Source organism: Stenella coeruleoalba (assembly GCF_951394435.1).
Source record: "Stenella coeruleoalba genome assembly, chromosome: 3".
Lineage (NCBI taxonomy): Eukaryota > Metazoa > Chordata > Mammalia > Artiodactyla > Delphinidae > Stenella > Stenella coeruleoalba.
Genome location: NC_137148.1, coordinates 29,907,152 through 30,051,330, shown reverse-complemented (window position 1 = coordinate 30,051,330; position 144,179 = coordinate 29,907,152). Strand labels below are relative to the sequence as shown.

Genomic DNA, 144,179 nt, shown 5'->3' with positions numbered 1-144,179 from the left:
GCATGCTGGGTCAGGGAGCTTGGACCACATTCTATAACAATAGTAATAATAGCTGTCACTTACTGGATGCTTGTTAAATACCAGACCCTGTTCTATATGAATTCATTTACCCCTCACATTAATCCTATGGAATACAATATGTGCTATATTATCCCTATTTCAGGAGGAGGACACTGAAGCAGAGAGAGGCTGAGTAACTTGCCCAAAGTAGCGGAGTTAATAAGTGGCAGAATCAGGGTTGGAGCCCAGATAGACCAGCTCCAGAATCCATGCTCTTAATATTTTCCTGTACCACAGTCTGTAGGCAATAGGAAGATACAGAGGGTTGGTAAGTAAGCGTGACATGAAGATAGTGATGCTCAGGAAGAGACATTTGGATGCGGAGAGATAGAGTGATTGATGGATGAATGAAGGAATCCGGTAAGATCCTCTGATAATGAATCCTGGTATGCGAATTAAAGTCTGAATTAGAGTGGTAGCAGTGAATATGGAAAGCTATAGATGTGAGAGATGGTGTGAAAGACTTAAGACACAGAGGGAAGAGCATGACCTGAAATGTTCGGTCCTGAGAGAATGGTGAGGCCATGGTCTGAAGTAGAGGTGGCAGGGAGGGCCTTTGACTCATGTGTGGCCCTGAGATATTGGGTTGATAAGGTTGTTTCCAAGATGCAGAGATGAAGCTTCCTCCCACCTCCCCATACTCTATCCCCAAAAGGAGGGATGCTGCTGTGGATTAGTTACACTCAAGGGGACCAGCTTGCTAGAGGGTGGGGCTCTCGCTGGGAGAAGCAAAGGAATGGTAAACAGAACCATCCTGCATCCCTTGTCTTCCCTAGGATGATGGAAAGTCAGGTACCAGGGACCTCTGGGCCTGGGCATGACCCCAAACCCCTTGGAAATCCTTGTGGGTGGGACCAGGGAAAAGAAGCATGGAGGGCTAGTTCAGGGGAAGGTCATGGTAATTATGAGAGTCAAGAACATGGTGAGGGCTAGAGAGAAATGAGCCAAATAACAGGCTATTCAGCCTGCTCTTGTTCTAGGTCTGGCACTAAGGGGCCAGAAAAAAAGGTGGGGGGGGTGGTCTTCAAAGCTCAGCTCCACAGGGCAGGGCTAGGCGATTGGGGCAAAACTCCAGGCTGTATTGAAGACTATGCATTTGCCCTTGAGCTGTGTCCTCGTTGTAATCCAGAGAAGAGTCAGGAGGGAAGAGGGAGGGGAGAAGTGGGATACAGAAATCTGTCAGTAGAATCATCAAAATAAGGGAGAGAAGCATAGAAACAGGGAAGTGGAGTCAAGGTCAGAAATATGCAGGAGCTGAGGAATGCACCAGATTGGACCTCTCAAATTTTTGATCTTGGGACCCTTTTACACTCTTGAAAATTATTGAAAATATCAAAGAGCTTTTATTTATGTTGCTTATATCCATTGATATTTACCATCTTAAATATTAAATGGAGAAATTTCCAAAATATTTATTAATTCATTTAAAAATAACGATAAGCTCATTACCTGTTAACATAATGTATTTATGAAAAATAACTATATTTTCCAAAAATAAAAAACTTAGCAAGAAGAGTATCATTGTTTTACATTTCTGCAAATCTCCTTAAAGTCTGGCTTATTAGAAGACCACTAGATTCTCATATTCCTTTCTGCATTCAACCTGTTTCTGTATCATATCTTAAGAAACCTCTGTACACCAGTAAGAGAATAGAGAGTTCAAAAGGCAAAAAAAAAAAAAGTCCAGAGAAGAAGTCATGATGGGGTGGGATTTAAGGATTCAGAATCAGCCTTTATCAACCATGATAATGATGTTTCTTTTGTCTAATCAGACTTAAAGTCCCCTACAGGTTCTTTAATGTCTAACCTGTCTACGTCTTCCCATTTTGATAAGATACTTAGTGGTGATAAATATCCTTGAAATATTTGGTGCAAAGAGCTAAAAGGAGATATAAAATTAAGACACCGCCTCCCACCCTCCAGAGTATCGTGGTACCTTATAAAATGATGATATTTGAAGCTGATTTAAAAAATCTTAATAAACACATGAACACTGAGGACTACGTGAATGTTAATAATAATGTTAATAATAATGTTAATAATTTGGAAATGTAGATGGAGGTATTGGTATTCCTGAATAACACATGTTCACACTTCATTAACGAAGTTCTTTTTCTTGTAATTTCAGCAGGAAATATCCCAGGGTAAGAGAACAAGATTTGGATTTATGTGAATAGGATTTATTTCATCACTGATTCCAAATTGTGTTTTCTAGCATGAAAACAGATGGCAGAGACTTTATTTGTGGTCAAAGGCATTATGTGTGAGAGTAAACCTTTCTTCGACAGGCAGATTTGAATAAATTCAGGAAGTGATTTAAGACATGATATGTCTCCTAGAACCTGATCCATGGCAGGTGCTTCTGTTAACAAAACTTATACACTCAAGTCCAGTGAAACAGAGGAGCTAATTTTCATTCTGGCAAATCATGATTTTTTTTTTTTGGCCATTAACTACATACCTGGAGATTAGGATTGTCTTGGAAAACTCAGTCTGTGAGTTAGAGTTTGCATGTTTCTTATATCATAGCTGAAGAATGTCTTCTGAACTGGTTCCAAGACCTCAGTGTGTTTGAAAGAAATTATTTGGGGAGATAACCAAATCCTGGTTTGTTGTTAACCTTAGTCTATAAATTGTAATTTGGTATCTCCAACAATGCAGAGTTTAAATGAGATATTGTCCTGAAGGTGGTAGTGTTATTATTACAACACATGGCTTTGATATAAAGCCAAATTACTCCTACATTCCCAGTGAAAATTAGGTTATTAGATTAACTCTTCCCTGCTTCCAAGGTATTCTTGGATAACTATGGTTTTGGAACCAAAATTGGATTCCAATTTCGACTGAGGGCCATACGCAGATGTGGGAGATAGCTGAAATACATATGTTTTTAGAGTGACTTACTTGTCATGGTCTACTCTTGGGTCAATTTCCTCCTCAGCTCATAGGTGAACTTCTTGGATTGTAATTCTTTGCTTTTTCTTCTCTTCTTGGTTTCTTTTCACTACCACCAATACATAGAATGGTGCATAGAATGAAAGAGTTATTAGGTGACACAGTGTCGGAACTGGGCTGAGAGCTCTGAGCTGGACAAGGCAGAGGTGACGTGCACCAATGAAATTTTTGCTTGGCACTTAGGACTATGTAGGTCTCCATGCATAGGGGATCTTAAACTTTAGTGTGACGAGAACCTCCTTGTTGACTGTTACCTTGTAAAAAACAAAAAACTCAAATTCTGATTCATTACGTCTGGGGTGGAGCCCAGGAAGCTATATTCTGAACAATTATTCTAGGAAATTCTGATGCTGCTGGTTGAAGGACCACAGTTTGAGAGACACTGAATAGAGAGTCCTAATTCCATGGCATCCAAGTGCTCAAGAAAATCGATGACGGTTATTAAAGTGCCTACTTTTCTTGTGTAGAAATAATGTTGTTGTATCTCATTAATATCTCATTAAGTACAAATAAATGAATGTGGCATTGCTGACTCTAGGGGGTTTAGTGCTTCTGATTCCTTCTTCACCAAGGGTGGGAGACGCAAGGCGAGAGCAGATATTCCCAGAGATGTGACAGGGTCACCGTGGCCAAAGAAGCAGTGTGAGGATATAGACCCGAGTTTTCAATACACTGCACTTCAATCACTTTTTTTGGGTTGACTTGGAAATCAATAAGAAACAACCAGAATCAGCCAATTAGTAAATAAACACAAGGTCAGGAAAAGCACAGAGGATGACATAAAGCAGTGGGGAGCTAGTTAATCCTGTAGAAACGATATAAAGGGTGACAGCTCAAAGGCCTGTGAGTTATAAAGCTCCAGAAGCTATGTGAGAGGTGGTGGGAGTTTCTCAACCTCAGAATCCTACTGTGTGGCTTTAATAAATGTCTTTATTTAGATCCTTATTATTCTGGGGGCTCACGTGTAGAAGGTCCAAGTGGGCACATGTGGATGATACAGAAATGGGTTAGGTGGCCCACAGTGGTTTACCTTCAGCAGGTGCTTGGAGGAAAATGGAGCTTTGGCTCTGACAGCTTCTAGGTAACTTGGCAAATGTTTCTTGTGTACCTACTGTGTGCTTGGCATTGAGCCCCGGGCCATGCTAGACCTGACTCACGTTCTGTGTTCATTACCAGCCAGAGAGCTCTCTTGCATTTCTAAAGCCCGGCTGAGGCTGGGGTTCAATCCCTGGGTGTAGCACACAGACGTGAGCAGCTTTCTAGAATTCTGAGCTTTCACTGTTGCTTAAAGGGCCACCTCCATCCCTCAACCTGGAGAGATTAAAATGCCAACCAGTTGCTGCAGATCACTGATTTCTAGTTCCAAACCTGAAAACAAGAATTAAGGAAGAGCACTGATACACTTGAGAGAAAGGCACCTAACCCCATGCATAAAATAGTGTGTGGGAGAAAGCATCAGGTAAATGGGCAAGCTATGGATTTGGGGGGCCCTGGACTTGAACTCAAATCCTGATTGTGTCACTTCCTGCTCTCTTTGAGCCACAGTTTTCTCATCTCTTAATGAGGGATGATTCTACCTACCTCATTAGACTTATGTAATGGTTAGTAATATACAAATATGTATAGTACATAATAGGAACTTCAGAAGTATAAAATCCTGCCCCTGCTCCTTTTCCTCATATTCTGGGCCTTCATGAAATAATCTCAGTTTTAGCAAAACCTCAAATCAAGCAGATCATGTATTTCGGTTTGAACTGTCCTGAGATGAGTGTGCCTAGGGGAGGAACCCTGTGTCAGAGTTCTTTGCCAACTAAGCATAAAATATTTGAATTCCAGAATCAGAAATCATCTTTCTCAGAGCTTGTCATAGCCAGGATTCATTCCAGAAAGTAGAGCCAGAGACAAGGGCTCGTATGCAGGTAGTCTGGGGAGTGACCTCAGGGAATGGGACTAGGGGACTAGAAAGAGGGGAAAGAGAGAAAGAAGGGGAGACAATTCATACGAAGTTCACAGTCAAGTTTGGTCCCAGCTGTGGGAAACTGGGGCCTGATCTTCCTGGGACCACCTGAGAGCCATGAGGAAAGCATCTCAGAATTGTGCACTCAGGGGACACAAGTGGGGCCCACAAGCTCCCATTCCTAACCGGCCAAGGATCCGCCCCAGATGTTAACTCCCTCACACTGGCAGGTTTGCACAAGTGCTGAGTTGTTCTTGTAGGTGTCCTAGGCCAGGTGTCTGAGAAGCCCAGGCAAGCACCTAGCAGGAGTCAGATGTGCTCAGGAAAATGGGAGTAAAAAGCGCCAGAGTATGTGAAGTGAACATGGCCAGGCCCCATGCTGGGGTCAAAGGAAATGCCAGCCAACAGGAAGAGGAGCAAGTCTGTTTCTTCCCTCAAACCTCAGATATTTTTACTGTTTATGAAAGTAGCCACTGGAATATTCTTCAGTGACCTCCCTGTGGCATTTGTAGCCTCACTGGTCTCTTGGTTTCCTGAACTCTAATTGCATGGACAGAGTCAGTAACTTAGCACTTGATGATATATTCTCTTCCTTGTCCTCCAATTTCTTTGTATCTTTGAATTGTGTCCCTCTTCCCCTCAGTCTCCTTGGGAAGCTTGGGATGGAGTCTTCTAATTCTTTTTTATCCAATCAGCACCTAACTGTGCTCATTAAAAACCCGAAAAAAAAAAAAGAAAAAAAAAAAACCCACAAAAACCCGTTGACTTGAATTCATTTGACAGATGATAAATCCTTTCTCTAGAAGCACAGTTATCCTTTCAGGGGCCTGTGGAGTCTATTTCCTAACTATACTGAGACCCTCGCCAATTAATGGGTCTGGAAAGCAACATCTTTAATGAGGGGCAGGGAGCTGGGAGCACGATGCTAGTGCCTTGGGGTGTTGTAAGGTTTTCATAAGCAATTCATTTTGCACTCCTTGTATTTGGTTTCATTCCAATTGTTTCACAGCCAGTGGCACTCAGAAGGGACATCTATTTTGACTAGACATCAAGCCTCTTGTTGAAGCTTTCTGTATGTAACAAAACACAAATGCACTGGTTCTTTCTCTGCCTGTCCTTTTCCCTCTGCTTCAGCCCTTCCCAACTGTAGATGCCCAGTAGATATGAACAGTGACTAGGACTTGGGGTGGGTCAGCAGGGAACTAGTATTTGCTGGATTCTTTTAGACAGCAAAAAGGGAACGTATCCAAGTTACCTTTAATATTATATTTCTTAGTGTGAACTTGGAACCACTTATATGAGAATTATGGATAGCTGCCATGTTTAGCTGGGCAAGTTGTGCACTGCACAACTCTCAGGAGGCGCACACATCATAGTCAATATGAATGTGTCCCCAGAGGAGTGCAAGGAATAACTCGTGTGGCCACAAATAGCGGCCCTATCTGAGGCCCTACTCCAGTCCTGCTGAATCAGAATCTCTGAGGAGCGGGCCCAGATTCTACATTTTAACACATTTCACAGGCTCTTATTAACACTAAAGTTTGAAAATCACTGCTTAGGAGGTAGGTTTTTTTTTTTTTTTTTTTTTTTTTTTGCGGTACGCGGGCCTCTCACTGTTGTGGCCTCTCCCGTTGCGGAGCACAGGCTCCGGACGTGCAGGCTCAGCGGCCATGGCTCGGGCCCAGCCGCTCCACGGCATGTGGGATCTTCCTGGACCGGGTCACGAACCCGTGTTCCCGGCATCGGCAGGCGGACTCTCAACCACTGCGCCGCCAGGGAAGCCCAGGAGGTAGGTTTTAAGACAAGCATACACCAAAAGGAAAAAAAATGTGGGAAATTATCTCAGCACATATGCCATCCCTAGATCTTCTGCTTCCCAGGCTTCAATGTTCAGCTGGCTTCACAGATAACTTAGTGAATCATTGCCATTCAGAATATGATCACCTCATCAGTGATCTGGTCATCTTTTCAACTGCTTCCAAATAGACCCCTATTGCTTTCTTTCCTGTGTGCTTTTATATCCCAAGTTTCGGAGAGAGAAGTTCTGATCAGGTGGGGTTGTCACCACCCAATATGGAGTGCTCCATGGAGGGAGCATCTCAGGTCAAGTCATCTCCTGGGCAACAGGTCTTACTCATGTGCATCTTACATACACATGTATTGCCTTTGGCCTGGGCACTCATTTTTGACTCAGTAACCATTAGCTATAGTATCTCTTATTTTTTTGGTCAGGCCACGTGGCTTGTGGGATCTTAGTTCCCCGACCAGGGATGAACGCGAGCCCTCGACAGGGAAAGCATGGAATCCTAACCACTGGACCTCCAGGGAATTCCCTAGCTGTGGTACCTTCATGCAGAAAGAACTGCTCATGACAACTTTCCTCTGAAGGGGGATGTAGGTATGGCCAGAATCCAGTGCTTCATTGTTTGTTAGGACAGGAAGGGGATACACTTATTTAATACACTATTCACATGCCATGTCCCATAACGATAAGAGCTAATATGCATTGAGTACGACCTTAGGCCAGACATTTTTTCTAAGCACTTGATTAACATTCATAATTGAACCTTCAAAAACAACTTTTTCTGGTAAATGCTATTATTATCCTTATGGATTAAAAAATTGAAGCATAGAACTTCCTCAGCAGTTTTTATATCGTGGAGCTACAATGGAATTGACACGATTTAGCTCTAAAGTCATTTCTCTTTATGACTATTTGGGGGTCATGACAAAGGATCCCTCTGTGTGTGTGTGTGTGTGTGTGTGTGCGCGTGTGCGCGTGTGTGCTTGGGGTGAGACAGTTTTAAGAGAGAGAATGAATGCAAGGCACAAATTAGGTCAGGAAAGCAAGAATGTGCAGAAACCTCCGCTGGTGCGTGTTAGGGGAAGTATTTGAAAGACATGACAGACAGATGTAACAAAGCAAAAAGACACAGCTGGGCTTGCCTTGAGAGCCAGAAATGATTCTGGCCCAAGACGCTGAGGGGTTTCTCTTACTCACTTCTTCCCTTTTTAAGAATAAAAAGGAGTAGAAATGGTGTCTAAATGTCCATGATTCCTTTTAAAAATAATAGCATATTAAATACTTCCTTTGGAGCCATAAACCTCCATCCTAGCCAATAGCCCCTGGGTCCTGATGCTACTTGATAGACAAGATTCGAGAATTTTGGTTTAGACAGGAAAGTTTGGATTTGAGTGTATTTAAGGAGAGAAAGTGGAGGGTGGTTACATGTACATTGCCCAGGAACATGAAGTTGGCAGTAGGAATGTGGAGATGGGAGACTCCTCCACCATGAAGAAGTCTCTTAAGGTCCAAGCCAGAGCAGCTACTAAGCAATAATTTAGTTTCCACTAAAGACTGAGGCAATTATTCCAGTGATTTAGGAGGAAGGGGAGCTACTGAATTACTAGAATAATCATCTCCATTTCCTTTCTTTTTTGTTCACAGAGAGAGATGTGGTCTGCTCTTGTCAATGTGTGCCACCTTGCTGGGTGAGGGCAGCCTCCTCAATCCTTCACTTTTTAGTAAAACACAGTAATCCTTGAAATATCATCTTCTTGGGGCTTCATGGGCCTTGACGACGTCTCCTAGGTGCTTCGGAGACAAAACCTTTCCACCTTTCCTTAGTTACGTTTCTCTTCCAATCAGTAGCTTAGGAAGTAACAGGGGATACTTGACTTGAGAAGAAAAGGGCTATTTAGTATCTCATACCATTTCCGAGTCACAGTGGGGTTCTTGTAGGTCAGGAGTGATTTTGCAAAGTTCTGACTGAAGGCAGGGGAAGGACGAGATGATCCTTGCTCTCCCAAATTCTGAGCAGGCTGGAGGGCTGTGCGAGGCGTGGGTTCTGGCCAGTACTTGGCACACTGTGTGACACGGGGATTTATACATCCAAACCAATAGGTCTTGGGGCTGAGAGCAGTATTTGAAGGACGGTCAGTTGTTCCTCTGAGAAACACTCACAAAGATGTTCTCTGTTTCAGGCACAATGATTACTCCAGAGACTTGAGGAGCTTCAAGACAACTGAATGCAAGATAAGAAAGGAGATAGCTTGGGGAAGATAGACTGCTTATCCCTACTGGGACTCTTCTGGAAGGCACATTATTGACTTCAAGGCAAGAGGCTATGAAAGTGTGCCTTTCCTTAAGACAGTAAGCTCTCTGTTTTCTGAAGCGAATGGAAAAAAAGGGGCATTTTGGTTCCCTATATCAGTTTCCAGAAATGAGTATATTGTACAATGTACTTGAATCTACAATGCTACCGAATATAACTTATTGTTACTCAGATGATTCAGAAGACCCTCTGGGATCTCATTAAGATAAACAGCAAATATTTTGTGCTGCAGCTGTATGGACAAGCCATTTCCCAGTGACTTCTAGCAATGAGTCAGAAAAATAAAAATAAACGCCTTTCTGTATTGTCACATATTCTAAGCCAATCATTCAATCAATGGGAATTTATAGTTTACCTCTTAACTGTCAGGGATTATACAGGTATGTGGGGAATATAAAGGAATGTCAGTGGAGGACTCATTGGTTGCAAATAGAATTACATCTACATAGGTTCTTTGTCAGAGCTTAAGACTAGAACTCAGTATTGGGGTTTTGTGATGGGTTTGGTAGATCTGCCCCCAGTGTCCACCCCACCTGCCTTCTGCCACTTCCTGCACTGTAGTGGCTGGAGAGCCAAACACCCCATTTCCCAGACTCCCCTGACCTCAGGACGTGCTCTGGATGTGATTTAAGTCCAGCCATTACTTTGCACCAGTGTAAGGTTTGGAAGGCAGAAATGAGCAGAGGCCATGCCTTTGCTGCTTCTGCTTTTTCTTTTAAAAGTCTGGTTGTAGAGGCATTTGCATTTTCTGCGGCAGCATTAGCAGAACTTTGTGGGTGACAAGAGTCAGGTCACAGGGACCCCATTGTGCAGGTGAGGATTGAAGCATGTCTGGTTTGGAGCGGAGCCAGCTTCCTGTCCCTGAGGGCCTCCACATTGCGGTGGCTTCCTGACTTTGGCTGTCATACTGTGTAGAAGATGGCAGGTTCCTAATCTTGGGATAACCAAGAGCTCCCTTGGTGACCCAGTTTGACTACATGGTCTGGGGAGTCATTTCTGAAATCTCAACCTCAGTCTGTTACACCACCTCTCCCAATGACTCAGTGAGCTTTTTAATGCCCTATGATAAACCCTTTCGTGCTTCAATTTGCTAGGATGGCTTATGTTCTCTGCAATTAAACCCTGCCCATGACTGTGACTGGTAGAGGAGAGTTACAGGCAACAGACTCTAAAGAAATTGGAAATCTGGATTTATTTTTTCTGACTTGATTAGGTTTGAGAGGAGCAACAATGATGTTAGCATTAGAATATGGAATACTGGCAGTGCGTGACATGGAGTGGTGAAATCGTTACTTAATATGTGGGTCACTTGGAATGAAGTGTACAGTGCAGGCAAGGCTTTGGTGCACTGGGTCCCTGCTGACCACTATGGTGAGAATAAGGCATACAAGCACTGTGGAGCTGGGTGGCTGTTTTCACCTACATTAGAGAACTTAAGGAAAAAATGATCTGCTTAGGATTTTAAAGTTACTGTTGTAAGGCATGATCAGAGGACAAGAAGTGCCTATGAATTTCTAGAAGAATCATTTATTTCATGTAGCTGCAGGGCTGATACATTCTAACATCAAATGCGGTCTGATCCTGTGGGTTGATGATTAAAAGATAATCTGAACTCACAGAATCACTAGGTCTCTTATGCGAAAGTTTGAGTATTGATTGGGAGAGAGTGAGACCATATGAATTGGGACCATTTGGGTGGGTTCAACTGAACCTGAGTACCAAGATCCCCCAAACTCCATTGAACCTCTGTTGCCAGTAGAAGCATTTCCTCTGGCCATGATGTTTGATGAGGCTGGTCCAGCCTTTCTTAGAGACTCTGTAATGACCTTGCTGAGGGAGTTCCCTTGCAAGGGGATGCCAGTTTTCCTCTTACCACAATTCCTATCACTCATTGGTCTAGATCTATTACTAGAGTCAAACGCCATCATGAATTCAGAAGAACAAGTACAATGTCTATCTTAGGAGGCAAAAGTTTACACACCTAGGGAATGGCAAGATTTTCTCACTTATATCAGTAAAAACCTAGGGAATATATGTGGGAATAAATTATGAGAATCTAGGCTAGAAAATAAGAAACATAATTTCAAATCTGGCGTACTTTACTGGTGTGGTTACATTTTCTAGAGATTCTGGATTGTTCTAGTTGGAGCAGCTGGGAATGGTTGTAACTCTTGGCCTGACTGATTGACTGGAAATGGAGCTCAATGGTGGCCTAGTCGAAGGAAATTGAGGTATCAGAAACCTGTGGTATAACGTAGGGGGAGGAATCCAAACACTTAGGAGAAAGGACTATCGGGGTAGGTATTTCACATATAATCCAGTAACCCACTAAGAGGGCCAGGGGACTGACTTTTCACCAGAGCACTGAGAAACAAAACTGTGAGAAGTACATCCTTGAGAAGTGTTGCAGTGAAGTCATCTGTAAGTCAGGACGGTGAGAGATGCTGCTTTTGAAATGGACATTTTGATTGCAATGGGTCTGCTGAGAACCTGGAGAGGCAGAGAACAAGTAGCAATACTTAAATGTTAGAAGCAATGTGGAAACATCTTCTGGCAGCACAGCCAGAGCAGCAATCTGATTTTTGCTGGTAGTTAATTGACCATCTGCCTTCCAGGAATGAAGAGACGGCCGTTCTGTCAGAATCCACTTGTTGATATATATAATCAAAAATACTGTGCATCTGGAAAGTCATAGGCCTTCACAATTTCCAGACCAGTTTATAAACCTCAAGCCATTGAATGAAGGGGAAACCAGAGCCCTGAGATCCTATCAAGAAAATGTACCATAAATATTTCTCCTATTCTTCCTCAAAGAAACCTGTAGCTATTTAATAACTTAACTCTGCTCTAGGAAAAGAGAACCACCAAAACTGATGAGGGCTGATTGGATTCTAGCTTTCATTAACATGAATCACCTAAGACTCCAAATACTACTGTGGTCCTTTAGAGGTGATAAATGAAATTTGGGTCTGAGCTTGTCTCTCAGTGGTCCTACTGAATTTGTGACGCCCTCTTGTAATTATTTCCCTTACTCTTAAATGTGTAGTTGGAGTATACATTTCAGCAACTGAAGAGTAGCCACGCTGGTTTTGTGGAGTAAAAGCTATTAACTATGAAGTGTCCAGTGGAAGCTGGAGTAACCCCTACCCATAAAAATAGTAAACCAAACCAATCCCCCCCCCCAAAAAAAAACTACTGCAATCTTGAGGAAATCACAGAGATTAGTGTCATCATAGAAGGCTTAAAATAGTGCAGGGATGATGATTCTTCTCATATCTACATTTAACTCATAGTAGATATACAAGAAAACTACGGGTCTTGGAGAATGACAGTGGATTACTGTAAACTTAATCAGTTGGTGATTCCAATTGTATTTGCTGTTCAACATGTCAAATTAACATAATTTCTAGCACCTGGAAGGGACCTATACATTTAGCAAATACTATATTTTCCTTCTAGTTGGTAGAGAACACTAGACTCAGTTATATTTTACCTCACAGAGATAGTAGTATACTTTCCCTGTTTATCTCTGGGCTAGGTCATGCATCAGATGCTCAGACATGTTTTAGTTTTCAGGGAAGTTGATCACACCATGCTATGGAACATCATACAGGTCCACTATGTTGATGACATCATTCAATTGAGCCTGGTGAAAAAGAAGTAGCATGTGTTCTTGGTAAGATGTATACATGACAGGATATTTAAAAGATCATAAAAATACAAGGGTCTGTCACTTCAGTAAAGTTTATGGAAGACCAATAGTCTGGAGCATTTTGAGATATCCCATCCAAAGTGAAAGACTAACTGTTGTACCTTCTGCTAAGAAAGAGGTTCAAGCTTGACAGCTTTCTTTTGGCTTTTGGAGACAGCACATACCACGTCTGCAGGTGCTACCTGGACTCATTTACTGAGTAACCTTAAGCTGCCAGCTTTATGGGGGGCCCAGAGCATAAAAAGGAATAGAAGCAGACTGCCACTTGGCCTAATAATCCAGCCGATCTAGTGGTGACTTGTAAAGGAAAAAATTCAGCTTTTTTCTACTGCTTAGGGAAAACCCCAGTTCTTCCTGACTGTGTGTTTCTTCCCTGAGAGTTTCCTTTTCTTTTACATAGACACTTCAATTCTGACACTTCTCATCACCAAATGGATGGAAGTTCCCCCCACACCAATCAATTCTCTGCAACACCAGCTGCGTATCCTACCATTTAACTCAATTCTTACACTATCTCAGTTCCATAAGAACCACCCCCCCTTCAGATGCCAGTTAACACCTGTGCTTCTGACCAACGGGCTATAGATCAGAGGCTCCAAAAACCCCCCCTTGGGTTTGATTAATTTGCTAGAGCATCTCACAGAACTCAGGAAAACACTTAATGACTAACAGTTTATTAAAGGATACAGATGAACACCCAGATGAAGAGATACATAGGAGGAGGTCTGGGAGGGTCCTCAGGAGAGGACCTCGGGGACATAAGCTCTGGCGCTGGAATTGGGGTGCGTCACCCTTCCAGTGCGTGTGTGTGTGTGTGTGTGTGTGTGTGTGTGTTCATCAACCCGGGAGCTTTGTGAACATTGTACTATTGAGATTTTTGGAGGCTTCCTCACATAGGCACAATCAATTATTAACTCCATTTCCAGCCCCTCTCCCCATTTTGGAGAAGTGTTGGAGGGGGAGAGGTGCTGAAAATTCCAAGCTTCTAATCATGGCTTGGTCTTTGTGGGTGACTGGCCCCCATCCAAGAGCCATCAGAAGCCCACCCAGAGTTGCCTCGTTAGAACAAAAGATGCTCCTACTGCTCTTACTACTTAGGAATTGACAAGGCTTTAGGAGCCCTGGGTCAGGGTCTGGGTCAGATATAAATACTAGAACACGAGATGATCCTAGTGTTCTTATCACTTAGGAAGTTACAAGGGTTTTAGGAGCTCTGTGCCAGGAACCCAGGGCAGAGACCAATATATATATTTTCAACTATCTCACATGACTGGAGTGTCTTTATCAGATGAGGATGGTGCATGGAACCTATAGGAGTATGGAGCGTCTACAGGAGAGATACAGTACACATCCCTAGAGTTTGGAGCAAAGTTATCCTCTATTTGTCAATTGATTACTCTCTCTTTGAGAAATAGGCCTGGCTTGCTTCTCATGGTCAAGTGACCACGTGACCTGAGCTGTCCGTCATGGGCTGGGTGTTATCTGATTAACCAAGCTATAGGAATGGGTCTTCTCATTCTTCATTCTCCAACACTTTATGATTATGTGGTCTTGAAGGATGAGTACATTGCATGAACAGAGGGCTCACACTGCCAGGGCATCACCCACTGCTGCATTGCCCTCTCCCTCAATCAATACCTGTAGATCCTTGGGGCGAGCCCAATGAAGAAGTTACCCTAGAAAGAAAAAAAGTCAAGCCTGGTTTATGAATGCATCCATATGATGTGCTTGCATCAGCTGAAAATCAGCTTCTGTAACATTACAGCCCCACTCAGCAGTGACCTTGAAAAACAGTAGGGAAAGAAAATCTCTCTGTGGGAAGAACTTGTCAGTGTTGCTTGAAAATAAAGATGTTCAGATGTCCAGGTCAACATAGATTCATTGGTAATAGATTCATTCTGGATTAGCTGGATGGCCAGAGATTTGGAAGGAAAAAGATTGGAGGACTGGTATCAGACTGGGGTGGAGGTGTGCAAATGAACTCTTAGGATGGGTACAAAGAAGGAAGATATGTGTGAGCACATGTTTGTTCAAAATAGGGCATATTTTGACGAGGAGTTGCTGAAAAATAAATTGGACACATTGACCTGTTTTGTGGATGTCTGTAAGCCTCCTTCCTCAGTCTGATAGATTGTTTCCTCATGATTAGATTCAGGTTATGCATTTTCAGCAGGAATACTGCATAACTAATGTTGTATCCTTCTCAAAACATCAGGAAGCACGTGATATCAATTTGTTCTGTTAAATTGGAACTTTAGATTGCTATTCACCATTTTGGCCACCATGTGCAAATGAACCAACAGGCAAAAGAGGGGTCAGTACTATGTCAAAGGAGTGTTTCAGCCCAGTTATCAAGAGGAAATAGTGTTGCTGCTTTACTATGGGAGCAGGGAGAGGTATTTTTGGAATCTGGAAGATCCTCTGGGACACTTCACAGAAGTGCCATGCCCAGTGGTAAAAGTTAAATTAAATTATATATTCAATATGCATTTTAATTTAATTTATATATTTAACGATAACTTTTAGTGGAAGACTACAGAAATCTAGTATAGTCAGGATCCCTGAGGGTTTAGATCCACCAAGAATGAAGATCCGGCTCACTCTACCAGCTAAATAACTTGGCCCAGCTGTTATGCTGGCTGAGGACAAAACAGGCTGGGGAGGAAATAAGTTGTAAATACCAACTGTAGACTTCCAGCTGCCTCTGGAACTATCATGACCACAAATGATTTCTTCCTTGTTCTGTTATGTGCTTTTATACACATTAACCATTTTCCCTCCTCCCTTTCTATTTTTCTCAAAACTTTATAAATGGTCTACTGATGGTGGTTAATTTTACAAGTTAATTTATATAGCATGGAATATCATGATGGAATTGTTACTGAACTAGAGAAGGAATAAATATCACCCAAAGATAGATACAGAGACTTATGGAACTTTGGGTGTTCCCTTTTGAGGGGAGGTGAGTACATTTGTTTTTTTTGTTTTGTTTTTCTTGGTACAGGGACAATTATGTTATTGTTTGGAAGTTTAAATATGGAGAGAAGGTACGTATGGATGTTGAATACCCAGAGGAAGGGTCTACGGCATTTATGGTGGATTGGTGCTCAATATCCATTCAAGTTTTCTTCTGTGAACTTTCCCAATCTGCAGAAGTTAGAAAGTAAAAAAAAGTTTCTGTTTTTTTTTTTTTTACCTGGACTCTCTTGCAGCTAAGGTTTTGGAATTTGTTAGGCTGGGCCAATCAAATACACTTGTGCAAGATTTGGAAGGCAGAGTGGAATGGAGGCTGTATTTCTGCTGTAATTGCTTTTTTTTCTAAAAAGTACAGGCATGGAGGGATTTTTTTTTTCCCCTGAGGCAGCATTAACATAGGTACCAGTGTCTAGGAACTCAGTTGGTTTGAGTACTAAAAGGCAGAGCATGAGGCCTCCCTGCTGGTGTGTATCACAGCAGGGATGGTGCAACTTCCTGATGTGGCAGGTTCCTCATTGTAGCAGCTTCCTGCCATAATTCTGGAGCCAGCTTCTTTCTGACCACAGAAGAGGCAGAAGCTCCTTTGGTGACCCATTTCTGCACTGAGACTTTTTGTTTTTGAAAGCTTGTCATGGAAGTTCTTTCTTCTGCTTTCCCAATGATTCAGTAAGCCTTTACCGTAAGCTTGTAATAAGTATTTTTCCTGCTTAAACCAGCTACAATGGATTCTGTTCTTTGCAAGTAAACCCTGATCAATATAGGGGCTTAGGAGCCCACTGTCCTGTGCCAATAGTTTACATGAGGAGCAAGCAAGGTTCAGGTGTAGCTTCTCCACTACTGCTTGTTATGCTTCTATTCTGGAGAGAAATCTATCACACCCTCTACGACAGCAATTCTTAAGCTCAGCACATTAGAATTATCTGGGGAGTTTGAAAAATTCCTGGTTCATGAACTGTCCCCAGAGTAATTAAATCAGAAATCTCTATGTGTGGGGCCCAGCATTCAGTGCTTTTTTTTTTTTTTTAAAGGTTTAGTGTTATTTATTTTTGGCTGCGTTGGGTCTTCGTTGCTGCGCGCAGGCTTTCTCTGGTTGTGGCGATCAGGGGCTACTCTTCATTGCAGCGCACTGGCTTCTCATTGCGGTGGCTTCTCTTGTTGTGGAGCATGGGCTCTAGGTGCACAGGCTTCAGTAGTTGTGGCTCGCGGGCTCTAGAGTGCAGGCTCAGTAGTTGTGGCGCACGGGCTTAGTTGCTCTGCAGCATGTGGGATCTTCCTGGACCAGGGCTTGCACCCATGTCCCCTGCCTTGGCAGGGGGATTCTTATCCACTGTGCCACCAGGGAAGTTCAGCATTCAGTATTTTAAAAGCTGCCCAGGTGATTCCAATGTGTGTCCAAGTTTGGAGAACCACCGCAGTCTGGAAGAGAGAGGGAGGTGAATTCTCAGGTTATGTATGAGTTGCAGTGGAGGAGAAATAAAACACCAGTAAAGTAGCAAATTTACCATCTCATAGTCACAATACTGAAATAGGTCTCACTGGGCTAAAATCAAGGTGTCTGCAGGGTTGGCTCCTTTCTGAGTACTCTAGGGGAGAATCTGTTTCCTTGCCTTTTCCAGCTTCTAGAGGTTGCCTGCATCCCTTGGTTCTTGGCCCCCTTCCATCTTCAAAGCCAGCAAAGGCTGGCTGAGTCTTTTTCACGATGCTGTCTCCCTGGTTTTGACTTTTCTGCCGTCCTCTTCTGCTTTTAAGAGCCCTGTGATGACATTGGGCCCACTGAGACAATCCAGGTTAAACTTCCCATCTCAAGGTTAGTTGATTAGCGGCTTAATTCCACCTTCAACCTTAATTCCATCTTGCTATGTAACTTAACATAGTCACAGGATCTGGGGTTTAGGATGTGGATATCTTTGAGGAGGCGTTATCCTGCTTTTCCTAAGGAAATAACGAACAAGATCACTGGGGAAGAGACACCCCAGGGATTCCTTCCCCACACTTTTTGAATCAGAGAGGCAACTGGAGAGGCCAAGGAACTCAAAAGCTATTATACTATTAATTTAGACATAAGTGGGAGCCTGGTACACTCTATATTCATACTTCTGTAAGAAGCATGGCTAGCCAGAATGGACTGCTAAGACGTTAGATTATAATTTGCCACTTTTCTCCTATTTGCAAAATTATGTTTCAATGATTTGAAGCTTCTTTGCAATCCCCTGGTTGCCCAACTATAGATAATGGGAAAATACAAACAGGTAAGCCTTATAGTTTGTTGACCTCTGGTTAGGAACCAAGAGGCTTACCACAAACAGGTGGTCCTGCTAGCTAATAGTTTCCCCCTCTTTAAGAGCCATTCTACAGTAACCATTCTAAAATAAAAAAATTATGCTTTTGGCAGATGTCCTTCAAAATTATTGCTTCATATCTGGCAACCGCTGCGGCAGCCTAATTCATCTAGTTCCTCCAGGGGCACACTGTGCAGCTAATTCATCCAGGCAGGTTCACTGGGAAGCTGACAGTATTTCTGATATGGTTTTTTTTTTTTTGAACTTGCTGAATGATTGGTCACACTTGCTTTAAGCGTAGTCCATGCCAAGAGCATTGGAGCCACGATCCGTAGTATAGAATGCCACAACCTTAGCCTTTGCTTGTTGCCATGCCAGAGTAGACCCTGGCTCTCAGGAAAATTCCTGGTTTTGTCCTTGGTACCCTGCAGGTGCTGCCTTAACCACTTGCTCGTCTGATCTCAAAAGCACCTGGGTCCACTTTTAACCAGCATCTTGAATTATCTGCACACTGGGTCCTTGACTGAAAACTCATAATCTGTGCTTCCCTGGGGCCACACTAAATAGGAATGGGCGTGGAGTGAGGTTGCAAAAATGCAAACAAAGGTGGGCATCTCTGGCTCACTGTTTTCCCCCAGTCCAGACTGGCAGGCCCGTCAGCCTCACCCTTGCCTGCAATTCTCTTTGTAATTCCAGCGGCCCCTGACATTCCCTCCTCTCTGGGCCTGAGGTTGGCCTCACGGACCCTGGCTCCTAGGTTGCTGCTCTAGCTGCCTGGAAACTTCTCTCTCAAGCTAAATTTGAGGCACAATTATAGGCCCTATAGAAGTTGTCATGGGCTTTCCTCAGTCTCGACTTTCTATTTTTATTTATATTGTCTCTGCTGCTGATTCTTTCTTCTAACTTTTATTACATCACAATGTTATTGTACAGGTTTTGGTGAAAAGCTCTTCAAATCCTCCATGGACTGATACAGAACACAAATTAGTATACAGAATAGTAGCACTGATGTCCCTGTCACCATCGAGAGACTGGGGATGGTGTCAGCCGTGTATTTTATGTCTCTACATTGAAAGGGCAGAGGGGATGGTGCCAATGTCGCCTATTCCACTATGTAGATCAAGGAGGTCTTGGTTGCCTTGGTCAGAAAAGGGGAGCTTTACCCAATCAGGCAGTTTTTCCAGATATTCCAGATAGACAATGATCAATGAAACTATAACCCACCAGGATTTAATCTCGGGACTGAGTAGGTAGGAAAAATGATCACCTGGGCTTTTCATTTTTGTGAAACAAACCCACAAACCACCCTCCGCCCTCAACAAAAACAAAAACAAAAACCACCTAAATATAACTAACTGAATTTTCAATCTTGGGAAAACGTTTTTTATAAATAAAAAGCATAAAATTTTGGCTCAATTGGCAGCATCTAATAATCAAATTTAGGAAAAGTCATTTTGGGTGGTGCATCTAGGGTAGAAGCTATCCTGAGGAAAACTTGGAAAACTTGTCTGTCTGACTCTTGGTCTCTCCTGGTCTCTCCCCTTTCTCTCCCTCCCCACCTCTTACTGCACGTTCCTCCTCACTTCTCCTCCCTTCGCCTGACACTGGATGGAGTTTCCATGCGGGCCCCACTGTGGTGCTAATAATAGCGATAGCTGCTGTTTATCAAGCCTTTGCCACTTGTCAGGTGCTGTGCGAAGCGCCCTAGATACATTACCTCACTCATTCCTCCCGCAGTCCTCCCAGAGGATGGGCATATTTGTGTAATGAGCCTGGACAGACATGGTGCCTAATAGCTCCATTATATCCTTTGTCAGCACTCCAAATAACAAAGTTATTGGTATTCTTGACTTTTTCATGCTTGGTTTAAAATATATTGGTAAATATGATGCTGGCTACAGAAAGGAACTAGCAGGCAGGCTATAGGGAATTGGGGTTAGGCTTTACATATTTTTTAATCCTTTCTCTGAGCAGTAATTACTGGTGGTAGATGAGAGTACTGGGAGCTGTTGTTTCATATTGAAATTTAACTGCTTCCTTCCCTGCAGTAAAAAAAAAAAAAAAAAAAAAAAAAAAAAAATACTGGTACAGATGATTAAGAGCCTAAGATGTAGGAAAGTGCTAAGTTTTGAACTCAACCTCTCCTGACAGGCTCAGTATTAACCATTATTTTCAACGCTTTGTCATATGAGAACAAAAAGTACCATGTCTCCATGCTGTATATTTTGCAGGCAAGATGTTCCAGGCTGTCTCTGGAGGGTCTGACCTTTTGGATTGGAGCAAATGAGTCTGGAGAGGATGGTAGGTCAGTAGAGGCTGAGATTTTTGTTTTTTCCTCCTCCTGGACCGTATATCACCTTCCTACCTTCCTCACTGTCCTAGTGATCCCACCAGAGTACAGAGTTTTCCAGAGTTCCTCTGCTTCACAGGTAAAGCCCTACAGATTGCTTTTAAAGTCAGAATCTTTGCGACTTCAGGGACTGGCAAATGTTGCCCAGTCAGGCAGCCCTGTTCTCAGACAGGGGCACAGAGTCAACTTGTTGGGGCCTGAGGACGCCAAGGGAGCACAGTCTTGCATCAGATGCTGAAGATCTTTCATCATATTGCTCTGACAGTGAGGCTAGAAAACCACAGTTGAAAACGGATGCAACAGGATAGAAGGGGCTGGTAGCACTGGGAGTTAAGTTACCCTTGATAAAGGGAAGACAGAAAGGAAAATTAAAAACAGTATCTTGAGACACTGAATTTAAATGACCAGCTGCATATTACCTGAGACCATTCCACATCTTTTAGGATGACCTAAGGGAATATAATTATGTCACTTAGAAGGAAAGTGATGAGTTATGTTAGAGAGTCATCAGAATGTCAGTTTTATTAACATGAATAAGGTGTAGACAGCAGTTTTGTTCTTGTACTTGTCATTCGTGAGTGAAAACTTCAATTAAAAAAATAAATTACTTCGGGGCTTCCCTGGTGGCGCAGAGGTTGAGAGTCCGCCTGCCGATGCAGGGGACACGGGTTCGTGGCCCTGTCCGGGAAGATCCCACATGCCGCAGAGCGGCTGGGCCCGTGAGCCATGGCCGCTGAGCCTGCGTGTCCGCAACGGGGGAGGCCGCAACAGTGCGAGGCCCGCGTACCACAATAAATAAATAAATAAATAAATAAATAAATAAAATAAATTACTGTAGTGGGCTGAATAATAGCTCTCAAAGATATCATGTCCTAGTCCCTGGAACATGTAAATGTTTCCCTATTTCGAAAAATTCTTTGCAGGTGTGACGGATTAAGAAACTTGAAATGGAGGAATTATCCTGAATTATCCATTGGGCCCTACATAATCACAGTGTAATCCTTTTAAGAGGGAAATAAAGGGAGACTTGACATATAAGGAAGAAGAGGAGAAGGCAATGTGACCACAGAGGCAGAGATTGGAGGGATGTGGTCACAAGCCAAGGAATGCTGACAGCCAGCAGAAGCTACAAGAGGCAAGGAACAGAATCTCCTCTAGAGCCCTTGATATTGACTCAGTGATGCTGATTTGGATATCTCACCTCCAGAACTGTGAGAAAATAAATCTCATTGTTATAAGCCCTCAAGCTTGTGGTAATTTGTTACACCTGTCATAGGAAACTGATACACTTAACTTGAACCTAGGGAGTTAGATTCTTAAGTCATGAACATAGGTCTCTCTACTGAAAAATATGTCCATACCTGTATGTGCTTGTAGAGAAGGAGACATAAGAAATTGGCAGCAATGTTTGCTTCTTGGAAGGGGAACCAAGAGAGTAAGTGTCTAAAGTAAGAGGCAGACTTACTGTTCATTTTATATACTCTGATTCTATTTGAATTTTTTCAAATGCATATATTTCTTTTTTAAAAAAATAAACTTTTAATTTTAGGATAGTTTTAGATTTACAGAAAAATTGCCAATATCGTACAGAGAGTTTCCATATACCTAAACCCAGTTTCCCCTATGATTAGCATCTTACATGAGTATGTTTCATTTTTCACAATTTGTCACAGTGAATCCATATTGATATATTATTATTAAGTAAACTCCATACTTTACTCAAATTTCCTTAGTTTTTACCTATTGTCCTTTTTCTGTTCCAAGATGCCACACAGAACACCACATTACATTTAATTGTCATGTCTCCTTGGGCTCATCTTGGCTGAAACAGTTTCTCAGACTTGCTTTTGATGACCTTTCAAGAGTACTGGTCAGTACTGGCTACTAGTCAGTAGAATGTCTCTTAATTGGAATTTGTCTGATGTTTTTGTCATGATTAGACTGGGGCATGTATTTCTTTTTCAATTAAAAACTAGTTAATAAGAAAGAAAATATATTATTAGCACACTAATAATACTTATGTAGATTACTGTGAGGATTAAAATAGTGTGTGTGTGTGTGCATGTATCTTAGGTAGGATAATATATACAAATATATATATTTTGGGTAGGATAATGTTGTAAAGTCAGAAAGATCAAGGTTACACTCTTAGCCCTGTCACTTCATAGTTCTGTGATCTGGAGCAAATAACCTCTCTGAGCTTCAGTTTTGAAATCTGTAAAATGGTGATAATAATATATGCTTAATAGGGTGGTGATACATATTTAAAAATATGTGTAGGGCTTCCCTGGTGGTGCAGTGGTTGAGAGTCTGCCTGCTGATGCAGGGGACACGGGTTCGTGCCCCGGTCCAGGAAGATCCCACATGCTGCGGAGCGGCTGGGCCCATGAGCCATGGCCGCTGAGCCTGCGTGTCCAGAGCCTGTGCTCTGCAACCGGAGAGGCCACAACAGTGAGAGGCCCACGTATGGCAAAAAAAAAAAAAAAAAAAAAAAAAAAAGTGTAAAACTCAAATGCAGCTATAGTAAATTTTGTATTGTTCTTAAGTATAATACAGGAAGATAAACTATATGCAAGGAATTGTGAGTAATTTGCTTGTAATACAGGGAATGTATAAATAAAGCAGCCAAGTTATTGCTTTAAGTTAGCTGTATGTAGCTGTATAAACATCTGTGCCTTTCTCTGTTAGCTGTATAAACATTTCTGCCTTTCTAATTGTGATGTTTTATCCATGAAGTACTTATTTAGTGTCTACTAGAGGTGAAATTTTGTGCAATACAGAATTATACAAGACACAGTGCTTGCTTACAATCTAACCAGGGCAGGAACAAAATGACCCATGAGTGCAGAAGGAGAAGGGGTATTCCTGTCAACTGGGGCAACTTTGTCTTGAAATATAGGTGGCTAGAATTTTATACTGTATCTTCTCTTGATTATCAACATATTGGATGTGCACTGCAGAAAATTTGGGAGAGTATAGAGAAGTAGAAGAAAAATATCCAAACATAATTCTATTTTGGCATAGTTCCTTCCAGTATTTTTAACCATGAATTTTTAAAAAAACTGCTGAGATCATATCTCATATATATATATATATATATATATATATAATCTAATATCCAGTTTTTTTCCACCTAATATATGATAAACATTCTTTCATGACATTCAAACTGCTTCTTAAAGCATCATTTTAAGTAGTTGCATACTATTTCCTTCTGCTAATAGGAAGTAGGTTTGGCTGTTGTGAAAGAGACATGGAACTATAGTGGCTTAAACAAGGAAGAAATGTGTTTTTCTGTTGTGGCATTCTGAGCTGGTGTGAAGCCCTGTGAAGTTGTCAGAGGCTCAGACTCTTTTATTGAATTGCTCTGCCATCCCGAGGTGTAGCTCTTGTCTGCATGGTCCAAGATGTCTCACCACCATGTTTATGTGAAAATCAAAAAGGGGAGGAAAAAAGGTGGGGAAGCATGCCTCTCGTCTTTAAGGACACAACCCAGAAAGTATGCCCATCACTTCTGCTCATATTCCATTGGCCAGATCTACTCATATGGCCATAACCAGTTTCAAGGAAGGATGGGAATCATAGTATTTATTCTAGGTGATTATATGCCCAACTAAAATCCAGGGCTTCTACTACTTTAGAAGGAGAAGACAGATATTGAGAGTCAACTAGCAGTTTCTGGCACACTTTACCTGGCTGTCCTCTGCTTATATAAACCATGTACTATTGCTAGAGATTTTTGATATCTCCATTTTCTTTTGCTTTAATGATAAATCTTTATATTTTTGTGCTTACCAAGTTTCAAATGTTTGACATATCAGTTCATTTAAGCCTCACAATAATCTTATAGATAAATACTATTATCCCTATTTTAAATTGAAGAGAGTAAAGTTAAGGAATTTGCTCAAGGTAATATAATTAGTTAGTGGAGTGGCCAGGATTTGAACTGAGAGTCCATATTCTATAACTACTACTATGCTTCTCATTTTTTACCATGTACTGATGATTTCCTTAGAGAAGACTTCTAGAAGAGGAATTAGTGGGTCAAAGGGTATGGACTTGTTTTTTGGGGGGCTGTGTTGAGCATCTTGTGGGATTCTAGTTCCCTGACCAGGGATTCCCTGAACCTGGGCCCTCAGCAGTGAGAGCGCAGAGTCCTAACTACTGGACTACCAGGGAATTCCCAAGGGCATGGACAATTTAAAGGCTTGTGATATATTTTTCCCAATTATTTTATAGAAATTTATACTAACTGACCATTCCCTCCAATAGAAGAAAAGATGTCCTCCCACTGGTCCAAAATAAATCTTCCTACTTGGTCACATAAGTCATCCTCCTAGCATTTTCCTAGAACTGGCCCCATGAATCAACTCTTCTCTGCATTTTTGCTTCAAATGTGGTAGTTGTGCTCGTAAATGGGCAGTGGTTATTTTACACACACTTATACAACCACAGTGTCCAGCCAAATGTAAAGGAGCTCATTGCATGCTTATTGAGTGGACACAGGTGACACATACTCCTGTGGAAGGTAAGCCCAGTGCCTGGCCATGGTAGGTGTTCCAAAATACTTCTTACATGAATTTACAGCCTCTTCCCATGTTGAAACGAATCTTTCCTTTGGCCCCCACTACTTCTGTAAGCTATTACCTCATCACAACATTTCTTTCACAGCTAAATTTCACAAAACCACAACAGTACAGCTTTCAGTCCTCCTTCCCATCTACCCTCCAACTTCCTGACATCTAGCTTCCATCCCAGTGCCCCCTCCCAAATGCACTTTCGAAACAGAGTTCTTGGAATCCCGATGTTAATGGCAAGAGAAGGCAGTACTGTATGTTTAATCCACCTCTATATTCCCCTAGCCCAGAGTAGATCCCCAGTAATTATTTATTAGATGAATGAATATATCTAATGGCTCCTTCCTAATTATAAAATCATGAAATCTTTGATCTAGAAGGAATCCAGCAACCTAAAACATGGTACAGGCATAAAATATAAATTGCTTCAGGGAAACACACAAACAGTTATTTGTGCTGTCAGTGGGGTGGGGAGTGAGTTAAGGAGGTGAAGCAACTTCAGTGGTTTACTCTGTATGTTTCCCTGTCATTCAAGTCTTTTGCAAGGGAATGAATTCATGTTCTATTTTTAAAAACATAAATGTAAGCAAAAGAATTTATTATATCTCTTAAAATAATTTAGAACAAGTAATGGCTGCAGAGCCTTAAAGGTTTTCTAGTGTATTTGTAGAATACAGTCTTGATTATTTGAGATTGACATGAAGAAGGAAAGGAGTCTTCCATTAGGCTGTAATGAACTGTGTGAGTCTTACCCAGTATGGCCATTTTATTGTCAAATATATGTTTATTTCAGATTTCTAACACAAACACAAGCTCCTCCCTTTTTCCTTCTTCCCCCTCTTCCTTCCTTCTGCAACAAGTACAGGACTGGGCTAGGTACCATGTGAGATGTAAAAAACATATACTTGGCTCCTGCTTTCAAGAACACTACGTGGGCTTCCCTGGTGGCGCAGTGGTTGAGAGTCCGCCTGCCGATGCAGGGGACATGGGTTTGTGCCCCGGTCTGGGAAGATCCCACATGTCGCGGAGCGGCTGGGTCCGTGAGCCATGGCCGCTGAGCCTGCGCATCCGGAGCCTGTGCTCTGCAACGGGAGAGGCCAGAGCAGTGAGAGGCCCGCGTACCAACACTACGTATTGGCTTGGGAGATAACATAAATGTAAAGGAAACAGATGATCTGTTATGGAAGAGATAACACCAGAAGCCCAACATGTATGTGATTAAGTTCTTAAACTGTAAACCCATAGGAAATGTTATGAGATGTCACTGCTGATGCGGATTAAAACAGAGCTGACCATACAAGTGTAAACAAAATATAGCCCTGCTTAACTCTTTTCAGTCATTAATTGTTCTGAGTGGTCACTTCAGTATTGGTTACCTCCATTCTCAAGTTGTTACTGTGATGTTAACTAGCAAGTGTTTATCCTTAACATCAGAAGTGTGAATGGAGTCCTACCAAGTGATTTTGCCAATAGTTCCCGTTTCTGCTAAAAAAGTGGTATACTCAGACTTAAGCTGCCATGTGTCCACACTCACCTGTCACTTGGGAAGGCCTCTCTCAGAATGCCATGTGCCCAATATCACACAGCCAGGAAGAGGCAGAATCAGGAGTTGAACCAAGCAGTCTGCCTGTAAAGCCTGTAGGCTTAGCCGTTGTCTTAGGGAAAAGGAAGGGAAACCTAACCCCTGTTGAGTATCTACCATGTGCCAGGCGCTCTGTTAAGCACTTTCACTTACACTATTTCATTTAATCCTCATGAAAATACTTAGAAATAGCAGTTATAATCCACAGTTCTGTAGATGAAGAAGAAGACAGAGGCTCAGAGAAGTTAGGTAAGTTGTTTAAGTTTAGGTAAGTTGTTTATAGTCACACAGCTGGTAAGTAGTAGAGCTGGGATTCAGGCCCAAGTCCTTCTGACTCCAAAGCACATGCATGTTCTATCATTTCAGGTAATAATGATAAACATCTTTCAAAACATAGTAGTGGGAGACTAATAAAAAATGGTGTTTGGTGATGTTGGGCATCTATACCCTCTGCTAGTCTGGCTCCATATTGGGCTTGTGTTTGTTAGCAATTCTACTCTGACATTTCTCTCCAATCCCTATAATCTCCCTCTGGCATCCTCTCCTACCCTGTGGTCTCCTGTTTCTTCCATCCTTCAGCCACTTGATAATTCTCATCTTTAATTTCTATTAATATCTGCTGAGCATGCCCATAGCTCTCTCATGATATGTCCCTTTGGCATTATAACTTGTATAAGAGTAGTTTTGTCATGTGTATTTGTTGTTTTTGCCCTACCCTGAATATCCTGAGGACAGGAACTACATCTCATTTATTCATCTCTGTTTCTCTCAGCTTTGGTGCTCACAGAGTAGGCAATCAGCGATTACTTTTTGACTTGAATCTCCCTCTGGTTGCCCATAAACGTCTACTTCAATTCCTTTTCCCCGACTGTAGTCCTCATGTACCACCTCTCCCAGTTCCCACCCTTCACTATCAATCTGCAGTGTCCTGAGCTCAGAGATAACTCAATAAATAAGATCTTCTGCCATGACGGCCATGTCCAGTATCTGTGTTGTCCAACATGGCAGCCACTAGCCACATGGACCATTGAGCACCTGGAATGCGGTTAGTGCAACTGAAGAACTGAGTTTTACATTTCATTTCATTTTAAATAAAATCGACTAATTAATTTAAATAATTGACTTATTTTATTTAAATTAATTTAAATAACCACCACCATATTAAAGAGCACAGCTCTTCAAACATGGAAGAAACAAGCTCCTCAGTCCAAAGCTCAGATTGGAGAACAGACTTCTGCAAGAATTCTGTGGAAGGGTATTCTGGAAATACAGAAATGAGGGCTGTACAGTTCATTTCCAGACAGGTAGTTTCTCATGTTTGTTCTCAAGTTGTCTTGAACAAATCATCATGCAGTCAATCTATGGACTAAATGTGGAGATACTACCTATTGTCTATAGAGTGGCAGCTCCATTAAAATAACGTTCATGTATGTAGGGTAAAATGGGGGAGACATCTAAGTGGTCTGTTGCTGAAGGGTCCTAAAATCCCTTCAAAGGCACTGAGATGCTAGCTGGAAAAAAAATTCCCTCTTTCTCCCGCTTCTCTGTTTCTCTCAAATTTAATTTTCTTGTTTTCTTTTCCTGGAACTCTAGTGGCTGTCTAGAATGTATTGCTGGGAGCCAAATTTGTCATTTCATCTTTGGCAGTTGAAGAACTTTAATTTTTCTTTCTAGGGATAATATAATGCATCTCCATTTAGAGGATAGCTAAGTGAAAATGCACTCCTGAAACAAGATTTGTTCTGCTGGCTTCCTTCAATTTGTCAAAAAGACAAAAATCTCACCAGCCTCACTTTGTAATAATGCCCTGAAATTACTTGGAATCATCTTCCACCTACTTTTCTTGTCGCTATTACCTAATACGTGTGGCAGGGAAGACGAAAATGAACACATTTACAATCGAATGTTCTGCTTATATGTGTATTGTCAGTGCTAATTGTTTTAGGCAAGGTGTTTTCTTTCCCAGTTTAACTGGGTATCAGTGTTGAATATTCAACATAGCTTTCAAGTCTCAAAATCTCAGCACCATCTTCAAAGCACATAAGGCATCTCCTGAAGCTAGCCTTTTGCTCACAGACCCGCTCCTTGCCCTGGCAACATGACCAACAGTTTCTTCTTTCCAGATTCCTCCTGCCTCTTCACCCTTCATCTCTGTCGTGAACAGACTCATCAAGACAAGGCTATTGCTGGACAGCTCACTGTCTCCCAAGAGGGTCTCAAGAGAGCCTGCTAAGCACCAGGTCCTTTCCAGAGCTGATCTTCATTCCTCACGTCAACCCTGAGAGCAGGTGTCCTTTCCATTTCACAGACAAGGAAACTGAAGCTTAGTCAAGTGCAGTGAATGGTCTGTGATCTACCTGATAAAAGGAAACGAGAGCTCAGAAGTCCTGCTATCCTTTGGCTCTAAAGCACCACACCATGCTGCTTTACTGTTGAGAGTAAAGGTTCACTTCATGCATGTGGAGCCCAGGCCTTGTAGAGCTTCCAAGTACCGCTTTGTTAGAGAAGCAGGGCGCTAACCCGCAAAACTCCTCGTGGGAGGAAACCTGACCTGGGCTTGTGTGGCAGGTTGAAGTGTGGTCACCCAACGATGTCCATGCCCAGTTCCTGGAGCCTGTAAAGATGTTACCAGACATGGTAAAGTGGACTTTGCTAACAGTCTTGAGATGGGGAAGTTATGCTGCATTATCTGGTGGACCCGATAATCACAAGGGTCCTTATGAGAGGGAGGATTAAAGTTAGTAGTAGGAGATGTGACAGCAGAAGCAAGAGGTTGGAGTGATGCAAGGAAGGGGCCATCAGCCAAGGAATGTGGACAGCATCTAGAAACTGTAAAAGGCAAGGAAATAGATTCTCTCCAAAACTCGCAGAAGGAATGCAGCCAGGCCAACATCTTGATTTGAGACTTCTGACCTCCAGAACTGTAGGAGATTAAAAACTACAAGAGAGAGGCTTCCCTGGTGGTGCAGTGGTTGAGAGTCGGCCTGCCGATGCAGGGGACACGGGTTTGTGCCCCGGTCTGGGAAGATCCCACATGCCGCGGAGCGGCTGGGCCCGTGAGCCATGGCCGCTGAGCCTGCGCGTCCGGAGCCTGTGCTCTGCAACGGGAGAGGCCACAACAGTGAGAGGCCCGCCTACCACACACACACACACAAAAACTAGAAGAGAATAAATTTGTGTTGTTTTAAGATAGTAAGTTTGTAATAATTTGTTGTAGCAGCAATAGGAAACTAATACAGCTTATTAACAAAAAGAAAACAGTCACCCAAAGATTGGGTTGGCTGATTGCAGTCCCCATGTGTTGGCCCCAGTGAGTCCTGCCTTTTTTTTTTTTTTTGTGGCACAACATCCCGGGAAGGCCTTTTATATCAAAAGTGTCATGAAGTCCTCAATTTTTAAAAAGTTGCTAAACTGTTCTCGTGTTAAATATGCCACCTGGTGAGGGAGCATCTTCTGCGGGCAAACTGCTTTGTCTTCGAGATCACAGGCTCGTTTGGGAGACTGAAACCACTTGAAAGTCTAAAGGAGAAGAGCGGTTAAGAAAGACCTAAGTCTCTAGAATCAAACTTAGTTGGAATGCCAACTGTAGCATTTGTTAGCTTTGTGACCTCAGGCAAGTTATTTAACCTCAGCTTTCTCATCTGTAGAATGGGGATAATGAAAAAAACTATCTTATAGGGTTTTAATAGAGATTAAATGAGACAAGGTATTAAATGGGGGGGTGATAATAGTTTCTATTTCAGAGGGCTAAAGTGACTTGATTTTAACCACGTAAATCTCTTAGATTTCTCTTAGAAAGCTCCGGGCACATAGTAATCTCTCCAGAAATCTATGTTATTATTTTAATTAAGGCAAGCAAGCCATGATGGGAAAGAAGTAGGACTCTAGACTTTGAAAGACAGCTAGTGAGTGCCTTACCTAAAATGACAGAGGGGGAAGAAAACCAGTATTTTTGAATGCTTAGTAAGTATCTGGAACTTAACATCAAAGGAGATATTTCGAGGCTTAAATAAAATGATACTCCCGTGCCCAGTGTAGGTTGTAGTTTTCTTATCCTGATTTTGCACCTGAGTCTTCCAAAGTTGAAGTAGTTTACCCAGGATCCCATGACCCTGGTATGTTGGAAGTCCCTGTCCTTTCCCTCCACCTTGCTGCATGTAGCTGCAGGGAGAAGGGAGGCGAGTCAAGACGGGTGTGGGGACACAAGGAATCAATTCGGCTGCAGTCAGGCTTGGTACCTGGTTCCTGCTCTGGTCCCTGGCACCGAGTAAACACTATATATACCTATATATGTAAATTTATATATATTTATATATATACCTGATGAATTCCAAATGGCCGAGATACTGGGTTGCCGGCCTCTTGACAACCACCAGATGTCAGTGCTAACAAGGCATTCATTCCTCCCCTTGGTTCTGTTTCCAGAGCTAAGTGTCAGAGTGTACTTACGTCTTCATTTGGGAAGCAACACCTCTTCAAGTCCGGAGAGTGGAATGATTTTGGAGGACTGTGTCATATATTTTAGCAGAGCCCAGAACTGAATTTGGAAAGTATATGGTGGTAGAACACTTGGGTCTTTAAGATAAAAGTCCAAATCATCACATCCTAAGGAACTCTTTGCACTTTTTTCCTTTTTTTTGGCGGCGCTGCGCTTGGCATGCGGGATTCCCCTGCAGTGGAAGCACGGAGTCCTAACCACTGGACTGCCAGGGAGTTCCCAAACTATTTGTACTTGGAAGATGAACTTTCCTCGAGGGTAGGCAGTTGTGGAAACCAAAAGGCACTCAAACCCTTAAACTCACGAGGTGAAAAAGTTATGACTGGGGACTGGTTATTGATCAGCAAAAGCTTGGAACTGTAGTTTTAACCTTTTAAACCATGAAATGTAATTTACTCATGATGCAAATCTATACACATACTTTTATAATTAAACTAAAAATTTCCCCAAACAATATTTTACTACATGTGGGGCACTCTGATATTTTCTCTTCTATTCTTTCCTTAAAAAATGCTGGTTGGGACCCACCAAACCGATGACCCACGGTTTGAAAAACACTGACCTGGGAGATTATGCCCTAGTAGGTTTTAGATGAGGTCCTGGGTTTGCAGTGCTTCGTCAGAATTAAATTCCAGGGTTAGAGGAGTCTAGCGGGGAAACCCATGCTTTGGGTTTGGATCTGGACTCAAATTGCAACCTTGCCTCGAGTAAGTTACTTATTCCCTGAACCTCTACTTTCTTGTATGTAAAATGGGTATAATAATGTCTCCTCACAAGACTGTTGTGAGTGCCTGATAGATAACAGGTTTTCAACATATGCCTTGCCCTTCTGTACTTGAAGGGTCTTATATTATATGTGCTTAGAGAAATTATAATTTAAATAAACCAGGGCATTCTAAAGTGGAAGGGAGGTTAGATCCTAAAACCAGTTCCTGGAAATCCTTAAGAATAGAATCATCCGGGAGTTCCCTGGTGGCCTAATGGTTAGGACTCCGTGCTTTCACTGCTGTGGCCTGGGTTCAATCCCTGGTCCGGGAACTGAGATCCTGCAAGCAACGTGGGGAAGCCAAAAAAAAAAAAAAAAAAAAAAAATCCAAAAAAAAAAAAAAAGAATAGAATAATCCTGTGCCTATAGTTCAGGCATAATCGTGCTCAGTTAGAAAGCTGGAATAATGCCTCTTAAAGTTTTGGGGAGAGGATGACATGCCCTGTTTACAATGATGCTTCCCTGGAATTCCCCTGTCTGACCCTCTCTTAGAACTTATCACACAAATATTATTACTCATTTAATGATTTTTCCCTGTTAGGATCTGTGCTTGGCTGGTAGACAGTAGGTGCTCAAAATATTGCTGATATTAATGCAGATTTATGACTGAGCCTGGGACTGTGGGTCAGACTTTCTATCTGGAGAATTCTAGCCAAGGAGCCCTGTGACATGCCGAGGGGGAGCTAGGAAGACTTTTTCATTTTCCAGGTAATAAATACTGATCACAAGTGCACTATGATTTGTTTCCTAAGGAAACTGCCTGTATAGATTTTTTCGGTCTGTGAAAGCCTCCAAGTTATGTCACCTGAGGAAGAGACTGATTTCCTAGCCCTTCAGCTCTTCTGAACCCCTGGTGTAAGAATACAAAGCACCGTTGGCAGTGTTTTCTCGTGATGTATTTATCTCTCTCCTCTCCATTGGATTATAAATTCTTTGAACCTGTTTGATGACAATAAACCTCTTGTTTGGGATTACCTGCTCTTCGTGTGCATGACCACCTACCCTCACAGCTACCACAGCAAGGTAGATGTTGTTATATCTCCATTTTACAGGTGAGGGGACTGAGGCTCAGAGAGGGTATAAAGCTTCCCCAAGGTCACACAGTTAGCCAACAGCAGAGTGAGGATTCCAACTCACCCCTCTAATGCCAGAGTTGGGGTTCATAATAAATACCTGTTGACCTCATACACTGCTGGTGGGAATGTAAATTGGTGCAGCGCTGTGGAAAACAGTATGGAGGTTTCTCAAAAAACTTAAAATCGAACTACCATATGACCCAGCAATTCCACTCCTGGGTCTATATCTGAAAAAAAAAAAAAACTAGTTCAAAAAGACACATGCACCCCAGTGTTCATAGCAGCATTATTTACAGTAGCCAAGATGTGGAAGCAACTTAAGTGTCCATCAGCAGATGAATGGATAAAGAAGATGTAATATATATATATATATATATATATATATATATATATATACACACACACACACACACACACACGGAATACTACTCGTCCATAAAAAGAATGAAATTTTGCCATTATGCTAAGTGAAATAAGTCAGACGGAGAAGGACATATACTGTATGATATCACTTATATGTGGAATCGAAAGGATACAACAAACTAGTGAATGTAAAAAAAAGAAGCAGACTCACAGATGTAGAGAACAAACTAGTGGTTACCAGTGGGGAGAGGTAAGGGGGAAGGGGAAAGATAGGGGTAGGGGATTAAGAGGTACAAACTATTATGCATAAGATAAGCTGCAAGGATATATTGTACAACATGGGGAATATAGCCATGATTTTATAAGAAATACAAATGTGGTATAACCTGTAAAAATTGTGAATCACTATATTGTACACCTGTAACATATAATACTGTACATCAACTATGCTTCAATAAAAACAAATAAATAAGTAAAATATGTGTTGATGGTTGATGGGTTGATAGACCCAGGACTCCGAGGTCTGATTCCCTGTACAGACCCAGGACTCCGAGGTCTGTGTTCCCCGCCTGTATTGCGGTGTCCAGGTTGGAACTGAGTGTTCCAGGATCCTGGACCCGGTTAGTGGGGCATGCTTCAGAGCACAGAGCCAGGGGAGTGGTGATGCAAAAGATAATGCCTTAGGGGGAATAGAAATGAAAAACTAGCAAGCTGAGTCCTTGGTCTGAGGCACGGAGAGAGAGAATGAGAATAGAGGGGTAAAGAGAGGGGAAGCAGGGAGGTGGACAAGTCCTCTGAACCACAGCCCCAGACTCTCTAAACAATGCCTGAAGATTCCCGCCTGGATGGGAAGGAGCAGAGAAGGAGGCTCTTTGTGCTCCGGCAACTGGCTTGTGTTACAATTCAGTCCTCTTTGGCCTTAGTCAATTCCAGCTATAGATCATTTTCATAGACTCATGAAACTTTCGAGCTGGGAAGGACTTTGAAGATTATCTGCTGCCATCCTGTGGTAAGATCTCTCTCTCTCCAGATAAAGCCACCAGGGACACACAGTGTGAAAACAAGAAGAAGAATAACATTAATGATAACAATAGCTGGAGGTGGCAGTGAACATACATTACAATTGCTGAAGCATGGATGCTGACCAATCAGAAAGGACACAGCAGCAAATATCTGGTGTGGCTGGGCTGGCCACTGATTTTCAGCTGTATTTCAGCCCTGGCGTGTGTATGTGCTGGGCATGAGCTAAGCATTGCTTAATTAAATCCCCAGAAAACCCCATGACCCAGTGATACTTCACCAGAGGAGGAAACGTTAGGTTTAGAGAAGTGACATTAGTGTCCCAGGATACAAGTGAGTAAGTGGAGGTGTCTGATTTGAACTAGGGGCTCCTGACTGCAAGGCCCATGCTAGGCTTAACAACTCTGGGGTGATACCTGTCTCAGAAGCGCATAGCTGGGACAAGGCGGGAACAGGGAAGCATCTGCTTGGCGTTTGAGACATGTGGGTGAGGGAGTTTTTTCCATTCTGCTTAGAGAGACTTCTTGATTTTGTCCAACAAGGGCCCCCGAGAGTGTTATAGACATTGTGGTATCTGATTCCCATTAGGGCAGGAAATGAATAGAAAATGCTGACCTCTTTCCTATGTCAAGGCTTTCCTTGGCCTTTCGGGGAGTGGATTGGGAAAGCATGTCTGTTATTTTTACTTCAAGCCTCCCTTCCACTTCAAGAGGGCTCTTACCTGAGAAAAACGGCTGGGCTTGGTTTAGGCGTGACCCTGCACTGGAAAAATCCCTTGAATGAAAGAACCTCAGTGAAATTTCCCTGCCACTAGGCCTCATCTTTCTATAATAATGACTAGTATTATCATAATTACATAATATTTTGGCGGGAAAAGTTGGCATGATTTTTTTTTTGCTTTTCTGAATATATTTTCTGCCGAGCCTAGCCAAGGGCACTCATCTGCCTCAAGAAATTAGGATAATTACAGCAGAAAGAAATCAATAGTATTCAGGTTCTGATTCTCAAAACAAGATCTTATTTCAAGGCAATAGACTTGAGAGCAGGTATTGTGAAGAGAGGAGATTTTCTCGATTTCCTCATGTCCTTCCTTAGCTTATCAAAACCCAGTCCTGGTGAACCAACCCATAGGGTTTTTGTTGCGAGACATGCAGGAAGAGCGGTGGGTGGCAGAACCCCATCCCTTCCAGTCATGGGGGTGGCTGGAAAAAGAAGGGAGGCCAGGAGAGAACTATTTTCTTCAAGAGGCAGGCATTACCTAGGCCGAGGAGAACCCCGTGGGCAGAGACCTCCGACTCCCTCCCTTTACTGTGCTGGGCTGCCCTGTGCCAGCAGAGGGTGCGGTTTGCTCATCTGAGACCGCTCTCATTTCCTGTACAGTGTGGATATCAGGCTGAGAGCCAGCAGGTCTAAACAGGGACCCTGCCTCGGTGCGAGTGAGTTCCAGGGCTGGATGAAGAATGTGGAGAAGGGGACTTTCCTGGTGGTCCAGTGGGTAAGACTCTGTGCTCCCAATGCAGGGGGCCCGGGTTCAATCCCTGGTTGGGGAACTAGATCCTGCATGCATGCCGCAACTAAGAGTTCACATGCCACAACTAAAAGATCCCGCATGCTGCAACTGAGAAGGCCACATGTTGCAACTGAGTCCGCATGCTGCAACTAAGAGTGTGCATGTTGCAACTGAGAAGTCCACATGCCGCCACTAAAGATCCCGCATGCCGCAACAAAAAGCCCGTGTGCTGCAACGAAGACCCAGCACAGCCAAAATAAATAAATAATTAAATAGAAAAAAAGAAAAAAAGAACGTGGAGAAGAGGGGAGGGAGCAGAAAGTCTAGGGAATCTCACTAAGATGCTGAGTTACCCAAAGGAGACTATTTAGATGGGCAAAGAGTGGGATTGCCAACCCAAAGGATGAACAGAGAAGTTAGAAATAAAATAGAGGATCCCCTGCCTCTCAACCCCCAGTGGAATCCCCTCACACCTAGACTAAAATCCACAATCCTCCACCTGGTCGGCAAGACCCCCCCAGGCCGGCACTCCTTTGACACCTCTCTGACTCCTTTGTCTTTTTTCCAACCACCTTGGCTTCCTGGCTCTTGCTCCCACACAGCTCATAACTGCACCTGGTGAGGGGTGGTGTGGTGTGGGGGATGGGCTGGGGGGGTTGCACTGGTTCTCTCTTCCCTTTGAAGCCACAGGTTTGATCCTTCATTCCACTTAGGTATCTCCTCACACAGAGCCTCGTCAGGAAGACTTCCCTGACCAGCCTATTTAAATAGTGCTCCAACCCCTCTCCAAGCTCTTACCTGGCTTTATTATTCCTCATAACAATGCTTACAATTTGAGCCTACATTTTAACAAAACACCACATAACAAAATACCACAGACTGGGTGGCTTAAACAGCAGAGATTTTATTTTTTCATAGCCTGGAGGCTGGAAGTCCAAGATCAGGGTGTCAGCATGGTAGGGTTCTGGTGAGGGCTCTTCTCCTGGTTTGAAGAAGGCAGCCTTCTTGCTGTGTGCTCACATGGCCTTTCCTTGTGTGTGTGTGTGTGTGTGTGTGTGTGTGTGTGTGTGTGCACGCGCGCACGCACGTGCAGAGAGAAGGCCACCAATCCTGTCAAATTAGGTCCCTATCCTTATGACCTTATTTAGCCTTAATTACCTCCTAAAAGCCCTATGTCTAAATATAATTACATTGGAGGTTAGGGCTTCAACATATGAATGTTGGAGGGGACACTATTCGGTCCATGGTGCCCTTATAACTACACATTTATTAGAAATTATTTACTAGAATAGTCTGTACATTGCTATACCTAAATTGCCCATTACTGTGCCTGGCACATAGTAGGCACTCTATAAATGTCTGTGCAATAAACAGATGATCTACTCTGCTTATCCTAGTGGTAGTGTAAACAAGTTTATGACTTCATTATGATAACATCTCAAATAAGCACCATTAACCAAACATATACATATGCCAGTGACTTTACCTTAGTTTCTGATCTAATCCTCAAAAAAATCCTAGAAAATAAGAATGATTATTACTGTGATAGGGATGAGTCAATAGAGGCATGGCAAGGTTAAGTAAATGGCCCAAAGTCACACAGCTTGGCAAGGCCAAGATTAGGACCCTAGTCTGTCAACTCCAAAAGTCTATTTCTTTTTAGACTCTAGACCAGTGGTTCTCAAACTCTGGTGTACTTCACAACCACCTGGAGGACTTGTTAAAACAGACTGCTGGGCTCTACCCTCTGAGTTTCTGATTCTATAGGTCAAGGGTTGGATCTGAGAATTTGCATTTCTAATAAGTTCCCAGGGGATACTGATAGCGCTGGTCCGGGGACCACACTTGGAGAATCACTTCTGTAGATGTACAATACTTCAAGTTCCTTTTTCTTTCAGACTTCTGAACTATTTTCCGTCTCTATAGCCTCTGCTTGAGTGCATCAGAAATGAGTTTGCAGTAAATGCCTGGTGTTTCCGCATTGTCTGGAGTGGCCATCCGGAGCCTAGAGAAAGACCTTTGCCACAGGGTGGCAGCAGCATCCCAGGTACAGAGAGTTTGGCTTGGAGCTGGGGACAGCTCATTAGCACACTGGCCCCTGGGTTCCCACAGAGTGTGGGCCTGACTGCCTCTCCATTTCCCCTTGGCAGGGTGGAGATGGCAGGAGGGGGCCTGGCAGAAGGGGAGGTCGTTGGCACACAGAGTGGTGGTTTTGTTCTCTAGGAGACCGGGAGAAAGCTGGGTGGTCCCCTCAGAGTGTCGAATTGTGCCCTTGAAAAATCGCCACGCAACGCTGGAGAGCCGGGCCTGACAAAGGCCGGGAGGAGGCTGGCAGTGGTTGCCTGTGCCCCGGGCGCGCGCAGAGGCCTGGGCCCCTCCGGCCTGGCAGTTTCTCAGGATGCCCGTTTCTAGGGGTGATTGACCCTGCAAAGCCTCCCTCGGAGGAGATGTTGGTCTGTGGCCTCCTCGGTGAGTTCCTTCCTGCTCTGGTGGGCCCAGATGGAGCTGGGAACCACTCTCCCCTCCTCCAGCATCATCCCTAGGCCTCTTCTTTTCTCATTGAGACGGTTTTGTCCTAAACGTCTTAAGAATCTTCCTAAGTGCCAGAAGCTGTGCTGAGAATTTTATATTATCATTTATTTAATTCTCGTTACACCTCATGGTCTTATTATACCTATTGATGTTGAGGGAGTTGAAGTCTGATCCAACGCGTGCCAAGCTTAGTTGACCACAGAGCCCCATTCAACCTCCTCCAATATATGGAAACCTGATATGAAAACTGGTTTGGAGACTTCAGGTTTCAGCCAACCTTCACATGTACAGATGAGGACATACAGGGAGACTGAAGGATTAGGTCAAGGTACCACAGTCGGTTAAAAGCAAGTCAGGAACTTGAACTCACATTTCCTCATCCAGGTAACTACCATCACCACGATTCCAATAGATTATGTTCCAGAGTTAACCAAGACAGTCCAGGGACCTTGATGAAACTGCTCAAGAATTTAGGGTTAATAGGTTGGGATTCAACCACCACTCTGAAGCTGAGGGCCTTTAAGTTTCAGGAAGCATGAAGGTGCTTTTAGTCTAGCTGTGTTAGTTTTCTAACACACATGTAGACATTCTGCTTCTTTGGTTAACGGCTCATCATCAGCTTACGTGAAACAATACCTCACTGAGGCCCTGTAGTGCCAAGGCCATGGAATTTGGTGACAGTTTTCAGACTTGTGTTGCTGACAGAACTTTTGAATGCTAAGTTCTCCCCAGGGCAGACCGATCATCATTTCCTTTTGGGGCTGAGATGACCCTTGGATGGTCTTTATTTTCTCCTGCTATGTCTTCAAGTTCCCGGCTGGCTGCCTTCAACGTTTTTTTTTTTTTTTTCTCTTTAATGATCCCCTGGACCTACAGACTTGGAAAGGAAATCCAAAAGTTGTCATCTGACACCCGTCTTCTGTGAGACACACTGTTGTCTTTAACCTGGCTGCACGTATGTGATTACTGGGAAAGAATTTATGATTTAAAGGGGCATATTTTGTGCTCCTTCTGCAGTACCGATTGGGCCCCGCTTTTTTATATCCTACAGCCTCAGCTGAAAGAAGCGGCTTTTGTGGGAATGATGCCCATTCACGGAGGCTAGAGTTCCCTCAAAAGACTTTGAAAAATGCCTCCTTCCGAACTTCACAATGACTGGAAAATGATGGTCTTTGAGTAGCACAATATGAAAAGAATATGGGTGCATTTCTAGAAAGAGCACCCCAAATGAAAAAAATATGTTCACATTGGAAAACAATATGTGAATGCCAAATTGTTCAGTCCTGTAACGGATTACAGAAAATATTTTATGTTTGGAGTTGGGGGGGTGGGCAGGGGAGAACAAGAGGAAGGAGTGAGAAAAGGAAAGGGGGGAAAAAAAAGAAAAGAAAAACAGATGTGAGTCTTAAAATATTTCAAGCATGGATAACTGAAACATTGTTTAATCTATTTAAGATCGTTCTGTGAAGTCTTAAAGGTGATCGATCAGGCTTTTTAAATGCAGCAACAAGATTTACAAGCACATAGTGAGTGATAATGCCCCCAAAACAAATAAATAGTAAGAAGAGTCCCAGATCTGGACTGTCTTTTAAAGCATGTTTTTGTCTGCAAAGAGGAATTAAAAATTAGGATGATTATTTTTAATAATCACACAAACTCACCTATAATATCCTCTTCATCGAAGCAAACATAAATTGTCTTGAGTTCTTCATTTTGCTTGTACGTAGGGTTGCCAAATTAACCAAAAAAATACAGTATTTTGGAACATACACTAAAACATTATTTGTTACTATTCATATTTAACTGGTGTCTTGTATTTTATCTAACAATCCTACTTGTTCGTGTATGTTCGGTAAAATGAGACTGTTTCCACATTGAAGACTGAGACACCAGTTTTGTGGGCATGATGAGGGAAGACCAGCTAAAAAAATGTTACCGAGCCACTTACTGAGAACCTGCTCTGTGCTTAGGAAACGTAAGTGATGGGATGGGAAGATAATTATCTAGAACAGGATGGCATCAAAAAAGGAGGTGGGAGGGGAGAGAGGCAGGGCACAGGGGAGAGGAAACAGAGAATACCCAGAAAGGAAGGGGCTCCTGGGAGAGAGGACTGGAGAAGCAGGATGACCAGAGGGAAAGGAGAAATGGGGCGGGGAAGAATTTTAAACCCCTTGATGGCTTTCACATACTGATCTTCCCTCTGCACGGCAGACCTTGGAATTTCATACTGAGCTCATCCAAGCGAGTTCTCTAAGAGGAAGTTCAGTTCCTTCCTGCGGAGAGTTCCGGGCTCCCCCCGGTGGCTATTGTGGGTATCGCTCCCCCAGACCCTGCCTCATTTACCCCAGACATTTCTCATCTCTCACTTTCCCTCTTAGAACTCGGCCCATCGGCTTCCTCCGCTCTTCCTTCCCTGCTTTTTCTGATGGCTTATTCATTCGGAGACTGCTTTCGGCATGGCATGACACCTCCCAACTGCTCTGGCCCCCGGAACAGGCCACACAGAGCTGGTCATTGTTGCCCCAGTTCTGGGACCACCCGAGCGGGAGAAGGGGCAGCGCGCCGCCGCGGAGACCGGATGATTGACAGCAGCCTCAGGTCAAGTGCCCGGCGGGCCACCCGGAAGGAGGGCGTGTGCTCCCTCCCCCTCCCCCTGCTCCTTCCAGCGGGAAATGAGCCCTTCCTTCAGACGCACGCAATTAACGGCACCAAAACCTCTATTTTCAACACTCTGTATATGAATAAAGGCTTACCAAAAGAAAAAAAAAAAAAAGGATTTTACCGGGAAAGGGAATCCTGCTTGGGGTGAGACAGTGCTGCTGAAGACATAAATATGGGAAGCACACAGACCCCCAACTTCTCACAGTGTAGGATTTAAAAAAAATTGTTAGCGTATTTACTCATCAGAAACGTTCAAAAAAACCCGTTAATCTGAAAATTTTCCAAAGTTCCATTTGTGAACAGATCTGTGACCTACCACATAGAGAGATCTCTGCGGGCTTCCCCATCACCTTAGTCACACCCTGACAGGGCTGCCACGTCCCTCAGCCCTAATGGCATCACCAGATCTTCCACAGGCTGATGAACAGCTTCGCAGGCGTGACTGTGGTCATGGGGGGGGGGGGTGGTGGTGGAGGCAAAATGCAACTTCGGCTGCGACTGGAAGGAAACTGGTGATTGCAGGAAGAAGCACTTCCTAGGGCTGGACTCAGTTTCTGGTGGCACCTCCCCGATTGCTTCTTTATCCAGAAAGTCCCATAGATCGGGATTCCCTCAGGGTGGTGAGAGCTGGTTTGATGCCCTCAGGCTGTGAGCGTTTCCCCAATCAGCCAGTCCAATACCATAGATGCCTTGTAAAAAGTTAATCAAACAGTGATTGGTAAATGTTTTGGTCAAAAGATCCTTTAGAGAAATTGATGGAAATTAAGGATTTCTCCCCCAGAAAAAGGCAAATGCACAAAACTCTCCCCACACTTTCAAGGGCTATTAGAACTCACTTAAGTCTCAACATGGATGACCTAGGGGTTTGTGGATCATACTTAAGAGCCCCTCCTCTAGATGGCTGTCACCTGCTAGTAGAGGGTCAGATTAAAATGTCTCTAGACACAACTTCGGTCTGGGCATTTCATGATATTGCCTCTCAGTCCTCTGTTAAAAAGCATGACAGAAAAAAAAAAAAAAAAAGCAGTTGTCGTAACTCATGCTTTATGACTAGAACGGTTCACTTGCACATTGGCTGTTTCTGAAATATCCCTTGAGACCTTATTCAGCTCTTTTCACAAATGGCAGCAGTAATCACATAGATAAATCTACCTACCTAATTTGAAGGTCAGACAGGAAATTACTTTTTTTGGAAGAACCAATGGTGGCATTACACTTTTCTAATTAATCCCAACATGGAAATGATTCAATTTATTGGAGAAATCTGAATCTGAGGTGAACAAGTAAATGCATGCTGTTACAGCAAAGTGCTTCCCTCACCTCCTCCTGTTTCCAGTTCTAGGAGTTGGGCAGGGAGAGTGTGTCCTTATTTATTTTCCTGTGGTTGGCTTCCCCAGCTGGGCCTTCTAAGATTTTACCTAGTAAAATCTTAAAAAAAAAAAAAAAAAAAAAATCTGCATGGCATCCTTCCCAGCATTGTCCTGAACTCATTGCAATACTTCCATGAATGAAAATTTTATTTTCCTTCAGGGAGAAGAACAATAACAACATGCAAAAGTATAATGTAAAACTAATTTTTTTCTTTATTGAAAATACATCTACAAGGTAATGCTTCTCAGTCCACACTGGGTGCATGTAATATGCAGAGCCTGTGATGGGCTGGCAAGAGGGTCATCCCAGAGGACCTGCTTTCCATAAGAGATGGTTAGTATAAAAAAGATCACATTGTGTAACAGTTAATTTGACACGATTAATTTTTACTCTACTGGTGTCATGACAGCCATGTACATTAACTTTTGTAGTGTATTTCCCAAATAGAGCCTTGACATTAAATGGTTACTCCACCACAGCCTAATGTTAACTTTTGTACACATGTATGTAATGCTCGCGATCTATATAAAAACATCTCTAATTGTATATCAGAGGATGTATGTCTAGATTTTCAATCTGTTAGCATAATTAACTCCATTCCTCACCATTTTCAGTCAGAAACTCAAACACAGCTGGTATTGTCTGACAGCTCGCACTTCACATCTTTGACTGGATATTCCTTAGAGGGTAAAAAAATAATCTCCTCTAAACCTGGTAGCTGCCTTGCCTGAAACTAATACCCCTAGTGTTTTTTTTTGTCTTGGAACCACACTGACATGACTTCATACTGATTCATCTTCTACGGTTTCTCTCAGGGATGCAAACCAAACCAAACCAAACCCCACTTCAGCTGAAGGTTTTAAATGATTTGGTGAATGGAGTTCCAACACAAAGAAATATCTTGTTTCTGTCATTCTAAGAACTTTTGATGATAGTCAAAAACCTTTTCAAATAAGAGACCACCCACCCGGTTCATGGACCTCTAGTGGAGAGAGAGCTCATTCATTTGACTTCTTTAAAACGTATAAGAAGTGACCTTATATTTTGATCTGCAGACTTCCTTAAGGAACAATTTTTGAACTGAAAAGAAAAAGTGTTTCAGGTTAAAAAAAAAAAAAAAAAAGAACCTCTCCTTTTAAAAAAAACCTTCCTTAAAGATGACTTATAATCTTGGTGTTTTAAAATCCTCTCTTTATAATGTCAGCCATGCTCCGTTCTTTCCTGGCGATCTTTAGTGTTCCATAGTAAGACCGTGAGCACCCTTGCTAAGTTGCTAGTCTTACGTTTTATTTTCTAAAAGTCTATGGTCAGTTGAGGAGTGGTGGGAGATATCCTTCCCAAAGTAGTCCCTTTAGTTTGTGAAGAGTAGGAAAGAAGGGAATACTTCCCCTGTTGGGAAGAACTAAGCAGAGTTTCGTGAACAATTCCACTCCTGGAAGGGCCTCCAGCCAGGTGACTTGTGTAACTGACATTTTGGACACAGGACCTGGTAAACCACACAGCCATCCTGCCCCCACTTAGAAATGTTCGTTCCCAATAAATGTCTATTCTGAAAGTCTCACGCTCCATGGAATGGTACTTGCTACAGGATGTTCTTTGGGGAAATGGAGGGCAGGCTCTTTTATGGTGCCACAGGATTTTTGGGTGAGAATCGACCATAAAGGCATCTAAGGAACTCGCTCATTTTACAGATGGGAACACTGAGGCCTAGAGATGAGACGTAACTTGCCCATGGCCACATGGAAATTTCACTTTCTGCGCCTCCTCACAGCTGTGCTGGGTGTGTATTTGTATTGTCCTGCTACTAATAAAATAAGGACACAAATCATAAGAGAAAGGAAAAAAAAAAACCCTTGTAATGACCAACCGATAACCCATTGCTGATCAAGTTGTTTTGTCTTGATACTAAAACTGAATTGTATTCTGAAGGATTCTTAAATTCTGAAAGTTGATTTAAAACCATGTTTTTAGCCTAGTATTTGTTTTGACTCTTTAATTTGTAAGAACTATCACATTTACAGGATTGCGTGCCACATAAACTTGTAAGATCTGATCAAGACTATTTTTGATCTCAGTACCTTATTAGATAAGACTAACATGAAATGACTTAAAATTTTCAAACATGGGATGAAAACTATACATTTTGGCCACTGCAAAACCCCCCCTTGTTTTTGGATGAATATTTCCCAATCCTATCAGGGCAGGGAGGAAAAGGGAGGTAAAGGGCTGACTGGAGAGAATGAGTTGAAATGAGATGGAAACATTGTATAATGGTTTTCAAACACCTGGTGCTCAAGGAAGCATTTCTTTGTGTTAGTCTACATCTTGGTCTCACTATCAATGGATTTCTCAATTTCGCTTTCCTGGGCAATCAGCTGATATGGTTTCTTCATTTCATTCTCTTCAATCACTGAGTTACCCATTTCGACGTCCCGGTTCTTCAGTTCATGTCGTGACAAGTGTTCAACGATGCCGGCTCCCAGGGAGTCTCCCAGCACGTTGGTGGTGGTACGAAGACGGTCCCTGGGGAAGGGAGGGGTGGAAGGAAAAGCGAGGCTCCTGTGAACATCACGGGATTTCAGCTCACGTTTTGAACCAGCTGGCTAAGTCACTGGGGGCATCTCTTAAAATTCTGCTTGGTGTAGCCACCCACTGCATCATTCCATAATAGACACATAACATTCAAAATTGTAGTTACTAATATATATCCGTATAATTAATAACTTATATAACTTATAACTAAGGATATATATTAGTATTAATTTTCAGTTACTAATTAGAGTACCAACAGTAGGAATGACCCTCCCCTTTCTCCTTTTATTTAAAATTTTTCTTTGGTTCTCTTTCCTACCACTCACTTTCCTTTTACCAGAAGGTCTCAGAAGTGTGATCTAGAGACCGCTGGGGGTCCCTGAGGCAAAAACAATTTTCATAATAATGCTAAGATGTTATTTGCCCTTCTCCCTCTCATTTTCTCATGAATGTCTGTCTAGTGGAATTTTTCGAACAAACAACACAACACAACACCAAAGATAACACAACAGATTGAATGCAGACGCAGTTAGTCTTGTATTAAGCTAGACATTAAGGAGATTTGCAAAAATGTAAAATGGTATCATTCTTTTCCCTAAATTTTTGGTTTGGAAAATGATATTTTTCCATAAAAATGTTATATATGTTAACATGTAATGAATGGATTATTGTAACCTTTAAATGAATTTAACATTTAAACAATGCCTACGTTTTTCTAACATGATAAATATTGATAGATATGACCCACACAGATAAAAGCTTTGGGGGTCGTCAATTTTTAAGTGTAAAGGGGTTTGTGAGACTAAAAACTTTGAGAACCACAGCTTTATATTATAAAAGTCTTCACATGAGTCAAGTAGTGGCTGTGGGCCAGACAGTGAGCTGAATGCTTTCCATGTGTCAATGCGTTTAATTCTCACAGCACCACCGGCAGGTACACGACATTATTGACTTCATTCTGCAGAGAAGGAAAGTAGGGTGGCTGGGTAATCTGGCTGGTGCCACACAGGGGCAGGACACAAACCCAGATCCAAGTGACCATGGAACTCATGCTCTCAAGTAATTATCTTCCCCCCACTTATTGTGCCTTGAGAACACTGAACTTTTTGTGGCCATTAGATCTACCTCATGGAGTCTATGTAGACTCCAACACCTACTGTGTCCTTCTAGGCTGTCACCTTGGGCATCCTGGGGAGCAATTGTAAATGGAAGGAAAAGAAAAGAGGCAGAGAATGTTAGCTGGAAGGGTGAGGGAAAAAGGGCAGAGGGGTGGGCCCTAGAGGTTAGGGTCTGAGGGCGCTTTTCTTGAAACTTTCCTCAGAACCAAAAATCAATTCCACTTAATGACGCCAGCTCTCTTCCCACTGTCTGCACAGCTGCCCCACTCGCTGTTGGGGTCAGATGGGAACATCTGCACTATATTATGCCATTGGAATGGGAAGCACAAGAAGAAAGCCTGAGGCAGCCTGGGAGGCCCGCTGTTCGGTCCCAGCCGCCACGGGGATGTGTTGTGCAATTCAGAAATGGCTTTGCTGATTTATGTTGGCTTTGTAGACAACGGGTTTCCCAATCCCCGAATGGTTTTATAGAGCGAGAAGCGTAGCAGCCAGATGTGCCCCGAAGGCTGATAAGGGAGAGTGTGCATGGCGCCTGGGGCTTGGTGGCCAGATGATGGCAGGGATCAGGCAGGGAGGACAATTTAATTACAGGCCAAGCCTCCCCTCTTCATGGAGCCCTTTGGCAGGGGCGCCAGGCTGCCTGGTGCCCTAGGATGACAGAGGAGAGCCCCACGACAGCAAGCCGAATGTAGTCCGAGCGTACTCACAGGAACCAGTCCACTGCGATGATGAGCGTGATGTCGTCGGTGGGCAGGCCCACAGATGTCAGCACGATGACCATGGTCACCAGGCCCGCCTGAGGAATCCCAGCTGCCCCGATACTGGCAGCCGTGGCTGTGATACTGTTAGAGGAAGTCCCCAAACAGAAAACATTTGTTTAAATCTCCCGAGATAGAGAGCAGACCCTGTAAAACATGCACAGGGGCGATGTCTGACTTGCCAAGTTAACGTAAGAGGACGTGCTTTAGAAAACTGTAAGTGAGATGGTGTAAAACCCATTGAGCTAATAATCATATTAACTAATATTTATCAAATGCCTATTACGTGCCTCCTGATTTGTTAAGCATGGATTACCTCATTTGTTTCTCACAACAACCCTTAGGAAGTTGGTCCTGTTCTTACAGCTGTTTCTAAATGAGGAAACTTGTGCCTATATACTTTTTCACGTACCTGGAAGTATTTTGCAAGGTCTAAAATACTGTACAGTTACAAAAACAATTTGTTTCTAATAATTCCCCTAACCAAGCAGAGGATTGTAAAGATACTGAACTTTACAGTATGGTTACTTTGGTCGGAAAAAAAATCAAATTTATTAATTCAAAAGCAAAATGATTTATGAACAAGGTTCTGTAGCACTAGCAATATATATATATATATATTTTTTTTTTTTTTTTTACTAGCAATATTTTTTATGGAGGCAGTGTGAACCTCATTTGTAAGGCACATAACCTGTCTGGGACTCAGTTTGTTAAATATCTATTTGATAGGCTTACGTGAGAATGTGAAAATATTTTTTGAATAATAAAGTATTACCTAGATATAAAGTGGTATTCATAAAATAGTAAGTCTGTGGAAGAGACTTCATGGTTCCCCCGCATTGTTCCCCTTGTATAGAATGTTTAGATGTTTAGATGTTTAGATTGTTTAGAATTTAGATTGTTTAGAATGTTTAGAATGTTTAGATTGTTCCCCTTGTATAGAATGTACTAGAATGTTTAGCTGGTGTATGGCCGCCCACAATGAAACTATATTTCCCAGCCTCCCTTGGAGCTTAAACTAAGTTCTGGCCAATAAGACATAGGTGAAAGTGATCAAGCAAATTGCAGGTTGTGTCATTCCTCCTCCTCCCACTGGCTAAAATTTGGAGGTGATGTTGAGCCATCCTGGACCACCTGGATGAGGGTGATACCCCGGGGATGATAGAACCACAAGTTTGGGTCCCTTACACTGTAGAACACCTACCAGCCTGGAGGGCTTTGTGGAGTGGAGCTGCTCCACATGAGAGAGAAGTACAGTTCTATCTTGTTGAAGTCACTATAATTGTTATTATTATTTTTAACTCTGACACACGCAAATGAAACTTTTTCATAATGCAGGGCTTTTCAACCAGTATGTCAAGGTATGCCCGAGAATAGGTTATAGTGAACTGAGATATTGAGCTCCCAGCCCCAGTTTAGCTAGACAGGGCCTGGGGCTCCCAGAACCTCCAGGTCCGTCACCTCTGGCCATGATCAGCCCCATCATTTTTATCCCAATGCATCCTACGACTATTATCATTTCCCAATAGTACAAAATATGTATACAGAGTCTGACATAAATTATTTCTAAATAAACATATATAGACATACGCACACAAATGTGAGGGAACTGATAGAGATTTAAAAAGACTAAAGTGACATAAAAACCAAATACAAGCCGTAAACCTGGATTTGATCTTAGTCTGTGGAAAAAGCTATACAAGATATTTTGAAACAACTGGGGAAATTTGAATATAGGCTGGATATTCCAGAAGTGTTTTTAAGAATCTTACTATTGTGGTTATGTAGGAAACTATCTTTATTCTTAGGTGACGCATGCTGAACTATGTACAATGAAAGAAGCAAAAATGGCAAAACGTTAACAGTTGTTGGTTCTAGGTAGAAGATGTGTGTTGTAATATCCTTTAAACTTTCCTATGTATAAGACAATTTATAATAAAACTGTTGTGAAAAAACTAATTTATTTTGATTTCCAAATTGAATTGTTAATAATAATTAAAACACACACACACACACACACACACACACACACACACAAAAGAGCAGGGTCTGATCTGGATTGTGAGATTTTGTCTCCATTATACTCATTGGTCTGTTGTGCACGATGACTTTCATTAAGCAAAACGAAGGGACGATATTCACATGCGCACATGGATATGCCTGGACTGTCTCCAGAAGGATACAAAAGAAACCAGCAAGCAACAGTGGTTGCCCCTGGAGAAGGAAACTAAGAGATTAGTGGAAGGTAGGAGAGGGAAAATTACCTTTCACTAGACAGCTCAAATAATAGTTAAAAAATAGGGCTTCCCTGGTGGCGCAGTGGTTGAGAGTCCGCCTGCCGATGCAGGGGACACGGATTCGTGCCCCGGTCTGGGAAGATCCCACATGCCGCGGAGCGGCTGGGCCCGTGAGCCATGGCCGCTGAGCCTGCGCGTCCGGAGCCTGTGCTCCGCAACGGGAGAGGCCACAACAGTGAGAGGCTCACGTACCGAAAAAAAAAAAAAAAAAAAAGTTAAAAAAATAGCCCACAAAAGGAAAATTCTCAACCTATTTGTCAGTGTGCTCTGTCATATATACTGCCTAAAAGTTAACCCAAGAGAAAATGTTAATCCAGTTTTTGAAATGTATTTTTATTTTCTAATTTTTTCAATAAAAGCTAATGAATAATAAAAGCTAAAATTTCAATGCCTTTTATTGAAGTTTAACATTTTTTAAAAAGAGAAATATCCATACTATGTATTCTACAGATTTTAAAAAGGAAGAGCTGGATATGTTTATAGATGGTATACGGATGAGTAAATCAATCAAGTGGCAAGCAGTATGTATGGTATGATTCCATTAACTAAAAAAAAAAAAAAAAATGTGTGTATGTCTGTGCATTGGAAAAGGTCTTTGTACACCAAACAGTAACCCTGGCCACCTACAGAAAGATGAGGAGTCATGGTGGCAGACAAGTTTCACTTTTTACTTTATACATTTCTGTATTATTAGAAATTCATTATTAATAAATATGCACATCTGTAGTTTAAAAAAGTAAAAATCTCTAAATATCAAAAATAACACTGTTCCTATGAAGAGTCCCCTCTCCCATTTTCTTCACTCAAGCCCTGATCACCGGCTCATCATTTAAAGTCGTTCTTAAGAAAAGGTCGTATAGAATGTTCCTTGTACCTGATTGTAATAATCTGTCCAAAGTTCAGGTCGAAGTTGTTAACTTGCGCAATGAAAATGGCAGCCAAAGCCTCATAGAGGGCCGTCCCATCCATGTTAATGGTGGCCCCTACTGGGAGCACGAATCTGGTGACACGTTTGTCCACGCCATTGTTCTCTTCCAGGCACTTGAAGGTGATGGGTAGGGTGGCAGAGCTGAGCACAGTAAAACAGGACATGTCAGCTGACCATCCTGACAGTTCAGACTGTGCCTGTCCGTTTTGGTATTTTGGACAGAGAGTTCCTTCCTTTCCCATATCCTAAGTGAAAGGGAACTAAGTCAGCACTAGTATAAATAGGGGAACAGGGCTAGGGACAGTGGGTCCCCTCACGGGGTCATTTGGCAGCTCCCCTGCTTCTGGAGTCCTCTGTGAGGCATCACTTGTGATTACTCCCCATCCCCCAACAAGAGCCTGTGCCAACGCTCGGCCATCTCTCCCTTAGGCAAATGGCAACTGGACGAGGAAGATGAGAACGGGCAGGAAAGGATAGCTGATTTCCATTTTGTCCCCTGAAAGGGTATATAGCCAGCTAGTCTTTGAATCCCAACTAGGTCTGACTAGCATTGGAGTCAAAAAGCCAATTCCTATGTCTGGACATTTAAAACCTGGAAAAACACACCCCCGCCCCTCAGTCTGAAGGTTGTGGTTCAAAGTAAAGTTTGAGATACATTTTCTGATAGAAATAAGCCACGGATGTATGCGTACCTGGAGGAGGTTCCCAGAGCCGTGATGAGCGCTTGCAGCAACCCGCCGATGAAAACCCAGGGGTTTTTCCGTGTTACCAAGAAGTAGAGGAGGGGCAGGACAATGACCGCATGGATGAGTAAGCCCACGATGACTGTCACTGTGTACATGGCAAGCTGCCCGCCAATGACTCCCATGTCTTCCATCTCAACAATTTTCCCTGCAATCAGGAAGAGGATGCCCAGAGGGGCGTACCTATGCAGAAGCAACACACGCACAGTTGGAAGTCTGATTTCCAACAAGCTATTCCACAGAAATTACCAAGTGATAAGAAAAAGTCAGAGGGTTGACTTCCAAACTTCTCTGCGCAGAATACTATGAGGACTTGCAGAAACTGTGAACTTCTTTCTTTTCTTTTTTAAAATATAAATTTAAATATAACTAGTGCATAATTAGGCTTTCCTCTCACTCAGAATTTCTCTAGGTCACAATTCTTTTTTTCTCCTAAACCAGAAAAAAAAGGCAGGTTCAGAGGTTTTGCTACTCACCTCTTTTTTTTCCTAAATAACTGTCATTTCACCACACCTGGGTCACTTTGGGGGTCCTCAGATGCCACCATCCCCCCATCCTGCTGTCTCCTGCTCCCCTGCTAAGTACTCTGAACAGTCAGAATCCACCAAACCAATATCCGGACTTCTGGGAGCATTTCCCACGTCGGAGCCTGACTCCCAAGCTAAAGCAAGATGCACACGATGGCATTTCAGTGTTTTAGATTTGCAGACAGCTCTCTTAATCAAGGACAACTTTTATTAGTTTTTCCCATATTACACACTACGTACAGTATTACTTAGTATCAATCTTTTTTTATTTAAATAAATGTACTCTAAGAGGAAATTGTATGTTACAATGCAAATGAAAAACTAGCACCATTTGCCATAAGTAGAAGGCAATCATAAAATAAATTCAGAGTTATCAAAGTTAATAACATGCATGTTTGTACTACCTCAATCAGGTTATGGGTGTTCTAGTTAAGTAATTATTACCCACAGGTTGCTACTGCCATTTGTGATCTCTCGCCTGTAGACTCGAAAGAATGAACAACGGAGACATGAAATGTCTTGTACACATTGAATCAAGGCCCCGCTCTCTTTGTCCGACGTGTGCTGTAAACTACAACCCAACTCACATTACCCAAAACAGAGAAGCTGATCACCCTTCAGGAGAAGGGTCTGCTGGGAACTGTGGAGGACTTATTTCATATTGGAAAATACAATGGTTCTTTTAAAAGTCCTTTAAAAACACAGGCCAGGAAATTATAAGAGTACCTGTTTTCAGAAATGTAATAACACAATGGTGAGTGTGCAGGCAAACGTACAGCTAGAAAAGCTACGTGTGAGGTTCATTCAGCAGCCTTGAATAGGCTTCTTTCATAAAAGAGGTGAAAGGTGGAGGCATTTTAATAATATGAAGATAAATGTCCACTTTCAGCTCTGCCAAGATTTCCAAGGAGGGCCCCCAGCATTTCAATGGGGACTCCTGGGGAGACGACATTCTGATCATCTTTGTGCCCCCAAGTTCATATCCTTCTTGAACAAACTCCTGAAAAATGGATTTCTCTGGGCTTTGGGGGCAATAAAGACAAAGGATATTTTTAATCATGATGGTGAGGGCTTTTCTTAGAAATGGATGTTTTCCTGCCTCAGGTGCCAAGAGGGAGTCTGGATTTAAAACAAAGGAAAAAGGGAAAGCAACCCTCACAGGAGGCTTAAACCTATCACAGGGTTCTCTCCCTGCTGGGGAGAGTTTACTTTCCAAGGTCAATGTTCCTCTGTGGATTTAGTCTTTTCCTTTGTCTCCTGCTCTCAACTTTCTTTGAAGGAAGTTGTGTTATAAATTGTGGCTTGGCCTTCCATAATACTTCCCATGAGTCCTTCAGGCTTGACGCAGAGTGGCCATTTACACTTCTTTCTTAGGACTGAAATGGAGGAGAGCAGAGCTCGGTTTTTCTGATGGTCTAGGGGCTTTTCCCTCTCCTGGGAATGCTCTTCCCTCAGTACTTTGTATGGCTAGCTGATCACCCACCTCCTCAGAGGCCTTTCTGTCCCATCCAAGGCAAATTTTAAGCCTCTGCTCCAGTCACTTTTTATCACCTCACATCATATTACGTGAAAGAAAACCTCATGTTTTATTATTATTTTTTTCCATAGCACTTGTGACTAAAGCACATGGATGATTTGTTTGTTTGTTTAAGAATGTAAGATCCACACAAGGTCCTACTGTATAGCACAGGGAACTATATTCGATATCTTGTCATAAACTGTAGTGGAAAAGATTTTTAAAAAAGAGAATGTAAGATCCAGGACATCCTTGTCTGTCTTCTTCATTGCTATATCCATGGTACCTGGCATTAAATGCTTGGTATACAGGAGACAATCAATAAGTAGGAGACAATCAATAGGAGAATGAATAACTAATTAGTTATCAAATGGAGGGATGAGGAATGGTATCCCATCAGTGCTGGAGTAAGGGAGTTGACACCTTTCAAAAACAAGGAAGCAAACTTATGCAGACAGGCTTGCAGATATGTTCAAGGCCACTACCAGCCCAGAAAGTTACTGATTTTCTTGTGCTTGCCCGAATGAGATCATTGCAATTGGCCATCCTGCCTGGTGGCATCTTCCTCAGTACAGAACACAAGTTGATGGCAATAAGCATCTTCTAGATAGCATACATAGCAAATGGAAATACATACCACATTATCACCGCTACCAATCTCATGATGGCTTCGTTAAGAGAATCAAAGAACTCTCTCAGGGCCTGGCCCTGCTCCTTCATGTTTCCAATCACAAATCCGAAGCACATGGAGAAGACAACTAGTCCCAGGGCATTGACCCCATTCACAGACCCTGGCACTGGGACTAACTCCTCTGTGATCCTCGTCAGAGTCTCCATGGCCTCTGACACATTATTTATCACGGCACCCACAAGTGTTTCATTGGACTGGATGGGCACTTTAAAGCTTCTCTTCTCATAGTTGGTTTTAAACTTAAAAAGAAAAGGCACAACAGGGATTAAAGGTAATTTTTGCTTTCTTCTTTTGTACTTTTTGCTCGGATTTTCTATAATGATATACATTACCCCAAATTCAGAGAAAAGTGTTACACAAAGTATCTATCTACCCTGTCTGTCTATCTATCTATCTATCTATTTATCTTCTATCTATTTACTTATCATCTATCTAATCTGTGACAAACCTCTAATACTTCCTCAGCACAGAAAAACACACACACACACACTCAAATACACAACAAACCATAATAGGAAAGAGGTTGAAGATGGAGTAAACAGATACAAGTGCTTCTGCTTTTTTCTGAAACCCTAATAAAATGACTGTATATTCAAATATTCACAATAATCTCTTTACCCTCTATGGGTTCATGTTAGGGGATCATGGACAAATCACCTAACATCCCCTTGCTCGTATTCCACAGCTGCGAAACAGGGATAACTGTGCTGGTTCTACCTCACAGTGTTGTTGTAATGATCAAATTAAACAGAATATATGAGAACATCTGGTAAACTTTAAAGCACTATGCTAATGTTGGCTAGTGGCGCTCAATAACAAAGCCCTTCAGGGACTAGACTTAGTTGGAGACTTCGGTGAATATTAAACAATTTAACATCCCCAAAACAACATTCTTCAAAGTATTCCTGATAGTATTAGTTCTTAAGAATAGTTGCGTGAATAATAGTTGAGGATGACAACCCCGTTCTCAAGTCTATAGAAGAGTCTCCTCTTATTCAAGAGATGGTCTTTTCCCTATAGCTTCTGCATAGAGGCCCCAGACAGAAAGGGCTGAGTGTATTACTGTGGCTATTTGAAACAATTAAGCCCATCTCTCTATGATTTTTAAGGAGAGCAGAATTTCTGGCCTTCACATTGATGGAGATAAAGCACCAGAGAGAGTAATAATCTACGGATGTTGACTGGATCTACAGTCTAGGTGAAGAAAGCACAGCTGTACACGAAGGGCTGGGCCATTTCTCTACAAAGAGTAAATGGGAGACTTTTTTGTCCAGTGGGAAAGCACTATTCCCAAACAAGGACATGGCCAGCTGTCAATACTGTAGACATATTCCCTAAACAATCAGTGGCACTGCCCGTAATTTTAACAAAGAAACTGACACCTTTTTGTCAGTCAGCTCTCAAATCTCTATTCTGCTGGGGTGCGTATGCATTTTATGGATTGTCTAGGGTGAATTTTCAATCCCAATTAGCCTTTCCTACACCTCCAACTCTTTCCCCTTAGACACAGTTTGCAGCCTACACAGAAATTGCAACCTCATTTGCATTCTGATCTAAGACAAATAGATCTGGGATGATACATTTGCTTCCCTTTCAAAATCCTGTAAATGCAATCCCAAACCAAATACAATAAATCTTCCTGAGTCAGCACTTTTCCCAGCGTTGCTAGAAATCAGCATTTTTGATGTCACCTAGTGCCAGCTGACTAACTGGAATAGTCAGCTCCGTGGTGCTGGGGTTGGCTGGCTGGGTTGAAAGGGGTTTATTATTTATGATTAGAGTTGTTTTGAATAAAGAGAGTTAGATTTTGCCCTCGCAGGCTTTTTTTGTTTTTTTTTAAATAAAGAAGGAATTCTGTTTGAATTTTGCAGTGCGCATATGCATTACCTATTAAAAATGGTCAATACAAATTTTAAAAAGGGAAAAAAGCAAAGGGAAAAAACCAAAACCTGGTCCTCCATGAGTTCGGAGTTTGATTTTGTTTGTTTTACAGATCCCAAGCACAAGGGTTAGGGAATTACAACAAGGGTGAAGTGACACCATCTGGAGAAATGTTCGGGAGCTATTATTTAACAACTAGAATGTCTAGTTGTTTCCCTTTTAATATCTTGGGCAACAAAGCTTTTTTGTTCAGGTGACGTTAGAATGAACTTTACTAATTTTATCCCCTAATAGTAAAGTGTATTTGTGTCTTCAACACAGACAGCCAAGAGTTGCTTGGATTTGGGGCTAAAGGGAACTGGATTTCACTATGGCCTCCTGCTAGGTGTCTCATCAGCCTGGATACCCCTTCCCAGGAAGCAGAACAGAATGCAGAAGCAGAAAGAGGATGGAATTTGAAATCAACACAATGAATTTGAATTCAGGTCTGCCATTAACTACCTGTGAAATCTCACACCTACTACATAACCTCTCTGAATTATCATAGATAAGTTGTCTCATCAACGAAATGAAGACAATGATACCCGTCATATTTATGTGAAGAGTAAATATAACATTAGTGCTTGGAAAAGAGGGGACATTCAATACATGATGGTGGCAGTGCTTTCTGATGTGGTTCCTCCTTTAGAATCTCTAAGGCCCTTAGTAGACTTTTAAAAAAACAACCCATTGATTTTTAAAATCAAACCCAGAAACTTGAATAATCTCCCTAATCTTTAAAGCAAGCTGTAAATATATCTTATACTGGAGTTTGCTTGCTTGGTGAGCTTTTGTTTATGGGCTATGGGGGAGAGGAGAGAGAGTCTCCTGATTAGCCTTCTTAATAATTAACAGAGACTTAATGAGTCATTTGTATGCAAGACATACAGTGTCTGGCAACTAATTAAGCCTTCAGTACAGGGAAGACCACCCCCCTCCTCTCCCAATTCCCCAGAAAACTCTAGTGCTTTCCATCCGCTTGGCAAGAGAAGTGTTTCTTACTACAGAGAAATGGGAAAAAATTAAATTAAATTAAAAAGAGAACCCTACTCTGTTTGGTACACCAAAGAGGAATTTTAAAGGTGAATTAGTAGCTGTGTTTACCTGTTTAAAGCAAGCTTCCACCAGATTTGGAGGGAACATATTCCTGCAAAGAAAATAATGGTCACTTGAAAAATTCCCAAATAATAAATGAGTTCCTTAAATACTTTTTCATTGTGTCTAAGGTAAAGATGGCACTGAAATAAGCAGCAAATGGAAAAAGAGAAAGATTTTGGTGGATCTTATGAAATGGGACATAGGTCATCCCTCAGTGTGGCCCATGTAGTTCAAGGAAGTCCCAAATTCAACTCCTCTGTCCTTTTGTCAGACAATGGGATTTTTTATCCCAACATCAAAGCCTGCTCCTAGGAAAAATCCAAGCGAGAATGGAAATGCCTTTATCATAAGCATTCTGGTTAACTGAGGTATTATTCAATAATGGCCATTTTGGTATCATGCCATGTGTTTAAGGACCAAGTGCTCCGAATCAAATGTCACGGTTAGACTGTTCTCCACAGAGTCCTCCCAAAGGCTCTCTGGGGGATGAGATGTTGACTCTGAATTGCTAGAGCTTCTGAGGCTCTTTGGTGACCAACAGGGAGAGGGCCCACAAAATTTGAACTTGAGGCCCATGTGGCAGGGTTTGTTACTGCCTCAGTGCAGTGTTTATGTTCATGGTGGGGAAGAAGTAAGAGGCAACACTCTCACTGGGGAATCTCTAGCCAGCTGTATGACCTTGGCTAAGTCATGGCACCCATGTAGGTCTCAGCTGACTCATCTGTTAAAGAGGAGATTGGATTAAACTATCACTAGGGCTCCAAGACTAAAGACTGCGGGAGAAGGAGACATGACCCAGGCAGCTGGAGAGTCTGAGATTCCAGCAGGTGTGTGTCATCAATCAGATTTTAGGGTTATAAACTCTGGTTTCCTCCTACTGCCTAGACCAGGGGTCCCCAGCCGCCGGGCTGTGGAGCAGGTGGTGAGCAGTGGGCCAGCCAGCAAAGCTTCACCTGCCGCTCGGCATCGCTCGCATTACCGCCTGACCATCCCCACTCCCCAGCCCCCGTCCGTGGAAAAATTGTCTTCCACGAAACTGGTCCCTGGTGCCAAAAAGTTGGGGATCCCTGGCCTAGACCATCCTGTTTCTTTGTCCTTCCCATCTATGCTCTATGGGTCTGTTTCTACAAACCCTGAGAGAAAAGTGAGTTTAGGAGATTCCAAGATAAATGCTCGAACCAGGTGTCTGGGTGGGGACAGGTTAGTCTTACACTTGTCACTGGGGCAAGGAGGGGCAGAAACACACCAGACAGAGAATGACAAGATCCCAATTCTTTAAATAAGGAGTAGAAATTATACAGAAAGAAAATATAATAAAATACCCCTAATCCAAACTCCCTGAGGGTAAAGTTCCTGAAAAAAAAATGGTGAAAAGCCTTAATTAATTGTATGAATTAAATAAAGTCATTATCATTGGGTGCCAGCTTGGTATGAAATAATACAGACTGACTTGTTACCTTCGGATAATTGCGATTAACTCCCTGAAAAGGGCTTTCAGGGAGGTACCGTGGGGCTGCCTTGTGCTTACATACAGATGATACAAAGTCACTCATGATAGGTGCTGCTGAAGAGACCCTTTGTTGCCCAAATCACTCTTGAATCTACCAGCCACAGACCCATTCCTTGAGATGGCACGTGAACTCAAGTCCCTAGGAGGAGGTTCTCTCAGATAGTCGGTGGGGAATCCTTTAGAGTAGGTATCTAGGATTGGTAAGCCAGTCTGCAAGTACGTTGTAGAGAAGGGAGAAAAGGGCTAGGTTTGGGGAGGACAGCCTGGGTGGGCTACTTGCTGGAGGAATGCTAAGCAGGTGGGGCACTGAGAGGTCCGTGCTGGGATATCTTCCATTTGCCTTTCTCCATCCACTCTCCATCCTGCTCTGTGCCTGGGAGGCTGACCCCTCACCTTCTGGCTTCCTGTTGGGTTTGTCCAGTGTGAGGCGCTGACAGATCACAGGGCAGTGGGAGGAGAGAAGTGGATGTATATATTCTTCCGGCTCTCTCTCTGGCAGGTTGGGCAACAGCTTCCTCCCTCCAAATTAGAGCTGTAGCCCCTATCCTGAGGGTCCTTTCCCTCAGGACACAGCCCGTCCTGACTTCCAGTAATGGCTCCCTTCCTTTCCTCAGAACCACAGGTGGTAACAAAACAGCTTCCTATTGCTGTTAGTCCTCTAGTGTCTCACCATCACTTGTAGCTTCCCTTTACCCTGCCCACACCTTTGCAAACCCTGTTCAGTGATCCTTCTGGGCTCGCAATACGCTTCCTACGAGCAACTGACCGATGCAAAGGCAAGTGTGGAGAGAGAGCAGGCAGGGAGGTGCCAGGCTCAAACTTGGGCTTACTTCTCAGTTCTGTGTCCAACATATTCTATCCTCAAGTCTGTTTCAAGTATTAGATAAGCTAATTCGTGATCAGTGTACTGTTTGTGTATAAAACAATGCTAAAGAAGCCATCCTTTAGTCTTTTATTATTGATCTGCCAAATCCTTTCTTCACAAATAGTACAAAAGGAAAACCTTGGGACAGGTATGATCAGATGATCTCTAAAGTCCCTTCTGGAAATAAATTGTCATGTACAATGGATGATGATACAGATCACAAGTTCCAAATGAGAAGAGTCCAATGAACAGGCTATACTTGAAAAAAAAGTAGCCTTAGAGAGGAAGACTTGAGAAAAGTAGGTCAAGAATTATTGAAAGGCATTATGTTAAGTGAGATAAATCACACAGAGAGAGACAAATACTATATGATTATCACTTATATGTGGAATCTAAAAAATACAACCAATTAGTGATTATAACAAAAAAAGAAGCAGACTCACAGATATAGAGAACAAACTAGTGGTTACCAGTGGGGAGAGGGAAGGAGGGGCCAATATAGGGGTAGGGGAGTAAGAGGTACAAACTATTAGGTATAAAATAAGCCACAAGGATATATGGTACAATGCAGGGAAGAAAGCCAATATGTTATAATAACTATAAATGGAAGATAACCTGTAAAAGCTGTGAATCACTATATTGTACACCCGTAACATATGTAATTGTACAGCAATATACTTCAGTAAAAAAGTCACACACACAAAAGAACTAGTAATATTGCAAGGTGAGCTGCACAGTTGAGAGGATGACTGAGTGCTCAGATTCCGAATCCTAAAAGCAGGGCTCTTAAATCCTTATCTTCTCCTTGCTCTTCTCACCTCTTTCACATGAGATCAGAAAACGGACACTTACTTCAATTTCTGTTAGAAAGAGGTAAAGATGTGACCTTCATTTCAAGCCCAGCAGAACTGGTTGAGTCAGATACCTCTTCTAGGGTTTGATCAGCTCCCCCAATAAGAGGAGTTGGGTGGTCAAAATATACCCAAAAGGATGGGCTTGCAAGGACGTACCTGATCAAGTCCAGGAAGGCGTCTGCAGCTGTCACTTGTACAATTTTGCCTTCTCTGTGCATGTTTTCCTTTGTGCCCTTCCCAGGATGGATGATGATGACAATGATTATGCCAATCACCACGGCAATGATGGTCGTAGTCATGTAATAGACTACAGCTCGCATCCCCATCTTCCCTGACGCCTTACTATCTAGGGCCGCCATTCCTGGGGAAGGCAAACAGAAGGAGATTTTCAGCAAATCAGTTCAGGGAATTTTCCAGTGGAAGGTCACGGGAAGAGCATTTCCTTCACCACTCCCCTACCCTCTCCCACCCAGCAATGGGATTTTATACATGTTATGAGAACTTGGCACCAAATTTAATCAGGCCGTCAACGAAAGGTGAAGGGAAAAAGCCATGGAATGGCTAGGCATCAGCTGTGTCAGCAAACACGTGATCACCTATTTTCTGCCCCAAGAATTGATATCATGTGGCTCTCTGATGGTTTGAAGGGGCAATCAAATTCTTTCCTAGGTTGCTACTAGTTGGGGCAGATGTGAGTGTTAATTAGTGAGTAGTGTGTGTGTGTGTGTGTGTGTGTGTGTGTGTGTGTGTGTGTGAAGAGATACCTTAAAAGATTTCTGGCAGAATAATCTAAGCATATCTCAAGTTCTGAGCACTGTGCAGACTCACACAGATTAACTGTAATTAAGTTCTTTTATAAGAATTATTATTTTATGTATGTACTTGGGAGTCTTTCTTTTGGGATATATTTATGTAAAATTTCAGCTATTCTAATCACCTACTGATTTATCTTCAATTTACATTTAAAGTAGGCCAAAGTTCTCGAATAGCTTCTCTGTTGTTTCATTTTATCTCATCTCATCACAATTTTTTAAAAAGAATCATGTTGGTGGGGTTCTTCTCATTTTTGCACTCTGTCTTCCTCCACCTTGTCCCATAGGCCTGGAGTATCTTATCTCATGTGAAACATTCTTTCCCTCATTTTTAGGACATCTTCAAAATCTACCTCAGGCAAGGCATTATCCCCTGTGAGAGAGGAGGTATGACTTTGAAGATTTCCCTAACTGCTCTAGCCAATGGAACACATCTCCATACCTCTTGGGATGGAAAAAAATTGGAAATGACCCAAAACTCTCAAGAGATTAAGTCATCTTAATAATAATATGGGCTCTTCTGTTTCATTAACCATTTCCTCACTTCTCTTCCTTCTTCCTCCTCCCCAAATCCGCTAAAACACTAAAATCCAATTATCATCCAATTGATAAGCATGATAAGCATCATCCAATTATAGTTAATCAAACTATTTTCCTTACTATTTAAAATCATGATTCTCTAAACGTATTAAAAGTTTATATTGTATTTCAATGATCAGTATCAGATTCTAGTAGTGGTTCAACATGTAGGTAGTGACCCTGTTCATACCAATGTATTGATATTTAGAGTAAGGTAAAGTATTGAAAAAAATAGTGTCCATGATTGCCAGATACCTCGCTGGGTTTGCCCCCAAATCTTGATACAATGGTAATGAGCTCTATGGGAACTGAAGCCATGACCTTCAACTTATAATTTCATGTGTATTTGAATCATATCATTCATAATTTTCATAATAAGCACTTAGTACCTGCTACGTTCTTATTTGTAACAATTTATAAGGCAGATTAAAAAACAAATAAGTAACTTTCTAAGGTCTTAGTTAACACCAAGTAAAGTGAAGGGGGAACTTGAACCCAGATCTTGTGTAACTGAATTTAACGTGCTTTCTCCCCCTGAGAAAACCAACTACAGTCCCACAAACAAGGAGGAGGCCAATTTTGACTTTAACGCATGAACTTAGCTTCTTTTATCCTTGCCCTGGGTTTCTTGAAACCCAGGATTAATACCCACTTATGGGGGAGGCTCCACTCCAACACTTCACCATCATTAAAAATGGGCTAATCTGTTCTCAGTCCAAGTGGTCCCATCCCCCCAGGTTCATTCTCAGGTCTCCATCATATCTCAAAACATCTTGGCTTTCCTGTGCTTGAAATCATTTCTCCCAGAAGGGGCCCACTCTCTTTCCCACCATTGCCTGAGCTTGTCACCACTGAAGCCTGCAATTCTTCGGTGGGCGAGTGGTGTGGGCACAAAAGGCCGGATATCTCTGCTAGGGGTACCAGGCGGCAGTATTTTCTTCCTCCGAGATGCTTTCTTTCCCTCTCGCCTTCTATTCTGTGGTGCTGTTCCGTTCTCTCGCCAACTCTTCTCTGCTGCTCCTGCCCACTATTCCCGACCTATAGCTATTCAGAGAGAGCGCTAAGTGGTCAAGGCAGAGCACTGGAAACCAACGTGGCAGACAAAGGAGGAGGCTTAAATCTCCCTCCCTCCCACCATGGGTGAGGGATGGGGAAAATTATACCAGAATCCACAGCTACAGGGCCATCGGCTCCAGGAAACAAAGTTTATAGGTATTTTTTTTAAAGAAATAAAGTTTAAAAAAAATGAAAACCGCTAAGAAAGTATTTTCTCCATATGCTCTAATTCTGAAATAGATGAAGACAAACATTGAGGCATTTTTTAGCAATGAGCCCAGGAGAATCAACAGTCAAATGAGAGGCCTCACCAACCTCTGCATATTGACCTTGTTCCTCTGAAAGAGGATAAAGCAGCAGCTCCGATCGTTTCAGCGGAAGAGGGAATGCGTGGGAGTATCTTCATTAACCGATTCTCCACGTAGGTCCTTCCCCTAAAAGGGGTCTGGTGTCCCACAGCGGGGCTGCCTGCCCACTTCTGCTCAGGGTACCCCAGCATCCCCTCTCCTCCTTCCAATTCTAACCACTCCCCTTTTCTCTGAGGCAGGCTTGTAAAACTAAAGGGACCATTAGAAGCAAAGCCACACACTGTCATCAGGGCAACAGCAGGATGGATGTGGACAATCTGTCACAACACTGGGCCTGAAAGAGAATAGCCTTGATGCTGGTGGAGTCAAGAAAATGGAGGAAGAGCTCTGGAAGGCGAAACTCCACATAAGCAAGCTGTCATTCTTCCTGTCTCTTACCCAGACTCTGTGACCATCTTCTTTCTCCCGCCTCCTGAAATTCCAGACAAAGCTCTACGCTAGAGATGACACGCGTCTGGGCACAAGGGTAAAGTACTAAATCACTTTGTAGAAAAGGGAACTCTGGTAGGAAGTGCCCTAAATGTTTGAGAAGGGAAAAGTTTGCATTGAGCCTTGTCACTTTAAAATACATGGAAGAGGGGCTTCCCTGGTGGCGCAGTGGTTGAGAGTCCGCCTGCCGATGCAGGGGACACGGGTTTGTGCCCCGGTCTGGGAAGATCCCACATGCCGCGGAACGGCTGGGCCCGTGAGCCATGGCCGCTGAGCCTGTGAGTCTGGAGGCTGCGCTCCGCAACGGGAGAGGCTGCAACAGTGAGAGGCCCGTGTACCGAAAGAAAAAAAAAAAAAAAAAAAAAAATATATATATATATGAAAAGGGCACTGTGGTGAGGGGGAAAGAGGTCCCTTGGGTATGTAGGTACTTGCGGGAGTATGTTATGACAACTATGTGTTCATCTAAATACGTATTTGAGAAACACATTCCAGAGCAAGTAGTAAAGATAATGATCTTGACTGGTCCCTTTTGCTTCATTTGATCTGGGCTTAGCTAAACCAGCTCCATTCAAGACATCCTGACATCTTTATTATGAAAACAATCTGTCATCAGAATTGAGATCCTCTTGAAACTCAGAGAAATACTGTATTGTCTATTGCTACAAATTCTGTGAGAGTTCTTCCAATTACAATGACATGTTTGTAAGTTTATATGTTTTGTAAATATTCAGTTAACTTTTGTGCTGGTTCACTAACTCACCAAATTCGCCCTCTGATCAATGGCACATATTCATCTAATTTCATGATAACTGTATGTTGTAGATATTGTTGACACCATTTGAAAGGTAAAGAGACGAGGCCAGAGATGTTAAGTAACTTGCCCAGTGTTGCACAGCTAGTAAACAGCAGTGGTAGGATTCGTACCCACAATCTCAAGGGAGTACCCTTTCCACTATACCTCAATTCTGATGGACAAGCTAGGAGTCACCCACATTTCACTTGCTTGTTATCCATGCTAACTTTCTTGCTTTTGAGTTCAATATTGAAATAAGCCACCTGACTGGAAGAAAATTTGACAAAGGGAGGTAACTGTGGAAAAACTCTGACCTTCCCCACCCTGAGGGGAAGTAACACTGGTCACTGGAAGGACTAGCCAGAGAGCTGATCAATCAGTTCAAATTCCTCTCTATTCCTAGAAAAACAGCCCAGAGCATGTTCTAATGGAGGGTGGAGGGTCATGGATATTTGCTGACTGTGGGCACATGGGCCTTACTTTCTTTTCTAAATATCAACCTGTCAATAACTGGTCATCAAGAAACTAATCCATCATTCATTCCTGAAAACCTATTAAAGGTTTACCAATGAGTATGGCATCTAAGAAAGATTGAACAAGACATTTTCTACAATGTAAAAGATTTAGACCTTTCTTCAAAATACCTGGGTATTTTAGGCAGCAGTCACTCTGAAGAGAGAGGAAAGGAAGAGAAGAGAGTTTCTTGATACAAATGGGTCAATATGCATTTACCTGATTATTTAGGCAATCAGTTCAGCACAACAGATGTGCACCAAGTTCACGTTGTTGGGTGGGGTGGGGAGGGAGTGTTTCCTAAATATGTGTATAGAACTCTCTAAGTCTATTGTAAATTAGATTTCTTCTGGTATAATATTGGTATGACTTCTCAGATAAATGAAATATGTATTCAGTCAAGTATGAAAGGGTAACATCAGTAATGTCAAGTTCCCAAGGCTCTATTATTTGCATGGATTTTATTCTCCCATCAGCTAAAAATCTGTCTTATACATTAATGTGTCTCAGTCTATTCCCCCAATAACTCCTATTTCTGGTTTGAAATGTGAAATCTAAAGAAGAAGCGGTCTGTTATGAATTGTCTTTCTACTCGTCCTCGTGGTGTTTCATTGTTCTTCCAGGGCCACTGGATCAGCCCAGAGAGGACGGAAAAGGGGGGATGGCAACAGCTGATTCAAGAATATTGTTCTGTCTCAGTTGTTATTTTATTTTACATATACTCCTTCTCCACCATGGGCTTCTCAAACACTCATCTAATGAAAGCCGCCTGTTCTCAACCCTCCTAGAATTTCAAGATGGGCAAACTTACAAGGAAATCAAGGATGAGCTCTAGTATGTACCGTATTCATTTGAATAAAAGGTAATGATTTTTTTTAATAAGAAAGTTAAGCTCTAGAAATACAATATACTTCATATTTACAGACTGAAGAATGAGCTCTTGTGTCCTAAAGCAGCTGCCCATTTCTGGAGCAAGGGCACACTGGAACCCTCAGCAATGGACAGTGAACAGGAGAGCCACAAATCTCTGAGGAAAGGCGGTGAGGGGGAGGGAGCGAGTGTGAAACAAATGACTTTAAATCTCTGTCTAAAACTATGCGAAGGTTTTTTTCACCGAAATATTGTCTCTGGCTTCTTTATAGACTAGATTGGAAAAAAAAAGTTCTATGATTCTAGGGGTTCTGGAACAGAAGGCAAATCTTTAAAAGTTAGGTTAGAAACAGTATCATAAGGGGCTTCCCTGGTGGCGCAGTGGTTAAGAATCCGCCTACCAATGCAGGGGACACGAGTTTGAGCCCTGGTCCAGGAAGATCCCACATGCCGTGGAGCAACTAAGCCTGTGCACCACAACTACTGAGCCTGTGCTGTAGAGCCCATGAGCCACAACTACCGAGCCCGTGTGCTGCAACTATTGAAGCCCATGTGCCTAGAGCCCGTGCTCCGCAACAAGAGAAGCCACCGCCATGAGAAGCCCGCGCACCGCAACGAAGAGTAGCCCCTGCTCGCCGCAACTAGAGAAAGCCCGTGCGCAGCAACAAAAACCCAAAGCGCCCAAAAAATAAAATAAATTAAATAAATAAATTTAAAAAAACACAAAAAAGAAAGAATTCTTAAAAAAAAAACTATCATAATTTTGCATCACAATGAATACGCTGGTTATAACCTCAGAATTTCATCGAAGAGACAATATTTCAAACTACTTGAGGCCAACCTCAGGCATTTTTAGAAGCACATTCTTCTTCTTCTTTTTTTTTTTAAATCTGGCTCTTTAATTAATTTATTTATTTATTTATTTTTGGCTGTGTTGGGTCTTCGTTTCTGTGTCAGGGCTTTCTCTAGTTGTGGCAAGCGAGGGCCACTCTTCATCGCGGTGTGCGGACCTCTCACTATCGCGGCCTCTCTTGTTGCGGAGCACAGGCTCCAGACGCGCAGGCTCAGTAGTTGTGGCTCACGGGCCTAGTTGCTCCACGGCATGTGGGATCTTCCCAGACCAGGGCTCGAACCCGTGTGCCCTGAATTAGCAGGCAGATTCTCAACCACTGTGCCACCAGGGAAGCCCCATAGAAGCACATTCTTCTTAAAAAATGGTGGTGCAGTGATTAAGAGTTCCGGCCCTGAAGTTAGAATACCTGGATTCCACTTCTAGGTCTGGTAGCACGTGACCTCTGTAAGCCTCCGTTTCCTCATCTGTAGAATGGGAATAAGGAAAGCTCTCTCACAGGGTTTTCATGACATTAAAGGGACTTCTGTACAGAAAGCACTTAGCATAGCGCTTGGCACATAGTAAGCATTCAAGAAACGTTAGCTGTTATTATTATTAATTAATCAGATAAATAATAAGCTACTCTCTAAGTGTTATTTGACCTGTCTGAGCCTCCATTTCACCTAGACAAGAAGATAATAATACCTACATTGCAAGTGTAGGGAAAACTTACGTAAAGAATCTGTACAAAATAGGTCCTTGATAAATGTTAGTTATGATTATTATATGACTCCCTCTACTAGAATTTTAGTGCCAAGAGAGCAGAACCATATGTCTTATTCATTGATGTAGCCTCCTTGCCCCAAACAGTGTCTGCACAGGAAGGCGCCCAGTAAATGTTTGTTGAATAGTCATTCTTACCACCACTGCGGCTGTTATGCCCGAAGGAGGCCACACACTTTTTAAAAAAGCATTTAGATTAGGCTCCTGTTCAAATGGCGAGCACTAAAGTTGCTCTTGTTTAAAGCGCTCTGCAATGCGGACTCACCAATTTTCATTGCTCTTCTCGCCAATTAATCCAAAATAGTGAGGTTCCTTCTATCTTGAAGAAGGAGAGACAGACCTTGTGGGGAGCAACCCGGTATCACCTGGAGCTTTATCTCCAGAGCTGGGAGGTCATCAGAGCAGGGCAGGAGGGGCGGGAGGCTGGCACAGCTCCATGCAGAGAAGGGAATGGAAGAGGGGGTGGGGTCTAACACGTGCTTAAGTGGGTCACGGCTAGTATTTTTATCCATTAATGAAAGAGGATAGAAAACAATAGAGTGCATACATGGGGTAAAGGTATTGTTTTGTGAAACTTTTTTCAGCTCTGTGTGTGTATGTCCGCGTGTAGCCAGGTCACAGTGTAAAATACATTTGTGGGTTCTGGTAAAAAAAGAAAAAAGAAAAAAGGTTTGCAAACACTGGTATCTACCCCCTTTCAGTTAATAGTAGAGGCTTTAACAAGGAGCCACAAGCTATGGGCTTCCTTTCCTCTCACCTTGCTTCTGATGCCCTCGGGCTGCCCACCCACCATACCCAAGACCTCATCCCATCTCGCTAGCGGGGACCTAGGATAGGACGGTGCTGATTTCTGGAATCTGGTCAACTCATTTGAACAGAAATTCTACAGACATTGTAACAAGGGAAAAAGTTTTAGAAAAGGTTTGTTTCGTGGAATATTGAGCAAAGAAAATTCTTTTACTTTAATTCGTGATTCTTTTAATCAGTGATTCTTAGTGAAGAGAGTTAAACCATCTCCACAAAGAGCTGAGAATGATTTTGTGGAATTCACAGTCAATTAAATCACAAGTATTCTCACATGGGTTTTCACCCTGGCCAACTTTTACTTCCCGTTATGGCTGTTCACAGTCTCACAGAACTTGGCATTTCATTCACCTATAACACCACTTAGTTTTATGAAGTTATACTGCATGAGAACGACAAGGAAGCTTCCTTACAAATTTACCACTTGTGATGGCATTTGTCAGGCAAGTTGATTTTTTAACTTGACCCTTACAACTTGTCAATGAGTCTTTTTTTGAGCTCTAGTGTACATTAGTAGAATGCAGTGTGGAAAGGTAAAAGGGAAACTTCCTCTTTCAAAAGAGTGTTAAGTAGAAAAGCTAGCAGAGCAGACACTAGTATCATTGGCAGAAAAAGTCCTATCATAAATCACCTTTTATTCTCAGTCTGGTAGGACTGAGCAAACGATCCCTTTTCCCTGGCCATAGACATCCTTGAAAATGAACTTTCACAGAAGGAAGCAGTGAGGGGAAGCAGAGGCCCAGCTTCAATGGCTGCTACCTCTCATGTCCAAGAGCTTCTGGGTCCTTCCCCTTAACCTTTGGCGGGGGGTGGGCAGGGAGGGGGACTGCTTCTCCGGGGTACCAGCTGGTGAAGCCCTCTGAGTGGTCAAGATTTGCTCTTCTCTACACTGGCCTTAACCATCCAATAGCCTCATCACAGCCTGACACAGCCCTGCCATGAATGGTTCCAGTAACGCGGGAACCTACCGCATCGACCCCCTCTCTCTCTCAGCAAGGTCTCAGGAAACTCTCAGAAGGGCCAGCTCTGAGTTTCACGTCTCACAGCCCATCGCTGCTGGCGCGAGCCCCACGGAGAGGTGACCGTTCACCCCACACACTAGCCCATCCTTCGCTCACGGTATTGGAATGTGCCACACAATATGCTTTTTTTGAAGAGGAAGCAGGGAGTCGTTCATCTTCTTTATGTGCGCTAAGCAGAGCAAGAGGGAGAGGCGAGTGGGACCCACGATGAGCTGGGGAGTAGTGATTAGTAACAGCTGACAGCCTCAGACCGAGACCCTTTCTTTGGTTACCTCATTGTGCAGCAGCTGAGCACAAAGGAATGACTGTCTTCTCGCCAAGACTTAGAAACCCAGGACCACAGAAAATAGCAGCTAAAAGAAAAAGCGTGGGTTGGGTGGTTAGGGCAAGGGCCGATCAGACGACTCTTGGTTATACCTGTGAAGCCTGGCTTTGAAAAGAGACCCCTGTGATGTGGAAAGTCATACCCACAGGCAGTGGACCTTCAACCAGCCCCCGCCAGGAGCACTGATGTGAATGGGGAAAGTAGGTGACTTCACTCACAACAGAAAGAGCACGCAGAGAGCAGCAAATTGCTCTGGTTTAATGAGAGGAAGTTCTTTGAGGGCCAGAGCTCCAGCCCCCTCTGCCTTTGCAAAAGAATCACGATTTACAACCAACCACCGGATGAGTTGTTTGCGATTTCCGTAACAGCCCTCTTTACTTGGGGTTGTCTAACTTGCCACGGAAAGGACCTTTATGTTCTGGGCCTCGTGCAACTTTCTTAAGAAGGTGGTGATCAAAACAGCACATTTTCTAAAATAGCTAGTGGGAAGCAGCCGCATAGCACAGGGAGATCAACCCTAGAGGGGTGCGATAGGGAGGGTGGGAGGGAGACACAAGAGGGAGGGGATATGGGGATACATGTATGCATATCTGATTTACTTTGTTATACAGCAAAAACTAACACACCATCATAATGCAATTATACTCCAATAAAGATGTTAAAAAAAAAAAAAGCACATTTCTAGCTGGCAGGATGCTGAATGGGACTGAGTTCTACCACTGGGCCAGACTTGTCCCAAGTTAATCAAAGGGCATCATGAGTTGACTGCAGAACATGTCAGACTCAAGGGGTGCTCTATTCTTCCCATGGAAGGCCTGTCCCTTGCAGGAAAAAAAGGAATTGAAAGCCTCATAGAAACTGAAAGCGACATATGGACATTAAAACCCAAATCCATCTGGCCCAGATTCCCAGAACAGTTGAAGCAGGAGTGTGACTCCAGGCCTTGAGGAGGCTGGGAAGCAGCAGAGATTCCTGGGGCCAAAAGTGTCGTACAAACTATGCGACCCAAGGTCCACCCCACCCCTCCAATTCCTTGCCATCAAAAGATTCTGGAACCATAACCCAACCTGAAAACTCTGCAATGAACTGAGGTTAAGTTCTGTTGCCTGAAACTGAAATTAAGATATTTTTAAAAGATATATTTCTTAAAAAAAAAAAAAAAAGAAAGAAATAGTTGAGAGTAAAACACGTTCACCTCAGCTATTTTCTGAATTAAATCCAGAATACAGAATCTTATATACTACATAAAAGAATAAATTAAAAAAAATTCAAGTCCACATAGTATGAGTGTGTTTCGTGGTTGGTAATTGCAATCATCGTTGCTTTTGTTGTGGTCATCCATTTACAATGCTTGGTGTCAGTTTATTTATCTCTTGTAAAAATAAAATACAGTGTGTGTGAGTGAAAAAAAAAAAAATTCAAGTCCATGTTTCGACCAGTTAAGAGAGTGTACAGAATTAAGTCTTTGGGGATAGAGTTGGGGTTGAGGAGAAGAGGATGCTAGTGGAGATAAGAGAGTTGAGGAATGACAGATAAGAAAGGGGAGAGAGAAAAGAGAAGGAAAGGGAGACTTAAAGCAGAGACGTATGGGATGGGGAAACAGTTCAGAAGGTGATTTTATCTCAGTCAGCATATTTCTTGGTACGGCCAACACACCTCCTTTCAGTTCTGATTAGTTTGCTCAGCACTTAAAAGTTCATCAATTGTTCTTATCTAATCTATAAAGGAATAGTTGCACCCAGGGAGTGGGAGATTATGCCCCCAAATACCTGACCCTAACAATAAAGCAGTATCACTTCGCAGAGTGAAAAAGACCGTGAAGTCTAGAATTGGTTGGCTTCCCTCATCTCTGCCTTACATAAGTCAGAGAACATTCCCTCCTTGGAACAGGAAAAGCTGCATTTTTGCCCCCAGGGCCAAGGGCGACAATGGAATTGAATTATTCCTGATATATTCCACTAGAAGTGGTGCAACACTTTACAGCTTTTTTCCTTCTACACAAAGAAGTTAGTTTTGCAGCATCAGTTTCATATTTTGATGTTTTTTTCCATGGGGTATTTAGGAATTCCAAAAAATTCTCCGAAGAAAACTACAGGCAGCCCCTTATATCGAATTTCGCTTATCTTGAGTAGACTTCAAGGAGCTGGAGGATGTCAAAGAAAAGATGTGGAAATGACATTTGGTTGATTTTGAGACTGATGGTGCATGCGTTGGATTGGTAATATTATTCTTTAACTTGGGATTTAGGGAGAGGGTGGGTAACGATACAGTCACCAGTGTTTGGAAAAAAACACAACTAGTGGATGGGCACATTGGAGTAAAATTTGGTAACACAGAATGGCAAAGAGAGAGGGGGAGGGAGAGAGAGAGAGAATATGAACTGGGGACATTGTCTTTAACAAGGAATATGGGATAAAAGATTTATAAATAAGGTAAAGAAAAGCAGGTACAAAACATTGATTTCAAATGACTAATTCAAATGACTATGACTGCCCCATCACAAATAATGGAAAGTGGCAGTAAGGAAGTGAAGTTATATTAAGGGTAACTTACTTCTTTTGAAGGTGGCTATACTAATTGCTTTCATAGTTAAAAATTTCTCACTTATGTGTTCACTCACATTTCATTAAGGACCTTCTCAATGCTCTGGCCAAAGACATGATCATTAAGGCCCTTATGTATTTAGTAAGAAGTAAGACTTAAAAATATATTATTGTGAGACAGCCCTGAACAAATGAAATGCATAAAATTATCCAGCAGAATGATTTGAGATGGAATTGGGAGGAAAATAGGGAAATTTTTGGCATATCCTGGAAGGAAATGATTGTAATAAACTGAAAGGTTTGCTTGATTTGAATCCTGGCTCCCTTACTTATTAGCTTGTGACTGGTCAAGATATGCAACCTCTCTGTGTCTCAGTAAATGAGGGATAATAATAGGATTTACTTCATAAGATTGTTCTGAGAATTAAATAAATTCAGCATGTGATGCCTTAGAACAACATCTGGCACATATCTTAGCCATGATGATGGTCATTTTTTTTTGTTTGTTTTTAAAAAATATTTTAGGTCTGAAAGACTCCTTAGAACACTACTGTAAAATGTGAGATCTCAGTAGGTAAAATTAGACCTTATATTTCTAGGCACATGCTAAGTGCTTTATCTGATTTAATCCTCTCACATGACTTGCGTGGTTGGGACTTAGCAATGGTCAATAACCATTTACAGATTGGGAAACGGGGAGGTGACACCACGTGCTCAGATCACACAGCTAGTAAGCGGCTACTGTTGGCATTTCAACTCAAATCTTTCTACCGCCAGAACTGCCCTGGAGATTCTTTGTAAAATAAAGTCTTCTCTGCACTGGACTTGTATCAATTGTTGATTTGCATTGCATTCGTCTAATGGGGAATTCTGACAAAAATCTGTTAAATTCGTATTTGAAAGGATGCCTTACATCATAGTAAAAAAGTCTTGGTGCACGTGCTGAAAAGTAAAGCAGTGATGATGAGTGGCTACTGTCAAAGCAGTGGGCAGCCTGCACTAGAATTAGTCCGATACCTTGTTGAACTGGAGAGTCATAACATGCCAGCTTTATTCAGAAGTTGATATACTAACAGATATCCTAAATCAAAGAGAAAAAAGAAGCCTCAACCATGGGTAACTGCACATTGCAAAGGCCTTTGGGTAATTCCTGGAACTCCCAGGTCTCTTGGTGAAGCTGCAGTATCCCCTCCACCCCATACCCTTCAGAGTGGCAGTTATCAAACCTTCTCTGACCCCATCCACGATGGCACTCACCACCTCCTAGGCTAACTCTTCATTGTGGGGCAGCTTTGATTTTTAAAAACCGGTGCTTAAAAAGAACTGAAATCTGGTTCTTTATTTTGCCCCTGAGATACATTTTTGCTTCTGGAGGAACACAGAGCAAGTCCGGTCCACATTTATCAGAGAGACCTCGGTCTTCTTTTCTCCAGACTAAATACACATCATTTCTCCAACTGATCCTCATGTATCACTGTTTTCAGAGGTTCATCAACCTGTAATCCTTCCCACTGACTACCGATCGGGGCCCTCATGCTCTGATCCAAACCTTCTTTTCTCAGCTTCATTTCCTACGAGGGCCGATTCTACCGTATTCTTCTGGGCAACCTAGACTACTCAGTATTCCCTAGACACGACTTGAGTTTTCCTGTCTCTGCATCTTTGCTTTTAAGGCTTCTTCTGCTCTTGTCCTCGTTTCCTGTGGAAATCCTCCCGCCGGTCCAGCTCCTGAATTCCCAGAGCACTCTTTTTGTGCTTCTCGGCTTCAGAGCCGGCTTTGTTTTACAGTCATGTCTGTACCTGTGGGGCTCTCCATTAATATTTTCAACTCCTTGAGGCTAGAGACTGGTAATGTCTCTTCACATCTTTATTCTGCACAGCGGTTAGCACATCACCTGCCCCAAATAGATGTCCAATAAATGTGTCTTGGATTGGATTCAACACCCTCTTAGTAGATACCCTGCTTTGTCAAAGGTGCTCCCGAATGTGCTTGGCACTAAACAAATACTCCCAAGGCGTTGTGACCACTGCAGAGTACAGTGAACTATTTTCCTAATTCTACCGAGGAAGCACACGACTATGTTCATTCATTTTTAGCCACCACATCCTACTGTTGGTTCACATTAAGCTTTTAGTCACATTAACGGCTACCAAGCTCAGTCGCTTCCCATCCTGTGATTGAATCTTTTGAATCTAAAAGCAGAAATGTGCATTTATCCTCTGCTCAACTTCATTTTGTTGGTTTCCATGCAGCACTGCAGCCCATTGAAGTCATTTTGACTTGTGCTCAGAGGCATATGCGGTTGAAGCCATTCTTTGGGGGCTTATATCATCTCAAAACACAGTGTAGGTGCCTTCTGGGTCTTTAAGTTGTTGATAAAAAAAAAAAAGGAACAGGACAGTGTTTTTTTTATAAGTACACTAGGGTACTTTACCAGGTATCTTTCCAGGTTGCCGTGGAGCCTCAAACACTCTTTAGATATAAATGTTCTGTCAGTTTCAAGTCCAGACCACCGTTTCATTAGGTTCTATTTTATTGTCAGAGGTATTAGAGAAGACTTTAAAATTTCAGAATAACCAAAATAAATTGTATCAGGAATTCCACAGCCAAATGTTATTATAGGAAGGGAGTATTTTTAAAACATAAAGAGATTCCTTGTATTATAGGGAACTGTCACAAGATGTTTTGTGAGAATACAGTAAGCCTGACTTTGTAACTTTAGGAAATAACTCTCTTTTCCTAAAAGAACCAGTAGTATCAATCTAGAAAATTATACACTGATAAATATTTTTCTCTATTAAATGGGAATGTAATGTCATCGGGTAGATACGTAAATATGTCAAGGATTAATACAAACATAAGTTTTTCAGGACTTCCCTGGTGGTGTAGTGGTTAAGAGTCTGCATGCCAGCGCAGGGGACATGGGTTCGAGCCCTGGTCCAGGAGGATCCCACATGCTGTGGAGCAACTGAGCCCACGCGCCACAACTACTGAGCCCACGTGCCGAAACTGCTGATCCCGAGTGCTGCAACTACTGAAGCCCACGCACCTAGAGCCCGTGCTCTGCAACAAAAGAAGCCACCACAATGAGAAAACCGTGCACTGCAACGAAGAGTAGTGCCCACTTGCCGCAACTAGAGAGAAAGCCCGAGTGTAGCAACGAAGACCCAACGCAGCCAAAAATAAATAAAATTTACAAACAAAACAAAAAACGTAAGTTATTCATATGAGAAAGAAATAACATAATAATTATTTTAGGCTTCAGGAAAGTTCACTGGGTAACTCATTGGCAAACAATTCTGAATGTGTTACATTGATCATTAAGAAGTCCATTATTTAAGTGTATGCCTTCAATTCATCTTTACTTTTACTCCTTCCACCAGTAACATATCAGCTTGTGGTTTTCCAGGTTGTAGACCTCAGTTCTGAACATACCTAATGGTCTGTATTTATTGCTCTATGTCCAGTGGCTATCACAGTAGGGATCCAATAGATATTTTGTTGAACGAATGATGACTGACAAAGCCTGCAAATTCAGCAGGTAGGAATAACTAAGCCACTGTACTCAATTCACAAATCAATGAGTTATTTATGTAATATCTACTATAACTCGTCACTGTAACTAGGGCTGAGATGCAAATGTCCAAACAGTAGTTCCTATTCTCAAGGAGTTCTTTCGTTGGGTAGACAAGTCATATTCTCACCAAATAATCAAATGATCAACCACACGTGACATAAAAACTTAAGTGTACAAGTATGGGAAAATTGTGCAGAATATTTAGCTCATGTGGAGAAAAGACTTTATCATAGGCAGTAAAATTAAGGCAACAAATGCCCTTGAGCATTATAAATCGATCCAGTACAAATCTAGCGGCCACACCGCATGACACTACAGAGAGGGGGCTTTTGTGACAAATAGATCTGAGTTTGAACACAGGTTTGGCCACTTGCTGCCAGGGACACCTTGGGAAGTTTCCTCATCTGAAAATGGGGATAATAATAATGATCTTGCAGAAGGAATAACAAGTATGTGTGTTCAATGCCCAGCATGTCTTTTATACTCAGTAACTGCTAGCAATTAATATGCAGGTGAAATTTTAAAAGTCACTGACCAATCAAAGAATAAATCTTCAGTCAAGATCATCACTTCACCATTTTAAGGTAGAAGAGGGTAAACATGATCTGAATGGCAATACCAGTGTTCTCATATGTTTTCATCTTCAGATGTAAATCACACATTATTTTGCCAATTTTTGAGGAATTACCATGTGCCAGGCTCTGTCCCAGACTAAGTAAACCATGTAGCACTGTCTCTAATTTGCACACATCTTAATGCTACGGAAACTTGATTGTAGAGAACACAATCCCATGGGAGAATCTGCAAACACCCTTGGAAACCAGGTCTGTTATCAAAAAGCCAAAATTAAATGCTTAAAACTGGGGCTAGGTCATGGCTAAGGAAAGTGAGTCCAAGAAACCAAGAGGCTCAGTAATGTACGAAGTGACACCACTAGTTAGCGGTGAGGCTAGGACAGAACAGAAGCTCCACCACGAACTTTGCAAAGTAGTTTAAAGCTTTGTGTTAGCACACCAATTTGAAACCGGTTAAGTTTACAACAAATAAAGTTTTCCCAATCCTGGAAGGTCATGAGCTTTTTTGGCGAATGGGTTTTTTATTCTAACGTAGAAAGTAAAGGGACTTTAATGGTTTACTCAGGGTCATCTACGAGCAGTTTCCTTGCTCAGAAATATTGACAAGCTGCAGCGAGCATGTCTTAGGAAGTAGCAAATCAGCTGAAAGGAGGTGGAGTAACACACAACACGATTTCTGAAACTGGCTTCCAATCAGTGACAGCCCAGGCATGGGTCACTGATGAGGCCCGCGCCAAGGCTGGGGAAATGATCCTCTCTGGTCAGACGCGAGATGCACAAGCAAGGAAGGGCCTTTCACCGAATACTCTCCAGCAAGGAAGCCAAAGGGCATTTGAACTTGATGTTTACAGTATCAAAGCAGAATCCCAAAGTGGCTGTAATCACTAGCATCAGTCCCGTGCCTGCAGTTCACACAGAGTACCCTCACAGCCACGATCTCAGCTGAGCTCACCTCAGGGTCCCCCCACGTGGCATGGACAAGTATTTCTATTCCTATCACTACCGTTATTTCCACTCCATTGGTAAGCCTTGAATGCCAAAGCAAAGACTTCCCCCATAGCTAAACAGTGCTGAAAAACTAGTCTGGTATGAAAACTAGTCTGAGAGTTCCAAAGTTTGTGTTCTTAAGAAGCAAACAGGGATTACCACGGATACATGCAGCCGGAGGGAGCCTCCTCTCCTTTGATCCTATACTCTGCACTGCTCAGTTGGCCCCTCTTCAAGTTTTCAGAATTAAACATCTCATCTCTCCACAGAGCAAGGACATCCAGGGCCCGGAGTCCCTGTTTAACAGCTCTGTGACTTCCTTCTTCAGCACCTAACGCAGCTGACGGGAGGAGCTCAATACTGAATGAACTAACAACCTCACCTAGACAGTAGCCAAGGTGCATGACTCAGAGCACAAAAGCAGTGAGGACACGGAAGGGAATGAAGCATAAAAACATATGGTAGATGCTGTCAGGACCTATTTGCCGAGTATCCAGTGAAAGCACAGAGTCAGACGAGGTTTGACAGGGAAAATAAAGGAAGCAGTAGAGCCCATGCTCCCTGAGAAGTGTATCGACAGCCTCACTGAGGCCGCAGCACGTGAAAATGCCTCATGAGGGCTTGTGGGATAACTTCCAGATGAGTAGAGATGTAAAATATTTCAAGTAGGGAGATAAATGCGTAAAGAAGGGGAACAGAATAACCATTCACTGGGAATCAGCACACAGGATACACAAACGTGCTCCTTAATCCTCCACCGGGTGTTTGGAAGCATGAGAACATTTCCACTGGCTTATCCAATGCACTGAGGGTTTTCTGTCTGCACAAAGTTTTCTTTACGCTCCTGGCGGGGCATAGGAACCGCTTCCGAGGAAGATTCTGACATTGAAGCTGATTAAGAAGGAAACAGGAACATTCTACTTTTTCCTTGGCGAACCATCCTTGGCTCATTTGAAAGAAATTTATTGAGCACTTATTGTATGCCAGGCCCAGAGCTACAGACAGAGCTCCAACCCAGGGCTGGTCTTAATGCTCACAGGCTGGCAGGCAGAGCAGTGCTGGGGGAGCCACGTTCTGGCAGAAGAAAAGAGGAGCACTGTGGAAGGGGAGCTGGGGAACTGTGATAACCTGTAAGATGGGGTCCTGGCAACGCTTGCCTTTGCTGTCAGGACAACTGGAAAAGCACATTTAGAAAGAAGGAGCAATTTTAGTGCCAAATCAGATCTGCCTGTGCATGTTTACCAGATTGGACTCTGACAGCCAAGGATTTAGTAGTGATGTCGTCAGAACTAATAAAATAGGTTAAGAGAGCTCACGAGGGCTAAGAGCGGAGTCAGGTTAGGTATTTCTGTGAACGCTGGAGCACATCGAAGGCATACAGGCTGTTGAATTTCTAATTGGGAGACATGAAATAACCCAAAATTTGAAAACTAGTACCCCTCCCCATGCTGCCAAACACCTAGCATCTATTCAAATCTATTATAAACCATTTCCTCAGGGAGGAAGTGAAAGAATTGCATGTAGCTGCCGAGAAGTGTGCTAGCGGGGGATGCCGCTTCCACGCTGTAAACTTATGTGTGAACTTATTCATTAAGGAATGCCATTACTGACCACGGACCTGCTGCAAAATGGACGAGGAGTTCAGTCACAGAGCACATGTGAGGTCAATGTCCCGAAGACATCATAAAACAACTTAGGAAGTACGTCTTAGAAAATGCATTAAAAAGCAAACTAGCAAATTAATCTCACATTTGGTTTGTGAAGCTGTAGCTATGCTCTCCAGTGGAAGCATTTCAATTTTCAGCACCCTCTCCCTAACCATTTCAAAGCCTGCAATTCTACAGTAGCCGAGTCAGTTGTTCTAATCGGACTTTTCAAGTTTTTAACTTTGTATGGTTTACTGGTACCTAAAAATTGTTCTTGGTGAAATTTTCTTCCACTGGGCATTTACCTCCTAGAGTCACTATGGGAGGAGAATAATAAAGTCATGTGATACGGCAGCGTTAGTAACACACAGCTGTATTGGGTTACTTTCATTTTACTAAACATTTTAGGCCAGGTCTTGCTCCCTGGATAACTCTGGGAATCCTCCACAGGCACGCAGAAGACGTGAATCTAGCTCTTTGTGTCTGTAACTGTACACCTGCTATTGATGCAAAGGATGAAAAGAAAAACACCCAAAACACATTGTTCTATTTTTAAGCTGTTGTACTCAGATCCTGGGGAAGGAAAGATGCCCTTTCTCCCCTTGAAAATTACTGAGAGCCAGCTATTCTGCTGTAGTGTAAATTCAATTTCCAAACGTTGAAGACAGATGATCTTAAGCACTGAGGGAGAAAGTATGGAGTGTGTGTGTATGTGTGTGTGTGTGCGCGCGTGTTTGTAGATGTGCGCGCATACCAGTTGGAGCTGGGGATGCCAAAATAAATCTTTCCTCACATCCGGAAATGCCTATCAGGGAAGCAAACTAGCTGGCAATCAGAAACTCCCATGTAACGCTCACTGTTTTAAACGGCACACACTCTCATGTCCTAGGGCAGAATTGCATGCCACGGCTCTAGAAGGCACTCCACCAAATATTAACTGAAGGATTGAATCAGTGAATCTTTCCAGAAAAAGCATGTTAAAGCTCTCTTTGCCTGTTTAAAAAAAAAAAAACAAAACACGCCAACTGCATAAATTGGCAGTAGGGTGCAATATTTCTCTAAGTCAGGAGTCCAAATGTTGGCTGTTCCGGTCTGATGCTACTCAAGGACACAGTGGAATAGTTTCAGAAGGAGCTGGGTCACCTTGGAACTTTGATGCTTCTTCCCTCCCGTATTAACCTCTCTGAAAAATGGTATGCAGGGTATAACACTTTTTTGCATCCGAAAGGAGACTTTCATGACTTTTTCTAAAATAACTGAAGACTCTCTGGGATCTCAAAAAATGATTGTTGCCAGCCCCCAGGGATGGAGTGCCAAACAAAATGGTCCCTCGCTTTCCTGAAACTTACAGTTGGCTGGAGGAGGTGGAAAATGACAATGGGGCCACAGCACAGGTAGGAAAGGGTTCCTGGAGGAAGTGACATTAAAGTAAGAACTGAAGGGAAAGGAGGGGTTTCAGGTAAAGAGTCAAGGCAGACATGGGGGGAAGACAGTGAGAAATGAGATGGAAAGAGACAAGCAGGAGCCATGCTCAGAGTTCTGACCTTTATTTCGAAAGCAAAGTGGGGAATTTTAGCAAGATCATGCAGTCTTCATGTAAAAAAGCAGGTCAGAAAACGGCAGGTCCCCATGGGGAGTGGGGGGAAGGCGGGGAGACTAGCGATGGTGTTGCGGCTGCAGATTGGGTTTGAGACGGTGTGGTCTGGACTTGGTGGAGGGGTGGCCACAGTCAGAAGTCAGAGTTAAGGAGGTAGAATCAACAAGCCTGGGGGTGGGGAGGAGTGGGAGAAGGGTCGAAGTTTCTGATTTAGCCCCTCCTTTCTACATTTCCTTTGATTGAAAAACAACAACAAAGTTTCAATCGTTTCCTACTGTTTCTAAATATAAAATAGCTGAATTCTCCTCCACGTTTATGTCCTTTCACCAGGAATACATTTATTCTACGTGTACTCACCGTCTTCATAATAATGAACCAGCTCTGTAAAATCTTAGTGACTTGAAAGGGACCAGTGGGTCCTTTTCAGGTGGGGAAGCAGGCTCAGAATGATGAAGGCTTTACTGTGTCTTTAAGTTTATTTTGCAGGTAATTCTAGTTTGCATACAACTGGGAACACATCCAATAGCCTCTCCCATCTTGAAACAAGAGAAGAATTTTTGAATCTAAAGGAGTAGCAATCACATTGTCAAAGCTGGCGTAACTCGGGAGCCTTTGGCCAGCTGTTTTACCAGCTCCTGAAAGCTGTGGATCCTAAGGCTCTTCAAGGCCTCTTTCCAATACAGACTTCTACTGCTTGTATCTACCTGTGACTCTCTTGACCAAAAAACCATGGTCTGAGGGACAGAGGAAGATGTTAAGCAACACTAGGGAGATGTAATCAGCAAAATCCAGAACGTGGAAAACTAATTTTACGTGACAAACAATCTGGTCTCTTCAATAAACTGCAAAAGGAAAGGATGGGAAAGAGAGAGACAGAGACAGAGAAATAGAGACAGAGACAGAGAGACAGAGAAAGAATCTATAGATTACAAGATTTAAGGGATATGCAGAACAAATTCAATTTATGAATGTGGCTTGATTCAAACTGACATACTGTAAAAAGAGAGGGAGAAAAGAAATGGGGAGTTTTGAAACCGATTGGATGATATTAAGAGGTCACTGTTAATTTTTAAACAAATGATAATGGACATTACGGTTATGTTTAGGGAAAATAATTTTTCTCTTTTTAGACATAAATGACTCCTACGGAAACCACACTTTCCCTCAGACTATAGAAAGTCCCTAGCCTGTATCCAGGAAAGATGATTTTCACTTTCATCCCAGAGCTAGAGGTCAGGGTAGAAACAGTGGACAAGTTTCCCCAACAGTGAATTTACTTTCCCCACCTGCTTCTACACTAAGAGTTGGATATTCCAGATAAAAGCGGTAAGGTAGACTGACATTCCCAAACTCTACTTTCACATCTGCCTAGCAATTTAATCCTGAAAGTGAACTGAAAGTGAAATCAATGTTCCTAAAAGCTTGAGTCAGATTTTAAATATACTAAAATAATCCATGGTGAGTCATTTTATAATTTATTATTTTTGGAAAACACACACTTATTCTCAATAGAGAAGGCACATCTCCCTCAAGGGTTGGGGAGTGGGGAAAAATGAGTTTAGAGCCCTTTTTTATTTTGCGGTACGTGGGCCTCTCACTCTTGGGGCCTCTCCCGTTGCGGAGCACAGGCTCTGGACGCGCAGGCTCAGCGGCCATGGCTCACGGGCCCAGCCGCTCCGCGGCATGTGGGATCTTCCTGGACCGGGGCACGAACCCGCGTCCCCTGCATTGGCAGGCGGACTCTCAACCACTGCACCACCAGGGAAGCCCTAGAGCCCTTTTAAACAACACTTACAAGGCTCCTCCTGCTTCTCCTCATACCAATAAAAACAAAAACAAGAAATTAAATTAGTTACTATTAATCACTAGGAAGAGTGATTTTTCTCTCTCAAGTAAGTTGGGGCTGGAAAAATTTTGAGAACCGTTGATCTGGACTTCCCTTTTGGGTATTTTCTCAAAGTGAAGTCTACCTTGATCTTTCAACACAGTCAGGAATTGTTCTAGAACAAATCTGTTGGAATGAAGTTCCTGAAAGAGATAGGAATACCTTTCTTTTTTTTTTCTTTTCTTTTCTTTTTTTTTTTTGTGGTACACGGACCTCTCACTGTTGTGGCCTCTCCCATTGCGGAGCACAGGCTCTGGATGCGCAGGCTCAGTGGCCATGGCTCACGGGCCCAGCCGCTCCACAGCATGCGGGATCTTCCCAGACCGGGGCACGAACCCGTGTCCCCTGCATCGGCAGGCAGACTCTCAACCACTGCGCCACCAGGGAAGCCCTACCTTTCTTTTTAACAGACAAATAAGCTGCAGAAAGGCCAGAGCCTTGTTCTTTATGCCACTTTTCTCTCGTGGTCCTGTCAACCAACAGAAGTTAGGATTGTGTTTTTATTTTGGGAAGCCTAAAAATAAGAATTTAAACCAACTGTCCATTCTTCATTATAGAGAAAACGAAATCCTCAGAGAACCTTTTACCCCTGAGGCAATCAGATAAATTTATTCAGCTAGGATGGACTGTGCCTTTCATAATTCAACATACATAAGGAATATAATAACTGTACTGTACTATTAGAACTGCTCATTATACTGATATGTAGCACAAAAAAGTGTATCTGTGGTGTTTTCTTAAAACAGTTTTTGTTCTCATATTATTTTCTTTTATTGAAATCTTAGCAACTCTTGAACCATAGGTCATGAATGCAGTTAGAGTCAAGAGAGATCAAATCCTGCTCTTTTCTCCACTGAGTCTTTTCACAATGTCTGTGGCTAGAAAGAAAAACAGAGTGATTCACTATCTCTAAAGACCAGTCACACAGGGGGTCTGCTCATGCTTAAGAAGTCTTTTCCAAGCCTCTCTCCTGGTGAGGCTGCACTTTTTGAAAGTGGATTTTGACTGTACATGTGGGAAGTTGGGATCAGTAGCTCAGTGTCACAAGAAAGCCAAGGGGTTTTATCTACAAGAACACTGTGACTGTGAACAAAGCCCATCAAAGCCATAAATACCTTCCAAGGGCAATTGAAGGTTGTACGAGCCAAACTCTCAAACTACTCAGAGGAGACAGCATGAAGTGTGGTACAGACTGCATTTGGAGGTTGTCCAAAGAGCTGATGAACTATGGGGGCAAAAACGGTAGATTTAACTTAAGAACTGTGTTCCAACTTATATCAGTCATCAGTAAGAAAAGGTTTATGGACACAAATCTCAAATTTCCTTGAGAAGTTCCCAAGTTAAAATTTTGAAACCTAAGTTTGTTGCTCAGAGTGGCACAGTCCTGGCTGTAGATAAAATAATCGGACATACAAACCTTAAAAATTTCCTTTTGACGTTCAGACAGTGCAATCATTTTAAAAAAATTAATAATGGAAAGGTATCTGGCAGAATAAAATACAATTTCTTGCACACTTATGTGGTTGGTCCTCAAAAAAAAAAAAAAGGAAAAAAAATGTGCCAAATGGTAAGTTTAATGCTGATTACTGCTTTAATTAAAAGAAAATTCTAAGTGATCACATAGAAATGCAGAGAATGCTCACTACAAACTCACAGCACCCAGAGCCCATTTTAGCCTTCTCCACATAAGGGTTGGGATAAATTAAAAACAAGGCATAAAAAACCCATGAAGTTACTCTGATAAATTTCGATAAAAGAAACTGATCTCTTTTAAAGAATAATAATTGTTGTTGGGGCCCTTCCTGGTGGCGCAGTGGTTGAGAGTCCACCTGCCGATGCAGGGGACATGGGTTCGTGCCCCGGTCCGGGAGGATCCCACATGCCGCGGAGTGGCTGGGCCCGTGAGTCATGGCCGCTGAGCCTGCGCGTCTGGAGCCTGTGCTCCGCAATGGGAGAGGCCACAACAGTGAGAGGCCCGCGTAACCCCCCCAAAAAAAGAAGAAGAATTGTTGGAATGGCTACCTTGTTTCAAAAAATGATTTCAGTTGTAAAAATAAAATAAAATAGATGATCAGAGTCTGGATATTTAAGGAAACAGCCTTGCAGTCAGAATTTCACCAAAATCTGACTTTTTCTAGTGTTGACAAAAATCTCTTTCCATGAAAGAATCACGGATTCTGTCTTAATTTTTATATGTACTCTTTGGTGTAAGTAAATCAATGAGTAGATTGGCAGGAATGTGTCAAGTAAAATTAATTAAATTTCCTTAATACATCTGCTCTCTCTCTCTCTTTCTCTTTCTCTTCTCTGAGCAAAGTTTGGAATCATTTTGAACGCCAAAGGAAATGCTCTACTTAATGAAAGATATATTTGAATTTGAGTGTATCTTGATTGAATGTCAAAAATGAACACTTATTTGGAAGGATGAGTATGCTTTGCTCCAGAGAAATTCATGGCAGCTAATTTTGCCTTTTGTATATTGAAAATAATTAAATGATTTCATTCAAGTCCTTGTAATAAGTTGCATTATGAGCGGCACGTGGCTGAGTATGGAAATTGGTTAACAGTGAGTGTTAGTTGAGTACCACAGGACTCATAAAGTATTTTAAGCGGAAAATGGTCAAATTAGATTCTTACTTGAAACTACAAAAGAAGAACTACGTATTTCCAATAGGGTAATTAATGAAAACCTAAAACTTAGTTATGCAGAATCATGCAACTTTCTCTGCACCACCTGTGTGTATGAGGTGAGCAGAGTCTAATTCCATTGCAACTCTCACAAATATGTATTTTATAATGCTATGGTGTCACGTGGAACCTATGTTTTTTTTTTTTTTTTTGCGGTACGCGGGCTTCTCACTGCTGTGGCCTCTCCTGTTGCAGAGCACAGGCTCCGGACGCGCAGGCTCAGCAGCCATGGATCACGGGCCCAGCCGCTCCACGGCATGTGGGATCTTCCTAGACCGGGGCACGAACCTGCGTCCCCTGCATCGGCAGGCGGACTCCCAACCACTGCGCCACCAGGGAAGCCCGGAACCTATGTTTTATTAGAATAGATGCGTTTTGGCTAGCAACACCAGGGCCATGGATTTCAACAAGAAACATCCCAAGGGACCAATTCTACCTCTGACCCTTACATCCCAATACTGTAGCACAATAAACACGGGTGGATGTAATGTACTTTTAATTCCTGCCCACGCCTCTGCTTCCCTCATATAGCACTATTTGTACTCCACGGAGGCAGGAACTTTTGTACTTGCAAAGCTTCAAGAAATCTTTTTTTTTTTTTTTCAAAAATACCCCTTTGAGCGTTATTTGGGAGGACTCTTGAAATACTGAAATAGAAAGTTTTCCAAGACTTAGGAACCACTTAGAATTTTCTCCTTTAAGAGACCACAAATATGAGACCACAAATTGTTTTCCTACTAATATCCAAATCCCATTTCCCAGCCGGGAGGTTAAATTGTCATTGTCAACGTGTACACACAGTTGCACAGCACCGTGCCAATGTGGCGCCTTTGGGGGAGCTTGGCTGCAAAGCTTAATCAGAACGGAGACACGCTGTCTGCCTTCATGCAGCTTGCACTTGGAGAGGACACTGGCCCAGAGCCACTGACAGCAGATCACAGGGTTGGAGGATAAAGCCGACCCACATACCACTGTGGTTTGTCCAACGATGGAGGGGGCAGACATGACTGAACAATGTCTAATATTTAGACTTACAAAAAGCTTGGGATATTTTGTTTATTTTTTGAGGGTTTTAAGCTCATGCCCCTTGTGTGGATTTCAACACAGAAAGGATAATCTGAAACAGCAGCATAAACAGAGGAAACCAACTGTCAGTGAAAAAAAGCCAGCCCTTGTTATCAAGGATAGTGCTTGTAATACTCTATCAGTGTTCTTTAAAATTCCAGACTTCCCTTGGTCCGACCAATAATCCATCCTGTCTCTGGCAGCAGCACCAATGCTGCCCTCCGTGACGTCAACTTCAAAAGACCCACCCACCTTTAGTTTTCCCTTAGCGATATAGCTTGGTTTCTTTAAAGAGTGGTCAGTGGCTTACATTTTGCTTACACCAAAGGGTCTTTGGGATTTTCTTTAATAAACACAAATGAATGATTTATAATTAGCCTGTACATTACTTATACATTTGTAAGAGGATCTCACCATCAATGCAAGAGGTTGCTTGGGCTATAGTCCTCTTCAGGCACACAAATGAGCAATAATCAGTACCACCATAAACTAACTCACCAAGCGGAGGTACAACTCACAGCTGGCAATTCAAGAAATGGGATGGGAGCTGAATGAAACAACCCCCAAATTACTGAGAATGGTCAGTTGGCAAGCTTCGCTTTGGCTTACTGATGGTCAAAAGGCAGTAGAAGCCATTCTACAAAGACACAGTCCAAGATTTGGATTGGAGGTCTTACGGGTGCTTTAAAAAGTGGAGGGTCCTAAAAGAATGGGACTTCAGGGGCTCTTCTGGAATTACCCAAGTGCAGACACCTAAGGAAGTAAACCCTTTCCTTCTGAGTTGAAAATAACTGACCTGGAATTATAGCTCATAATGCAGAGAATTATAATGAATGTATAATTCAGTAGTATTATAAAAGATCTGAACAGAACTTTCAGCAACGGGGGACATTCTGTAAATTAAGATGTACCAGGCCACTGAGGTAGCTCATAAAGGCCACTTCATACCGGTGAGATTTGTACAAGCACTCCAGTCTTAGCACCCACATTCCTTGGAGGAAACTCGAGTATGTAATCCAGAGGTCCTCTTGCTTCTGTCTGTCTCTTCCCACACCCCTACCCTGACCCCCAACTACCTCTTCAGGGAAACCACAGGGGCCTCTGAGGAATGTCTCGATTTGGAGAGATTATCTGATTACTGCCCTCAAGACTTAACATTCTGGATACCTCAAGCATCTATACTATACATTTCCAAAAGTGAATTCCCGGCACAGGGAGAAAGCTCTCTGATTTAAGCAGTGTATGATGTCCTTTGAAAGCTATGTGTAAAAACTCTAGCTGTGGTAGGTTAGATTAATAAGCAAACAAGCATTTAGAATGCCCCTTTCAAAAGAACTGACATTAAAATATTACATCTACCTTATATTTGAAAATGTCTAATTGTGTTAAAGATCATATAACATAAAATTTACCAACTTAACCATTTTTAAAGGTACAGTTCAGTGGTGTTAAGTATATTCACATTGTTGTGTCACCTGTCTTATTTTTTTAATTAAGCTGATTTTTATTCACTATAGCTAAAGAAAGTAACACATTATATTCTAACATAACAAAAAGTTATAATTGATGAATCTACATACATTTCAAAGGATTTCAACAATTATTTTAGTATAACCAAAGATGTAACATTTGAATTTTATCTTTTTTGAGACATGAAATGCACAGTTATAATACCCAGACTACATATCTTATGACTTCGAAAATTTTAGCTAAAACATACATCTTTTACAGGTAAATGCAAAGAAAAAAAAAAAAGACATGATAAGTGTTGGCGAGAACGTGGAAAAATTAGAACCCTTTTATGCTGCCGGTGGGGATGTAAATTACAATTACAAGTGCAATTACAAAACAGTCTGGCAGTTCTTCAAAAGGTTAAGCAGAGTTACCGTATGACGCAGAAATTCCACTCCAAGGTATATACCCAAGAGAAATGAAAACATAGGCCAATGAAAGTCCACAGCAGCATTATTCATAAGAGCGCCCTGCCTGCAATGTAAAAAATCCCCCAAGGCCACCAACAGATGAATGGATAAATAAAATAGGGGATGGCCAAACAATGAAATATTATTCGGCCATAAAAGAGAATGAAATAGTAACACAACAGGGATGAACCTTGAAAACATGAACCTTGAAAGAGACCGGTAACAAAGGACCGTGTATTGTATGATTCCATTTATATGAAGTGTCCAGGATAGACAGCTCTATAAAGAAATGAAGAAGACTGATGTTTGCCTAGGGTTAGAGGAATGGGGTAATTTGGGGGTGATGGCTAGGAAGTGTGGGGTTTTGGGGGGGTTAGTAATAATGCTCTAAAATGTATTGTGATGACAGATGCACAACTCCGTGAATACACTAAAAGCCATTGAATTATACACTTAATATGGGTAAACTGTATGCACGTGAATTATATTTCAAAAAAACTGTTAAAAAAATAAAAACCATCTTGAAAATAAGATAAATCTAAGTCTACCAATACCAAGAAATAATTTTAGGGACTCCATATAAATAAAAGCCCCTCTCTTTCTATTGTAAAATAGATTTCTATCATTCCAAGGAACAAGGAACAAGGGGAAGTTAGTGGTAGAGGGCAAAGTCTGACAACAAGGATGTCTCTAGCAGTTGAAAGTCTGATACACACTGCTATATATCCAGATATGCTTATGTGATTTATACAGCACTTTTCAGGCCCTTGACCTTACTTGGTAGGTGTTAAGTTAGTGTTCAGGTATTTATTTAATGGGAAATTATATACTGACATTAGCCATCTTTCCATAGAATATCTGTTTTCTGCTAAAATCAAATAATGATGCCACGTGTCCAGTTCAGAGGGAAAAAAAATGAATAAAGTCAATAGATTGAATTCTTTCAATTCTAAGATTTTTCCCTATAAATTTTTCATGTGTTTCTTGCCTCTACTCATGTGAATACTGGCAAAAAAGGGGCTAAGAATTATGAACTATAATGCCTAAGTGATATTAGAAATTTTGAAATTGTCAATCATGCTTAGATTTAATAGCTTCTACTATTCATGGAAATATGCTTATAGTTTTGTCCTCATACTGACTAAGAGTCATATTCTCTCACAGTAAATGTGTTCCTACATCATTTAATATGTAAACGTTTTGAATGTACCCATGAGTGTTATTGTTATGAATTTCCAGTTTATTATTCTTAAATATGTTTGAGAACTACTACATTAATGTCTGGCTCTAAGCCTAAGCATGCCAAAGGAATGCTTTCAGATATGTCATTAAGCACAGGTCCCAAGGTAAGACTGCCAAATTATATTCTAAAATTTAAAACTACAGCAAGATTCCAGTATAGAAGCTACTAATGTTTCCATCTTTTTTAAAAAAATAAATACTTACTGTGTAGGTAGGGTATGCTGATATTAAGGATTTTATGGTATGTATCAATTTAGGAAACTTTTGCAATATTCTTTAGGAAAGTTCGTTTTAAAATAATGAAACTTCAGCTCTTAGCACAAACTCCTTTGAGAACAGTGCATTCAAATTACAGGTTAAGGAGACATGATGTAGTTGAGAAACCTTAAAGTACAGAAAGAAATTCTGGAAAAGTTCCAAATTAAAAAGAGTAGAGGCAACAGTCCGACTGTAGTACTTTTCAGAGTCAGAAGAACTTTGGAAAAAACAAACATACAATGCTATGTGTGCACAGACCCATATTCATATTGTGCTATAATGAAAAACTGTGTTCCCAGATTTCATAGCATCGACATTTTATTGCATTATCTCCTACTAGATAGAGACGCATCGTGCTCTCTGGAAGCATTGGTAATTAATGTAAAGCACTGGTAGAGAAGTTTATACAACAAACGGAAAGAAAGTAAAGAGCTTGGTTGGCAACACTTTCTTTAAGTGACTGACAACTCTTGGTGTGTGTGGGGGTGTGTGTGTGTGTAGAACATTAAAGAAACATGAAACAAGTTAAAATCGTCTTAAAATATTATTCCTGTCTTATGTGTTCTTTGCTTTTAGAAACATAATGAAGTATCTCGTATTTGCTTCAAAATAATCCAGTGGTGGGAAGGAGTATAGGTGGGGGAGAGGGTCCGGGGGTATAATAGATGACACAAGATTGTGTGTGTGTGTGTGTGTTTATTCCCCCCCCCACCCCCCCCCCCCCACCCAACAGCACTGACAGGTCCTGGTAATATAAATATCATCTCAACAGGTTGGATCTAGGAGGCCTACAATCAGCTTGCCATCATGCTCTTACAGAATTCTTTCTAAATGATTAGCCAGGAGCTTCTTCTGACTTGTTTACTTGTCCCCAGCACCACAGAGCTCAGACACTGGCCTCCCTTCATCCAGTGCCCTGTGAGAGGAAACCCCCTTGGTAATTTAGGGGAAGTTTCTTCCCTCTGAGGAAAACTCAGATGGAAACTCAAGTAATTGTTTAAAAAATTAAATAGAAAGACAGCAAAACCTATTTCCCCATACGAGGGAGTGCAGGAAATGGACATTTGAAAGCAGTACTAACTGATAATGTAGATGTTGCTGGGTTAGCAAAACAAGTGCAATTACGGGTAGTGCGCTGGCCTCCAGCCTGGGGATCTGGGGTTATTACAAAGATCTCCATGAAGAAGCTAAAAAGAAGATTATCTTGCCTAGAGAAATAAATCTGCACAAACATAAGGCTTGAGAACCTAGATTCTACCCAGACTCAGAATCGGCTGGATCATTCCAGCAGATCAATCCTTCAGCAGAGAATACCGTCACCCCAAAGCCTTCTTTCTGCTTATCATGAAATACTCACTAAACACGGAACAGAGGGAAGATGGCGTACTGTCCCCTGCAGACATACAACCCATGGCATTGCCACAGAAAGCCTTGTCTGGCTACAGAACCTTCTCTCTTTCTCTCTATCTCTATGTCTGTCTCTTTCTGCTGGTAGAAACTCCAGCATCTTTTTACTTGGCTTTATGGGACACACAGAAGTCTTTTGTAATGGAATGCAGGTTCCTAGTCATTCCCAAGGTGAGCAGTTCTCCTAGCAGAAGTCCATTCAAATCAAAGTCCATAGACTGGGTGTCTGTGTGGGTCCTTAAGCACAAATCTCCAGTCAGAATTCATCAGGATCCATCATTGCTCTACTGAAAACCATTATCACATCAGCAGAAGAAAAGCATCTCTTTCCAACACGGCCCACAGACCTGTAGTTCCACAGTAGTTTGAAAGAAATCACCAAATTGGTAACATAGGGGAAAAAAATCTTATTTTTCTTAGAGAATAATTTAATTTTAAAAGAAGTTTTAACTTTTTCTTTCTTGTTAATTTTATTAAAGAAACTTTCAAAAATGTCTTACAAACCAGAACCGATCAAAACCACAGGCTACATTGAAGCTGCTGAAATTCACAGATAAAAATTCCCAGGAATTCCCTGGCAGTCCAGTGGTTAAGACTCCGTGCTTTCACTGCTGAGGGCCTGGGTTCAATCCCTGGTTGGGTAACTAAGATCCCACAAGCCGTGTGGCCAAAAAAAAAAAAAATCCCAGCTCACAGAACCCCAAGCCTTCTGGAAAGTCAAATCTCACACAAAGCCTTGAGCCTGGGGCTTCTGATCTTTCAATTCAAGAACTGTTCCATTTTTACCACAAAAGTTTTTCCATACACGTTCAATTCTGAGGGGTTAGGTTAGCACAGGCTGAACCCCTCTGAGCCAGTGGTTTGTTGCAGCTGACCCAACCCCAGCTGGTATTAGCAGAGGATTGGTTCCTGGTGACTCTCCCTACCCAGTCACGTGACACCTGGAGCTCTGGGTTCAATTCTGAGGAAACAATGGGATTCAGGAGAGGGCAACCCAGTTGGTAAGGGGCCTAGAAGGACTGGGCACATGAGAAGAACTGGGAGAGAAATTCTAGGCTGTGCTCAGATGCCCTCTTGAAACTGGCTGAAGAACTGTGCTCCGTGGGGCACAATTAGCACCACTAGGTGGACCTCGCAGGAGACAAGTGCAACTCAAGTTCGGACCACCTAAGCATGAAACTTTCAGGAGGCAGCTGATGGCCACCTTCCGGGGTGCTGGAGAGGGGGGCTCCTGTCCTGGGCGTCGGGATGCATAGCGTCACCTCTCTCTGCCTTCCAGTTTGGACAGCCTCAGTCTCCTGCCTCTCCTTCTGAAAGCTGAGTGGCTCTGCTCTGAAACGGAAAGTTTCTGTGACTGAAACCCTGTTAGGTGCCTCTTCCCTCTGACTTCCCATCTGTGAGGCTATGTTCCCCGGGGTTACTTTTGCTGGGAACGTCACGGGGCACCCCCCTCTGGCTCTTACCGTGTTTAACGGTGAGCCAGGTGTGAGGAAAGCAACAACAAGCTGCTGACTGGGGAGCCTGAAAACTGGAGACTCAGGAAGAGGAATGGCCTGATACTCAGTCCCTACTTTGTCCTCCACTGGGCTCTTCTTCCCTGGGTCACTGTTCCCGTGACGCTGCAATCATGAGTCTATCTCCCAACCAAACTCTGAACTCCTTGAGGTCAGGGGTCTTGTCTTCCTCATTTGGGACCCTCAGGTCCTAGAAAAGTGGCTGGTACGTAAAAAAGCTCAACAAGTGCTTAGTGAATGAGATTGTCTGCGACAGAATGGTAGACATTTTCTGGGACAGCTAGACTTAAATAAATTTGTCTATGCTTTACCAAAACCCAAATCCACTAAAAATAAATAAAAAGCATTTAATTTCCCAGATTTCCTTTCTATAGGATGCAAAAAAGCCGGGTGATCTCTTTAGCCCTCAGATGGGTCTTCCCATTAGATCTTACAACCTCTCCCTCTAGAGGGATGTTATTTAGCCTCCCTTCCCACGTTTGTAAACAGATGGAGATAGAAAATAAAGCGGGGCCAATGGTTGGCTTCAAATGAGCTGGGCTGAAGCTGCTTTCTCGGTACCTTGTTTCCAGGCTGCCATGAAGTGTGTTCGAGTGTTGAGACAGACTCAGTTTGTCAACGTTTTGATTAGCCGCTTTCGGCATGTGAGCAGCACGTGGAATTTGCTGCCCTGTGGATTCCAGGGTGCCACACACTGGGGCTAAGTTTCTCAGGAAAGACCGGGCAGTTGTATAACCAATGATAATATTTAGAATTATGCAGCTGTGATAAGGTCATCCCATCCCTCACTGCAGGGCAAAAACCAATCCCTTCCAGTAGAGAGGAAGGAATTTTCCTGTGCTGTTACTCCACTACTCATGGTTTCTTTAATTTACCTTTAATAGGAAACTGATAGCTGTAAGGATCACAGACATACGAGACGTGAGGAATCTGGAGGCTTAGTTACATGCCCCTGAACTGAAGCTCTCTTCTTCTTCTAGAATTTTCACTTATACAATGTGGACCAGGACAGCTCTCACTGCTGCTACTCTGACTGCCGATAACTACCATTAATTGAGCACATACTGTGTGCCAGGCATAACTCCTCAGAACAACAGACCCATGACATAGGTACCATTAACACCTTCGTTTTACAGAGAATGAAAAGGAGGCCCAAAGAAACTCCTCCCTACCCGAGATGGATATTTTTTTTCCCTCCTTCAATGAAATGTATGTGTGGGGGAAGAAAGGAAAGAAATCTACAGTCCCTTTTCTTGTACATAGATGCCTGGGGTATTTCACAAAGGCCTCAGCTATATCCCTGAGTCATGACAATGAATAGTTTAAAATATTAAATTTTTCTCGTGTGATTTTGGCTTTCATTTTTGCAAGGCCTTCACAAACCTTTCACATGTCCAAATACTAAGAATTGCCTAGCTCATTTTTTGCCCTCTTGTGTTTAAGGGAATGACAAAATTTTAGATTATTTTTATTGTAACTGTCATTTCTCTGACACTAAGGGCCATACTTTGAGGTACGCCATTTATTGTCTGTACTTTTATCTTCTCAGGTAAGAGAGCCTTTTGCTGAGTGTAGCTTGTTGGCTTCAACTACAGTTAAGTCCCACATTCCATTGAGTTCATTGGTCTATAGATTTGGAAGATGTTTGTCAAAGGGGATGCGTCCCCCTTCCAGAAAACTGGAGACACGGAGGATTCCTTTCGAGGTAAGTGATTGAGAAGGAAGGCACACTTAGAATGAGAAAAGAAGAAAGCACTAGTTTTCTGAAAAAATTCCAAAGTAAGGAGGAGGTGATGGTTACGTCTACACAGAGCAACCTGAAATGGAGTTTACTTATTATCTAGTGAATTTCATCAGGGTTAAGTCAGCCGAGCCAACTCATAATTCTGGCATGAAATATCTAGTCTGGCTTCTTATCTTGACCAAATCAATAGAAATTGGTGCCAATCCCCTATTTTATTGTGCGGTATGTTGGCATACAAGTATTCTTCTTGTTCAAAAAAATAGGTACTTGAGTGAAAATCTAGCCATTAGGCTTTCTCCAGCTTCTCTCTGGCAGCTTCTGGAATGCTAATACACACCAAGGATGTTTGGAAGGATTGAAAATTTCAAATGCAGAAAAAGGAGAACATGGCTTACAGGGGGTCTAGTGCCACAATTCACCAACAGGGATGTTCCAACTATGAAAACGTAACTTCAGTGTCTCAGAGTTTAAATGTGATTAAATGTACAGAACCTTCTAAAACAAAATGCCAAATGGAAATAACGCAATAAGGGCTTCATGCATTTCAGCTTCTGTCTGCACAGACCCTGGGACTTTTGAACTTAAGAGTGCTGAGTTCTCGTGTTCCTGTCGGGCGCAGAAAAGGCCAACGTGGCTAGGACACAACGTGGTAATACGCAGAAGGTGGAGGAGAAGTTTTCCAACAGTTATTTGTTTAGTAGACAATAAATGTGGTGTTCAGTAGCTGATTCCATGTTGAGTTAAGCTTCGATATGGAACTGCCAACAGTGGAATGAGGCAACATATGAAACCCAGAGATAGCCTGATGGGAGCACAAATCTATCAGTGCATTTCTTATAATTAATAGCACTGACGCTGAAACCTGAGTTCCAATATTGGTAGCCCAAGGGATGGACTGAGCCTGCAGATGTTAATTATGTCAATGTTTGAAAATCTGGGTTCTTATCAATTTTTGGATTTCTGGATTCTTTTGAAAAATTGGAAGATCTGGCCCTTGCTGACACATGGCAACAATTGGCTGGAGCTGATAGTTTTCAGGTCACAATCTTGCCTCCCTTTGTCTACGCTATTCTGCAGCGGGTCACTTTCCATTTATCATCACACTCATCTCTGTTACCTTTCCTGTCAAAGAGAAATATTTCTCTGTATCCATGACTCTACTAAGTAGGAAAACAGAAAGTAGCCTGAAAGGGCAGCTTCATGTATATACGTCGCCCGCTTGGCCACTGGAGGCATCTGAGTTTGCTTTTCCATTCTAAAATAGTGGACCCTGACTTTGTTGTCTCCCAGCACATTCTCCAATAATGCTTCCCAACACATACAGGGATCCCCTGGGGTGTGTGTACTTTGCATAGGTCTCCCCCCGCCCCCCCCCCCCATTCACACTGAGTCACACCCTGCTTTGGTTTAGAATTCCTGTACTTAAAACCATGAAAGAAATTCTTATGGAATCTATCACTCATTCCAGTTGATCATGAATATCTAAATGACCATGTAGCTTGGAAATTATTCCTTTGAGACCAACACCTTAAAAAGATCTTTGGCAAGCTAAATTAAGCCACTTCTCTTAACAGTCCTGGAAAAGAGCTGACACTCTTTTAATGGTCCCTAGTGGCAGCATTCCCAACTTGCAATTAGGTTACATTTTAAAAGTTCATTTTATACTGGTTGTTTGCAGCTTATAATTCCTTTCTCTTTAACACCAATATTATAAATGTTGATAATTTCTCCAAGGTTTACGCACAATTTCTTTTTAACCATGCAGAGGGATTGCATCATAGTGGGTTATCTTTTTTCCCAGAAAAATTACTCAACGAAAGCTCTTATTCCTTCAACAAAGTTGATGTATTAAGTATTAGAAAATACCAGGAAATTCCACTTCAAATAACTGTTAACTCGGATTGCTACTAAAGGGAGCTAATATTTCCTCTAGTTGTACCAAACGAGGGCTTTCCTCTTATAAAACCCACTGTAGCACAGTGGGACTTTCAGCACAATTGCCAGAAAGCAGAAACCTCTAAACACTGTTCTCACCCTTGAAGAGACAGTATAAAGGAACCCAAAACCCCACAGTTTGCATCCAGAAAAACTGCAGGTACTCAATTCAGACTCCAGCCAGTAGGGATGGTGGGAAGGGACTCCCTGTACCATTAAACAAAATAGTGGATGTGAGTTCTGTCCTCTAAGTGCTTCTGCAAGAACTTGTTTCCCAGGAAAATGGCAGCACATAGATAATGAGGATGTGCCCTCACGTCAGCATGAATTTAGCTTCTCTGATAAGAATCGTGGCCGCTGTGATTACCTCTGGTCAGCAATGGGCCAGGCCAGTTTCAAAAACAAGTGCCCCAAATCATTCTGTCTACTTGATTGTTTTATGGGCACCTCATCCTCCAATGGAAGCTTTATGTACATGCAATCACTTGTTTGAAGACCTGAACAAGTAGAAGCCAGCAGAGATCTGCAAGGCGCTGAAAAAAAAACAAACTGACATAGTTTCTGTCCAAGTAATGGCCAGCCCTCCAAGGCATAGAGCAGTCAGAATCTTGCCCCAAGACTTTTGAGTTGTCCTATGTTGTTCTTATTACACAGAGATCTTGAAAGGCGATTATAAATATCCTTGAGAACTCCCTGGGCGGGGGGGGAGAGATGCTCGGAGCCACAGAACGATCTGCCTAAGGGTCGGCAGTAAGCCAAAGACGGAAGAAAAAACAGGGCCAGTAATACCTGAGTTCTGGGTTTTAGCTACAAACTCAGAAACCATCCTGCTGGGGCAGTGTCTATGGACATTCCTTCTCCAAGTCAGAGATGTGCTGTGGGGAAAGAGAAGAGTTTTCTAAAACTTCTTGGTTCTGTTTGTATTCTCCAATCACAGGTACCAGTGACTCTTCAACCATTTCCCATGCAGGCGTAAATCGTTATTTCGCGTTCATAGAAAATAAGAATCCTATCCTGCAAAGCTTCCGTGCCTTGAAAATCCAAGTGTCAACTGACAAAATATCTGGATGGGGAAAATCTCCCACCCCCTCCCCATTCTCCCACCAGCGTAAAAGGCAACGGGGGTGGGGGACAATGGAGAAGGGAACGAAATCATGCGGGTTCACCAGGAAAAGATACAGTGTTGGTGGCAGCAGAGTTGGTGAGTGTGTTGTGGGCATTACCTCTTGATGAGGCTTCCAAGAAGGCTCCCGCTCAAGTCGTGGTGGCTCTGAGAACAAGCATTCTTGCATCAATAGCTAATAGGCTGTCCAACCAGATGTTATCTGGGTGGGATAAGAGGGTGAGAAAACAGACCTGTTGTACGCTGTTGTCAACTACATCGCTGTGGGCAGAGAAGGCTGGTTGTGTAGTGTTTAGCAGTGCGCCTCTTTTGTAGTGAGGCAGACCAGATTACGTGGCGGTTCAAATCCGTTTCCTCTTGTGATTGGTAAAATACGAGAGTTATAATCATTCATGCATTACTAAAGCCTCCTTTCCATCATTTTGAAGGGACTTTTATTTTCTAGAACAGAGCATGCATCCAGCAGAAACCTAAAGCGTTTGTTTTTCTAAGCGATCTTTTGCAATAAGCACACATGAAAAAAACAGAACAAAACTGCATAGGGTACCTGTGACGAGACTGGAGATGATTAGTGGTAACACCAGCATCTGTAACATCCTCATCAGAAGTTCCCCGGGAAAGGAGAAGTATTTGACTTCCCGGTAGCTCATTTTGTATGGTCGGAGGGTAAATCCAAGGATTGTACCTGCAGGAGAAAAAACAAAAACAAAACAAAGAAGAAAAGTTGAGTCTTTTTCGAAACTGTAACAATCGTAGAAAAATAAGCAAGCATTTGGCCGACTATCACTCCTGTCTAAGGAGACTCGATTTATTTAAGCAGCAAATATTTGTGCCACTTTGGAGCAAGGGGTGTGCCTGTCTTTTCAATCATAGTCTGGAAGGGTCTGGCTGAATTCAGGGCTTCGAGTAGGACTTAGAGAAAAAATGTTCCTGGTCTTAGCAAATGAAAAATTTCTTTGTCTAACTTGCATGCAGGGGAACCAGTTTTGACATGGCCCAGGACACAGTCATAAAGGGGGCATATCTAGGACACAAATCACGTATCCACACACAAGGCAATATAGGAAAAAAAAAAAAAGGCTTATTATAATGAAGTTCTTTTGTAACAACAGATGTTAGAACGGCTGGCATAACCACTTATAAAGGGTAGTGTACTTTTATTTTTTACAATTAAAAAAAAACTCCTCTTGCTCACACTGTTAATCCATTTTCATCATCTCCCTCTCTACACACCACACCTTCTGTCTACATGGCCCCGATATTGCCTTGGCAACTATATTGTACAGACTTGCTAGTTGCTGGCAAAAGAAGACTACAAAATTAGCAGAGACTTTTTCCAAAAGTTTTCCCTGAAAACTTAGGGGATAATAAGGGAAAGAGAAAGCAATTTTCCTCTTAATTTGATTCTGCTCCTGGAACTTCAAAAAATATTTAAATGATTAACTCTATAGGTAAATCAACTTATGCTTGGTACCTTTGGAAATGTTCAGAAATTAACAGATGTACTGAATAATTTACTCCTTCTCCCCTTTCCCTAATAAACTTTCTTTGCCCCCCCCAAATTTTCTTATTCCATTATTGTAAATATTTTCAAAAATTTTACTAAACCATGTGAGTTATAGAGAAGTACTGAGTAGTCTAGAGGCTAGAGGTTGGGGGAGGAGAGAGAATACTGTGTAGACACGAGTTTTTCCAAAGGAAGCAAGCAGTCCTTTAAGGAAACTGAACCATCCTAACTTCTTATGAAATGAGACACAAAGTTCATTTCAACTGTTACTGCAACTCCAATTTCAATTCTTGGATTCCCGCAACATGAAGTATCCATTCTTTGATTACATACCGTGATATCCCAATTACGAGTTGAATCTACATGACTAGAAAATCCAGCTGACCCTGTTTTCAAGACCTTCAGAAAAATATTTATTGCGTTTTCCCAATGTAACAGTAATATGTTCGGGAGAGAAAAGTTGATTTGGAAAATGTAGAAAAGAGGAAGCAAAAGCCTGCCTTTATTGGTTCTACCATTTAAATAGCAAATAGCTAATACTGACTGAGCTCTCTCTATCTGCCAGGCATTGTTGTTAGTGCTTTACCTGTATTAGTATCAATATATTTAATCCTCACAAAACTCCCAGGACATAGGTACTAATTTACCACCAATTTACTGATGGAGAAATCTAATAACAGTGAAGTTAAAACATGCCCAATTTCAACAGCTCTTCCATATCAAAGTCAAATAGCCGTCCATTCAAGTGGCAGAGCTGGGATTGAAACCCAGGCAGTTTGGACCCAGATCTCACATTCTTGACTACTTTTCATACTTCCTGTCTTTTCAGTAGAGCAAAGACAACTACTGTTAGTGCTTCCCTGAGCTTCTTTCCAGAATGTTCTCTCACAGAGTTAAATACACAGAGATCACGCAGACTATACTTTTCCATATATAGTCACCATAAACATCACTTTTAAGCCTCATGATAGCAGATCCAGTGATTGTATCAAAATTTACTTACTACCATTTTTGTTGTTGAACACTTGGTTGTTTCGCAGTTTTTACTTTTATGAAAAACACCATTATGAATATATGAAGGCTGGTTTTTACCTAGAGATATTTTGTTTAGTGTAGTTCAGGGAAAGGGAACCAGTGCATTAAAGAATCTGGTTACCAGCTGTGGGGAGGAGAGAAATAGGTGAGGGAGATTAAGAGGTATAAACTTGCAGTTACAGAATAAATGAGTCATGGGTATGAAACGTACAGTGTGGGGAATATAGTCAATAATTATGTAATATCTTTGTAGAATGACAAATGGTAACTAGACTTATCATGAAGATCATTTGGAAATGTATAGAGACATGGAATCACTATGTTGTACACCAGGAACTAACATAGTGTTGTAGGTCAATTATACTTCAAAAACAAACAAACTCATAGAGATCAGAATTGTGGTTACAAGAGGGGGGGTGTGTGGGGAAAGGAATTGGATAAGGCAGTCAAAAGGTATAAACTTCCAGTTATAAGACAAATAAGTACTAGGGATGTAATGGACAACATGATGAATTAACACTGCTGTACGTTGTATATGAAAGCTGTTGGGAATTCCCTGGTGGTCCAGGGGTTAGGACTCCGTGTTTCCACTGCAGGGGGCATGGGTTCAATCACTGGTCGATGGACTTTCACTAAACTTTTTGTGATAATCATTTCATGATGTATGCAAGTCAAATCATTATGCAGTACATCTTTGTGTGTGTGTGTGTGTGTGTGTGTGTTGTTGTTGTTTTTTTTTTTTAGCCGAGCTGCAAGACTTGCGGGATCTTTGTTCCCAGACCAGGGATTGAACCCGGGCCCTCAGCAGTGAAAGCTCAGAGTCCTAACCACCGGGCTGCCAGGGAATTCCCATGCTGTACATCTTAAACTTATACAGTGCTGTATGTCAATTACACCTCAATAAAACTGGAAGAAAAAAAAATAAAGCATATGACTACCTCAATTCATGTTATCAAATTGCTTTCCCAGTGGATTGGCCCAGCAGTTTAATACCCCATTAGTGAATGAGAAGACTTTATTTACCATATCTCTAGGAATGGAATATTATCATAAAAACTTGTTAAAAGAAGCAGAATTTTTGAATGAGTAAATAGTCTGTATATTAGTTTTCTTTTGAATTTACTTAATATCTGATGACCATTCCTCCTAATTGTATTTTCACCAGTCATTTACTAAATCCTGATAGTTGAAGAGTTTATGTATGTGTGTGTATATTTGGTATAGATTCTTTATATAATAGAGATAATTACCCTTTGCCTATGTTTAAAATAATATTTGCTATAGTTTTTTTCTAATTTGCTTGCCATATATTATTACTTAAAATATACAGGTGTTCTACAAATAATGTCTACACATCTTTTTTATTAAGTGATTTCTTCAAGAGTCATAAACTTTAATTTCCCTCACCCTCCCAAGCTTGAGAAATCTTCAATACACTTTTCCTTTTTCGATAGTTTGCTTGGTTTTAAAATCTTAAATCTTTAATCTCCCTGGAACTCTGTTTGGGGTAAGGTATTTAATTTCAATTCTCAGTGTACATTATTCAATACAACAGTATTAACAGCACATAGGAATTATAAAAAGCTCTGGTTATATCTGGTTCTTTCCTACTTGTTCATATAAAGGTCAAGTTACTAAAATCTGTGCTTTATCTTATAATAAGTATGCAAGGAATAAAATAAATATTATAAAGTTTACTTCCAATCAAATGTATTTTCACTGGCATTGGTTATGTTTTGTGACTTTTATTTACATGCATTAAAACGTTTGTCATTCAATTGTAACAAAAAATATGCACAGTAAGCCCAAGAAACTCATTTTGGTCTTCTGGAATTTGACCATACCAAGCTAGTAGGAATTTTAGATATCCTTCAAATAACAATTTAAGAACAAGCTTGGTTTTACAAGACCCTTTCTAAATACAGTTTTAGAAATGTATTTACTCACGTACAACAATATTTTCAAGGGTGGGTAGGATCCTGCCTAGTCCAGAAATACCCATTTAAATTATAATTCAGAAAAAATTGGTAAGATAGCTGCTCTACTAATGATACAGAGCAACAGAAAGACAGTCAAGGAGGCAAAGTCTCAAGAGGTGGTGAAATTTTTCATCTGTCTCCTTCCAGTCAAGATGGTCTTGCTTGGAAGTGTAGTCCTGGCATCTACCCTAGAATGTCTCTGTTTCTTTACCGTCTCCAATACAGAAACCACATTTTCTAAAAGCTCTTTTTTATAGTAGGAACTGCAGAAAGATGACATCATTTATTTATAAGGGATAGTTTTAAGTCAAGTGCTTTGAAGAGACGGGATGTTTAGAGTGATAGCACATTGCAAATACACTTTGAATCCGTTTTGTCCCTGACTGTGCTTTGGTTTATTTACTGTCTCTGGGTTTATCAAGCGAGCCATTTCTACGCTTAGGAAAGATTATGTGGGGAAGGGCAATTTTTATTGAGCTCTTACTATGTGTTAATGGTGGTGTGATCCTCATCACAACTTCATGAGGTAGGTATTATCATATCTATTTTAAAGATGAATATGTTGATACTCAGGAGTTAGTTAACTTGCTCAAGGTTACAGAGCTAGTAAGTGGTTGACCCGGGGGCTTCCAAACAAAAGCCAGTGCTCTTTCTACTAGCTTGCTTGAAGACAATTCTCAAATGCACCTGGCCTTCAGCATCTCTAACCCCCCAAATCGTAGAAGCACTTGAGTACTAACCTTGGATCTGCTAGAGATGTCCCAGAGGCACCTTCGGAACCTTCCACAGGTCCACTTACTTTTTGAGGATCCCACAATATGGTTATCAGTATCAAGTCACTGTTTAAAGTGGTTACACCAAGTCCCTTTTCATGGAATTATTTAACTAAATGTATATAGAATTTATTAATTAAAGTAGCCTGCCTTTTCCCTCCAGTGCACACATTTTAATCCTTGGAAACCATCAGTAACAAAGGTGGGAAAGACATTAAATGAAAACATGCTTCAGGTTCTCATGCTTAATGACAACAGCTAACAGTCTTCAGCACATGCAAGATGCCAAGTTCTCACAAGCACAGATGCCATGGAAGCCAGGACTGGTACTACCCATATCTCACAGATGGAGAACCAGTCACTGACAAAGTAGGTAAACTGCCAAAACCACAAACCTGTATAGGTCGGAGCCATAGTCAGCGTAGAGAGAGGTCAAGCTCTTCTCAAGGTCAGCTGAGTGGCTGAGGTGGGCTTCATACCCAGCTCCAGGGCCCAGACCCTCACCCACTATGCTGTACTCATGGCCTTTCAGTAGACATGGTGCGAATTTAAAGAGCCTAAGTTAGGACACAACATTTTATCTACATTTTCATTCTCTTTTGAATTAGGTTAACTAAATATAGAGCTTGAGTTGAGGAAAGATTTTGTTGATTTTACTTAATGAAGTCCACATCTAGCTTTTTTTCAGTTCATTTGTTAAATGAATAAACAAAAGCCATTTTTTTCTTCAGCTTTCTGCTGGGACAGGCAGCGTCAGAGGTGAAGCCAGTGTGCTGAGGTCAGCCAGCTCTCAGCATCAAGTTAAGAGGAAATGCTCTGCATATGCAAAGATGGCTTTTCTGGGTAAGCAATTCAGGTTTCTGATTACCGAGCCCAGCAACGAAAAGAGTCTTCCCTGAAAACGAGTTCTCACAGCCTGATACATAGACTTCTCAGAGCCCTCTCCACTCTGCCCTTTCGACCAGTTAGAGGGAGAAGGGTGGAGGGAAGCCTGCTTCCCTTCAGTAAAGCAACTCACTGCCTCTGCAGAGCTGAGTTCCATTAGTGGGCACTTATTTAAGCACATTGATTGATATTCCCAGAACTAATAAAAACTTTTATGGCTACCAGATTTTTAGTGCAAAAGAACAGATTCTTTATTATTGATTACTCTGCAAAAATAACCATAAAATCCAGAAGAACTTCCTAACAGGATTTGTTAGATCCGAAGCAAACTTTGCAAAGTTGGCATCTTGGTGACATTATGTAATACATAGATGTCACGAGCAATGTCAAAATTGCTCGTTCTCAGCCAACTATCTCATAGTATTCTTATTTTGGTATTTTAACAAGATTTCTAGAATCTAGGAAATATCTTAACAAAAATGTTTACGGTGATCAAAATTAACCGTCCTTGTTGAATGCTACAAACAAAGATGCATTTTTTAAAAATACTTTTTCTGGGGCTTCCCTGGTGGCGCAGTGGTTGAGAATCCGCCTGCTGATGCAGGGGACGCGGGTTCGTGCCCCGGTCCGGGAGGATCCCACGTGCCGCGGAGCGGCTGGACCCGTGAGCCATGGCCGCTGAGCCTGCGCGTCCGGAGCCTGTGCTCCGCAACGGGAGAGGCCACAGCAGTGAGAGGCCCATGTACCGCAAAAAAAAAAAAAAAAAAAAAAAAAAAAAAAGAGAGAAAAAATACTTTTTCTCCCCTAATGTGGAAAGCTCAAGAAAAGAGTCCTTCAGGGGTTCACTGTTTCTCCCTGGGGAGTCTATACAACAAATACCTCTTTGGAAGATTAAATATCACTTCACTTTCTAAACTAAGACACAATGTGCACCCTGGAGCCTCAGAAAGAACACATACCTGGTTCACTGTTTTTTTTTGTTTTGTTTTTTGTTTGCGGTACGCGGGCCTCTCACTGTTGTGGCCTCTTCCGTTGCGGAGCACAGGCTCCGGACGCGCAGGCTCAGCGGCCATGGCTCACGGGCCCAGCCGCTCCGCGGTACGTGGGATCTTCCCGGACCGGGGCACGAACCCGTGTCCCCTGCGTCGGCAGGCGGACTCTCAACCACTGCGCCACCAGGGAAGCCCCGCTGCTTCACTTTTGAAGGTCAGACATTCACAAGTTAAAGCTAAAGACCTGTTTTAAGAATTTGGTTCATATCTAATCTGAAAAAAATTATTGAAAATATTAAGAAGCCAGAAAATATTTAAGAGTAAAAGAATGAAGCACAATCTGAAGTAATCTTTAGACCAAATCACCCACTTTAACTTTTGGTGGATGTTGGTGTTTGAAATAGTAAAGTTTTACTAACGTTCCTGCCCTATCTCCAAACTCTGTCATGAACAGATTGGCAGACCAAAGCCTTCTAGAATTATTATTCACAATGCAAAATTCTCCCGGAAAAGAGACGATGGCCCCCAAAGAGCTCAGATGTCAAAAGAGAATCTAAAAGTGATATTGGCATTGATCTTGAGAGGAAGATCTCATATTCTGAGGCCAGCTGTAAGAAAACTACCAAAGGCCCACCACCCAAGGTGAGCTAACTAGCTCTTCTAGCATTTACATTGCAAACCAGTCAAAGCCCATTCAAACTCCTACTGGGAAAAAGCTTGGCCTGCAGATCTTCAGCCAGAAAGGAGACCATGCTGTCTGCTTGAATGCAAGATGGCTCAAAGATATAATAGTATCAAATATTTTTGTTGATAGCACACCACTGGTTTTATGTGACAAAATACTATTCTTTCCCAGCTAGGGTCTTTTCATTTGTAGTAAAAAACCAAACATACAAACAAAAAACTAGCACTACTTTGCCTCAAGTTCACAACAACCTAATGTATGATGGAATAAAATCACAGGAGTGGCATCCATTGCCTTCGCCATATTCTATTGGTTAAAAGCAAGGTCACCGTTTCCACCACACCAAGTGAGCTGCACAGGACGATAAGGGCTTTGTCTGACCTGCACAGTCTCTAGGCCTGGCCCCCAGCTGCTGTCGAACAGTTTCCCGAGCAGAGGAACTGCTTAGTTGCACCATGAATCCGATTCCCTACTGCACTCCAAACTCTGATTTCTCTCATGATGTGGGAAACTGGTTTTTGCCTGAACTATGATTTCTCATATGCTCAGGTTTCTAGATTCACAAACTAGGAGAGATAGCTCTCGATTCCTAATTCTCTCACTAGACAGGTTTTTGGGAGTATGAAAGACAGCAGGTGTGATGCTGTATAAAGATCATAGTCTGGGAGTCAGAGATGAGGGTTCTGGGCCTGATGCTGCCAGTAAATTACACTAGTAGATACTTCACTTAAATGACTGAATCTTCATAGCAAACCTACAGGACTTAATATCACCATCTTATAGATGGAGAGACTGAGCCCTAGAAAAAATAAGCCATCTGTCCAGGATTACACGGCCAGTAACTGATGGTGGCAAAATGGGGTTTCAGACTTAGATCTGCCTATTTCCACAGCTAATATCTTCAAGTCACATAATCTCTTTGCCCTCCCTGCCCGCTTCTTAATCTGAATAATGGGAGAAATAGATCAGAAAAGCAGTATCTACGATCTTCTTGAACTTTAATATTCTCTGCTCCATATTCTGAGCATTATCTTAGCTGTTTTATATGCATTCATCTGGTTTCTTCTAATGAATTCTAAAGTCCTTGATAATGCCTACGAAAGCTTGTAGTAAGTCATAAAATGCTTTATCAATTTGGCCATTACGGTTATTATGGCAGGTACTCAATAATTATTTGAGATCAAATAAAAGTTTCTATTTCAGAACTTGGCTAGATCGTGGCCCAATCTGGAGAAGTTAAAAGCCTGTCTCATGCCAGTCTGATGAAGCTGCTGGATGTAAAGTTCCATTGACTCATTTTTATAAAGAAGCCAAGGGCAAAATGGAGAATTTACCTGCCCAAGAGGTCTGCTGGTCCCTGGCTTTTTGTTTCAGCTCAAACTTCCAGGCATTTCCTGGTGAGAAGCTACTCTGTGTTTGAGTCAACCTTTCAACCCTCCCCCACTCCTCTGTTCCCACATCCTTCAGAGGCCCTGGCTTGGCTCATTCTTTTGTCCTTTGGTATTTCCTGTTGCTGGAGGTGGGAAATACCTGTTCCAGCCTCGTTCCACCAGTGGTGCCCAGATAACCAGCCGTGGGTGACTGATGACCAGGCATGGTACAGATGCAGACTCAAATCTGCATGGTGTGCAACACTGAGAGACAACTGAACCGGAAGAACCTTGGAGTTCTGAGAAGCCTGGTGCTTTCTTCTTAAAGCTGCACTAACATAGACTATGTGAAATGGTAATATAATTTATAAATAATCCTACGGGTCTTTAAATGTCCAATCCATTGTCATTAAAAAAAAAATCTATTTTAGAAATAGTAACTGAAATCACCAGAATCTGTTGCCTTCCTTTCTGGGTAATATATACAGTTGTGAGTAGAAACTGGAAATGAAATATATTTAAAATTTTCCAAGTTCTCCCTGTGCCTTTGCTTGTCTTTCATATGCTTGCCAGCCCACACAAACTTCAAAGACCACTTATCTCTACCTGTGGCAGCAGCCCCATTGGGGCAAACTCTTTTAAATCTCACAATTTGGAAGAGTAAATGACTCCAACCCCTATGGGGTATAAATTAGCTATACAAAATCACACATGGGTATACCCTTAGTCTCAGCAATTGCACTTTTCGGGATGTATCCCACAGATATCCTTTACCAGGGTGAAATAACTTTTATCCCAGATTATTCATTATACCATTTGAAAAATGATACCAAAGTGTTGGAAACAACCTAAGTGTCCCATCAATGGGGAATTGCTTAAATAGAGTATGGTTCACCCATACAATGTAGCCTCGAGAGAATGAGGTGGTTCTTTATGTGCTAGTAAGGGATGACATCCAAGGGATACTGTAAAGTGAAAAAAGCAAAGTATGAAGCGAGCTATATATGTTATGGTACAATTTGTAAAAGGCAAAAATAAATAAATATGAATTTATTTTTATGCTGATAAAATAACTCTAAAGTCACAGAAGAAACAGATAACAAAACAAATTGGACCCCTGGGGGATCTGGGTGGGTGTGACACTTTCATTTCATTTCATTTTTGTTCTTTTTGATTTGGGGCAACGTAGATTTATTTATTTCATAAGTAAAATAACAAAATAAATACACACACAAACATGGCCCACAATTAAAAACAAAACCTGACTGAATTTTATTTTACATCTTTTCTGCTAAATGCCTGAATCTTTCTAAAAACTCACTCTGGGTCTGGGTGGCTTGGTCCTCAATCTGCTTTAATTTGCTTTAACAATGAGTTTCCTTAATTTGGGTCATGGAGAGGGGGGACACTAGCGTGCTCAGATTTATAGTTGAGTGGATCACTTTCTGACCAAAAGGCTTTTTTTCTGGAGACAAGGAAGTGAATCTGAAAAAACTTTGAACTCAGTCGTTATAGGCTCATGTGCTGCTTCACCCAATTAGCCAGAGTTACAAGTATACCAGAGCTGAAAACTCACATTGTAAACCACTCAGCAAAGGTATGCTCTTTCCTCATCTGTCATGCTGTGGAAAGCATCCTGATGCCAGAACTTACAAAGCCCTGGCAAGTTTATTGAGTCGCAGCTTTATGCACAAGTCTACTTCATTTGCCTTAAAAAAGCAAATCTAAGACAAAAGTAAATAAATAAGAAAAAAGAAAAGAAAACAACTTGGGTCATAGGTAGTCTCTTCAAAGACTCGTAATTTCCTTCTTGATGCCTTTACCTTCACATTCATCAACACACTGAAGAGAGCAGCAAGCACATGATCTCTGAGGTTTTGCCTTTCTTGCTTTAAAAATGGAATTTCCAGTGATGCAATGTGTCTAAAAGAAGAGGCCATCTTTTCAGGGTGAGAAGGGCAGTAATTGTCCATCTCTACTCTCATTAGGGACAAATGAGCTTCATCTTACAAGATTTTGAATAGAAAGGCTCTCACTAATAGCCCACTGTTTTCTCTCTGAGAAGCAACAGCAGTTTGTGACCTGGAATCATTGCTGGAGAACTGGAGAAATCTCTTTGGGGACAAGAAGAATGAAGTTGTCCTCTCAGGAGACAGGGACTCAGTCTTGAAATTCAAAACTTAAGTGTACCTTTCAACTCTCTGCTCCTAAATTTACCTTCAACTCTTTGATAAGATATGCAGAGGGAAAAAAGGAGTGCCTTTCCCCGACATTGACTTAATTCAGCCAGGGTATATCTTCCTTTATCTAGCCTTGGGGGTTTTATTCTTCTCTTTTTGGTTTCAAAACCACTTGAGTGCATTTTTTTTTTTTTTTTTTTTTTTTTTGGCTGCGTTGGGTCTTCGTTGCTGTGCATCGGCTTTTCTCTAGTTGCGGCGAGCGGGGGCTACTCTTTGTTGAGCTGCGCGGGCTTCTCATTGTGGTGGCTTCTCTTGTTGCAGAGCACGGGCTCTAGGCACGTGGGCTTCAGTAGTTGTGGCACATGAGCTCAGTAGTTGTGGCTCACCGGCTCTAGAGCGCAGGCTCAGTAGTTGTGGCTCATGGGCTTAGTTGCTCCGTGGCATGTGGGATCTTCCCGGACCAGGGCTCGAACCCGTGTCCCCTGAATTGGCAGGTGGATTCTTAACCACTGCGCCACCAGGGAAGCCCTTGAGTGCATTTTTGATTGGGTCTAGTGATGGGAATATTCTTGGTCTAGGGAATAAGCTCTGGGCCATTTTGATAGCACTGAAGCTTGAAATAAAACTCATAATTTTTATCCTCGGTGAGCACAATGGCTAAAGTGTGTGCCCTGAAGTGCTCTGTGTGTTTCCACATCTCACAGCAATGATACAGCTCACCTAGCTGTCAGACCAAATACTTGGTGAATGATGGTACCCCAGCGTTCCATAAATATCAAGAACTCAACACCTGGAATGTAAAGCTTGGAAAAGACAGTGCTTAAATTCCAGTTGCCTCTTCCAAATAGCGTAGGCTCTTGACAACCTTGTTTACTCTATAGCAAAAACAAAGGCCTGCAATTTTCACCCCCTGATTTATACAGAAGATGGAAGGGCAGGAGTGGCTCTGCAGAGGTGTGCCTCAGTTGTGTCCTCAAACATTGCTTAGGAAACATTGGCCACCACACCCAGAGGCAAGAAATTGACAGTCAAGAACTCAAAGCAAGAGAAGGCAGCTGCTTCATAGATTTGAGAGACTGGCTAGAATGAGTTGGGAGATCATGAGTTCAGGAAAAAGGTCCTTGCAATGGTACAGCATCATGGGCTGAAAAGAAAACCCTCATGTATCTTATTCCGTATTTTCAGCTTTAGAGGAAGACAAATTAGACTTTAAATGATAGAATTTTGGAGTTGGAGGCAGACATTAGTCCAAATGTATTTTGCTGGTGAAGAAATATGAGGTCCAGAGATTTGTCTTAAATCATAAAGGGAGCTGATGGCAGAGCTGTGTCTGTAAGCAGGACCTTTAGACTCTCAGCGCTTTCTCAGCTGTGTTCCAGACATTCACAGATACTGATCAGAAGGGGGGATGAACTGGCCATGGACTTACATTGCTATAGAGGGCAATGGGAAAGCACTCTGTAAACTGTGACACAGCCACAATGGAAGATATTATTATTGCAGGTAATTGTCCTGAACACACATACTTATTTGATTACCTACTTGAAAAAGAAACAAATTTGAAATTGCCTGCTCAGTTTTCTCATTATCTGAATTAACAGGAAGAAAATAGAGCAAAATAAAATCCAGAGACAATCTTAGAACAACATTAAGCCTTCTACCCCCTACTTCAAAATAACCTTTGCCAACTCTGTTAGAAACCAGCAACATTTTCTCCAAGTTTCCAGAACCCCTCATCTTGCTTGGCTCCATTCTGATGGGGGCAACAATTAATGAACAGTAGACACCAAAATGCTGGAGAAAAGGAGAAACCAGGGAGGTGGTGAACTCTGATGGGTCCTGAGTGGTACGAACAAAGATGCACTATTGAGTATGTTACAACATTTATTGAAACCATTTTCTCAGCAACTTCCCATTTTCCTGAGACATCACTCCCTCCATTGAGCAGTCTGTGTTGTGATAACTGCTGCCTGGGGATTACTTTCTGCTTGGCTCAAGAGGCCAGGTAGGTAAGGGACAGATAATGACGGTGTCACTTACACTGAGGCTTTCATCTCTGCCTCTCAAAGCCGTTTACAACTATTAAGTCTCTTCCTACGACTCTCTTGGCTCCCTCCTCTAGCCAAGGAAATAGAAGACACTTCCAGACCTAAAGCAGGTGACTGTCTTCTCCCCTTCCCACACCCGGTCCTCCCTCACCCTTGGCTCTCAGTCCTCTGGCCGAGCAGCATCCTCAAACCCGCGTGTATTTTCACTTGATGCCCTAGCACAGATGGAAGCCAAAGACGGAGGGTTGACGGTTTCTTCAGACACTTTGCCCGCCAAGCATTTAAGGACATTATTTAAGGTTACATGGTCGTAAGTGGCAGAACTGGGATAGAATCTTGGCACAGAGGTGTTATCATTATTCCACTTTACGCATGAAGAAACAGAGGATCAGTTCCAGAAATGGGACATAAACCTAAGCTTCTGACTCCAGAATCCGTGGCTCTGATCTACTCCCCTATTCAGTCCTGGACTCTATCCCCAGGACAGGAAGCAGCTCTCTGGAGTGCTTTTGGAGACGGTGGGAGGGGGGGCTGGGATCTAATGCAAGTCGGCTAGTTGCTATTGTTGTCCCCAACAATTTTTCTATCCCTATGTCGCATCTCCAGAGCAGGGCATTATGAATCCACTGCTTCCTAGCTCACCCTCCAGCCCAGCCCTCTGCCCAGGGAGTCTCTGTGAGTGACAGTGACTAGCTGGGCTCTGGTAACACCAGGGGAGGGGCTGCCCCGAGCTTCTGGAAGCTCCTTCTCTTTTCCAGGAAGTGTTGAAGAAACTGGAAATCTGAACCCAGAAATCTGTTCACCATTCTTTGGATTCTTGTTGTTCAACCTGGGTGGAGATGCCCTTCTCTTAGTAAGCTGAAAGGTGTCAGTATGGGGGCCACTAACTCAAGCAGTTGGCTAGTTGGGTCCAGGCAGCAGCTGATAGTTCACCGCATTAATGAACCTGTTTGGCTGAACTAAATGACTCGGCTGGATATTGTATTACATGTCCAAAGCTCAGGATACCACTACAGCATTTCTGGGAGATTATTGCTTCTAGTTATAAAGAAGGGCCCTAGAGTTAATACTGCTCTCAGAATAGACTCACTTACAGAGTAGCTTATGCAGTAGGATAACCCGATGCATTGATCGTTATTCGTTTACCCTCAAAGACAGAACCTGTCTTCGTTCAGTCTGGAGATGGTAAGGCTACCTTCCAAATCTTTATTTATGGTGAGCCTCTTGCACTGTATCTCCACTGCCGTGGCAGCCCACATCTCAAACTCAACATGTCCGAAACTGACATTATTACTTCCCCCGTCTTCTTCCTGTGTTCCACCATGACTGATGGTACCAAAGCCACTCGGTCACCCAAGCCAGAAATCAGACCATTGACCTGCAATCCACTTTCTCTGTCAACTCACATGCAATCAGCCACCAGGACTCAGGAGTGACCCTTGTTCTGAATTCTCAATTCAATCTCTCCTTTCCACCCCTCCTGTTGATGTGTCAGTGCACATCCTGAGCTAATTGGTGTAATATAACAAGAATGGACATTTCCTGAGAGGAGGGACCAAGCATTCAGAACACTGTGGTGGGTAAGAGTATGAACTTGGAGCCCAAATGGTGGATTTGAATCCCGGTCAAAATGCATCAACTGCGGGATAAGTATCTGCGCTTCGGTTTCCTCATCTATAAAATGAGCATAAAAATACCTCCCTCCCTGGCTTGTTGTGAGGATTAAATAAAGCTAACATACTAACCACACTTACAACACTGCTTGGCACCATGTAAGTGTCCACAATATATATTATACATTTTACAATAGATGAGGAAACTGAGACTTCAGAACAGGTAAACACCTTCTTTAGGATCATACGGTGATTAAGTACGACCGGCATATGAATCCAGATCTATCCTTCCTCAAAAGCCACACTTTAAAAATGTTACCACGTGGCACATCTACCACATGTGGTTGTTGATAACAAAGTAGAACGTCTAAAGTACCAACACAGAAAGACACCATATACGATATAGAACTGTATATACAATATAATCTCATTTCAAAAAATGTTACGAATTTCTCTATTACTACCGCTGAACCCCATATATTCCTTTGTCATCTCATTTTTCATCCATCTCTCCTACTAAACCACCTGAGGGCAGAGATGCCACATTGTATAGCATAGAGCCAGATACACAACATCCAATATTTGTTAAATTGCTGAATAGCATTGAATCTTTTAAAAAAAAGTATTTATTTAGCAGATAATAGATGAGTGACATTCTGTGACTTGAACATGACAAAGGATTTTTCTTTCTTTCAGGGAGATGTCTGAGGTCCCTCTGACACAACTGACCACAGTATGAAGTAGAAGGTGCTTCCCGGAGGAAGAAAGACAGTGACCACTCTTCTCAGTGTGTTTTTTGTCAGACAGCTTGTCTGCTATAGCCCTGGAAGACACTTCATCAAATGCTTTAATGATGAACTATCTTAAAGGGACTTAGCACTTGCCACTGCCTCCTTTCAAGTTGCTAGCCTGCTCCCGTTACATGGGCTTTGCAGCCTGGCACTTTCAGACTTTGACATGGCTTAGAAATGACATTAGAAATGTTATTGCATAGAAATGACATCACATTGCACATGTGGTTCTATGCCTGTGTTTGTAGAGGGATTGGTAGTGAAATAGCTACAATTCCCTACTTTTTTTGAATATATGGATTCAACATGTCTCTACTCCTCCTCTGTATTTCTAGCTTCTATTTCCACACACTAAATGCACATTTATTTTATTTCAAAAAGATGAAAGAAAACAGACTGAACAAAAAATTCACCCCACTACGTAGATTTTCCCAGTCTTTTTTAGTAAAAGTGATCAAAACCTAAGAATTTGAAAACGAAGTAATTGGAACTTCCTTGGCGGTCCAGTGGTTAAGATTTCACCTTTCAGTGCAGGGGACATGGGTTTGATCCCTGGTCGGGGAACTAAGATCCCACAAGCCGCAGGGCAACTAAGCCTGCGTGCTCTAGAGCCCACACGCCACAACTAAAAAGAAGCCCATGCACCACAACGAAGATCATGCATGCCACAACTAAGACCCGATGCAGCCTAAATAAATAAATAAATTTTAAAATAAATAAATTAAAATTAAAAAAGGAAACCAAGTAATAGCTATAGTTCTTTCTTGTCATTTCATCTTTGGAGAAAATAACTCTTTTCTTCTTCCTTCCTAGCATCTTTCCAGTTTTTCCTTGTGCTGCAGCAAATAAATTTGAGAGTTGATGTCCCAGACATGTCCTTTTCCTATTATTTCTTTTAGGGTTGATGTAGACATGGTACCCAGTGGCAAGCTAAATCAGCCTTTGTGTTCACTGGGCCCTCAGTGGAAGAGGCACCAAGAGATAGCTGAAGGCTTCTTCCTTCTCTCCTAAATCTGTTTGCTACTAAGTTGCGATTCCAAGTCTTTGGTGTAGACTCAGTGGTCTGACTGTCAATGAGACCTCTTTATTTGTTTCTTTGTTAGTGCCTTCTTCTTGTTACTTCTACCTCCTCAGTTTCCATTAGTAAAGCCAACCCTGAGGGCATCCTGCCAAGTTATCTACCCCAGCTCAGCCAACTCATCACAATTCTCACAAATCTTAGGGCAAGTCCTCTTTGGGCTAGGAAATGATCCCAGAACTCATAGAGAAAATGGACTCTTAAATCCTGCCACTATCTTCCTTCTATCAGAGATGTTATTTCTTTGTAATCACTTAAGAACTTCCTTCCCCATTGATCTGATTTCCATGTTCAGGTTTTATCACTTTCCATTTCTGTGTTCTTCACCTGAAACATTTCTGTCCCAGAAATGGGACTCTTGTGTTTAGAACACCATTTTGAATCAATGTTTCTGCATCTTTTCCAAACATACTCCAGTATCACTGAGCTCTATTATTATATGTATAGGGTTGCAAAATAAATGGGTATTTGTTAAATGAAAGAGGAATGCAGCTTAATCATTTGTAAGAGAATTATACGTTTTCTGCTGAGTTTAACTGAGTAAATCATGTAGCAAAATGACAAAGCTATGTGAATGCATGTAGCATTGCTTGGTAATTGGCCTCTACCAAGACATGGCAGCATTTTTCTTCCTGGCAACTCTCACAAGATGTCAGCTAGTCAGGAGAGCACTGAGCTGGGATGGCAGAGTGGTTAAGAGAATGGCCTCTGGCACTAGACAGCCTGAGTTTGACTTTCACCTCTAGCATTTACTAGCTGCGTGACTTTGGGCAAGTTGCTTGATCTTTCCGTGCTCAGTCTCCTTAACTATGAAATGAGGATCAGAGTAATCATACCTACCCACTGCCTTCATAAGCTTGTTTAAGGATTAAGTGAGCTAATATAAGCAAAACACCAGAAAGTAGCTGGAATAGTGCTGTCTAATCGCTCATAATTATTATTACACAGCTATTACTTGGCTTGACAACAACTGTAATTCAAAGAAAAAAACCGAGATGAGAATACTGTATTTTACATCAACTTCCAAGACAATGATACAGCACTGAAATACTTCTTCCGGGAAGATATTCAAACCTGGAGACCTAAAGGAAGCCATTACTTCTCTGAGTCAATCAGGAAACTTTCTTTTTGAACATCTCTGGAATTAATTGAAGAGTCATTAATCACCAACAATTACTAAAAGGAGCCAAAGATGTTGAAATGGAATATATCTAAAGTCTTGTGACAAACTACTCTTCTGCTGTATTCCTATTTGTCTGCAATCTAAGAATCCTATTTCTGGAGATAAAGTTATAATTATATTTACATGCTACAGAATTTTCTTAGTTTTTATTGTCATTACCTCTTATATTTGATGGTGATCTTGGCAAACTCCAAGGTAGAGATTAAAGCCTTCTTTTGGTGGCAGATTAGTAGAAATTTAAGTTATAGCATTTTTTTACAGCATGACATTGACTTATCTGTTTACCAGCCTAAGGATTTCTATATTGGTTCAAAAATTCTGAGTAAGTAGGTTTTTCAGCTATATTTTAAAGGAAGATTAATGCTACCTACAAGTAGCAGATATAATTGCTAATTATAATGAACGGTAATTTCAGATACCAATAAATCAAACAAAACAATAATGTTTTATTTGTACAGATTGCTGTCAACAATGCTAAATTAGTAAGAGACTGAAACGTTTCAAAAAAGGTTTAGCTACTTATGACAGACACTTAGAGGCAATGAATGAGGGATCTGTGTTTACATTTCCCCTAATTTACCTTTCCCAGTCACTGGATGAGACAGTGTACAAACAGAAAAGATTCGGCCTCTATGTCTGTGTTGATATTCAGCTGCAAGTCAGTGCCAGTTAGAATATAATTACTGTTAGGGACCTGTGTCTCATTCTGGGTATACGAATAGTGTACATTAGTTTTAAGTGAAAGTGACATTGCATAATGATCACATCTTGGCCAAATCTAGAGCACTTGCTTGTTTCTATTGTTACTTAACTGCTCAGGTCTTAAGATTAAATTATCCTCTTTTATCCTTACATGAGATGGAGAAACATTTGATTTATTTCCCTTCTTCACACAATCAATTGATTTGCATAATGCCTAATGAGATTCTTTCAGATTCCCACGTGTTTTACCACATGTTGCTCCAAATGTGCCAACAGACTGTCATTTAAAGGAAAAAAAGAATCTTCAAATTCAGAGGAAAGCCTGGGCTATCCTTTTGAATACCTACAATCAGTTCATCTGATAATATTCCCAGGCAGTCAGATGCCCCCGAGAAACAAGATCCAGTTGTGTTTTTTTTTTTTTTTGCTTGTTATCAAATGACTTACCCACAATGACTGCAGTGACAGTAAGCAGCACAAAAGCATTCCGAAACAGGTAACTTTTAACATCTTCCTTTGTGATGTTCTGCACTTTCTTCTTGGCCAAGAGTGTGCGTTTACGGACCCCTTGCTGGAATCTCTCCATCCTGCCTCCCATCCTGGCCTCTTCTCCATTGCTTTTAGTCATGTTTTACTTCCGCAGAGTGTCTCTTCTTTGAACTTCAATGTCACGGAATCAGCCCCAGAAAGCCAGTCCTCTTTGGTGTTCAAGAACACAACTAGACGAGAGAGAAAGAGACAAGAATTACAGCCTCCAGGGGTGAGAAATCAGGGCTGCCCGACACCAGGGGAAGCTGTTGGCAAACTGCATAATCTCAGTAGGAATCAAGGGCTGGAGAGTGGCAATGCCAGATCTCAAGGCTAGAATGTGCATATTTTACTGAACCACGTGTGAGACATGTGCATAAATCCAGAATATAGGAGCAGGTACTTGTGTTACATTTTTAAACATTTGTCCTTCCCTCTCCAGTGAAGCTATAAAAGGGCTCAGCGGAGCTGGGTGTGACTGAGCACCGTTACCCCCACCCGATCCCCCAGAACCTAGCCAAGTACTTTGCACAATGTTCGCCCTCAATAAATGTCCAATTGAATTAAACGCACAGGAAACGCTCAGTAATTATACTTAATGGCTCATGTTGTATACATGGCAAAGGCATAACCAGGTCAATGAAATGAATTAAGATACTGAGATTTCACAGTCAGAGGTTGCTGTTATATATAATAAAGTAACTACTTTATGCATTAAGAAAAAAACCACGATAATATCAACTAGTAAATATGCTTATGAAAAGAACACAAGTACCCACAGGCCCTGGGAAATACATTTGACCCTTTCACGTGGTAACTTTTTTTTTTTTTCATAAAATAAGCTAAGTGCACTGGGCACGTTTATAAATTATCTGAAATCATAATTCATCTTCATTTTGGTCCCAAGTAGAAGTACAAAGTAGCATTTGTCTTTGTGGCAAACATGCTGGCGTCTTCTGAGGAAACTATCACCCACTTCTCAGTATTTTAAAATTTAGGATTTCTAGAATAGATGAGGAGATTAATTCAATTTTCATTCCAAACGTTACAGCGTGTGGTTTCTAGTTTCTTTAAAGTGTTCCTAGGTTATGCAAATATATCTAAGTAAATCTCTCCTTGGTGGAAATCAGCTGTTTTGAAAGATCAAGGGATTCCTCCTGCTGTTTTACAAGATTTCTAATCCGTAACCTTTCCCATGATAAATCCAAGTAAAAAATCAAGTCGTGCCTGTGGACGTGTGTATCTGGCAACGCGAAAAGCCAGTGTGTGCGTCCGTGTAGGAGGTAGCTAGAAAGCAAGAGACTCCTCGGAAGCTTTTGGCAAATCCAGGTGCGGAAAAAAAGACTAGTCTTAACAGTTTTGACTTTTAAATAAAATTGCAGGCTGGGGTCAGTGATAATAAGACGTACAGCTCGCTCAAGACTTCACAGCAGATTAAAAGTTTAGGGAGAAGTGAAGAAGAGGAGACGCGAGAGACCAAATTTTTTTCTCTCCTACTAATCTCTGATTCCCTTTACCAGTCACTTTAAAACAGACCAGCTCAGCCTTGATTCTTTTCTAGAGCTCGAACCGCAATCTGCCCCCCATCCACCCTGAATGACTCAACTCCAGATTGAGAGAGGACACGGCGTAAATAGACACCACACGCTCAATGCATTAAATTACTAACATGGACTTTATCTACCAAAATGGCTAGCTTTTACTCTCGCTACTCCTCTGCTCGGGAAACAAAATACACTGGCAGAGAAATGGAACGAGAAATGTAGCCCAGCAGGAATACAGGACGTCAGACTTACCTTTTCTGATTTTGTAACGGGTGGAAGATACCCCAGGCAATGACAAGGTGAATTCCCAGCAGGTACAGCGGAGCAACAAAACGCAGCGAGCAAGGCGTGCATGTGCTCTGAAACTGCAAATTACTATCGGGGCAACTTAAGAAAAGGGGCGGAGTCTGTGCCCGGGAAAGGGGGAGTGGGGAAAAATGAAAACACCACAGGGAAGGAGGGGGGAAAGCCGAGGTTTCTGGAATATTGATTAATCTTGGCGCACCAGAAGCATGCTTGCTGGCTTTGTTTTGCTCCTTAGACCACTTTTCCAGCTTTGTCAGTTCACTTTCATTAGAAATGCAAAACCGGGACCAGGAAGAATTGAAGAATAAAGCGCACACAACACTCAGAAAGCTTGAAGTCTTGATTAGAACGTTTCAAAGAAGACTTTTCTGAGGCTAAAGTTAATTATCTCACATAATGGCAGGTTTCCTCCCCTTAAGGAAACACGAGAGTGTGCTCTTTTGCCTGGTTGTACAACTGTTATGAAAGAGTCCCTCTTTTTAGAATTGGGGAAATAACTGACATTTCTTGGGAAGACCCGGAACGCAATCAAGTATAGAGAAAAAAAAAACTTACTATAATTCTCTAACCTTGCCTAAACTTACTCAAAACACAAGCTGAAACATGCCTCTATTTTAGCAGTTTAAACTCTATTATAGCAAATCTAATTTAGCTCACCGTCTGTGTTGCAAAGATTCAAAAAGGTAAGAAGCACAGATGCCAGGATCTTTGCTAAACTACTCAAGTGAAAGGCATTTTAAGACCAAGAGTATAAATGCACACTTGAAGTTTGGTAATTTCAAAAGATAAGTTGCTGTGCAGACAGATGCCTCAATTTTAAAGGAGGCTAAATGTCCCCCACACCCCCTCCTGCCCCATCATTTTTAGGAACTAGAAAATTCTCATTGCCTTGAGAATATAACTTGCACTTGTAGTCCACCTTTCTTAAGAAGGAAATAGATTGTGAAGTCGATTTTTAAAAATTAAAAAAAAATTTTTTTGAGCCTGACTCAACTCCAAAACTTAGAACTTGTTTAGTATGAAGAAAAATGTTCAACAGAAACAAAACTCATACCAAAAATTACAGAGTTCTGTATTCCTGTTTATTAAATCTCATATTCCCCATGCAAAATCTGCTTAATTCTTGTGTCTGTTTTCCAGCAAGAAAGTATGTCTTTTTCCCTTATTAGCAAATCCAGGGAGATTCTAAAGGTATGTCTCCTGCCAAGCTTCAACTGTTGCATGTATATACTCTTTTGAACAGCTCCTGGTTGGAAAGCAACGGTGAATCATGTAAATGCTAAAATTATAAATTAGCAGCAATTATAACAAGTTTTAAACTTGCATCATTTTAAGAGATTATTGAGAATATCTACCTCTGCCAGTCCCACCCCTCAGCAATCTTTCTCTTCCTCTTATCTCCTAGGTCACTTAGCATCCATATCACATAGTTTAACACATAGTTCCACTGTCTCCTACTGTTCCTTTCTTTTAAAAAATCCTGTTAAATTTTGGCTTCTCAACTAAATTGTAAGTTCTTTGAGGGCAAGAATGGGTCTTATACCTGTTACATAGTTAACATTAAATTCAACTCCTATGAATGAATGACATAATATAAGAGTATTAAACAAAACACTTTGCAACCTTCCGTGTTAAAACAAAATCACTTATTTTTATGTTCGCGCTTCTGGCCTAGGTACATGGAGCACATGTCTTTTCTCAATGCCATGACTACATTTTAAAGCATTTATTTACTACACTAAGTCCTCTCTGAGCCATGGGTTTAAGACTAATTTGTTCACATTTCTTGTGGAAGTGACCTGTATTTCAAGAGAACTTAAAAGAGAAATCTTTATATGATTTTCAATGGAGTTTCAAGTCAGGTGGCATTTTTGTTTTTAATTCTGTTTTTTTTATAGGCAAGAAAAAGCACTAGAAAAACCACACTTTGGTTAGCATAGAGATGAGAAGGCCCTAGTGCCCCTTCTTTTTTCCTTTTTTCTAATCCCCAAAGCTTGGTTAAAAACCACTTCATTATTTTAGTTTGCACAGACATTATGGGAGTCTGGTGAACCCCGGAGAAGGGAAATAATTCACCACTGAAAGTTTTGTTGACTGTAATAAAAACCCAATGAGAAAAAGAGATGCAAAGAGTTTCAGTTCAGAGTTCATCTGAATTACAAGGTTTTAGTCTGGGGGACATATTGGGAACTACTTCTTTTAAGTACCACTTTCTCTTTTGGAAAGCTATAGCAATAATGCCCTCAGGAAAACTTGGGTTTACTCAACACATATTTCTTTCTTTTCCTCTATTTTATAAATAAGACCCTTGAGCATTCAAACATTTTTTCCTTCTTAGAAATACTAAATAAGTGAAACAGCAAGAAATTATGAACATGTCTCTATATGTCTCTATATGTATTTCATTTAAAGCTACTCTGGGTAGGAGACACAGAGCTAGGAAATCACATTAATTTTGGTATTTCAGAGTTAAAAAAAAAAAAAGATGTGGCAAAAGCTGCTCCTTTTAAAAAATTTTCCAAGAATTTTCTTTGAAAATGCTATTATAAAGTATGCTGTAGGTAAATTCATTTGGGGGGTTGGGGAATGTCACCATAACAGGAAACAACCAAATCCAACCTATCCTTGAACTCCATTAGTTTCAAGTATGAGGGATCATGATTAACAAGTAAGTGTCGTAACATAGTACAGAACAATCACATTTCAGCAGTCAGGATAAGGGAATTCTGGAATTTGAGGAAGAATATGATTAGAAATCCTTTTAACCTTTATTGAATATTTTCCACTTTTATTTGTAATTTCATGGGAGATTTTTTCCTTCCTTCTTCAAATAGTTTACATTTTAGAATCACCATAAGGAACGTCAATTTTCCTTCTACAATTTGGAAATTGTAGAATGTTAAGACAATGAAGGGGACTTGATTTAACCCCAGGGGAAGCACTAGAGGTAGCAGGAGTAGACATAGTACTTGTGGTAATTGGTCTTTCATTTTGTCTTAAATTTTTTCCTTCTTAGGTTTGAATGTAAAAAGCAAAACAACAAAAAATTGATGGTGAATTCTGGTTAGGTTTTTAATGATTTGGGTTTATCTTAAACCTATGTGAAGCCTGAAAAACCCAACTATAGAGGTGAACTATAATTAACCTTTATCCTACTCACTCGTTCAACAAACCTTGAGCAAGTCCTGAGCTCCAAATACCAGCCCCTTTTCTCTAGGGGTCCACAGACACATCTGTAGTTATTGCACAGTGGGCAGTAGGGGGGCCCCACAGAAAGTTATGGGAACTCTGTGCTGGAGCCTATTTACCAGGTCTCCCTACGAGGACTCAGAGATCCTTGGAGGACCTGTTCCTGGCTCAGCCTTGTACATACAGAGGACCCAAAACAGCAAATGAAAAAACCTTGAACTCTATTCCTAGGCAAGAGGGATTTAAGCACTGGAGTGATTTTAGTTTTAGGTTGATGCAAACCCTTTGAGAGAACAAGACTTTAGTTAGGAAGCCAAAGGGGCAGAGGAGCATTTACAAACGGGGGTAGTTCACGCTCACATTAAAAAAAAAAAAAAGATTCTATTGAAGAGTACAGACAACTTCATGGTATTGAGCCCCAAGGGATAGGCTGGCATTGAGTTGAGACCACCTCCACTAGAGGTGCTTCCTCTCCAGGTCACCTGACCCACCCACTTCACTTGTTTTAGTTCCCGGTGTGTTCCTCTAGCACATTCTAATGTTGTGACCTCTGAATGGGTTTAAGAAGTGGTCTGAGTAAGGGTAGAGGCCTAGGGAACTCCAACATAATAGGTAAGAAGAATAACAGGACCCCCCTCAATAGATCTGCAGGTGGTGAGAAATTATACCAACCGTTTTATCCCAAGTTAGCTAAGAGTTGGACATAATGGCGGTTTAAAGCAATGTAACACATTTTCTTCATACTAAAACTAAAGAGGGTCTGCTTTTTAATGAATATTTCACAAGTGTTATTGCTATTAATTATGACTCATGTTGTGAAATGGCTCTTTTCCCAGTTCTTCAAAACGAGCCAAACCTCCGCAGGACCAGAATCTTAGTGTAGCTGGGAAAGATCGGGTAGGTTAGTGGGAATGAAAGGTTTTGGCACAGTGTGAGCAACAATGATGGTCGACATTTTTATAGGACTTTATATTTTCATAAATACTTTTACACACACTATCTAATTTGATCTTTGTGACAGTGCTTTGAGGAACATGCTATTATCACTAGCCCTGTATATCCAGATGTTGACATGGAGTTCCAAGGGATTGAGCAATTTGCCCAGCATTACAGTCAGTGAGTGACAAGAGTTCCTAACAGTTCACGGAAATTTGGTTTCTCATCTTTTTCCAAAAGGGTCTCCAGTAGCTTTTATTAAGACAAAGAGAAAAAAGAGTAAAGAATATTAAAGGGAAGGCCTACCATCTGTTATTTCTTCTGGAAAGTCAACCTTAAACTTCTCCTGTTCCCTCTCCTCCTCCAATCCCTGACAGCGTTGATTGCCCTTCCTATGTGCTCCCAAGACTTCCTGGGTTTAAATTTCCAGAGTGATTACCACTCTGTTCTGTAACTCTCTCTTTCTAGACTGTGGGCCCTTTGAGAGCAGAGCCTATCTTTATAACTACTGCATACCCAGTCACCAGTAGAAGGTTGCTTGGTTAAGTAAGAGTTGCTGCATGAATAAATGGACACATCACAGCCACAAATATGAGAAATTGTATCAGTCCATCTCCAATCCTAAAACCTGGAGAAAGGACATCAGTAAACATCAAACTTAAAAAAGGGGAGAAAAACTAATGGATTCCTTTTTCAATCATTACAATATAAAAGAGATCCAAGTGGAGCTGCTCTAATGGAACGGGTGGGAGGTGGCGGTCAGAAGCTATCTCAGTGTCCCCCTCTTCTCTCCCTCAGGGTTCCCCTTCATCAATCCATGGATTCCACCCATCATCCTTGAGAACAAAGATGTGTTTTGTTTTGTTTTTTTGGCTGCGCGGCATGTGGGATCTTAGTTCCCCGACCAGGGATTGAACCTGCGCCCCATTGCAGTGGAAGCATGGAGTGTCAACGACTGGACCACCAGGGAAGTCCCAGAACAAGGATGAATGAGGAAGTCATGTCAGCTTGTGCCAGGATTCCTTAGTACTAGGTCCAGGTTTAGAACTTAGGTCCCCCCATTCCTGCCCCCATCATGTTTTCAATCACTAAACCACAAGTTCCTCCTCTCCCAAATTTGAATGTTGTCTGTAAAATGAGGTTAGGCTACCTTATTTTGCTCAAGTCGCTTTCTCTTTCAACCGTCTATGATTCTAAATCATGTCATGCCAATAATAGGCTTGCCCCATCCACTTCGATATATTTAGTTAGTGTCACAAATTTTTATATGCACTCAGTGATTAATGGCTTCTCATTAGATTCCTCTGCCACAAATTAAACACAAACATATAAACAGTCACCAGAGGAAGCTTACTGAAGGGCACGGGTTTTATGAAGCACAGCGATGACATGAATCTTTTATAAGTGTTTGCTGGTATAGAATCATAATTACAGCAATCGAGACAGATACACCTCTTTTGTAAGGAAAAAAAGTAATTATAATTTAAAAGCGCAGAGCTCAAAGTTGCCATCACAAAAACGACTATTATAGCAACTATTTCGCATTTGGACATTTTTTTGGCAGGAGCTCTGGGCATTGTTTATTGTGAGTCAGAAACAGGCACTGAGAAAATATGCAAATTTTTTAAGCAAGAGAAAATGCAGCTTTGAGTTGAGAAAACAGGGTGAATGGTGCAAACTGTCTGGGTCTTGCACACAAATCAATCTTAGAGGCTGAAATAATTTTTGGTCATTGGATGCTGTGAGAGTAATTTGGGGTAAGGTCAGAATAAAGTTATTTTATGCTCTAATATGTACATTCAAGATTTGTGCCGTCCCCTGGAATCAAAGTCCATCTTCTGCTAATGCCACATCTATAGCTTGATTCTAAATTGAAAGACCAAGGAAGAAACCTCTGGAATGCTACCGATCCATTTTCCTTGGCTGGGCAGAGGAATGGCTCTGGCCTCGTGAGGCAGCTCACCTCTGGGTCACAGAAGTGGCAAAGCCAAGCGTCCTCCCTCACCCTGCTGCCTCCTCACACAGGATCACACCTGAAGAAATAAAATTCACTTGGGGTAACAAGTTCACTCCTGTCGCTAGACCTCAGTTGTACATGGGTGTTTCTATCAGAGTTGCATGAGTCCAGTACCAAAATCTCTTAATATCAACAGATGAAACGAGGGGAGATAATATAGCCTTGGAGAAAAGTACACTGAGGCTGGGGTCTGGTGGTGGAAGCTTGGGTAAATATTGGGAGACTCCCCCGACTCCAAACAAAAGGTGAGGCAAGAACTAAGTTTCAAACTTTTTTTAACCTGATAAAGTTAATGCGTGTATGGGCCGATGTCACGAATCGAAACCTCAGACAGCCTGTCAAGGAAACCTAACACGCTAACTCCAGTCCTCCCACTCTGCTTTAGCTAGCTTACCTTACCTAGAAAATAGGACCTGTCGGCCTTATAAGGACCTCTAGCCAATCATGCCGCCTTTCAGCGTGGTCTCTTCTAACGCTCTACAAAGTCACTCTGGCCCCAAATCCCTCGGGACGGTTGCTCCACTGCCTGTGAGGGACTGTGCTTCCCCAGTCCCTGGGTTGTTTTCACTGAATAAAGGACATCAAACTCATTTCAAAATTGTATTATTTTTGTCGTTCGATAAACCCTTTGTTCAAATAAAATCTCATGATGAAACAAACGGTAATACGGCACATCAGGGATAAGCCTAATGTCCGGGTGGGATGCCCAGAGCCACTAGATTTATACTTCCTCTGGTGTCCCTTCCCTTCTCCCCACCACCAGCATCTGGACCCTGAATGGGTTCCCAGGGCAAGATATGGAAATGACTGGATCGGGTAACTCGAAGTACTCAGATTCTGAGAATAACGTCCTCATAATCTGGAATAATCTCAGAGGAAAAGACAAAAGGTTTAAAGTAAACTCTAAGGACCCCACGGTGCTAGTGATGTTTCAGTGAATAAATCTTATAGAGGCATGGTTTGTTTTAGTAAATTCAACCACAGGTAAGATGTATGGGAGTATGTTTTTCAGGTCTCACGCCCAAGCCTGGGGTGGGCGGAGGGGATGATGGGTGGTGATGAGACGGACTGGACTGAGCAATGGGTCATAGTTTTTATGTCCTTGTGACCTAGTTAAGCTCCAGGATAAATGCAGGAAATGCAACAAAGCCAAATTAATGGTTTGCCCAAAGTCAACTAAGTGAATGTCGAAGTCAGCACCAGAACCCGGTGTTCACACTCCCAGCCCTGATCATTTTCAGACAAACATACAGTGAAAGCCTGGTAAGACGTGATTCACTTATGAGACAGATATTTTCAGCTCCAGTGTTATAAAGCTATTGTTGTCCAATATGGTAGCCATTGGCCGCATGTATTGGAGTGCTTGAACGTGGCTACTGCAAATTGAGATGCGCTGTAAGTGTGAAGTATATATTGGATTTTGAAAACTTGATCCAAAAAAATGTTAAGTATCCCATTAATAATTATTCATATTGATTACACGCTTATAATGATAATATTTTAGATATTGGGTTAAGTAAAATACATTAAAACTATGTTAAAGACAGTTTCACCTGTTTCTTTTTTCCTTCTTTTAACGTGGCCAGTAGAAAACTTAAAATCACATATGTGACTCTCATTGTCTTTCTGTTGGAAACACAGCACCGTTATAAAGTGATTACTCTTTATAGAGGCGTTCTTGGACTTGGTAGAGCTGGCGAGACCCCCTCTCCAGTCCATTCTCTCCCAATTTATTTAAATAGATTAGCATGTGGTGAGAATATTTTGGTCTCTGCTAGAGGTTTAATGCTAATGGTCATAGTAATAATAATAAAACAACTACCATTTATTAAATCTTTTCTATGTGCCAGGCACTGTGCCAAGTGCTTTACATTTGCCTCCTTTACTTGTCACAGCAAACCTATTGTTACTAAATTTCATCATTCCCACTTTACCAGCGAAGGAATTGAGGTTCTGAGAGTATTAGCAACCAGCCAAGGTCACAAGCTGGTTAAGTGGCTGGACTGAGATTCCACCGCAGGCTGATTGCTTTCAAAGCTCAGGCACTTGAGTGCCACACAGTTCTGCTCTGCGAACGAACACTCCCAAGGAAAACACTGTCCTCCGAATTGCACCAATTCCCACTAGGTTTGAAGGCACTGGAGGGAAGGTGGGATACCCAGAGAAGGGCAAAACGGTTGCGGTCCTCAAGGATCTTCCAGTGCTGTAGGGAAAACAGATGCACAGTGAGATAGATGACCAAATAAGACCTGATGAAATTGAAAAATAAAACTCTCTAGACAGACAGTTTGCAGGGAAAAGGGAGGGTTGCACGGAAGAAGCAGCATTTCAGAAGGAGCTCTGCGGGTGAAGTTTTTTGCACACTTAGGAATAGCTAGGGAGAGTCTTCCAGGTGGAAGAACCCAGGAGCAAAGACACAGCACGGACTCAAGAGCGGCTATTAAAACATGGCGCAGCCGAAAGAAAAGACCGACGAAGTTGAGCACACCGTGTTTTAGACAAGTAGAGAGTAAGAAGGTAGAAACAGCTTGGATACCTTGCTTTCTTTTCTTTTTAATTGAGGTGTAGCTGATTTACAATATTGTGTTGGTTTCAGGTGCACGGCAAAGTGATTTGGCTACACATACGTGTGTGTGTGTGTGTGTGTGTGTGTATTCATTTTTTGGATTCTTTTCCATTGTAGCTTATTACAAGATATTGACTACAGTTCCCTGTGCTATACAGTAAATCCTTGTAGTTTATATGTTTTATATATGGTAGTGTACATCTGTTCATCCTAAACTCTTAATTTATCCCTCCCCCACCTTTGCTTTCTTGACAAGCATCTCTTGGGTTGAAGAAAAGTCTTTGGGTGCGACTTTCAGAATCAAAGATAGCTTTGTATTAATACAGTGGGTAAAATGCTCAAGTCTTTTCTCTAGAATCTGGCCAAATCAGCAATCACAGCTACCACCACAAAATCAGCCCCTAAAACTTTCGGAGAACTACCCAATCTTCAGGAACCAAAAGGAACAGGGTATCCAAATGTAACAAAGACACCACAGGAGTGATCCCCTGGTGGCCCACGTTCTCTCATATTCCAGGATCTTTATCAGCAGAAACGAAATGCCTTCTCATCCACACCCCTGCCTCAGCCCCACCCTAAATCCACACTCGGGTCAAAATCCTCATTTTCTTCAATTCCATTATGGGAAGGTATGTCTCGGAGGCAGTATTTCCACAAAAGGATAATGATTGCTAACACTTATGAGGCAGACAGAGAAGACTAGAAAAGGCAGCTTTCAGTAGCATGTAGAAGAGAGGGAATAATTTTATTAGATAATCTATGGGGATCCCTCTTTAGATGTCTGTTAAGTTTTTCAAATGTAATTTTTAAGACAGGACCGCTCCTCACATCCTTGGCAAGTAGCCTTCCTCTGCTTACATTTGTTTTTTCACAAAATCCAATGTGACTCAGAACTACCCGTCCAGCTTCCAAATTCTTCCAGGAAACTGGAGCCACCAGGTGAGGCCTATTGTTCTGGAAGAGTTTGGTGATTAAAACATAGTCCTAATCTAATTTCAGCCCAGGGTTTGTCTCCAGGTTAAAATGTGTGGGGTGGAATTAGGGAAAGGAGGCCTGCCAAAGGGTAAATTTACCCCTGGTTAACTACCCTTTGCACTAGTCTTCTACTACAAATTCAGTACCAGAGCCAGGACCGAGCAAATCCTGCCCCCGAATACAGTCAGTTTATGTATATATGTGTCAATCCTGGAGCTACGCCTCTGGCATTCCTTTCACCCACCTGGCATGTCTGGTCTTCTCAACTTCTTATCACAGAGAATTCGTTGCTTCCTTGCTGGCTGTTTAGAGCTCTTCTCTTGGGTCTGCTGGACGAGATTGCAATCTTTATTTGATCCCGGGGCTTTACAGAAGAAGGTCCATCCTTCAGGCTAGTCTTGAGCTGCTGAGAGCTGCCTGGAGATTTAAAAATGCACATTGGACTGTATGAATGAAAACTGGTGTGATCAGGGTTAAGCAAAAGGAAAAGAACAAACAAGCAAAGGGAGTGGGCAAGGGCACAAATAATCCTCAGAAGGGGAGGAAGAGGCTATGGTGCAGCTGGGATTCTGATTCTCATTAGGAAGTCAGTGCGGACTAGAGGAGGGCTCCTCTCTGACCTTTCTCTTAAGGTTGATGTGACATGTTCAGCTTCCTCAGCTCTACCAGCATGGGCCCTGAAGGTTTCTCCATTTTATTCTAGTGCCCCTTCAGTGCCTATGGAGAGCTTATATTTGTTAACATGTTTACATGAATTATCCCCCCCTAAAATTTTTGAGGATTTAGGTCTTCAAAATATTTTTCTTTACAAAAGAGTAAAAATTATAAAGTAAAATGTGTTTCCCTTCTACACTTCTTCACACCCACAACCTTTGCTCCACAGTCAGCAGTGTATTTTTACCCTTTTTTAAAAAAGTTGAAGTATAGTTGACTTACAATGTTGTGTTAATTTCTGCTGTACAGCAAGGTGATTCAGTTATACATATGTACACATTCTTTTTTATATTCTTTTCCATTATGATTTGCCCCAGGACATTGAATACAGTTCTCTGGGCTGTACCATAGGACCTTGTTGTTTATCCATTCTTTATGTATTAGTTTGCATCTGCTAACCCCAAACTCCCACTCCAAGTCTATTTGCACTTCATGCAACAAATTTCTGAGTCGCAACTCAGTGCGCGACACTGTTTAAGGCACTGTGGGTAGAGTGGTGAAGAAAGGAGAGGAGGTCTAGACTCTCCTGGAGCTTATATTCTAGTGGGGGAGACAGACCCTAAACAAAGAAATGCGCATGGCTTCAGGAAAGGGCTCTGGATCTCACTGGCTGGGATAGGAAGCCACTGTAGGGCTTAGCTTAGTGCAGAGAGGTAAAGAGTGAACTCTAAGACTTCCCTGGAGGTCCAGTGGTTAAGACTCTGCACTTCCACTGTAGGGGGCACGGGTTCGATCCCTGGTTGGGTCCTGCATGCCGTGTGGCGTTGATTTCCGGTGGCCTTGGCCTGCAGAGTCTTGAAGCAGGGTTTCAGTTCCCAGTCAGCGATTGAGGTCGGGTCTTGGGGGTGAGAGCACCGAATCCTAGCCACTAGATCAGTGGTCAGTGACAAGACCCTGGCCCTACGGCTTTGTAGAAAAAGAGTTCCCGCAAAGACAGAAAGTAGTGAAACAAGTATTTATTAGGAAAAAAAGTACAGTACGTGTGGATAGACACATGGGTGGGCTCATAGAGAGAGTCATACCCTCGTGGCAGTTTGAATCACTTTTATGGGGCATTTCTTCCAGGTTTCCTTGGGCCAATCATTTTGATATATCTGGTTTAAAGTTCGTATTTGGTGTATCTCAGGATTTTCCCATGCGTGCGCGTGCACTTCCTAGCCAAGATGAATTCTACCGAAGAGGCCTATGGGTAGTGAGCGTTAGTTAGCATCACTCTCCTTTTGACCTCCAAGGAGGCTTTCTGTGCATGTGTATTTGGGGATGTCTCCTGCCTTCGAGAATGAGGAATATGTGGTCTCTTCTATCTGGACAGGACCCAGCCTCCTCTCTCAATTGTCCTGCTATTCCCATCTCGGAGTTATCGGTCCACAGAGAGCCAACTCAAACCATTTGCCCTGAGGGCCCATTCTCTCTTGCCTCAGCGTGGCCAAAAAACAAACAAACAAAAATAAAAAAGTGAACTCTGGCTGCTGCATGGAGAATGGTTAGTAGGAGCGAGAGACTAGTTAGGAGGCTACTGGAAAAGCCCCAAGGAGAGATGATGGTGGCTTGGATTAAGGTGACTAACCAGAGAGGTGATGAGCAGTAGTCCTATGAGAGGATGACTTTTGAAAGAAGAACTGTCAGGATTTGATGCTATTTGGACAAAGGGTGTGAAAGAAAGAGTAGTGAAGGATGGAACTAAAGTTTTAGGCTTGAGGAACTAGGTAAGTAGAGTTTAACTGAAATGGGGTTGAAAGCCTAAGGTTCAGGTTAGGTGTAGGTGAATGAAGAGCTTTTGGATCCTTTCACATCTCCAAATGGAGATGGCCAGGTGGCAAGGGTATTCAAGAGAGACGGAAAGCTGGAATATTTGGGACTTGCCACACAAAAACTCCAGCTGCAAGGGCATGCCAAGGGAGTGCACAAGTGTGCATAGAGACAGAGCAGAACCTGATTCATAACTGAAATGGAAAGGAATAACTAAAAATTAAATAGTCCAGTTTACTTTGCTTAATATCCTACATGCTCAAACACTGTTACAGAGGCTGAAATTATATCTAATGGAATCTCTATTATTCTGCCTCATTTTGTTAGCCAAATTTTTTATAAGCATGTATTGGCTCAAAAAGGATGACACCAAGGTTTTTGGCCTGAGAAACTGGAAGACTGTGGTTGTAATTTACTGATTTGGGGAAGAGTGGGAACAGACTTGTGTGGGGTGTGGGCAGGGCAGGAAATTAAAAGATAATCAAGTGGAGATGTTGAACAGGCTGTTAGACATAAGAGAAGGAATTCAGGGGAGAGGTCTGGTTGGAGATTAGATTCGGTGTTATCAGCCTCTAGACAGTGTTTAAAGCTAGGGCACAGTTTAATATTAACAACACGGATTTCATCTCCACAGGGTGTTAGTGTAGCTAGAGATATATAAGCAAGAATTGATCATCAAGGAGTGGGCCGGGGGCTCTCCAATTCCTAGACATGGAAAAACTGTGGAGGAATTGGAAGGGAGACCACGTGGTAAGCAAGGAAAAAGCAGAAGTGTTGTCTAATATGCCACATTATTTTAAACATTACAGGTACTTAAAATATCAAAGAGTCAGAGACTCTTATGAAACTTAATGCAAGCATAAAATACCTTAGGTGTTAATTACATGGCCTCTGTATTTAATTCTAAATCTCCCCAGGATTATACATACTTGCCTGCTTAGAAAATAATTATGTTATCCAAAGGATCGTGGGGGGGGGGGGTTGCTTTCCCAAAGGAATATTTTGAAATTATGTTTCTAGCTGTACGTTCCCAGCTAATCAGTGTGGCATATTGACCAGAGATTTTGGTTGGGTGTGATTTGTGAAACAGCAGACGGCAGGGCATGGCTTCTCAACTCCTGACTGCCATGACGTGAGATGCTCTTTAAGTCTCACTGTCATGAATTTGAAGGGTAGAGAGTGGGGTGGTCACATAAGTCAACTCCCAGGGGATGAGGTTGGAGTCTTTAAGCAACCACAGGGGAGCCACATCCCTTGACTGGACTTTGCATTTGTTTATTTTTTGAGGTTGTGTCAAGATCTTTCTGTGGAATTCTGAACCTGGGGTTGGAGGAGTTGTCCAAAGGGTCTTCTACAGATAGAACCCAGGCATCTGTGAACTTGGATGTGAAAAATATTACAACTTTATTTTCATTAACTTTTCATTGAAATTCAGCAATTCCTTCACTTATGAGTGTAGGCAACAGCCATATTAATATTAGCAGTATCTGGACTTTGTCACCAATAGAAAGGATAGATATTATTATATTGCCTTACAGTTGTTTCAGATATCTCAACAGTACTTCAAAATTGCAGTAGATATTCGACCTGACACTGTATTTTTTTATTGTGTTGGTAAAGAAGCATATATATATATAACTGTATTTCAAGATAATTGTTTCCCTTTGTAATCTTTTGGTTTATACTTACATGTTTTTTATCTTATTGTGAGAAGGGACTTAATTAGATTGCCAAAGGGGACAATGGTGCAGAAAGGTGGAGAACCCCTGCTGTCTCTCAACTTGTGTCTTGAATTCTTGCCATGTACTTCCCACTTCTTGGCACCATACCACGCCTAAAGACACTGTAATGATATTCTACTGGACATCTTGAGGCTTTGGTCAATGACATTATCATTACTTATGGTGTCTTTTCTCATCTGAAGTTTGAAATTTTAGGCAGTGAAGTCTGCTATTGTTACATTTTTCTTCACGGCTTCTGGTTTTGAGTATTTCTTGAAAAGACATTACCCACTCTAAAGTTATAAAAGTACTGTACTCTCCAATGTTTTCTTCCAGCATTTTAACAGGACTTTTATTTTGTCTTTCATCTAGGACTTTAATCTAATTGGAATTTCTTTTTATGTCTTCTGTGATGTAAGAATCTAACTTTTTAATTTGTTCTCCTAAAATGGTAGCCAAATATTCCAACACCATTTATTGAATAGTCAACCTTTTCTTCATTTACCATATATTTTTAGCAGCTTTATTGAGAGACACAAGGTGTTAGGTTGTAAAAAGTTTTTTTATTACTCATATCCAATCCCAGGCCCAGGTGTTCATTGCCCTCTCTGGAGGGCAATCAGTGTCATTAGTTTCTTTTGTATCCTTACAGAGATATTTACTTATGTGTATATTTATTATTTTATATCAATTATACCTCAGTAAAAGTACTAAAAATATGATAAATGAGGAAAAGATCGACTCTTCAAAAATAGAAATATTTATGTATATATAAGCAAATACATGTACACACACACAATAATATATAATATGCATTGTTTTTCCTTATCAATATATTTTGGACATTATTCCATATCTGTATTTAAAAATATTCTTCATTCTCTTTTACTTCAACTTAGAATTTTATTGTATTGATATGCTCAACAAATATGTATTGAAAACATACTATGTGTGAAGTACTTTTCTTTTTTTTAAATAAATTTATTTATTTTATTTTTGGCTGTGTTGGGTCTTCATTGCTGCGCACCAGCTTTCTCTAGTTGCGGCGAGTGGGATCTACTCTGCGTTGCAGTGTGCGGGTTTCTCATTGCGGTGGCTTCTCTTGTTGCAGAGCACGGGCTCTAGGCACGTGGGCTTCAGTAGTTGTGGCACGTAGGCTCAGTAGTTGTGGCTCACGGGCTGCAGAGCACAGGCTCAGCAGTTGTGGCACACAGGCTCAGTTGCTCCGCGGCATGTGGTATCGTCTCAGACCAGGGATCGAACCCGTGTCCCCTGCATCGGCAGGTGGATTCTTAACCACTGTGCCACCAGGGAAGCCCTGAAGTACTTTTCTAAGCTCTGACATATCAGTGAACAAAACAAACACAAATCTTTTCCCTCATAGAGCTTACTTTCTAACGAGATTGATCATAGTTTATTTAACCAGTTTAACGGATATTTAATTTTCAATCTTTTGATATTATAAACAGTGCTCTAATAAATACCTTATGTATGTCATTTTGCACATATGCAAATATATTGATAGAATACAATTTTAGAAGAGGAATTTCTGGGTCAAAGGGTGCGTTCATTTGTAACCGATATGATCAAATTATTCTTGGTAGAGGATGAATCAATTTATACTCCCAACGATAATGTATTGACAGTGCTGGTTCCTCCATACGTTGTTCTATGCAGGTGTTTTTTTGTTTTGTTTTTTTTTGTTTTTTGCGGTACACGGGCCTCTCACTGTTGTGGCCTCTCCCACTGCGGAGCACAGGCTCCGGACGCGCAGGCTCAGCGGCCATGGCTCACGGGCCCAGCCGCTCCACGGCATGTGGGATCTTCCCGGACCGGGGCACGAACCTGTGTCCCGTGCATCGGCAGGCGGACTCTCAATCACTGCGCCACCAGGGAAGCCCTTTTTTGTCTATTTAATAGGGAAAAAAATGACAAGTGATTGTAGAGTTATTTACATGTTTCTTCTGAAGAATGTTACTGGGTGTCTTTTCATATTTTTAAGAACCATTTCTGTTTCATATCCTTTGCCTGTTTATCTACTGAGTTGTTAGCCTTTTCTTGCCGTATAGATTGTATATATTAGGAAATGTTGGCCTTTTTTTCTGTGATTTAAATTTCTAATATTTTGACCAGTTTGTCATTTATTTTGATATTTGATGGGTTTTGCTATACATAAATTTTGATTTTTATGTAATTGAAATGATCAATCTTTCCTTTTGTGGTTTCTGGGAAGTTGTATGGTACTTAGGATTATAAAAAGACTCCAGTGATTTTTTCTTGAATTTATATTATTTCATTTTTTGAATTTAAATATTTAATCTATCTGGAATTATCTTGCCATAAAGTAAGGACTCAATTTTTTCCCAGATGACAGCTCCAACACAATTTATTAAATACTTTTTCTTTTCTCTATTGATATTAAATATCATCTCTATAACTACTAAATTTCCACATATATTTATGTCTATGTCTTGCCTTTCTACTCTGATCCATTGATCTGTCTGCATACTCAGTGTGCCAATACCACAGTTTTAATTATTGTAGCATTATACTGTAAAGACGTTCTTTCATTAGTTTTGCTTTTCACAATTGTCTTAGCTCTTCTTTTTTTTTTAAATAAATTTATTTATTTTATTTATTTATTTTTGGCTGCATTGGGTCTTCATTGCTGTGCCCGGGCTTTTCTCTGGTTGCAGCGAGAGGGGGTTACTTTTCGTTGTGGTGCACGGGCTTCTCATTGTGGTGGCTTCTCTTGTGGCGGAGCACGGGCTCTAGGTGCGCAGGCTTCAGTAGTTGTGGCACGCGGGCTTAGTTGCTCTGTGGCATGTGGGATTTTCCTGGATCTGGACTTGAACCTGTGTCACCTGCATTGGCAGGCAGATTCTTAACCACTGTGCTACCAGGGAAGCCCGTCTTAGCTATTCTTGCTTGCTTATTTTTCCACATGTACTTTAGAATCAGCTTATACGTTGCAATCTCTCATTATTTTGTTCAGATTTCCCAGGGAGCCCAATATATAGCATTTTTTTCCTCTGTCCAGGTTACGAACAAAGTGAGAAAAAAGGTAAAGAATTAAGCATGTGGGAAATCAAATATAACCGTTATTAGAGACACGGCTGAGTTGGATAGCTAAGTATACTTCCAAATGGCCTTGTGAACAGAATCTCAGGACTAGGCAGATATGTTTCTGAGCCACAGGCAACCTTGGTCTGGGGATGGCCTCTTGAGGTGGGAGCTGTCCAGGTGAGGCTCTTGAAACCAACATCCTTGTGGCCCACTCACTTCCAAAAAAAAAAAGAAGGAATAAAGCCAAGAAAGTCTACTTTATTCTTCCCAAATTTGCTAGAGAAGGAGAAGGAGGAGCGAGTGAGAAGTGTAAAAGAGGCCTTAAAAATCCTCTGCAGGAAAGAAAACTGGGCCTTTCCCTTCTAACAATTTGATGTTGGGTGGAGTAAATTATTATTCCACTTTTTTCGGTGAGATACATAGTACACAGAAATGTTAAGAAGAGACACACAAACTTCCATCTTCTACTTCAGTTAACTCCTTATGCAAAGCTTTCGTGGCCTTCGACAGATCCCCTCAACGATCCCTTACATTAATCATTGGTATCTTCGCTCAGCCCAATGTAAACATGACAGAAGTCATAAAGATAAATTTCTCCATTATTTTTTTCTTCATTGACATAGTTTACAAATAATACTTAATACAGTCTCACAGTCAAATAATCCTCAATCCAACCTTGAACTGCTTCCATTTGGAACTCTGACATTGAGTTCAATTTTTTTCGGTTTCAGGACAGCATCATCTATCTTTCTTGGCATCTACCACATAGCTTCTTTCTGTCTGACTCTTATCTCAAATTAATTAACCCCAAAGTGATGTCAACTTCCATGTTCAGTTCCCTCTACAAGATGTGTTTTTCATATCCTTGATGCTATCTATGGGATTATTGCTGTGGACCATAAAACTGAAGGAGAAATACCCTCAAATCATCTCTGATTTTCTGAAGTTGAAGCTAGAATCACCTACCTCACATCCATTCTACTCCTATCCCCTGGGATCTGGCTGCACTAAAACTGATCAAACATGGTGGATCAAGCATGCCTTTTCAATGATCACTTAGGTCTTCCTAATCTACATATTCCTCTGGGTGGTAGATCCCTCTTAGCCCTCCAATGCCTGCACCCCACCCCTGAGTCACGTGACTCTGGAATTCCAGGGCAGGGACAGGATACCCAAACATATGTTCTGAAACAAAGTAATGCGTACTTTTAAATAGATATGTTAATATGGTAGGTCCCCATAGGAAGAGAAAGAATAATCTTAAATGTACATCATTATTGGAATCAAAAGAGAAGAATGTACTGATGAAAAAGAATTCAGCTTTATTGCATAACCTGCTAAAGAGCTAATGCAAGTCATGATTACAACGTTTTTACGGTGTTTCTCTCTGTGTCTGGTGGGTTTTTGGTTTGTATTTTTTTAGTTCTAAACATCATTCTCTGTCTTAGTGCTACTGAGTTCAAGCACACTCCACTGAAGAGCATGTTGTTAATGTTCATCATGGCATCTGTGCTGTATTTTGGGAGGTCCATGGAACTTAATTAGAAAGAAAGTTGGCTTTAATTTCTTCTTTTAGTCCCCCCACTTGAAAAAATAAAGCCTGGCTGTTTGAAGACCCATTTCAGAAAATCATTCTTCAGTTTCCTCTTGATTTGTGTTTATTGCTTAAAGTTTTCCCAGGGGAGGGCTGAAAGCAACCTTAGAACAGTTCAGGCGTGCTCTTGTATTCCTTTTCTATCGCAGGGCTCCAGATAAGAGCCTTGAAGAAGGGAACATATTCAGCCCTTACAGCAGGATGTCAGTACTTTATAATAACCTCTTCCACAGCCCCAAGCTCTCAGCACTATTCACTTTGTACTAGTACCCTTAACACAGCACAAAGGAAGACTTTGAACATCCCTGAACCCCACATCCCTGCTGAGACCCCGGGATCCAGGATACTGCACAGCAGTCTTCAAAAAGCCCCCTAATTTTATTTCTGTCTCTGATTTCTGGGCCAGAGTTTTCTGCTTGAACAAGGGGAAGAACAGCTGTGTAAATAAATACAGATGACTACAACTGGCTGCATGCTTTCCCCAATTGCGTGCTACACTCACAGAGGCTCTCTGTTGATTGTATGTAGGATAGATAAGGACATGGACCCAAAGTGTGGCACTATATGGTATTTAAAAAATAATTAATTAATTAATTTTTGGCTGCACTGGGTCTTCATTGCTGTGCACGGGCTTTCTCTAGTTGCGGCGAGAGGAGGCTACTCTTCCTTGCAGTGTGTGGGCTTCTCATTGCGGTGGCTTCTCTTGTTGCGGAGCACGGGCTCTAGGCGTGCAGGCTTCGGTAGTTGTGGCACTCAGCCTCAGTAGTTGTGGTTCTCGGGGTCTAGAGCTCAGGCTCAGTAGTTGTGGCGCACAGGTTTAGTTGCTCCGTGGCATGTGGGATCTTCCCGGAGCAGGGCTCGAATCCGTGTCCCCTGCATTGGCAGGCGGATTCTTAACCACTGCGCCACTAGGGATGTCCACTATATGGTATTCTTCAGAGAGAAAATTGTCTGGCATTAAGCAACTGGGAGAGTGTTCTATATAAAATATGGATGCAGGGCTGCTGGCTCACCAGAAACAGTTAACTGTATCGTACGATTGTAGTTAGGAACTTCCAAAAAAGCCTGTTTTCCTAAAACCAATTGATCATTCATTCAACAAACATTTATCGAGTGTCTACTACATATGAAACATTTTTTTCTAAATATTCATGGGGACACTTGGCAAACCTTGGTGAGGTCTATCTATGCCTTTAAGGCTGTGAATCAGAGCAAAGGGATAAGTAGTGATTAAAGGTATAGTTTCTGAAAGCAACTGGTCTAGGTTTCAGTTCTAACTCCATTACCTACTAGCCGTGTGGCCTTAGGCACGTCGCAAACCCTTTCAGAGCTTCAGTTTCCTCATCTCTAATACTATTTTCCTCATGATATCATTGTGAGGATTAAATGATGTGATGCACAGTGTCTGCTGCATGATAAACTCTCAGCGATCATAGTAGATAGGATATGAACTAAGCTATTGTAACAAGGAGACCCCCAAATCTAGTAGCACAGCATAATAGAAACTGATTTTCTCTGTTCATAGCTAAGAGGTCTAGAATATCTCTGCCATTTTCAAAATGTAGTTTCATCTCTAAGGCCAAGATGGTTGCTCCAGCCCTTATCACATCCTCGCCAGCAAGAAAGGAAAAAAGCAAGGTGTGTGTTGGGGGGACATGCTTATTCCTTTTAAGGGAATAACCTAGAAGTGGCACATTCTGTTTCTGGTTACATCCCATGTGCCAGAACTTAGTCATATGACTGTGTCAAGCTACATTAGAAAGGCGGGAATTGTAGCATCCAGCTGGCAGCGTTGCTCAGCCAAGACTCATAGCTTCTGCTGTGAGAAATGGTTGGCCACGAACAACCTTAGCCACAACTATCACTGTTACCTAGCCATGGGACCAATGACAATCGTGCTGTGGGAGCCTCAGGAGATCACAAGACACATGGGGTAAGAAAAAAAAACCATTTTCAATGGAGGGAGAGAGAGCTCGGAGGCATCTAAGAGGGAGCATGATCAGAGCATTCTGAGAAGTTCTGATTATCTGGAGTGTAGCATGTAATAGCAGCATCTTGTGGGAAGCGAAGCCAGAGCAAAGGTTAGCAGCAGACCATGAAGGGCCTGAGATATTTGGACTGTACTTTTCAGGCAGTGAAGAGATAGTACAGCTTTTTTTTTTAGCTGGGGAGGGGAAGATAGGGGATGTAGTTTAAGAACATATATCTGACAGGGGTGAATAGGCAAGGAGGTGAATGACCAATTGGGGAAGTCATTTCAATAAACCAGCAATGAGATTTTGAGGGCCTGAACTGGGCCAAGGTGGTGGTGGGATTGGTCAGATGGAACCAGGTGGGAGGCACATTTGGAAGTAGGATCAACAGGATATCATAACTGATTGAGCATGGGTATGAGGAAAATGGGTCAAGAATGACTCAAATTTTTCATGCTCGGTTTTTGTCAGGATGATGATGCCATTAACAAGGACAGGGAAGCTGGGAAGAGGGGAGATAACAGCTAGGATGGGGTAGTAGTGTTTTGTGAGCCAGGAAAGGAGAAAACTTTGTGGTACCCTTATAGTTGAATTTATGTTTTTGGATAATTGTTTGATGTCTGCTCTAGGCATTAACGCATATGACTATAAACTCATTTGTAGGTGCATAACAAACCATCACACACTTTGTGGCATAAAACAAAAAATTATTTATTATTATTGTCCTTCATAGTTCCGAAGGATGACTGGGCTCCGCTAGGTGCTTATCACTCAGGATCTCTCACTCAATTATAGCCAGACAAGGGCTGGAGTTGGAATCATCTCAAAAACTCACATGTCTGATGGCTGACGGTGGCTATCCACTGAGACTTCAGCTGGGACTATTGGCCAGAACACCTCCATGTGAGTGTAACCTCTCCATGTGGCCTGGGTCCTTCACAGCATGGTGACTGGATTCCAAGGACACACATCCTAGAGAAAGTTAAGGAGAAGCCGAACAGTATTTCTGCTAATGACGGAGTCACACAGTGGCATTTCCACTGCAACCAATTCATTAGAAGTGAATTTCTAAGACCAGCTCACGTTAAGGGCTTGATGGGAGGACTGTTGAATTTGTGGACATGTTTTAGACCATCACACTCTGTGAGGACAGGGACCTGACCTGTCTTTTTTTAAACCATTATATTGTTCATGCTTAGGGAAAAAGTCACATATTGGGTGGTCAATGAAAGTTTGTTGAACAAGTAAATGAAGAGAAAAATGAATGTTTCAGTACCACGGATGATCCCGGCTAAGGACGAGGGAATGTTGGCTCTTACTGTTTATTACTAGCTAGTCACCTGTGTGGCCATCACTTCTACACGGGGAACTTCATTTTTTAGCAGCTGCCACTAATACAACTGGGAGAGTGAGAACATCACAATCCCTTTTTATTGGGCCACTGGCTTTTGAGTATGGAACAAATGGATCTGAGAGGAGTTAAAAATAAAATGAAGCGTATTTAAAAATTTTAGAATTTATTTGAGCAAAAATTGATTCAAATCAGGCAGCATCCAATCTAGCAGATAGAAAGGAACTTCAATTAGCTGTACAAAACAAAAGATTTTAAAGGCAAAAGGCAGTAGGAAAAAATTATATGAAGCAAAAAGCAGGTTGGTTATTGCAAAGTTACTTTCCTTTAGGGGATGACAGGAGTCTATGAGCCAGATTACCCAACTGGTGCTACATCAGGTGATTCCTGGTTGACTGGTTTAAGATACCACTTCTGGGAGAGCTGAGACTATAATTAAGTCTCAGTTTGGTGACATGGGTAAATCTGTGTTCAGCAGTTAATGTTTCAGTATTTTATCTTTTTTGGAAATGATCTAGATAGTCAATGAATACCCATCATTTAATTTATCTCACTGTAACTTTAAAGTTTCAAGTTACCAAAAGATTTTGGAAACTATTTTCAAGTAGACTTATGAAATGGAGCAGGACCCTGGGGGGCCCTCTCAGGCACAAATCCTTTCCATGTCCCCCATTTCTCATTTGTAGGAAAAAGGCTTCACCTCCTAGACCTTCCTGAATACCAAAGAGCAGATTCAACAGTTGTTAATCAGGGAAGTAAGGGAATGCAGAAACAAAGGAGGAGCAGTCAAGAAAAAATACTGCAGGAAATTCCCTGGTGGTCCAGTGGTTAGGACTCTGCGCTTTCACTACCAAGGGTCTGAGTTCAATCCCAGGTCAGGGAACTAAAATCCCGCAAGATGCTGAGCCAAATGAAAAAAAAATTAATAGAATTATAGTGATGGGCAAGGTCCAGGTTCCTCCTCAAGGGATATGCATAACAATACCTCTGAGTTCTTCTAGAACTAAGGTACCCCACCCAGGTTGAGGATGGTAACTTCAGGCTAAGCCCAAAATTCCTGGAGCACCATCCTGTTACCACACCACCAACTAATTAGAAGAATGTCACACACTCTGCAGCCTTTGCCCCAAATTTCACCTGTAAAAACTTCTCCCCCAGAACCATGGAGGAGCTTGGGGTTTTTGAGAACGAGCCACCCATTCTCCTTGCTTGGCCCTACAATAAACCTTTCTCTGCTCCAAACTCTGACATTTTGGTTTGTTTGGCCTCACTGTGCATCAGGCACAAGAACTTGCATTTGATTAGGTAGAATAAAAGTATTATACTTAATACTGATAACTCTAAAGACATGCCTATTTTAATTAAACCAACAAACTTAAACTTGCTTTTATTTACTGAAGATTATCCTAGATCACATGAACTTGAAAAACGTTTGAATTAATTTCTACACTTCTGAGAGTGTACTTGATTTATATAAATGCTTGCTTGTCTTTAAGCCTATTAAATAGAGCTCTTTACAAATTAATTTTGGCAATACCTTCCTCTGGTAGAAAAATTTCACACATCTATAAATACATACATAGACATACATAAACATACAGACTCAGATCTTATAGCTGTTGTTTTGAAATTTTAAGCATGAGATGGGTATGATAATACAAAACTCACTAGTTTAAAAAAGAACAATTAGATCTAAACTGTGTTTCTGACAGATGGAATAAATTAAGATTACCTGTTTTTTACTAATTTCTGTGAAAGAAATTTTTAGCTTTTTATTGGCCTACTTTGCAAAATACCCTTTCCTCTTTTCTTCTCCTTCTGATAAGAATTACCCTGGTTCCTGGAGAAGACAAGTAGAATACTTACATATCAAAAGACACAGAGAAAGAATGCAAGTTCCACGAGGAAGGACTTTTGTTTCCTAAGTTCAATTTTTTTACAATATCTGCAAGTCTTTTAAGATGAATAGGGGAGGTTTGGGGATTGATAAAAAGGATAGATGGGCTTTGAATTGTTTCTAGAGTCACACTTCTGTTCTTATAAAGACTCAATTTGTAAGATAAGTGCTGTTGTTTGTAATTCCTTAAAGAACTGGGTTGCAACCTGAATGATATGGAGGCTGCCCCACCCATTCAACTAGTCATCTTCAGTTTGCTTCTTTGTATCAAGGAGAAGATCTTCAACTAAGATGAAAAACAAAAGACTCCTATGTTCCAAATTTAGAGCTGTGTGTAGATTTAGTGTTTTTGGAATGTTTTAGTAAATCCTTCCACAAAGGCTTCAGAAAGTTTTTCTTTCCCTCAGAGTACATAGTTTGATTTTACCTTAGGGGAGAAAGCCTCAAAAAAAGTTCCTACCAGGCGTTCAATATCAGCTTCCAACATGGCCAGCTTCTGAACATAGAGATCATTAAAAAAAAACCAAAAAACAAAAAAAAAGAGAGCGAGAGAGAAAGAAAAACATCCTTTCAAATATCTTGTCAGGTTTCACCTGGTAAAAAGAGCAAATATTCCTGGCTGTATTAAATGACTCCATGAACACAGAGGAGTTACTGAAGAGGGTGCAAAAGATACTACATTTCCAAGATCTAGAGCTGTTAATGAAAGTTCGTGTGCCCGACACACAGTGAGGCCAAACAAACTGAAACATCAGAGTTTGGAACAGAGAAAGGTTTATTGCAAGGTCATGCAAGGAGACAGGTGGCTCATGCCCTAAAAGCCCCAAACTCCCCAAAGGGTTTCGGCAAAGCACTTTTAAAACCAGGCGAAGGACGGGGGTCACAGGGTGTGTGATCAGCTTGTGCACAGTTCTCTGATTGGCTGATGGTGAGGTAGCAGGGCGGTATCACAGGAGTTAACATTATCAGCCCTTAGGCTCCAGGAGGCCTGGGGCCATGTGCTCATGGTCATCAAGTAGTTCCATTTGTCGGGGGTGGGGGTTCACATCTGCAAAACAACTCAGGAAATGTGCATCAAATGCTATTATCTAGGTACTTCAGAGGAGCTAAAGCAGAGGATATGGGGGAAGCCTGTCCTAGGAAGGCCCCATGGGGTCCTGCTGGGTTACACTTCCCCCCTTTTCTTTGATACTCCTCAATCTCGAGGAGAACAAATTTTGAACAAGAAAAGGAATAAAGGTTCAGAAAGGAGGTTAATCATAAACTTGACAGAGGTACCCACATTCCGGCAGACACTGATTTGAGAATGGCTGGTGGTGTCTGAGTCTGACACAGCTACTCCATTTTTACTTCCAAATGCATTTCTCTCCTCAACGGCCAAAGCAGATGTCACCATTAGTGATTTTAATGCTTTTCTAGATATGAGAAGATGCAAGAATTTGGGCTCTTAAAATCTTCTGAAAATATCTAACTATAGGAAGACTGTTCTGCCAGTTTTTCCCAGAGCACAGAGTGCCTCATTCCTGATCTCCATCCTGAACTCCTTTCAGGGGGTGTTGAAGGTCAGCAGCTGCAGGGGAGAGGTAGATGGCAAATGCCAATTTTCAGCCAGCAGGGCCCCTTCATGGTCATACATTTGACCATAGTTTTGGGGGGCATTTCATGACCATTTTGTGCTAGGAATACTCATTCCCAGATCTGATGAAGATCTCATTGATAGGCCACTCAGTGGACTAGGCCTTATTAACAGCACAAAAATCTCTGGACCACCTATCTTATTAGTCTCTTATTGTCCAGGAAAAGATTCCCTCTTGTTGCTTCTTCCCATATCTAGAATTACATTGTTACAATCATTGAGCTACATATTATCATTTTATCAGAGGCTCAGTCACACATTTGTTAATGCAAGAAACAACAACAAAAGAAGACAATATAGGTTATAAGTTGTTGCAAATATCTCCTAGTTTTGGCCAGACTCAGGAGGGGATGTGTTAATTTCTTCTTTCCTGCAGCCATTCACAGGTGGGCTGTGTCAGGATGTTCCCTGTGAGCTGAACAAAGGTATTTTAGTTTAACATTTGAGCATCAGGGCAGGGTTCCTGAGATGGGCCATTACATATACTTTAAGCTATAGGCAACACCCCTTTAGTGACTAACTTGTAGAAAAGCAATAGAATACAAAGGTTAAAGTAAAAGAAACAGATGTAATATGGAGTCAGATTTGTTCTTCCCTACTACAATTCCTAATGGTCAATGCCCATTCCACAGTCTTGTGGGGAAAGGGGCAACAACCACTCTTGGCTACTTCCTGCTGTACAGGGGTGATGAAGGGTGATTGTGGAATGGAGTTGATCAGCCTTAGGCATGGAATATTCTTTAGAATCTTTAGTAAATAGAATAATTCTCTTCCTTTCTTTATCTATAATTATTCGAATCTGATGAAACTCCTTAGCCCTGTTGGTATCTAACTTGTAATTGGACTTAGGCTTTTGGTTCCAGTTCCCATACTTATCTATTAAATTTAACTTTCTGACTGTGTCATAACTATACTTAGGGAGAAAGACTTCCTTACATTTGGAGAAACACAGATTAAAAGCCAGTAATATTTCAGGCAAAA

At 41.8% G+C, this 144,179-nt stretch overlaps 1 protein-coding gene across 2 annotated transcripts; it reads right to left on the bottom strand.

Moving 5' to 3' along the window:
- Nucleotides 1-42,670: 42,670 nt before the first annotated feature.
- Nucleotides 42,671-118,167, bottom strand: SLC1A3 (solute carrier family 1 member 3). Of its 2 annotated transcripts, XM_079918745.1 has the most exons (10): nucleotides 117,761-118,167; nucleotides 115,884-116,155; nucleotides 97,163-97,300; nucleotides 59,874-60,078; nucleotides 56,495-56,537; nucleotides 53,417-53,709; nucleotides 50,686-50,919; nucleotides 49,940-50,134; nucleotides 46,718-46,852; nucleotides 42,671-44,883 (listed from the first exon to the last, which is right to left on the bottom strand). In XM_079918745.1, the coding sequence occupies exons 2-10, from the start codon at nucleotides 116,062-116,064 to the stop codon at nucleotides 44,679-44,681; spliced, it is 1,629 nt and encodes a 542-aa protein (XP_079774871.1). In that variant the 5' UTR covers nucleotides 116,065-116,155; nucleotides 117,761-118,167; the 3' UTR covers nucleotides 42,671-44,678. The 2 variants fall into 2 exon arrangements, with proteins under 2 accessions (XP_079774871.1, XP_079774872.1); XM_079918746.1 differs by lacking the exons at nucleotides 115,884-116,155; nucleotides 117,761-118,167 and adding an exon at nucleotides 96,716-96,817 and having other exon boundaries at nucleotides 97,163-97,193.
- Between the last annotated feature and the right edge of the window lie 26,012 nt (nucleotides 118,168-144,179).

Coding starts and splice junctions, on each gene's coding strand:
- SLC1A3 (XM_079918745.1), bottom strand. CDS start 116,064: ATGACTAAAAGCAATGGAGAAGAGGCCAGGATGGGAGGCAGGATGGAG. Junction 50,135..50,685: donor GCTCTGGGAACCTCCTCCAG/GTACGCATACAT, acceptor TACTGTGCTCAG/CTCTGCCACCCTACCCATCA. Junction 44,884..46,717: donor ATCGCAGTGGACTGGTTCCT/GTGAGTACGCTC, acceptor TCCCTTCCCCAG/GGACCGTCTTCGTACCACCA.